Source organism: Protopterus annectens, chromosome 3.part0, assembly GCF_019279795.1.
Source record: "Protopterus annectens isolate FY-2018-M chromosome 3.part0, PAN1.0, whole genome shotgun sequence".
Lineage (NCBI taxonomy): Eukaryota > Metazoa > Chordata > Ceratodontiformes > Protopteridae > Protopterus > Protopterus annectens.
Genome location: NC_056731.1, coordinates 1,945,592,179 through 1,945,736,357, shown reverse-complemented (window position 1 = coordinate 1,945,736,357; position 144,179 = coordinate 1,945,592,179).

The following is a 144,179-nucleotide window of genomic DNA, read 5'->3' as shown; positions in this document are numbered from 1 at the left end:
GCGTAGTTCACTGTGATGCCCAGTTGAAGATACAGTTGGCGCAAGTAGTCCCTGGCTTAAATCAGTACAGAATTGGTGGCAGCAGAGAGGAGCTAGCTGTCGAGATATGAAAACACCCCAACTACTGCTATCACTTGTTGAACACCATGGGGGCTTTGGAGAGGCTAAAGGGCAGGGCTACAGGACTGAATCATAGGTATCTCCTGGATGGCCTGTCTATTTTGATGATAGCATGCATCCTGGAGATCTGAAAAGCACATCCAATCATCCTTGTACAACAGAGGCAGAATGGACTGAACCATGACCATTTGGAACTTCAAGCATTTGACAAACTTATTCAGATTGCTGACATCTAAGATCAGTCTTGGGTCTCAATTTTTCTTTGGCACCAAGGAGAACCTTGGATAAGTTCCAAATGCTTGATGGTCTGGAGAACCATTTGAATGACACTCTTTGCCAGCAGATTTTCTATTTCTGTTGCTGCTACTTTCCTCTGACTGGAAGGAACATTGGGAAATTTTCTGGCCCAGTTGGAGGCTGAAGAGAAAATAGTATGTAGTAACTTCTGGATATGATCCTCTGCATCCAAATATCTTTGGCAATGACTATCTAGGCTTCTGGGAGTAGGGATAATTGCCCCTGACTGCCTGAATAGTGCAGCAGTTGAGCAACCTTTCAGGAGTGCTGAAAGGGCTTATCAAAGGAAGGACCTTTAAAGCTCTGGTATTGTGGGCCTTCTGTGCCATATGGGTGACATCTACCTCTAGAGTTCCCCCCTCTGCCATGGGAGGACCTGCCCCCATAGGATTCCTAGGAAGACCCTTGTGACACACAGAATCACATCTTCCTACACCCTCTTTGGTTCCATGAAAAGGTCTTTGAGGGGTCAAGAAGCATATTCCTATGTCAGATAATGTCCCATCCTGTCCATTCCTAGATAGGGTTTCCTTCTCCTTGGGGCTGAATAATGTGGATCCATCAAAGAAAGCATTTATGAATGATAACTTGAAAGGCTGTGCAAAATCACAAAGGTGCATTCAGGCATACCATTGTGTGACCATTCCTGAACCTGCAGCTTTCAAAGGTCCCTCCAAGGCATAGGAAATCAGCCTCATAGAGGCATTTGAAAGGGACTGGAGGTTGTGAAGAAATGGTGGTCTTGTCCTCCACAGACATGGACTATGAGAGGGCATTGGAAAACTCCTGATTAAGCCTCTCTAAAATCTTGTAAAGTGTGCTAAACAGTTCATTGACCCGAGGGTGAAGGTTGCTGATGCATAAACATGCTTCAGTTGGGCTCCCAGTCAACTTGACAGATGAGCAGGATGAGGGTGGCCTGGAAGCCCTTTGGAGGGTCTCCTGTAAGAAGGGAGAATGGATCCTGGAAGGTATAGGCTCCGGGGTGTAACTTGATGAGCGTTAGACCATAGACTTAGATTTAGCTCTTGTCAGATCTGAGGAGCTAGATGGATCCAATGGCTTGAAAACTTTTTCAGGCAGAGCCGAACCTGAAAAAAGAACAAAAATGATCAGGGGATCATTTCCTAAACTCCTTGTCTTTCACAGATAAACTCCCATTGGTCTTCTTTGATGATTTTTTAGAAGGTGACGGGAGCTCCAGCCAAAGTAGTAGTAGTAGTAGAAGGGCGCAACCCTTTCAAGGTTGTTACAGCACTCAACAAGCACCTGATAATTAAATCTTGCACAGATCTAACACTCCATATTGAGATATGTCGATTCAAGGCAATAGACACATTCCTGGTGGGCATCCAAATTGGGGCTCTTATGCCCACATGAAGAATATTTTTTTTTTAAATCCAGTAGGCTTGTCAGCCATCACAAGAACAGAACCACAGAAAAGCAGCAAAAAGGAGGGGAAAAATATATTGAAGTACCAGCAGTGGTACAAAAAGAGATGGTATACCAAATATGTGTCTTGTGTCAAGGATTCCTGTGGGGAATCTACTGCTGCCTTTTGAATGTATGCTTCTGATGGGGCTGTCTGGTGGAATGCTTCAGGGGAGACAAGTCCTGGATGAGGACTATTTCCAGGCTTGAATGGGCTGGCTGCCCCGATGGGACAAGATGAAGATACTCGGGATAAGAGATAGATAAAAACAAAAAAAAACTAAAGTTATGTACTCACCATAACTGAAATGTCCATTTCATTCTTCCTCAACTGATGGGTCTCTCTGATCCGACCTTGGATCCAGCTCAGCTGCTTTTACCAGATTCATGGATTCAACTCACAGGCTTCTCCCTTTACCTATAATTCCCTGGTGCCCTAGCCTTACTCAGACTGAGTTTGCTGCCCCAAATAAATGCATGAAGCCAAATTGATATGGAAAGGAGGATAGAGGCATAGAAAGGGAAATATGGAGCTCAAACTGAGAACAATCAGGTTCACAAAGGGGCATCCCTTAATTCTCGAAGGGGGATGGAGGTTGAGAAGTTGAGGAAGAATGAAAACTGACAACACAGATGCATTGTTATGGTGAACGTATAACTTTTGTATCTGACTTTAATTTTCATTTATTTCTCAACTGATGGGTCAAAGTCCCCAGCTAGATAAACATTGAGTGAACCTCATATTAGGATATTTTAGAGTACCTTGAAGTCAAATGCTGCCCTATTCCTGGTCAGCAAATCTAACCTGTAATGAGCAATAAAAGTATGAGCGTTGGACCAAGTGGCACAAATGTCATCTATGATGTTCTTGGCCAAAAAGCAGATTAAGTGGCTATGGAGCTTGTGGAATGTGCTTGAGGGGAGGGGCTTAGGCAAAGATAACTTTTTTCCTGCAAACAAAATATATGCAATTCATCAACCATTTAGAGTTGCTTTTGGACACTGCTTTCCCCAGTTTTTTCTTGGAAAAATAAATAATCAGCTTTTCTGAAATCTTTGGTTCTGTGAAAATAAAATCTAAGCTATTGGTGTACATCCAAAAGATGCATCATGCATACAACCTTGTTTGTAAATTTTGGGAAGAATACAGGTAGACTGATAACCTTATTAATGCTGGATTTAGAAGCCACTTTAGGTTAAAAAATGGGTTTGTGTATAGAGAAACCCTATCCTTATGGAATGTCAAATAGGTAGATCTGGAAGAAAGGGCTTAGAGTTCCAATACTCATCTAGCAGAAGAGCTAGCAAACAGAAATATCATTTTCCAGGACAAGAATTTAATATCTGTCCTTGCTGATGGTTCAAATATAACTTGATTCAGAGCTTGCAGCATGATAATGAAATCTCATGGGGGAGTAGGATCCTTGACTGGAGGCCTGAGTAGAAAGATGCTTATAAGTAAAGCTTTGCACAACTTGGAAGAAGCATAAGATGAGTAATTTTCACTTGAATGGAAATTGGAAATGGCGACTAAATGAAATTTGAATAATTCACTGCATTGTCAAAAATAGAAGCCAAAAATTCAAGAACCTCAAAGACTAGGGAAGTTAAAGGATCAACATTTCTCTGGAGGACCCAGATTGAAAGTCTCTTCCATTTATTTTTCTAATGTTTTCTAGTATACACCTTTTGAGAAGATAAGACCTTTCTAGTAGGGACCTTTTGAAGAAAATGGCAGACTAAGGAAGAAAGTCTGGACTGTCTAGCCATCAATGGAAGTGGAGAAACCATGTGGTCAGCTTGAGACTGTTGATATCCAGGTATGTCATTCCTGATGATTGACAGAGAAGGTCTGGACTTGGGTCCATATCCAAGGCGAATACAGGAGCTGAGGCCACAGGAAGGGAAACCAAACTTGGCAAGACCAGAAAGGTGCAATGAGGATGACTTTGCTCTTCAACAAGAATGCTTTCTGTAATAATTTGAGAATTAGAGGTAATGGGGAGATGAGTATAGAGGAGACCGGAGGGGCAATCATGGTCTAGAGTATCTCTTGGTGACTCCCTCAGTGGAGGGATCAGAGTGAACAAACCTGCTGCATTTGTTGCTGTGGGGAGAAGTGAAAAGATTGCAGCATGGCTGGCCCCATCTATGGAAAATTCTCTTCACCACTTTGAGAGACCACTCATGAGGTATCAGAATGGACCTGCTTAGTTTGTCTGCAAGCACACTGGCTTTCCCCTGTATGTGTATTGTCATGATAAAGCGTTTGGAAGAAATTGCCCATTGCCACACTTTCATCACCTCTTGACAGAGGATAAGATCTGGTTCCCCACCAGACTACTGACATATTGTCTGTTTGAATAGCAGTTGTCCTGGAGAGGAGACCATCTTGAAAGGCCTGCAATGCTAAGAGGACTGCTCTCATTTCCAGGACATTGATTTGCAAATTAGTCCTTTCTGGGGACCATGTACAGTACCTTGGACTATCCTTCCCAAGAAATGCCCTAACTCTACCCAAATTTGAGGCACCCATGTTCACTGGCTAGCAGTAGAGCGAGAACAAAAGGACGGCCTTGACAAACTTCTGAATGGATCCACCAAAAATGTTTCTTGCAAACTTGTGTGATTCTGACTAGAGCATACAAGAGCTGCTGAAGAATAGACCACTAAACCTCAAAGACTATTAAAGTTAAAGGATCAACATTTCTCTGGAGGACCCAGATTGAAAGTCTCTTCCATTTATTTTTGCAATTTTTTTTAGTATACACCTTTTGTGAAGATAAGACCTTTCTAGTAGGGATCTTTTGAAGTAAATGGTGGACTAAGGAAGACTGTCTAGCCATCAAAGGAAGTGGAGAAACCATGTGGTCAACCTGAGACTGTTGATGTCCAGGTATGTTATTCCTGATGAGTGACAGAGAAGGTCTGGACTTGGGTCCATATCCAAGGTGGATACAGGAGCTGAGGACCCAGGAGGGGAAATGGAACTTGACAAGGCCAGGAAGGTGCAATGAGGATGACTTTGCTCTTCAACAAGAATGCTTTCTGTAAAAATTTGAGAATTAGAGGTAATGGGGAGATGAGCATAGAGGAGACCAGAGGGCCAGTCATGGTCTAGAGCATCTCTTGGTGACTCCCTCAGTGGAGGGATCAGAGTGAACAACCTGCTGCATTTGTTGCTGTGGGGAGAAGTGAAAAGATTGCAGCATGGCTGGCCCCATCTATGGAAAATTCTCTCCACCACTTTGAAATCGAGAGACCACTTATGAGGTATCAGAATGGACCTGCTTAGTTTGTCTGCAAGCGCACTGGCTTTCCCCTGTATGTGTATTGCCATGAGAAAGCATCCGGAAGAGATTGCCCATTGCCATACTTTCATCACCTCTTGACAGAGGATAAGATCTGGTTCCCCTTGTTTGTTGATGTACCAGACTACTGACATATTATCTGTTTGAACAGCAGTTGTCCTGGAGAGGAGACCATCTTGAAAGGACATCGATGTGCAAATTGGTCTCTTCTGGGGACCATGTACAGTACCTTGGACTATCCTTCCCAAGAAATGCACCAACAACACCCAAATTGGAGGCACCCATGTTCACTGGCTAGCAGTAGAGGGAGAACAAAAGGACGGCCTTGAGAAACTTCTTCTGAATGGATCCACCAAAGATGTTTCTTGCAAACTTGTGTGATCCTGACTAGAGCATACAAGAGCTGCTGAAGAATAGATCACTGAACTGACATCAGCATATGAAATCTGACAAATGGGATCAGAGTAATTTCTGCTGCCATGGACCATAAGGCCTGCAAGACTAGTGCTGGAGGAGAAGAATGTGAGCTCATTTCCAAAACCTTGTGTCTGAGGGTGTTCTCTCATGTTGGAGGAAGTTGCACCATCTGATTGACCCTGTCTAGATGAGCACCTATGAATTCCAGATTCTGTATAGGTGTGAGCTGAGCTGTGACTTGTAGTTGACTGTAATGCCCAGATGGTGACATAAAGAATAGTTGTGTAAAATCTTACCATAATGATAGATGTCCTTCTCTTCTCTATTGCAGTATTCATAACATGATGGAATTCCCTGTAGTAGGCGACCTGACATTGGTCAGTATACAAAAGCCTTCACTACTGTAGGGTGCATGGTATGTTGCATGAAGGCTGCGATCAAACATCTGCCATTAAAGTGATGTATGCACACACCATCCTTGAAACTGACTGCCCCAGGAGGAATGCCATCCTAAAGAAGTGTAGGGTAAGAATCATCCAATAATAAGCAAGAGGAAGAAGGGGAGGGATAAGAATACTGCAACAGAGAAGAGAAGGACATTTATTGTTGTAAGATTTTACACAACTATTCTATGTCCTTCTGTTCATCTTTTGCAATATTCATAACATGAGGGAGAATACAAAAGCTCATGATGTAAGGGAGGAGGGTGTAGTTGAGGAGCTTTCCAGGAAGCCCTGCAGTATGGCTCTGGCAAATCCTGCTCTAGATTTACAAATTACATCTAATTTATAGTGTTTGGTGAAGGCATGGACTGAGGTCTATGTAGCTGCTTCAAGAATTGCGTTAGTGTCTAATCCCTTGAAAAGGCCCCAGATGAGGCAACAACCCTGGTGGAATGAGCCCTAACAGGAGAATGGAGAGTCTTACCATGGTGTGTGTAGCAGAAGGAAATAGTCTTGGAAATCCAGGAGAAAAAAATTCTGCTTGGACACAGCCAACCCCAGAGCCCTGGGGTGGTAAGAAACAAAAAGATGATCAGACTTTCTAATGGCCTTGATTTTATCCAAATAAAATCTAAGTTGCCTGTGGGCATCTAAAGTATAGAGGACCCTCTCTCTAAAGTTCTGGGGAGTAGGTAAAAAAGGTAGGTAAGTGCATGGACTGATTTAGAGATAGGCCATTGACTACCTTAAACATAAATGAGGAGTTTGTGTGCATGGAGACCATATATTTGCAGAAGACCAGAAAGGGTGGAGGTACCACAAAGACCTGTAGCTCAGACACTTGTCTGGCTGAAGTTAAGGCTAGGAGTAAGATAGTTTTCCAGGAAGAGTGCTGAAGAGATGCTGAGGAAGCTGGCTTGAAGGGTGGGTGAGTCAGCTTTTTCACAACAATGTTAAGGTCCCAGGGAGGCAAAACAGGTTTCCTGGGAGGCCTAATGTGTAGGACACCTTTAAGAAATTGTTTTGCCTCAAATCTGCTAGCTAAAGGGCGAGATAGAGGCAGACAAGCAGATATGGCATACATATGAGCTTTTACGAAGTGTAAGCCAAACCAGTGCTGAGCAATTTACACAAATAAGTCAAAACCAGGGAAATTTCCACTGTTAATGGATCCTCTTTTTTTTCAGACACCAGAATTAAAATCTCTTCCATTTTGCTGAATAAGATTTTCTGGTATTTGGCTTCCTGGTCTCCTGAAGGACTGTGAGCATGTCCTCAAAGAACAGGTGCCTGAAAGGGATTAGTACCCTATTATCCACAGGGTCAATTGAAGAGTCTCCAAGTGGGGATGAATGAGAGCCCCTTTGTCTTGTGTGAGGAGGTCCACTCTGTGAGGTAACTTGTGGGGATTGCCCTTGGCTAAATGCAGGAGGAGAGGGAACCAGTGCTGTCTTAGCCAAAAGGAGTCACCAGCAAGATTTTTGGTTTGTCCTGCTGAATTTTTTGACATAACTTTTGGCATGAGGGAAGGGTAGGGACTGCATATAGAAACATCCCCTTCCAAAAGAAAGAAAGGGCATCCACTTTACAGACCAAAGGGGTGAGGCTGTCTGGCACAAAACTGTGGAAGTTGTCAGTTCATGGAGGAGGCAAAAAGGTCTGTTTTGAGGAATACCCTACTGGTGGACAAAATGTCTAGAAACACATATCTTTGAAGCGTTCATTTGTGGAATGGTGTTTGGGACCTGCTCAGGTAATCCGCCATACAATTTTGAGAGGATGGAATGTACACTGCCTGAAGGGTTACCTGGAATTTTACTGCCAGCTCACAAGCCTGAAGAGCCAGTCTGTATAATAGGACCCCCCCCCAGTTTGCTTGCATACCAATAAGGGGTGTAAAGTGTGCATGGCCAATAGCAGCTCCATCATCTCCCTTACATTGATGTGCTCATTCAGTTGAGAGGGAGACCAGATCACTTGTACTTTCAGATGGCCAAAGGTTGTTCCTCAACCTATGTCTAAGGTGTCTGTTGTGATCTCTTAACAAGGGGCAGGAGGGTGTAAGGGTATTCTTGGTTTGAGTGGCACTTGATGTATTCACCAGTGAAGTTCTCTTTTCAGACGGGATGAGGGAAATGGAGAATTCTAAGTGGTGCTGGTGTTGCATCCAAACTGATTTTTAGCTAACGATGCCATTTTCTCATGTGGAGTTTGGCTAAGGGGAACATGGGAATGGTGGATGCCATGAAGCCCAAGACCCTAAGAAACCCCTCTGGTTGTAATGTGGAAAACCAGTAGAATGTTTTAGAAATAAGAGATGAGGTCCTGTACCTTTTGTGGGGGGAAGAGAGACCCTCATAAGATCTGTTTGTATCCTACACCCCAGGAAAAATTGATCTTGTGAAGGGGTGAGAACTGATTTTTTTTTTTAAGTTTATGGTGAACCCCAGATTTTGTAGAAGATTGATGGTAAAGGCAATATTTTGTTCCAGCTCTTCTGTGGAGGTAGCTAGAAGGAGAAGGCCGTCTAGATACAGAAAGATGTGTATTCCCTGGAGTCTACAGGGGGCAATCATGGGAGCAAGGCATTTGGTGAAGACCCTTAGTGTGGTAGATAGCTCAAAGGGTAAGGCACAGAACTGAAAATGCCATGATGATCCAGTGAAGTGTAAAAACTTCCTGTAGTTATGATGGATGGGAATGTGCAATTATGCAACTTTGATATCCAGGGTAAGCATGAAGGCTTGAGACAGGATGAGTGGGAACAGAGTCTGGAGGGTCAGCGTGTGGAAAGTGGGTATTCTTAGGAAGGTATTGAGATGGGACAGGCTAAGGGCGAGTCTCCATGGATCTTCCTTCCTGAGCACCAGGAACAACCTGGAATAAAATCCTTTGCCTGTTTGCTTTTTGGAGACGCACTGGATGGTCCCTTAGTTCAATAATTCTAACAGAACTTCTGGGAAAAAGGCAGGTTGTTCCCTGGGATGCCTCTAAAGGAAGGATAGTTGATACCACACCATGAAGTACCCTTTTTGAACAACTGAAAGGATGCAGGCATCTTGGGTTATGCTTTCCTGGGCTGGTAGGGATAGAGGTAGGTGCTGGAAAAGTAGGATGTGGGTGTGAGGGGGAAAGCAGTCAAAGAGAGAACAGCTTGTCTGAAAAGGGCCACTTAGGTGGCGGAGTTGCCATTGGGGCCATTGGCTGTTGTGGTCTCCTGTCACACTTTTTTTTGTTCTGGGTTATTTGTGGCGGGAATGTCTACCCACAAGTACAGGCTTTGCAGGGTAATTTGGGGGAAAAATGTTTCAATTCTTGCAGTTCCTTCCCCTTTTCCTGCAATGATTTGAACAGGTTAGTAGCTGCAGGTCCAAACAAGGTAGAATTGTCCATAGGAGCATCCATAAGTTTGGCTTTTATGTCCTCAGGTAAGGCCTGAAATCTCAGCCAAGAAAATCATCTTATCACTGATCTAGAGGCAGCTGTTCTAGTAGAAGCCTCTGGAGTATCATAGCTGCATTTTATGGGGTGACATGCTACTTGTGAAGAAGCACCAAGGAAAGAAGTAGCCAAAGTTGTATTTTCTGAGTCAGGTAAGCCTGCAATTACCTGTGAAAGTCTGGACATAAGTTCTAAAATGAATTTGGTCATGTATGTTTGATAATTTATGGCTCTGAATGCTAGAATGGCAGACGTGTATACTTTTTTGCCTGGTCTATCCAGGATCCTGCTATCCTTATCAGATGGTAAAAGGGTAGTGGAGGGCAGCAATTTTGATGGCTTGCCAGAAGCCACAGAAATTACAGTTACAGAAGGGTCTGCCGAAGGATATCTGAAGCAAAACGTGCAGTCCTCTGGAACCTTGTAGAAGCAGTCTGGCTTTTTGGGAGCAGGTGGCTAAGAATCTGTTGCCTGTGAAGCTGAGGCAAAAGCATCGAGAAAGACAGGCAAGGCAGGAGGGTTAGCTGATGGGGTAGGTGATTCCATCTGTAATAATTCATAATATCTTTTTTTGTATTTCCAATGCTTGGATGCTATCCCATTTAAAGTGGTCTGTCGTCTTAGTTAGGGTCTGTCCAAAGGATAGGTCTTCAGTTGGTGAGTCTGTACCATTTTAGTCCTCTTCAGGGAGGGGATCTAAGAAGAGTAAGCCAGGGATTCATCCTCTGAAGATACCTCTTCATCAGCTGTATCCTCTTCCCTAGTTATTTTAAATGGATAGGCAGTACTGGATGGGGGGGGGGCTATAAAACCTGGAGGAGGCCTAAGTGACATCAGGGCATTGAAAAGACCCTGAGTGAATTGCTGCCAATCACTAGAATGTTCTTTTGGTCATGACAAATGCTTTTTTTTCTCCCATGCGGGTCTGCTTTATGTAGGGTAGGAGGGCTCAACATAGGCCTATGTTGGATCAGGTCGGAATCTACCTCTTCCCTAACAAGGACCTTTGAAATCCCTCTAGGGTCTTCCATAATCTTGAGACCTAGTTCCCCATGGACATTCAACATGGATTCCTGTTTAGCCTCTGGGGACATGCTAATGCTCAGATCCAAGGTGGCCTGGATGCGGAACTGTGTGCATCTGTGGGCTATCCTCCACCTCAAGAGAGACGTCTGTATTTAGAGGTACAGCAGAGGGTTTAAGCCTTTGCTTTTTGGCCTTCCACTTCAAAATCAACTCAGCTTTGGCCCCCGGGGATCCCTCCATAGCGTTTTTTTGCTAGCACCTTTAAGCATTCTCAACTCAAGGTAGATAGCTAGAGAGGATAATCTACTCCTTAAAGTCTTTGAGGCCAATGTCTGACAAATCGAGCAGTTTTTATGGGCTTGGTTTGGGGCCTAGGCAGAACAGGCACTGGAGGTGGCTATCCTTGTGTGGACTTTGTTGTCTACATTGGCACTTGCACCTCTTGTATGATATGAGCCCTAATCAAAGACCATAGCAAAAGTAAAAAATGTACCCAACGGGGCACTTATCTGAATTTTGAAGAATCGCAAATGACTCTGAGTCAAACTGTACATTGGAATCTGTTTTTCTTATCTGGGAGCAGAGAAGTTCTGAGTATGGTGCTCACATATGTCACCTTTATGGTCGACATCCCATTGCAGCTTATGTGTGATGTACCACACACCCTACAGTACTGAAGTATTTTGTATACTGGCCAACATCGAGTTGCCTAAGGCAGGGCACTCCCTCACGTTATGAATACTGCAACAGATGTATAGAAGGACATCTGGAGCAAGTAGTCCCTTGCTTGCATAAGTAGATGCCTGGTTGGAGCAGTCAGGATCCAGTCATCTAGATGGGGAAACACCCAGAATTCCAGCTATCTCAGGTGAGCTGCTGCCACTTCCATGCATTTGGTGAACATCCTGAGGGCTATGGTGAGTCCAAAGGGCAGTGCTCTGAACTGGTAATGACTGTCTACCCAGCTGGAAGTGTAGATATCTTTTGGAGTGCCTGTTCATTTTGATGTGATTATATTTATCCTGTAGATCTATCAAGCACATCCAATCATGCTGTCATAGCAGAGGCAAAAACTGAATTACGACCATATGAATGTAAGTTTGCCTATATCACAAGTGATAATTCAATAAAGGTGATTAAAAGGAAGACTGCAAATATAAGCTAGTCATCTAAATATGGAAAAATGTAGATACCCTGCAAACTGCAATAAGGTATAACTGGAGCTAGACACTTTGTGAACAGTCTTGGTGTAGTGGAGAGCCCAATGGGTAAGTTAGGCATAGAAATGATAATGTGATCCAGACACACAAAACCTTAAGAAACATCTGACGTCTGGATGAATAGGGATGTAATTATAAGCATCTTTAAGTCTAGTCTAGTTTTAGTCTAGTGTTTTCAGGAAACTTGAAAGTGGAAGAAGTGACAGGTTATGAAGTGGCATCAATTTGAATTTAGCTACTATCACAAACAGGTTTGGGAAAGAAAGATCTAGAACTGGTCTCCAAACATTGGAGAAATTGGGTCTAACTCTCCTTGGGGACAGCATGTGATGAAGAACAGGTGTAAGCAAAGGAATCTGGTCTGGAGGAGGATGAATGACCCCCTGGGAAGGAGAAATTTCCTTCCACTGCCATCTGTAACTCTGATGAAAGATTTTTGGAACCCATTTGTTTGAAACAATCTGTTGCCAAAGAAAAATATAGATTCAGACTTTGTGGAAGAACAAAAAGGGCCAGCAAGTGTGTGTGTGTGGGGGGTGTCATAAGGTCTCTTGAATAGTCAGACTTGTTGGACTGTTCTTGTTTTGGCAGGTTCGAGACTTCTTTTTGGAACTCTTTTCCATTATTTCTTAAACATCTGTTTACCTGAATTTTCTTTAGACTCTCTATTCTGTTTTTTTTTTTTTTTTGCCAAAACTGGATAAGGAGATAAAAATATCCCCTTGACAATATGGAAAAAGGAGGGTTGAAAATTCTTAGAGATTCCCCGGATCAGCTTGCCCCTTTCATCACACTTTAATCACCTCTGCAGCAGAAGGGTCATACACCAAATCTGTTTCTAAAGGAGAATTTAAAATCTTATTTTTAACATCACCTGTGAGGTTATAAGAATGCAGCTAAACAAGCCTCCTCAAAACAGTACCATTGGCCATAACCCTGGAAGAAGTATCAACAGAGTCATACACACACTGCATACAATGGGTAGTGATATGTGCATTAGAAGAAACCAAGTTATTTAAAACAAAATTGTCCTTACAAGAAGAAACTGCAGATAAAACGTTCTTACTTTTACAATTTATCAGAACAAACTTTAACATATACAATTCTGAAAATCAGTTATAAAAGTATTATAGCAATAGTTTTCCAGTCCTTATCAGAAGGAGTGGAATTGGAATTAACTAAGTACTTAGCAACAGTATCAACTAAGGCTATAGCTGCTGGGTCAGGTTTGGGAATACTGTATAAAAATGTAAAAGACTGAGGAACTTTATACATCCTATCTGCCCTTTTAGGGACAGCTGGTTGACAATTAGGAAAATTGCAGGCAGTAACACACGCATCCTCTAAAGCAGACAGAACATGAGGAATGGGTGCAGGTTCTGTAAAATTCTGTTGTAACAGCTCGTATTTTCTGAGGACCTGGGCAATCTCAGTGTTCTCCCACTGAAAACACTGGCACATTATAGCAACAGTCTCAGAAAGAGAAACCCCCAAAGGAGAGTCAGAAAATGAGCTCTCCTGTGAGTCTGAATAAGAAATCTGAAAGAAAAAAAAACCTGTGTCCATACCTTTCAACTGTACAGATTTTTGTAGAATATTAGGATTTTTGCTTCATATTTTTGGTCCATTTTTCACAAAATTGTGGTTTTATTGCAAATTAGCAGCAAATCATTGAAGACTGAAGTTAGAAAATAATGACAGACATTTGTGTTTCAGACTCCATACCCTTCAGAAAATGCATTATAATGCAAAACCTGTTATTCTATCAACTTTCTAAGTTTGTAAGAGCAATATTTATAGTGTCCCTATTTTTGGGTCTTTGTTACACTTTTAATAATGGCTTTGTCCAAATTTCTTGTTCTAAGACATTGAGGTGTATGCCTGTGTCTGTCCTTAGATCTTCCTGTTCATATTCACAATCTTGAATCTCTTCAGTAAAAGAGGAATTCCTATTTCTTTTACCAGAAAATAGTTTACAGGAAAGATCAAGAACATGAATTAAACCCTGAACCAGGCTCAATAAACTACTCCTATCCAAAGAATTTAACACCTAATGAGTACTGCAAACTGAATACAGAGAAAATACAATGTAAAATTAATTTTCTTCCTCCTATTAGTAATGAAACCATTCAACAGTTTTCTGCCTTTTTTTTAAATTAAATTGTAGAAAAGGAATATGAAATGTTCTGTAGAAAAAGTAGGAATGTTGTATGTAACTTAACAAAGGAAGAGTGGAAAAGCTTAATAGAACTGAATAAGAGAAGTGAACTTATTTTTAAACCAGCTGACAAAGGAGGTAAATTAGTAGTTCGGCATTATGCACAATACCTCGATATGTGTTTAACACATTTAAATAATGAGGAAGTATATATGAAAGTGGATATGTATCACTATCAGTAGGCTGTTCAAGATTATGAAAAATTGTTAAGGAAAGGTATAAGATTGAATTATTTGTCAGAGGAAGATGTGTTACACAAATTTAATAGTGAAGGAAGTACTGTGGTACATTTCTTTTGTGTGCCAAAAATTCACAAAAGCATAGAGCAACCTCCAAGCCGACCTATTGTGTCACCTGCGGGTTTTTCGCACATAATGTCTCTAGACTTTTACATTATTGTTTAATGCCGAAAGCAATGGCATTATCTTCTTCTTATGTTAAAAATGCATTTCAATTTAAAGAGAAAGTGAAACAAATAAGTCGGAACAAGGACAAATATTTTTTGGTGATGGATGTGACTAGCTTTTATATACAAGTATAAAGCATGAGTTTGGGTTGGAAGCGGTCCTATATTTTTGGGGGGATAACCCCACCACCCATTTCATAATTGAATTAATACATTTTTGTTTACAAAATAATATATTTGAATTCAATGGTCAATTGTATAAACAGTTACAAGGAACAGCCATGGGGCAAGGTTTGCCCCTATGTATGCAAATTTATTCATGGGATTATAAGAGGATGAATATATTTATGGTAATTAATTATATATAAAATATGTAGAGAAATACTACAGATATATAGGATGATTTAATTTTTGTATGTAAGGCAGGACAGGTGCAAGTCCCTGAGTTTGTAAGGGGCTTACACAAAAATAGATTTGGAATTAAATTTGATGGATTCCAGCAGGGAAATAAGGTAAACTATTTGGACATAATACTGGAAGGAATGATAGAAGGAAGAATTAAAACTAAGATTCATAGGAAATTTGAGGAAGGGGATTATATATTACATGGGGAAAGTTGCCATCCGATACATATGATAGATTCAATATCGTATGGTGAGATTCTCAGAATTAAGAGGTTATGCAGTAACAAAAGATTTTGATGAAGAAATGGGTAAAGTAACAAATATGTTTACTAATAGAGAGTATAAACCCAATAAAATTAATAAGGGAGAAAGAAATAGAAAACAGAATGCTGGATGTAAAAAAGTGAGCAATAAAGGCACAAATTTGAATGAAGAAATTTTCTTTTTAACTAAATATACAGTGTTTAGTGAAAATTTTATGGAACTAATAATACAGTTCGGACATTTTAAGAGATGATAAAACTCTTGAACATATTTACAACAGAATAATAATATTTTCTTTCACAAAGGGAAGAAATTTGAAAGACTTTTTAGTGTATGGCAGATTCAAATTACCCAATAGTGGTAGATATAAGGAAGTAAATGAGCAGGGAACTTTTTCCCTGCGGTAAGTGCAGCATTTGTTCCTTTATAAGAAAAAGTTTCCAAGCATAAATGGTAGAAAATTTCAAGAAACTGGTATGTATAATTGCACAAGTGAAAGGATATAATTCAAGGTGTCCGTGCAACAAATTTTACATCGGAGAAAGTAAAAGAAGTCTGGCTACAGGACCGAAAGAACACATACATGATATTAGGAAGGGTAGTGAATATAGCCCTGTTGCTATGCATTTTTTAGAAAAACATGGGGGGGGGATCCTAAGGAATTGCAATCAACAGTGCTGGAACAAGTTTTTAAAAATGGTTTAGCGACGATGGATATAAAAAACAGTTAAGAAGGAAAGAATCCATCTTCATTTTAAACTTTGATACTTTGAGTCCTAAGGGACTCCATCTGGAATGCAATTGGAAATGTTTTTTGTAGTAATGTATCTTTAAGAGGTTTTACAAAGGTCAATGGATGTCAATTAATGTTTTAATTATTTATGTATATCAAGGACAATGTTTTACAAGTGAATCATACTCTGTAAAATGCTGGCAAAAGCCGAGGAGCTTGAGCAGTTTGGAGCAGTTTAGTGTTTTATAAACTCGTGTTTGGAGTGTCACTGGCTTCTGTTTTCTTCTTTCATGTGGTGGAAAAAAACTTTCTAAGTTTGTAAGAGCAATATTTAAAAAGTGTCCCTGTTTTTGGGTCTTTGTCACAATTTTAATAATGGCGTTGTCCAGATTTCTTGCTCTAAGAGATTGAGGGGTATGCCAGTGTCTGTCCTTAGGTCTTCTGTTCAGATTCACAACCTTGAATCTCTTCAGTAAAAGAGGAATTGCTCTTTCTTTTACCAGAAAATACTTTACAGGAAGGATCAAGAACTTGAATTAAACCCCGAACCAGACCCAGTAAACTATTCTTATCCAAAGAAAGTTGAGAAGAAATAGATACATGCTTGGTTTTATGTTTCTTTTTTAGAGGAAAAATGGGGCCAATGATGTTACTAATGGCATCAACTGCTTCCAGGGATGGGGCACAGCATTTTGGCACAACAGTGAAACTTTTCCTTTTCAGTCTCCCATGCCCACTGAGGGAACCCCAGCAGCAGGAGATGATGTGGCTATCCCCTGATCCATAGTAGCTGTAGGTGCTACACCAAGGCATCTGGGATAAATTGTGAGTGATCTAAGATGCAGCTAATGACCCCAGCATTCACCTGCAGCTGAGGTAAACTACTAGCCTGATGTGATGGCAAAGACTGTTTACTGAACTTTTTCCTTTTGTGGCTGGAAGAAAGACCAATCACGGGACTGACAAATTGTTCCATGGTCAAGCCAAAAATGGTGCCTCTTTCCTGGGAAAACAAGTAATAAATGCCAGTAAAAACTAAAAGTCTTTAAAAGTCACATTTTATTTTCAGACAAACACAGTAAAAAAGAACTTTAAAACACTGCTAGCCCCACAAAATGAAATAAATACAATTTCTCCACAGAAAAAATGGTTTTCAGTTACTTTAAACAACTTTTAAATTGACAGGAAAATAATAGCACTCCTGTTTGCGTACAGGACAGTCTCCTGACAGTCCAATAAAACACAAACTCAGCTTTGAAATAACTTTCCTGACGAGGACATTATTAATAATAATTATTGAATGGAAAGTTTTTTTTCTCCAACGGGAACTTGTTTGCCCAGCAAAGGAATAGCACAAGACAACCATTAATCCCCAGAAGCCTCATCAGGGGCACATGATCTTCAGTGACAGTAAAGTTCTGAAGGGCTTGGTGCCCAAGTTTGTGTTTTAGTCAGCTCAGCTTGAGCTGCCAGACAGTTTGAGCACATGGAAGGTGCCCTGAATCTTCAGAAGCTGGCTGGCTGTTATATCCTTGGCAGGATATAACCCATAGCTAAGGTTACTGCAGCAGTAATCAATATGAATAACATTACTGGTGAAGGAGTACTGCAGAAGTACCTTCCAAGCCATCACAACCAGCCTGCATAGTGGGTACGACCTTGAAACTCCCTGCTTATGTACCACATGATTGTGGTAGTGACTGTAATCATTTGCAGAGGTCCTGGTGATCATAGGTGACAGAGATTTCAAGACTTGGATCACAGTCAACACCTCCTTTGTACTGATGTGCTTTGGTCTGTCTGAATGACTCTACAGACCTTGCACATTTACCCCAATGGAAACTGCTCCCCAAGCAAAATCTGACATGTCTGTGGTGAGAGATTGGTTTGTGGTTTCAGGAAAGAAAGTGAGACCTGGGTTCAACTGAATTTGTTCTTTCCACCAATACAGTTCCATTTTTAGAAAGCCCAAAACTGGAATTTGATGCTAAAGAGTATGTAATTTTTTTTTAAGAAAACATTGTAGCTAGTTGGAGGAATCATAGAAGCTATGAATTCTAGGATCATGAGAAACTCTCTTGCAGAAGTCTGAGACTGATCTGAGAAGCTCGGGAAAGATTCCAAATAAAAATCCACCATCTCTTGTGTGTCAGAAGGGCTTTTGGAAGAGCAGTATCTATAAAGCAGCTGAGAAACAATCTTGTGAGATGGAGTCAAAAAGGGTTTTACAAAATTTACCTAGCAGATCAGACATACCCCAGGTTAATGACTTTTGACATCTGGATAAAGACTCTGCAAAGATAAGTAAGTTGTCTAAATAAGAAATTATATGAATGAAGTTCAGTCTACAATGATCTGTGACAGTGGCTAGTCATTTGATAAACACCTTTTGACCCAGAAAAAGAGAACCTCAGAAACTTCCTGAAGCCTGTGGCTTATAGAATGTGATAATAAGCATCTTTTAAATCTAGTGTTACCATGTAACTCATGAGAGGAATGAGGAGTGACAGGTTCTATAAGGTCAACATTTTGAAGTTTGTTACTTTTACAGGTTTAGAAAGGAAAGATCTAGTACTGGTCTCTAAGAGGCCCTTTTTCTTACAGGCACCGGTTGTATGACTCCTTGGGTGTGTAAAGACTGAAGAACCTGTGGAAAGTGTTCTGTTTTGTTCAAAGGTGGAAGAGGAATTCCCCTGAAATTAGATTTTTCCATCCAGTGTCTTATACTTTTTGTTGACTTTAATATACTGAGCATGTCTAAGGAACATAAAGAAAGCAAACCCTCTAGGTTCAAGAAGTGTGTGAAATGCAACCAAAAAATGTCCAGCACGGATGGACACCCTATGTGTGTATACTGTTTAGGAGCTTTGCATCTGCAAGAATCCTGTTCTATTTGCCACTCTTTTAGGTCTACAGTGCTTTTTGAAAGGAAGAATAAGCTTATAGTAAGAGGTTTATTGAAGTCCCCCTTCACTGAGGCATTAGATGAAGGTCAGGGATCTTCAAAATTGACGAGGTGTCCTTCAATTCTGACAGACCTGGAAAATGGTCATCTCTTCTTTAGGCCAATCAGTGCCAGCAAAAAAGCTGACCAAAGTTGCATCTCTGGACCCAAAGATTGCTGGGCCCGAAAAATCTTCCTCATCAGGTCCTTCAGTATCACTGCCGATAGAGATTGAATTACGGAGCCGGTCACCGGAATTGGTACCGGTCTCCCCTACTTTAAGGTCACCTCTTCTACAACCAATAGGATCTCCTGCTCCCTCCTCTTGGTCCTCCAGGAGTCTTTCTGATGATGACATGGATCAGTTGGTGTGCAGACTTTTAAGGACACTGGTGCTGGCCAAACTGCTATCAGCTGCAAATCTGAGGGATTCAGAACTGACCAAGACCTCCCCTTCGACATCGATTCCTCCTCCAAGCCGACCCGGGACCTCAGAGCTGGAATGCCTGGAACCCATAGTGGAATCCTCGGTGCCGAGACCCGTCCTGGGATCTTCGGGCCCAACATCTGCACTGACATCTGCGGTTCCATCTGAGGTCAAGGGGTCTAGGTGCCCTGTCGGGTCTGGGGAGGAGAGTCAGATTGGACATTTGTTGGATCTGAACTTGCCTTTCAGGGCTTTGTCATGGGTGAGTTCAGCTCCTACATCTGCCTCAGAGCCAACCCCTTTGGTTCTGGGGATGCCTTCTGGTTCTTCGGAGGCAGAGGTGTCATTGGATCAGGGGAGGGAGGCTTTCGTGGTTATGAGGAGAGTGCTGTCTCCACAGACAGCTTCACTCTCGGGAAAAATGTCAGGACCCAAGAGTGGAGCTGTCTGTCTCCACAGACAGCTCCACTCTTGGGTCCTGAAATTCTTCCCCCAAAAGCACCAGCATCTGTCTCGGCACCACACCATCCACTGACATGCAGAGACCCTAGGCCTCAGGATGCCCCATAGGGTGAACCCTCTCTTCTGAAACCTCTCCAGAATACCCTTATGAAGAGGTCCCTCACAAGAGACTTTGCAAGAGGAAGCATTTAGACTCCCCAGAGGAGTCAGTCATTTCAGACACAGACCTTGATGAGTCAGAAGAGTCCCCTTGGTCATCCTCTGAGGATGTCTCCTTTGCTGACATCCTAGAAATCCTTAAACAGAGAGGTGGCTGGAAGTCCATCAACCCTTCTGAGGAGGAGTCTGTATATCTGAAGGCTTTTGGGTCTTCCCCTTCTGCCACTTTCATTGAGCTCATGTAATTAGTTGAAAGGAGTGGGAGTCTCCAGACTCAGTGGAACCTGTTCCTTGGAGGCCAAACAAATTTATAACTGCAACTTCAGAAAGGAAATGTATTACTAAGGGTGTCCAAGTAGATGCTGTGTTGATGGCGGCAGCCACCAAAAAGGAACTTTCTGAGACATCCTCGACTGTCCATCCACCGAACAAGGAGTCTCAAATAATGGACAGGTACGGAAAGCGCATCTTCTCTTCAGCAGCCTTTGCACTCAGATCATTGAACACCCTGACGAAATTTACTAGACTACAAAGAGATCTCCTAAAGGAGCTAGGAGATGCTCTACAAGGTTCAGTAGCTGCAGGGGTTATCAGACAAGGTTTCCTGTCAGCTGTCCACCTTAAACTCTGTGGTTAACTTCTCCGTGAGGCTTATTTCTTACGCAGCAGCTGGAACAAGTAGGGCAGCAGGTTCAGGAATTTCCCTAAGGAGACATTCCTGGATCCACTTATGTGAGTTTGCAGAACCCTTTAAGTCTACTTTTATCAATACTCCCTTTTATGGCTCATCTCTCTTCAGGCTGAAAGTTAAGGACACACTCACCAGGTGTTAGCTAGAAGGGAAAACTCTTTCTGCAATAGGAGTCCATTTTTCTCTTCCTTCTAGACCTTACCCAAAAGGTCAAAAAGGAGGAAAGATGTGTCTGAAAAACCCAGAGAGTTTTTCAGGACATACATGGTGACTTCCCCCAGGGTAGAGGGGAAGTAGTAATGGGAGATGCTGTCTACATGGCAGAGGAGGTCCGCAAAATCAGGGAGACAGGGATTTGTTCAGTGGTAGTCCTTTCTGTGCTCCTGAAGTGTTGCCTATCTGTACATCTCTGGAGGCAGTCTGGGGTTGCTTATATTTGTACCAAGAAGCCTGACTCAGAATAACAAAAGACAAATGGTTGCAAAGTATCATATCCAGAGGCTACTTTATACCTTTCTCCCTTCCCATCCCAAACATAAACAACACCCCGGATGTTCCACCCAGTCAGAGGGAACAGGCAACTCTAGAAATTCAAAAGTTGCTGGACAAGAAAGTCATCCAGAAAGTCCCTGCAGACCAGATAGGATCCGGAACTTACTCAAGGTTCTTTTTAGTGCCAAAGAGAACAGGGGACTGGAGGCCCATTTTGGACCTCAGCAGATGAAACAAATCAGTAAGAAAGACAAAGTTCTGGATGGTAATACTGCAGTCAATTTTTCCCTTTCTGGGAAAAGAAAATTAGATGTTCTCTATAGACCTTTGGGATGCATACTACCACATAAAAATGGACAGGCAATCATGGAGGCATCTGCACTTCCGGCTGGGAGCCAGACATTACCAATTTCGGGCCCTGCCCTTTGGTCTCACTACAGCCTTCAGAGTGTTCTGGAAGTGCATGGCAGTGATCACATCTCACTTGAGATGTTTAGTATTCTGAGTGTTTCCCTATCTAGATGACTGGCTCCTAACTGCTACCACTGAGTATCTACTACTACAAACAAGACACCCCACACTACTACTCTACTCTCACCTGAGAATCATGATAAATTATGAAAATCTGCCTTGATGCCATCTCATCGTATCATTTTTTTTAGGGGCAGATCTAGACACAACAAAAATAATGACAAAACTTCCTCAGGAAAGAGGTTTAGTTCTACGACATCAGGTCTTAAATCTTATTTCCAAGAAAAGAGTACAGACTAAAGTTTTGAAAGTCTTAGGAACCATGGCAGCAGCGATAAACTTAGTTGCATTACCACCCATGCACATGAGAGTTCTGCAGTGGCTATTGTTCACTCAGTAGTCATTGCAGGAACTACCCATGTCTCACAAAATTCTGATGAGTCATGCAAGAAAGACCTTCGCTGGTGGCTTCACTCCACTCATATGACATCAGGTTGACCCTTTGTCCCTCCACAGCCTTTAGCCACAGTAACCATGGACACCTCCCAGATAGAGTGAGGAGGGGCATTACCTGGGAAGAACAGGTCAAGGCACTTGGTTGGATCATGAGGCCCATTTTCACATCAATGTCCTAGAGATGAGAGTGGTGCCTTTGGCATTGCAAGCATTTCAAGACTCTCTCCCACTGGGAACGATTGCTATACAGACAGACATGTCAGTTATTTGGTACATTAGCAAACAAGGAGGAACCAAGTCCTACCCCCTATGTCAAGAAGCCCTGAAAGTATGGCAGTGGGTGAACTCTTCCCAGCACTTTGATAGCAACGCACATCTTGGGGAAATCCAACGTGATAGCAGACAAACTCAGCAGAGCTATTCTGATGCAACACAAGTGGTCCCTAAAACAAGAAGTAGCAGAGATGATTTTCCACAAATGGGGCCAGCCTTGCTGCGACCTTTTTGCCACATCCATGAATGCCAAATGCAGCAGCTATTTTGCCCTAATCTCCCCTCTAGGGGAGTCACCAAGGGATGCACTTGTACACGATTGGCTCTCGGGTCTCCTCTTTGCCTTCCATCCCTTTCCCTTGATACCTAAAGTTCTTCAGAAACCAGCTCATTGGGAAGCAATCTGATTCTCATCACCCCATACTGGCCTTGTCAAATTTTCATTCCCCCTTCCTTTGGCCTCATCTCCAGGAGGAGCTGTGGGTTCTGGAGCCAGTTCCAGACCTTCTGACTCATACATCGGGAATGCTCCATCCCTCTCTTCAAACCCACAAATTGACAGTTTGGCTACTCCGATTCCAAATATAGCCAGACTGTCTAACCTTTCTCTTTCTGTGAAACATAACTTGATCTCATCTCATAAGGCTTCCACGAGAAAATTATACATGAGTAAATGGAAAAGATTTTCTTCCTGGACATTAAGTAATCACATTGATCCCTTTTCTGCTTCTATAAGTTCTATTCTTGAATTTCTAACTAAGCTATTTAATGAAGGTGCAGCTGCAGCTACCATCCGAGTCCAGTTAGCAGCAATATCTAATTTTCATATAACTGATTTAGCCCCAAATCTGATGTCTCACAGACTATGCACAGGCTTCCTGAAGGGCACTATTTTAAGACCACCCATTAAGATCCCTCTACCACCATGGGACCTAAACCTTGTTTTGCCCAGTTTGACCCCCCCCCCCTTTGAACCTGCATTGTCATGTGATCTAAAGTTCTTGACATGGAAAACAAGTATTTTGATTGCCATCACTTCTGCTAGAAGGGTTTCAGAGCTGCAAACATTATGAATAAAGCCCCCCTACATGCTTTTCCACAACGATAGAGTACCCCTTCGAACAAACCCATCCTTCCTACCAAAAGTATGCTCAGAGTCTAATTTAAATCAGTCCATAGAACTACCAGTGTTTTTTCCCAGTCATGGCAACAAGGCAGAATGTATGCTACACCAGTTGGATGTACATAGACAATTACGTTTCTACTTACATAGGACTTCAGAAAATCTGACCAATTATTTGTTTCATTTTCAGAAGCTAAGAAAGGTGCTCCTGTATCGAAGGTCACACTTTGAAAATGGCTATCAGATTGTATTACTTTTATACACAAATCTAACAGATCTTCCCTGTAAAGTCAAGGGTTATTCTACAAGAGTCATAGCAACTACTTCTGCTTTTTGCGCTAGACTACCAATTGATACCATTTGTGCTGTTGCAACATGGGCAAGGCCTCATACCTTTATCACTCATTACAAAGTGGATTTGGCCACCAGGAACAGGGCCTCCTTTGAGTCCACTGTTGTGAAGAACATTCTCCCATGATCTGCCCAGGAAATGTGGTGCTAGGGCCTCTGTCCCAGTCAGTGAAGAATGAAGGTGAGATAGGACACAATCACATAAAGAAGTTATGTACTCACCATAACGTTCCATGTGTGTTGTACATCTTGGCTTCATTCTTACATCCCACCTTCCTTACCCCAACCTATAGCTCCTGGAGGACCAAGCAGTTACATTTGGCAAGTATGTTCTCTGAACTTCTTCATTGTCATAACATGCTGTAATAGTCCATTAGGTAACTGTTATCAGCAAACAAGATCTGGGGAGCTTTACTCGTGCAAGATGGGATAGGGATACAGCCATGAGCCAGTGGAACACCTCAAGCTTTTGTATACGGCCGAGTCGGAACCAGGGATCGGTTCCCAACCTATCCAGTGAAGAATGAAGGAGAGATGGACAACACACATGGAACGTTATGGTGAGTACATAACTTCTTTTTTGTAATGTATCATAATGTCTCCTCATTTCAAGGGTAACATCTGTTTATTCCCATAAGAATTACCTCATTCATCCTGGCTATGGTCTGATTTAAGAAAATTCCTCTACACGAGGGTAAGAATTAATACTTTTCTCACAGTCAGAGAGTTATGTTCGTAAATCTGTATAAAAGAAGCCCTATTTCTGACATCACCCAAATACTGAAATCCTGTTTCCTCAGGAATTTCTTTACAGGGAATGCCCACCTGTAATGCCTTCTGGACACATGGATTCATAGCCTGTACTGCATACCTAGCTAAAGTAAGAACATTACCTTTCGTAACTTTAATAACTTCTTGTGATAAACAATGTTTAATCATTTGTCTTTTCTTTATAGTACTCTCTGTGAAAGAAGACCAACTCAAAGAAGAGACGTCTGACCGGTCTAATGGTCTCTTGCTTCAATTACACTGTGAAGAATCTATGAGTGTTTCTCAGTCCTAGAAAAGATGGTTCTCCCATGCCCAGATTTGAATAATGGACCAGCTGAAGAGGACATGGCTGACTCTTGGTTCATGGTTCCTGAAAGGACTACACCAGAGGTAGCCTGAGAGGTAAGTGAGGGGTCTGTGGAACAACTTATATCCACTACAGGTTCAGTCAATATTGGCTGCAGTGTAGACTGAGCCCATGGCTTCTTGGTAAATGTTTTTTTCTTTTAGGGTATAGAGGGTGTGAAATCAGCAGGACCAGATAAGTATCCATGCTGTAACCAAACAGGAGATGCCAAAAGTGATAAGCATTGCTAGAGCGAGTTGTAATTCTGGAATCAACAAAATCTCAGAACTAGTAACCCAAAATCCTTCTGGACTTCTATTAATAACCTCCTGTCCCCAAGCACAAAACCCAATCCTTGCCCACACCCTGACAAACCTCCTGAAGAAATGGCTAGTATCTTTAACTCATATTTTATTGACATCATTGCCAACATAACCTCTACCTTCTCCTGTCCTCTCCCAAAAAAACCCGCTATTTCCTCTCTGTCTCATAGTCCTCCTCAAAATATCCCAAACTCTTCTTGCTCTACTCACCAAATCTCTCCATCTACTGAAACTCCCCACTCAAACACCTACACAACTACTCATCCACCTTTCAACCTCTCTGCCATCCCTACCTGCTTTGTCAAAAACCTACTTTTACAATTAAAGCCCTGCACAAACTCTGTTGATAGCATTCCTGCTAAATTTCTTAAACTCTCTGTAGACTCAGTGGTGCATCCCATAAGCATTCTGATTAACAAATCTATCCAGGAATCCTATGTCGCTACTATATGGAAAAAGGCTATAATATTACCTCTGCATAAAGGAGGCTCCTCTAATAACATCTCTAACTTCCATCCCATTATTGTTCTTTCCCATATCTCCAAAATCCTAGAAAAATGCATTCAGAAACAGCTTTTAGATTTCCTTTTAGAAAACAACATTCTCTCCTCCTATACAGCATGGGTTCCGCCCAGAACATAGCACCTCCACTGCTCTCATTTCCTCTTTAGACAAGGTCAACAAAGCCCAAAACAAAGGAAATATTGTATCAGCCCTTTTCCTAGACCTTTCAAAAGCATTTGATACCATCTCCCACTCCATCCTCCTCTCTCAGCTCTCCAGTATAGGCCTATCCCTTAACTGGTTCAGTACCGACCTCTCTAATAGAGAACATGCTGTTAAATGGCAAAACTCCATTTCCCCTTCATTCACAACCCAACAGGGCTGCCCCAAGCCTCTGTTCTAGGCCCTCTTCTCTTTAACATATTTATCAATAATCTCCAACAAGTTATTTCACAAGGCTCCCTAATCCAGTATGCAAATGACTCCACTATAGTCTGCTCAGCTAACAATATCAACACCCTAAAACAAATTACACAAGCTACTTTTTCCTCAATAGAATCCTAGCTACACAAAAATCACCTCTTCCTAAATCCCCCCCCCCAAAAAAAACAGACTCATAATCTTCACTCTCAAAAGATACTCACCCATCAATAAAGCTGACCTTGAGATTTTTTCTCACAACTCCACCCAAATTGAGCTAGTTACCCATACTAAATTGCTAGGAGTAATTATTGATGAAAATCTTAAATTTGATCACCACATCCAAAACAATATTAGTAAGACCCACAAAAAACTTGGGCTGCTATATAGAAATAACAAATTTCTTTCCCTCCCCTCCAAACAAGCACTCACACTATCCTACCTTCTATCTTCTCTAACTTATGGTGCCCCCTTATTAACGAATCTGGAGTCTTCCCTAATGGCAAAGTTAGACACTTGCTGTAACAAAATTGCTAAATTTGCCACAGTCACCACTCTATTCACCACTGTACTACCCTAGGGCAACTGAAATGGCTTGAGCTCCCCCACTGTCTTCTCCTTCTCTAGCTTTCCACCACTCATAAAATGATCTATAAACCTTATGACAAACCAGCCCTAAGCTCCATCTTCTCCCTGTATAACCCAGCCCATCCTCTTCACTCTGAGCACCAATGTCTGCTCCAAGTACACAAGCCACAACTCCCAGCAGGCCAGTTACTATACTCGTGGACCATGTCCAAAAGTTGGAATGACCTTCCAGCTCCAATCCGATTACAACCATCACCAGCTACCTTCAAAGCTGCGCTCCACAGCCACCTCTCTTCCTCATGGACATGTAACTGCTCAACTCCGTCAGCAGTTGCCCATATTCTAACCTACTCTGTTTTCACCCAAATTCACCCCCTTTTCCCCTGTAACCTTGCACCCCTTACTCTAGATTTATATAGTTTTCATAATGGGCATTCTATTCTATGTATATACTATGTAAATAGGTTGGGAAATTTCTGTGTTCTTTTTGTGCAGTTTATAAGTTTGTTTATTAACAGGATATGCTTTGTGTCATTGGGTCACTTTTTACTATGTAAATACTTCTCTAGTCAAATACTAATGTTATTGACACCTTAGTGTCAGGGGCGGCTTGTGGTATCCGACTGATGGACTGCAGCCCTCCCACCTAGAAAAAAAAAGAAAAATCTTTAAAATTAAAAAACAAACAGAAAAAAAAAGCACGAATCCAGACTGCCTTTATCAGCAGTCCGGATAGAGATAGACAGGTACCCAGCAATCATTGCTGCAAATGCACCCAGGAATCAGTGCGGGGACGACCGCACAGAAGAGGAGGTCCGGACTGCTTCAGCTGCAGGCAGATCCAATCAGGACTGAGAGAGTTGAGCTGCTCTCGTGGGACTTTCATTGTGCGGGCTCATTCAGGAGGTAAGTGTAGCAGGTTTTGGTCGCAGGCTGGATTGCTCCGTGTCGGGAGTGATTTTTGCTGCTTCAGGTCGCTGGATGGTTTTGCTGCTTGGATTGCTCCATGTTGCGGGTGGTTTTTGCTGCTTCAGGTCGCTGGATTGCTCAAGTTTTGCTGCTTGGATACTTCGGCTGGATTTAGGTGTTTGGTCGCTGGATGGTTTTGCTGCTTGGATTAGTGTGTGTGTGTGTGTGTGTGTGTGTGTGTGTGTGTGTGTGTGTGTGTGTGTGTGTGTGTGTCTGTGTGTGTCTGTGTGTGTCTGTGTCTGTGTCTGTGTGATACCCCAGTTACTGTATACTGGTGGCTAGAGAGAGCAAATGGTGGTGGATAGAGATACTCAGGCTTGAACCCTGTACCTTGGATGCAGGTGGCAAGGACCTGAATTCCCTATCCACCACCATTTCTAAAAAAAAACTTGCAGATTTTTTGCCTTATATTTGTTCTGTTCCTCATAAAATCTGTGGTTTCTGTATCTACATTTTTCCTTGCAAAATCTGTAGTGTAGTGGTGCACTGGTAGCATTGTTGCCTAACAGCTACAGGTTCTCTGGTTTGATTCTTGGCTGGGGTGCCTTCTGTGTGGTGTCTGCATGTTCTCATCTTGCAAAGATGAGATTGACATTTCTCTCTGCTCTGCTGAAAATTCTTTTGTTCCAAGCCAGACTAGTTTACTGGTTAAATGTTTAAAAAATAACAGGCATTTGAATTTCAGACTTCATATTCTTCAGAAAGTACATGGTAACACAAAATTGTTCTAGCAGTTGTCTAAGTTTAAAACATGGATATTTGAAATGTGTCCTTATTTTTGGGACTGTATTCCCCCATTATTGGCTTTGTCCAGGTATTTGTGCTTGAGAGTTATCTATGGTGAGAACTGTATTCATTGAATGTTTGGGGGCTGTATTCCCCCCCATTACTGGCTTTGTCAACATGTTTTTTGCTAAGAGGTTGAGAGCTATAGTGAGAACTGAATTCACTGAATATGTGTGGGGGCTGTATTCCCCCCATTATTGGCTTTGTTCAGGTGTTTTGTGCCAAGAGGTTGACAGCTATGCTAAGAACTGAATTCACTAAATAGTAGCCATTTAAGTTTGTCTTCCTCTCATTTACAAAACAGCTGATTTGGCATAGTGGTATGTTTCTCTGAATGTTTTGCACAGGGTCCCCTGGGTTAAAGACGTGGCAGTGAAATGTATGGTGGTAACACAGCATTTTATTCTAGCAACTTTCCAACATTATACAAGCAATGTTTAAAATGTGTCCCTGGTTGTCCCCCCCCCCCCCATAAAGTTCGGCTTTTTCCAGATTTCTTGTTTTGCAAAGTTCAGAGATACAACTGTGTGTCGAGTAGATTTTACAAGGAGCTGAAAGCTGCAGGGGAACAAAACTTTAGTGCTGCTTATTCAGAGTCTGCTTGCATTAATAGCACAACAGATAGTGTACTTGCTTTTGATGCAGAAGGCTGTGGGTTCTACTCCCACAGTAGATAGATGCATTGCTGATACTGTACTGTGTTGTAAAGTGGGTGGATGCTGCAGTCCTTTTTGGCAAAGATACCTAGAGTAGTAACTATGAACCTGTTATCAGTTTGCCATACAGTCCCTATTGCGATATTACTAGCTTATTTTTTTTATTTTAATGCATGCAACATAGGCAATTTATTCCTCAAGGGCAACAGGCACTTTATTTGTAGATGAATAAACAATGACATATATAGTTGGTTGCTAGCAGCAACCTCTTCATTGTTACAAATTTCTTTAATGTGGAATTATTTAGATGACTTTTACTACTTCAGAAATTGTGCATATTTACTGATACTGGTGAACTGCAGAAGGTTGAGTAGACTTTTATGATGGAAATGTTCTGAATTGGGTAGTTTTGTCATTGGTGCATGCATTTTGTTTCATTGTTTACTGGAAAAATGTTCAAAACAATAAATTTAAAATGCCGTCTAACAACTGTACTGTATTATACAAGGAATATAATTTAGTAGAATCAGGAAGGTGTATCAAAGAGCACATGTATGTTTCATGTGCAAGGGGCCTATGATTTGATAACAGCCCAAAGTTGATCTTTATCTGCCACTGGCAAAATGTATTTTCTTTGAATGTGGGTTTGAATGCTGTTTCAGTGAATGTGCGTTTCAAGGGCAGAGAAGTTTTTAATGCTAAGCCTGTTTTCATTGTGAGACTGTGTTGCTTTGTTTAGCAGATGTCTTAAATTTTGTGCTGTAAAATGCAAAATAAAACTTTCAAATGAAATCCAGATCATCATAGAAGTAAAGCAGTATGCACATTAGTATTTATGGTAAATGGAGTGAAATAGCCAAGTAATGGATCATTGGAATGGCTGCAGGGGGGAGGGCTCCATTCGGCCATGATTTTGTGAGGGGGAAGGGCGGCAAACTCAGAGACAGCCCCAGCTGAACAATACCTCCCAAGTGTCCAGATTTTCACAGAATGAATAGATTTTTGCTTCTTATTTTTGGTTTGTTCCTCATAATATTTGTGGTTTTCTGGAAAATCATTTAGGAATTAAGTCACTAAATAATGACACACTGAGTTTCAGACTTCATAACCTTCTAAACCTGCTAAAGTAAGACCTGTTATTCTATCAACTGTCTCAGTTTATACAAGAGCAATTTTTAGTACTGTTTATGTTCCCCCAATATATTTGGCATTGTCCATATTTATTGCATTAACAGGTTGAGAGGTACATGCAAATAAATTGCTTTATAGAATTAGGCATAGCCAAACCTCTCAGCTGTCCCCGAATTTGGCTCACAATGTTGCTCTTCCCCTAATAATCCCTCCGCAAAATAGCAATTTTGGAAGAAAACATGGAGGGTTTAAAATTTAGAAATAACTGTAATAATCAGAATTATAGATTACTTTTATTTCAGAAATGCATGTAGATTCTTTTATTTTGTCAGCTGCTCAAGTTAGCAGTACTATTATTAAAAAAGTGTCCCTTCTTTGACAGGTTCCCAGCTGTATTGTGTGGCTATTTTATATTTTTGCATCACATTTTTAGTCCATTTTTCATGAAATAGTTTTTTTGGCAAATTAGTGGTAAATCATTAAAGACTGAAGTTAGAAAATGACAGACATTTGAGTTTCAGATTTCATATGCTTCAGAAAATTCATACTAATGCAAGACCTACTATTCTATTATCTTTCTAAGTTTATAAGAGCAATATTTAAAAATTGTCCTTATTTTTGGGCCTTTGTCCCACTTCTATGTATGGCTTTGCTCTGAGGGTGAGGTTCATAGGTTCATAGCCTACCTATCTGCCCAAGGGCATTTATAAGCCTAGCCCAGAGTTTTGTGGCTTTCGCCACCCCTTTAGTTTGAAGGATACTATGCCCATTATTTTGCTGTGCCTCTGTCAAACAGTGACACTGAGATAATCCCTGGGGTATATCTGCAATCTCCCATCCATTGGTCAAGATTTCTCTTGAACAAAGCCAGCGAGGTGCTCTGCCTCACATGTACCGGGATTTTGTTCCACAGCATAGGGAGTCTCTGGGTGATGAATCTGTCCTTCCAGCACACCCTATTAATAACCGTGTCAAGGTTTAAGTCTCCCACCCTTGTAGTTCTGAGGGATCTAGATTTTTTGAGGTGAAGCATGTTCATCAATTCCGGGTTGGACATGGCCTTGTATGTCAGGCACAGGTCACCTCTGAGCAGACGGTAAGCGACTGAATAGAGCTGGAGTTCCTTCAGTCAGGCAGCATAAGACATATTTTTGAGACCCTTTAATCTTTTGGTGAGAAACTTTTGGGGCCTTTCCAGTTGCTGCAGGTGTTGGTTCAGATACATTCCGAATGGGGCATTGTACTCAATCATTGTTCTGATGAGTGATGAGTACAGGGGGATGATGACCTCCCTTGATCTAGATGTGAATCCCTTCATGATCAGGTGGGCAATGTAGAAGGTCTTCCTAACTACTTTGGCAACGTGAGTGTCAAATGAAAGGTTACTGTCAACCTGGGTCCCCAGATCCCTGATAACCTCTTCTGTGCTTAGTGGATTGCCGCCTATATGGTAGCTAGGGGTAACCTTGTTTTTCCCGAAGGGTATGACTATGCATTTTTTGGCGTTTAACTTTAGGCCATGGCTCTGGCACCGGTTATCCATTTCTATAAGACCCTTCTGAAGGATATCTGTGTCAGATGTGTTCTCAACTATGGCGCCCAATTTGCAGTCATCTGCAAACTTTGTCAGCCATAACCCTCCTGTGTTTGCTTGTACTTCTGAAAAGTAGATGCCGAACAAGAGTGGGCCCAGGACTGTGCCCTGTGGGACACCACTCATGACAGGCTTTGAGTCTGACATGGTGCCAGCAACTCTGATCCTGTGGGTTCTGTCACTTAGCCAGTTTGTAATCCATCTTGTGACGTATGGGTTTACATTTAAGCTGATGAGTTTTTCAATGATACCTGAGTGGGGTATTGTGTCGAAAGCCTTTGCCAGGTCGAGGTAGGCTGTGTGGACTGCCTTTCCCTCATCAATGGCCTTGGTGACTGTTTCGAAAAAGTCAACCAAGTTTAAAAGGCATGATCTGCCTTTGACAAAGCCAAACTGGGTTGGATCCAAAGTCTGCAAGTCCCCTATGTCTTTATTTATGAGTTCCATTATGATCCTCTCCATAGCTTTGCAGATCAGGCTTGTCAAGCTGATGGGACGGTAATTTCCAGGGTCGGTGGAGGCACCGCCTTTGTGAAGTGGGACCACAGTTGCCGTACGCCACTCCTTGGGTACGTATCCTGAGGTGAGGCTAAGATTAAACAGCTGCCCTAACTGCGGGTTTAATTCCTCATTGAGTTCGTGGAGCACACAACCGGAGACATCATCTGGTCCCATGGATGCTGTGTTTTTTGCCTTGGAGAGAGCAGTTCTCACCTGAGCGTTAGAGATGTTTGGGGGGCTACAATCCTCTGGTATAGATATCTCACCTTTTGGGGGGGGGGAGAAGTTTGCACTGAACCTGTCAGCCAGTATGTTGGCAATGTCTGTAAGTTCAGTAATTTTTCCATCATTTTGAACTAATTCTGAGCATATCTGGGAGTTTCCTCCCAGATTTCCAACATAGCTAAAGAAGGCCTTATGATTGTCTTTTGAGTCCTTAGCGACTTTTCTCTCAAAATCTGCCTTGGATGATTTTATGAGAGATCTTAGTTTTTTACTTATAATGATCAAAGGTGTCTTCCCTTTTAAGGATTTTGCTCTATCTTGTAGTAGCTTCCTCCTTTTGTTGTAGAGCTTGTTTTTCGCTGGGGTCCACCAGACTGGACGCTTGCCTTTGGTACAAAGAGTCTTTGTTTTGTTTGGGATTGCCTGATCCATGCAGTCCTGTAGGTGCTGGTAGAAGGCATTTGTAAGTAATTCAGCGGCTTGAGTAATGGTTTCCGCAGGCTCGGGGGCCTTAAAAGAGACCACACTAGTCTTTAGAAGTGTGAAGTCGGCTTTTGAGAAGTTCTTCACTGTGGTCTTTTTTATCTCAGGTGGGGGCGGGATGTGGACTTCCAGTGAGATTAGTTTATGATCTGATCTCACCAGTGAGGGGTATACTTCCGGTGTTGAACATTGTGACCCCATGTTCGTGATGATGAGATCTAATATGTTTTCTCCTCTTGTGGGGATGGTGACTAGTTGTTCCATGGCATTTGAGTTTATGAACTCTAGGAACCTTTGGGCTAGAGTGTTGGGGCTTGAGTAGTGATCCCAGTCTATATTCGGGTAGTTGAAGTCACCTGGTATGATGATGTTTGGAGATACATTTATCCCCTCCAGTGTTTTCAGGAAAGCTATGTGAGGTTCCTGAGATTGAGAGGGTGGCCTGTAACATGCTACAAATTGCAGAGCAGTCTTGCCTATGGTTAATTGCACATGGATGGTCTCCGATGCATCGTGCGTTGCCACCAACCTTGAGGTGTGGGTGTCCTTGATGAATATAGACACCCCCCCTCCTTTTTTGGTGTTGTCCGGATTTTGGGGCCGGAACGCATGATATGAGGTAAAACCTGATAGTGCTGGGGTGCTCTCAGGAGCCTTGAACCAGGTTTCAGTCACAGCACAGACATCGATGTTCTCCATACTGAGAAGGGCCTCGAGTGCGTGCATCTTGAGGTTGAGACTTCTGGCGTTGAGCAGCATTACCCTTAGTTTTTTTCCTTTTTAGTGTTCTAGGGTGGTAGGTTTAGAATTTGAGCCTTGCCTAAAAAAGGCACTATGGGGGTGGCAAGAGCCTTTGCCAATATCCGGAAGCCCAGGGGTGACAGGTGCAAGCCGTCCCTTGCGAAGCAGCATGGCTTGTCCAGCATGTCATCCCAGGCAGACAGACATTGGATCCCCTTTGAATGACACCAGAGATTAAGCCAATTATTAAAGCTGATCATCTTGTCTCTGTATTGTGGCATCATTCTTGGTGAAGGTAGGATACTGCTCAAGGTCAGGGTCATGCCTGCCTGGGCTACATAATCAGAGAGCTCCTCTATGTCTCTTTTCATGTAGTCCAAGGAGGTACGTCTCAGGTCGTTCACACCAGCGTGGACAATGACAGAGTCGTACTTGTACCTGCTGTTGAGAGACCTGAGTGCTTGCGTTATGTGGCGGATTCTAGCGCCCGACAGGCAGCTTACTGTGACCTTCTCCTTACTCAATCTGGTGAGCGGGACGTCAGTGTGTCTGACTATGGAGTCACCAATGACGAGTGTGTCTGACATTGTGTTTGGCCTTAAGGGCTGTGACTGTTTGGCACACTGACTATGTGGTCTATGTGTTGCGTGTGTTGTGTCCTGAGGTGGCAGTTGTTTGGGTGTCTGCTTTGGTGGCCTCTGCTGTTTTGGTAGATTTTTGATCAGAGCCTCCGAGTATGTCTTTGTGTATTTATGTGTATGATTTGAAGTTGTGATAGTACTATGTGAGACTGGGTTTGTGGTGTGTGTGGTTACCTTCTCCTCCTGTCTGGTATTGCCAGTCCTATGTTGAGAGAGCTCAGCCTCCAGTTTGGCTATATAGTTGCATCAGGGCCATCAGTCAGCCAGAGACATTTCAAATTGTGACATACTTGTTGCACCCCACTCCCCCATGTAGTGACTCTGGATGTGTCCAAGCAAGGCAAGGAGCAGTTGTGCAGTATAAATGTGCAGGGTATACCCCCCATGCAGTGTAAATGTGTAGGGTATACCCCCATGCAGTGTAAATGTGCAGGGTATTCCCCCATCCAAGGTAGACACAAGTACTACAGTGGCTTTTCATCTGTTCTTGATTTTGCAGAATGGTCTGGTTTCTGTCGTATTTTTTACTGTTGATTTATGCTTATTACTCAAAGTGCCTGTTGCTCTGTGTTTTAAGTAGCAATGCTTTAATGACTATCAGGTAAGCTTGTCTGAGATCATAACGTGCAAGTAAGCTTTAATAAGCATACTGTTAAAGAATTGCCAACATTGAAGCCTTTCTGTTGTTGCCATGCAGAGAATACTTAACTAGATAATGTATAAGTGTTGGGTATTGAAATGCATATGACAGTATTTGTATTAAAGGACAGGATTACATTATTTTAAGAAGCTCATTACACTTGTTGGAGACTTCCAGTGATCTCTGAGGGCTTTACCCGTAAACTAAACAGAATGCCATTCATGTGTGGTCCATAACCTGTAGAGTAATCCTTTAAGCAATGTATCTTGAGCTTGTTTGCTTTTCATTTTTTACTTTGATCATGTTTTCCCCATGAAACAAGTAGATAGCTGTCAGGCAGCAGGTCTTTTTTGGATAAGAAACATTTTTACAAGTGGGGGCATCACAGAGATTGCTACTTTCAGCATGTTACTTGGTACTATAATAAAGCTGAATATAAATTATAATGCAGTGCTAGGAGAAGCGGTTTGAGTTGAGTGCTGCATGTTTTTCTTATACTTGATTTTGACTGGCATTCCAGTAATGCATTTAAAAAGTAATTTATTTTTTCATGCCTTACAACCTTTTTGTTTCCATCTAGATATTAAGTAAGCTGTCAAGCAGCCAATGCATTGAAATATTTTTATTCTTTTACACTTCAATTGTCTTGATTGGACTCTCATAATGAGGGTTTGGCACCCAGGGCAGCATATTTAATTAAAGTTTAGTTTTTGTGGTTTTGAGCATAGCTCCTCCGCTTTCTAGTTGTCCGCACCCCTTCCCATTGACCCCACCCATTCGGCTATCTCCTGCAGCCCCCCTTTGATTTGAAGTCACCAGCCGCCACTACTTAGTGTACTGCTATGTAAATAGTAGTTTGGGAAACTTTTATGTTCCTGTTTTTATTTCTTTTCCCTTTGTTGTCAAACCTATGAGTTCATATGTAGACTGACAGGCTGTATTCTCTGTCTCATTGATGCTCGTTACTGTGAGCAATGCTGAAACTTGTTGTCATTTCTAACTGTTACTGTGGAGCTTTTCTCACCGGGCCTCCACTGAAAATGGGCTAGCATGGCCCAGTAAACTTTCCCAATAAACAAATGTCAATAAATAAATAAATAATGATGCTTCAGCTCTGACATGCTAAGAGCTGGTGCACTCAGAGAAGGTAATGGAGCCAAAGACACGGCAATCTTTGAGACCATTATAGACGGTCAAAGAAAACTCAGATCCAAGGGCTCCAAAGCCAAAGGATGGATCAGAGAGGAAGCCAAGATGGGTGGAGTAATACTTGTAAAGGTTTCCGGACCAGATGGGGTAGGAACTGGGAGAAATCCCATCTGAATCTGTGCTGAGAGAAACTTCCTCATCATTTTATCCACATCTGCCTCTGTAAAACTTCTGGAAGAATGGGAAGATGAGGCCACTGAAGGGGATCTAAAGTGATGGCATCTGTAAAAATGTGGGGGGTAGCCGAGAGGACACAGGATCAAGAGAGGACATATACGGGTCTAGGGGAGCTTTTCTGGATCAGAAAGTACCAGATACAATGAGGCAGACCTTGTATCTGAAGCTGCCAGATCCAAGGATTTGGTCTTCAGATCCAACCATTTCAAGAATTTCTGGGTTGGCTCCGAGGTTGGATCAGAAGAAGAGATAAAGGATCCAGAATGTTCCAGTTGGTGCTTTCTGGACTCTTTCCTGTCTATCTTGGAAGGTTGAGCTCCAGTTGACTCCAAAAAGATGTCAGAAGAAGTCCATTTAAAATCAGTTTGTTCTTTCAATTGGTCAGCACCCTGGAGTTAAAGGCTTTACAGATGTCACAAGATACCTTTAAATGCTCAGGGCCTAAACAATATACACAGGAGTAGTGGGTATCAGGCAGAGCGATCTTATGCCCACACACACTGTATTTCTTGAAATCTGAAGGTTTTTCAGCCATTTTAATCAGCACTTCAGAAAGGAAAGACAGAAAAGTTTTTTTTTGTTTATATAGAACGTCCAAGAAAAGAAGAATGATTGCCAACAATGGTTATATAAACACTACTGTAAAGGTAAAAGAGAGAAAATACGAGAAATACCAACAATGGAAAGAAAGTTACACTGAAGAAGCATAGGATAAGGGAGATTAAAGGAAATTAGTTAAAAGCGATAATTTAAAGATAAACAGAAAAAGAAAAATTTATATGACTTATCTATTATTAAATCACTAACAGTCGTGACCACATACATATGCGAAGGTGGCATACAAGATTTGAGGTATGGGAGGGGGGGCTACAGAATTATGGGTAAGGAAGGAGCTCAATAGTTTGCAGAAGCCAGGAGCAGTAAAAAGCGTCCAAGTTTGGTCCGAGGATCAGATCTGAACCCACATGTTGAGGAACAAATGGAAATTGACATAATTAGAGCATAGAGTTACATAAGTATCACTTACCTGTAACAGAAGATGTTGGAATTCCTCACTGACTCAGTGGTATTTTGGGTTATCAGCTGAAGTAACCCAGTACTGGCCAGCTTTCAAAAGCTCAGACTCACTCCCTCTCTCTTTCTCTGACAGCTGATTGACTGAGCATATGCTGAAAGGGAGGCCTACGGCTGTCATAGGAAATAAGCGTTCAGGGTTTTTCACTTCCACAAAGAAGGAAAGTTCATCTAGCAAGAGTAAATTTGCAGCCAATCACTATACTTTATAAAAAACAAATCCAACAACAACTGAATCAAACAGGTTGAAACCCACCTCAGCTATGCACTATCTGGGAGATTGCAGGTGGGTGCTGTCACGGGTGTAGCTAGAATTTTCAAATTTGTACTCCTGGCTCTCACACTGCTGCTCCCCCAAACAAGGTACAGTTTCATATAAATTATTTTCCCTTTTTTTTTTTCAGTTGGCACTCACTAGCTGTCAAACCACCCACTTGTTGATATGGTGACTCATTTGGGAGGGGGACATCCTGGATTTTACAATCAGCTGAGAAGTGTGGTAGGATCTGGGAGTGGTGCCATCATCCTAGATGGCCATTTTTTCCCCTAGTCTTAAGCCCCTCTCTTAAATGCTAACATCAGTGTTTGGCTGGGCAGCCAATGTTAAGTAGCTTGAGTGTATGTCCTACCCCAGGTCCATCAAGTGGCCTTGCCTACTGTTGAACGCATGCACACCCCAGCTTGGAAGTTTTTCAGTGAGATCTATCCTCCCCTAAAGAGTCACTTAACAATGTCCCTCCTCCCCAGGACAGGCGTGCCCATCCATCTTGCCAACCCCAGTATGCACATAAATTGTTTAAACTCAGGTCACCTTGGCAGCAGCTAGGACTTTTGTGAATTAAACAGAACAAGTTGGAGAGAGAGAGAGATGTGTGTCGCAGAGACTGCCCTTCCTATAGAACAGGCTTGCCATCCATGTGAAGCTGAGTTCGTCTATTACCCAGTGTATGCACAACTTAAATCAATGCATGTGGAACAGGACGTTTACACCGGGCCTGGCACCCATGTCCCTTATGGACACAGGTAGCTTATAAATGCCTGGGCCTCAATGTTGTATTTGGATACTAGGCATCATCATTCTTTTATGAAAACTTGACTAGGCTTACAAATGCCCCACAGGTCATTAGCCTAGTAACACTCTATGAATTTATAAATCTATGAATGTTTTGGTCCCTTGCTCCAAAAATGTCTGGTTTGTTGCCAGTCATTGGGGATTGAAGTCAATAAATAATTGTATACATTTGAGTTTCAGACTTCATTTCCTTCAGGAAATTCATGCTAACAGAAAATGTGTCATTTAAGCAACTTTGTAATTTTATAAGAGCAATATTTAAAATCTGTTTGTAATTTTGAGCCTTTGTCCCCATTTATTTTAGGTTTTATCCAGATTTCTTGAGCTAAGAGGTCGAGAGGTATGCAGACTTTGTTACTGCTGCTGCCAGTGGTCGATTGATCTCACTCTATCTCTCTCTCTCACATACGCGCGCACACACTTCAGAAAATGCATGCTAACACAAATCCTATTATTCAAGCAGCTTTGGGGTTTCATAACAGCAATATTTAAAATATGTTCCTGTTTTGAGCTTTTGTTCCCCCTTTACTTTTGGCTTTATGCAGATCTCTCGAGTGAAGTGGTCGAGAAGTATGCAGACCTCTTAACTGCTGCTGCTCTATTGCTTTCAACACACACACACACACCACTTTTTAGTTTTTAATTTTCTTCTTTTTTTTATTTTACACTCACTAAGCAACAAAAGCACAACTTATAAAGAGTAAAATAAATTGCGACTGTAATGTTACTTTCAGTCCGAGCTCCACGGCAGCTTGATTTGGTGCCATGAAGCAGCAGACTCTTTTTTTTTTTCATTGAGCATTACCTGTAGATTAACACCGTTCTGTGGAATGTTCATTCTCCAGTCAGGGTGCCAATCTACAGGTCACCCATTCTCTAATGTAATTTACACCTCATTATCACCTACTTAAGGGCTGATTAAGGGGTAGGTGTGAAAAATGCATCCTTTGTTAAAATCCCATTTAAATGCATATGCATATGTCAAATCCTTGTTTTAGAATATTTTTTTAACTAACCATGGGACTTCTTCAGGGTCCTAGTCAGAACCAGATCAAGGTCAAATGGGGCCCTAGGCAGGGTAATGGATCAGGGCCCCCCCCATGCACAACCCCCCCAAAGCCATTCCAGTGTCCCATTACTTGGCTATTTTTCCTAAGTTACCATAAACACTGTTCATACCTCTGTGCGCACCCTGTTTTCTGCTTTCTTTTACAATGATTACAGTTATTTAGATTTAATTTAAAACTTAAATTTCAAATTTTGTAGCATAAACACTGATAGACATTTGCTAAGCAAAGGAATACAGTTTCACAATGAAAACAACATTAAAACTTCTCTGCCCTTGAAACTCGCATTCATTGAAACCCACATTTAAAGAAAATGCATCTGGCTAGTTGCAGATTACTTTACCTTTGGGCTGTTTTCAAATCATAGGCCCCTTGCACACATGTTTAGGACCCTACAAACATGCAAGAGTTCTTTGATTCACCTTCTTGATTGTATTCAGTTATATCCATTGTATAACACAGCACCACTTGTTAGGGCATGTTTTAAATTTATAGTTTTGAACATTTTTCCAGTAAGCAAGGAAACAAAACATATGAACCAATAATGACAAAACTGCCCAGTTCAGATCATTTCAACCATAAAAGGCCACTCAAACTGCTGTCAGTACAATCCACTGATATCAGTCAATATGCACAATATCTGTGGAAGTAAGTCATCTGAATAATTCCACATTAAAGACATCTGTAACTAATGAAGAGGTTGCTACTAGCAAACAACTTTATATTTCAGTATTTCATCTACAAATTCAGTGCCTGCTGCCCTTGAAGAGTAAATTGACTAAGTTACATTACAAAAATGTTAAGCTGGTAATATTGCAATACGGAATGGATGGCAAACTGATAGGTTCATAATTATTAGGCATCTTATCCAAAGAACATGCTCAGCACTGCAGCACTACACACCCCTTAAAGTACAGCACACTGTCAGCAATCCATCTACATGCTGATGGAGTACATCCCACAGCCTTCTGCATCACAAGTAAGCATGCTACCTGTTGTGCTACTAAGCTTTTCAGTACTTTATCACAGTAGTAATTCCATTTGCTAAACAAAGCAGTTGCATATTGTAAACAGATTTAGCATGAGCAGCAGTAAACTTCAGAAAATGCACTTGAAAGTCAATTACTTGAAAAATGCTTAACCAGTAACTCAAACTCAGTTCCCTGAAAATGTAACTGAAAGTCAATTCTTCGAAAAATGCAGCTTAGTAATTGGGGTAGAGGATTCGGGCTCTTGTTTCCTGTAACTAAGGTACAGGATTTGAGATTGAGCAAATTACTAACCACCTGCTAGCCTTAACTAGGGTATTTCACTTACACTCACCCCTACCCATCTCTTAGTGCAAGAAATCTGGACAAAGCCTAAAATAAACAGGCCAAATGAAACACAAAGACCACGTACAAACAAAGTCCAAACAAAAGCTTGATCAGGTGGATCCATTATAAAACTACAATTTACTGAACTTTAATAAACACAAAATAAAAAAGATTATAATTATGCCATCTATACCTGGAGCTTTATTATTTCTACCCACTTTTATTGTATCTGTCATTTCTTTCTAGGATATGGGTGCTTGCAGATCTAGTTTTAATTTTTCTGTTTTTTTTTTTTTTTTTATATTGGAACATTTTTCATCTAGATTTAATTGCTCTATATGTATATTTTCCTTTTGGAAATGTTCCATAAAGTGATTTCTATAGACATCAAGACCTTAGTAGTTTTTGATGTCACTGGCCAGGCCTACTTTGCTGAGTGCTGTAATGGTTGCATATTTCCATAAGGAGACTGATAACAGTCAGGGGTTGGCATAATGGTTAAGGTGTTTACCTTACAAACACAAGGTGCAGAGTTTGATTCTCACTTGGGGTAATTGGCTAGGCTTAAAAATGGCCCACAAGGGCAGTTAGCCTAGTATGAAACTATGAACTATTAGCACTTTCTTTCACTTCTTATGAACTTTATCAGATAATATATACGTTTTCCCTGTTTAAATACACTCAAAAGCAAATTCACTGGTCAATACACACACACACACACACACACACACACACACACACACTCACACACTCCTTTTATCCAATATTCACCATACAAAAATATCTGAAATATAAATATACCATATAAAAAATACATAACACCAATATAAGAAGACACAACTCTAACAGGCCTGAAAATCAAAATAGCCAAAAAAAGGGTAATAGAAATACTTAATTTATAAATACTTAAAATTTTTAAATGTTTAAAATGTTAAATACTTAAGCCTACAGCAACTGATATTCCCAGACAGTCTCCCATCCATGTGCTAACCAGTCCCAAACCTGCTTACCTTCCAGGATGGAAAGGAGAGCAAGTACAATCAGTTTAGTCTGGTTAGTAGTTGCATAAAATACATAAACATGTACATATAACCCATATACTTCTTAAGGTCATGGTACATAAATAACAAGTATAAGTAAGTGTAAACCAGTTAAAATAAAAAATTAAATTATTCCCTTTATTGGTTCAGTGCTTTAAGCTCTAAAATACAAGAAATAGAAATATATTCATTGAGCCCAGGCCATTGACAAGCATCCAGTATCATTTGCTATGACATTTCCTTCTTCTCCAGTAGTACACTGCTAGGTCCACCCCTATAGCCTAAACTGATCTGGTCAATAACTACATATTTAAAATGGTGTCCTGGAAAATCACAACATATTTAACAAGGGCACATAAAAAAGGGGCATACCTCATATTGAGCCAAATAGACCTCCCCCTTAGATTCACAGTTAAAATTTCCAAGTATCTAAAATTGGTTACCACGGACCATAAAGTGTTTCCCTTCCTTGACACATTTACAAAAATGACGCCTACCACATTTGTTCATGCCCGTATAAAATTTACTTTGACTTGCAGCATATTCCTTCCTTTCCAAGATATATTTCAAATGTTTCCCTCTGCGATAAACCACAACAAGTTGTTCCCCTATTTTAACTCAGAATAAATGTAAGCTCAGATGTCAGAGCAATAAATAGAGTTTCCCTTGTTAAGAACCTCAAGTTAGCACGATGAGCTGGTTTAAATGGTGCATGTGTTAGCTTTTCTAACACAAAATTAAGATCCTAAGGAGGAGCCACCATTTTTCTTGGAGGTCTCATGCAAAACTCCTTTCAAAAACATTTTCCATGAGAAAAATCCAACATGGGTGACCGGTGTTCCACACCAGAGGTCAGCTCCTCGTTGGTCAGATCCAATCACAAGCTAATCACCCTAGACATCCACATCCCGCTCCCACCCCCCATTAGGAAAACAACCGTAAAACATTTCTCCAAAGCCAACTTCACGCTTCTTAAGACAGAAGTGGCAAACTTCATGACACCCATGCAGATGGACAATAGAGGTACGACTGATGAATCCTACACAAATGAACTTTATAAGCACTTACACAAGTACATGGATCGTGCTATCCCTAACAGAACCAAGATGCCATCCTCCAAAAAAAGGAAGCCAATCTGGTGGTCTTCTGCCATAAACAAACTCTACAACAGAAGAAAGAAACTGTTGCAAAAAAGAGTAAAATCCCATGATTGGAGGAACTCCTTGGTCAGCCTCAGTAAGAAGCTGAGAGCCCTCATAAAATCCTCCAAAGCTAGTTATGAAAACAAAATTACCACCGATTCTAAAGACAACCACAAAGCATTCTATAGCTATGTCAAAAATCTCAATGGCAACACTCAGATCTGCTCTGAGTTACAGCACAATGGCACTAAATATACAGAACCAACTGATATTGCCAACATCCTGGCAGATAGGTTCAGTGCTACCTTTACCCCCCTCTCACCCCCTAAAGGGCCCATATTTATACCGGAAGAATGCAAAGTTCATGTAATCACGGCTACACAGGTAAAAACTTCACTCTCCAAAGCCAAGAACACAGCATCCATGGGACCTAACAACATCCCAGGCTACCTTCTACATGAACTACAGAATGAACTGGCACCCCACCTAAGTACCATGTTCAATCATAGCCTCACCTCAGGCTTTGTGCCCATTGAATGGTGCACCATGACAGTTATCCCACTCCACAAAGGGGGGGCCACAACAGACCACGGGAACTACTGCCCCATTAGCCTGACGAGCCTCGTCTGCAAGGCCATGGAACGTATCATCATGGAACTCATAAACAAAGACATTGGAGATCTCCAAACCCTGGACCCCACACAGTTTGGGTTTGTAAAAGGCAGATCATGTCTCCTAAACCTGATAGACTTCTTTGAAGTAGTCACCAAAGCCATAGATGAGGGTAAGGTGGTTCACACAGCTTATCTAGATCTCGCCAAGGCATTCAACACCATCCCCCACTCTGGAATTATAGATAAACTCACTAAACTAGGTATAAATCCCTATTTCACAAGATGGGTTGCCAACTGGCTTACTGAAAGAACCCACACTGTGAAAGTAGCAGACTCCAAATCAGACTTCAGACCAGTGACAAGTGGAGTACCACAGGGTTCAGTCCTGGGTCCTCTCCTGTTTGGTATCTACTTCTCTGAAGTACAGGCTAACACAGAAGGTCTTTGGCTAACTAATTTCGCAGATGACTGCAAACTAGGAGCCATAATTGAAACTCCTAATGATGTGGACATCCTACCAAAGGGCCTCACTGAGACAGATGCCTGGTGTCAAAGACATGGTCTCAAGCTCAATGCCAAAAAGTGCACCGTCATCCTCTTTGGTAAAAATTCTGTACCCATGAACTACCCCATAGGAGGTAGTCTACTTAACACTGAAAGTGTGATAAGAGACCTTGGGACACAGGTGGACAGTAGTCTCTCCTTTGATAATCACATCGCCAAAGTGGTCAGGAAATCCTTCTACATGGCACACTTCATCACAAAAGGTTTCTCATCCAGAAAAAAAGAGGTCATTGTTCCCCTCTACTCATCACTCATTAGACCCATTATAGAGTACAACACCCCTTTTGGTATGTACCTCACAAGACATCTACAATAACTGGAAAGGCCACAAAAATACATCACAAAGAGGATTACTGGCCTCAAACAGATGCCTTACGCAGACCGTCTCAAAAAACTCCAGCTTAACTCCGTCGCATATCGCCTACTCAGAGGCAATCTTTGCCCAACATACAAAGCTATGTCAAACCCAGAGCTGTTGGACATGCTCCACTTAATGAAATCCCAATCCCTCTGGGCTACATGCTCTAGGGACCTAAACCTTGTCACCACAATAAACAGAACATGCCGGAGGGATAGATTCCTGTCCCAGAGACTTCCCATACTCTGGAACAGACTACCTATCTATGTCAAACAGAGCTCCTCATTAGCACTCTTCAAGAAAAATCTTGATGACTGGATGGGTAATAGGAAATTCCCCCAGGGATCACTTCTGTGGTTCTGCTTGACAGGGGCACAGGAAAGTAATTTTCTTGGGTGGAAAAAGCCAAGGTACATTTTTGGCTAGGCTTGTATAGACCCTAGGGCCAATAGCCTAGTACCTACCTATGAATGCATTGAAAGAGGGGGATCCATAGGCAGATATGCTGAAATGACCAACAAATGAACCTTGAGGGAGTAAGAAGGGCCATATGATAGAAAATCGCACAAGTATTGCAAACCCAGGGAAACACTAACACAGAATGGGTGCTGGTTATTTTGTTGACACCAACTAGAAAACCTTTTTATATCTGCTTATATATATGATTTTTAGTAGCAGCCTTTCTTGCATCCATTAGTACCTGGTGCACGTCCTCAGTAAACAGGCACATAAATGTATTAAGACCCTAACATTCAGGCAGTCTGTTGAAGTTGTTTGGGGTCAGGATCTGTCAAGCACCCCTGTTCTTGTGTGAGTAGATCCAGTATGTGAAGAAGCTTGTGGTTATTCTCTCTAGCTAATTCCAAAAGAAAGAAGACCCATTGTTGCCTGGGCCAGAAGTGAGTCACCACAATGATCTAGGGAATTCCTTTTGAATCTTCAGAAGTACCCTGGATATCAATTGAAAGGCATATAAGGACATTCCTGTCCAAGGAGAAGAAAAGGCATCTGTTTTCCAGGCCTTCTTTCAGAATTTTGCCAGCTAATTGCTCATATTGAAAGCAAAGAGGTCTACTTGAGTACCCCCCCCCACACACACACAGATGGATCAAACCTTGGAAGACACCCTGATCTAGTTTCTATTTATGAGGGTCTGCTTTGTCCTGCTCAGCTTGTCACCACACAGGTTTGCTCTGATGGAATGTAGGATGGATGTAGAGTGACACTGTGGTGTAAAGCTATATCCCATGCTAACATGACTAGTCTCCATATGGGTAAGATCTGGTTCCACTTTGCTTTTATATGTGCCACATCGTTCTGGTATAAAAAAGTCAGACATCCTGGCATCAATGATAATTCTGAGTTGAGTGCCTTGATAAGGACAAGCATCTCTTTTATGTTTGTGAAATTTGTGTCTGTCTTTTTTGTCCCAGGTACCTTGTCACTCTTATCCCACTTGAAACTGCTCCCCAGGCAAAGTCCATGACATCTGTGGTGACTGACTGCTTTGGAGGAGAGACATGTATTCAGGGTTATTTGATGTCTCCACAAAGTGCTTTCTCTTTTCACAAATCCCAGACCTGGAATCTGAAAAGATAATAGGTGTTGTTGAGACAAAAGAGACTTCAGATACCATTGTATCTTTTTCATACAGAATCCTGCAAGAAGTATCGAGATTTATAGATGCCATGAGACCCAGAATCGTGAGGTATTCTCTTGCAGTGACCGAAGTCTCAGCAAAACAGCAAAACCCCCTGGAATAGATCTAAATATAGATCTGTTTTTGTGCGCGGAAGAAAAGCTCTTCATTCTGAGGTATCAAGCAGACAGCCCAGGAACAGTCATGTCTGACGGAGTCAAAAAAGACTTAAATGTTCTTTTGGGATCCCAACCTGTGTGACAGATTTCTCACTCAAGTGAGAGATTCCTGACACTTTGAAAACAGCTCTGCAATGATAAGTCATCTAAATATGGAAAAGTATGAATACCCTATTGAATGCGGTGAGCCAAGGCAGGAGCTAAGACACTTTGTGAACAATTTTGAAGCAATGAATAGCCCAAAGGGTATGGCGGAAAACTGATAATATGATCCAGACACGCACAAAACTTTAAGCAACAGCTGAAACATGGCTAAATAAGAATGTGATGTGTATTTTAAATCTAAGGTTACCAAAGCAATCAAATGGGGAGGTAGAAGTAATAGGTTGTGAAGTGAAAGTACTTAGAACCTGGTTATTATCAGATACTGGTTTAGAAAAGAAAGACCCAGAAATGGTCTCCAAGCACTTTCTTTATTTGGTACTAAAAACATTCTTGAATAAAATGTTCTTCCTAACTGTGAAGGAGGAGCTGTTTTTATTACCTCCTGGGACAGTGTGTGTTGTAGGACAGAGGGAAACGGGCTGGTCTGGAGGATGTGTAATAATTCCCTGGAGAGGATGACTTTCTTCCCACTGTCACCTGTAACTTGCTGAATGAGCCTCAAAACCCATTTGTCTGAAACAATGTCTTGCCAAATTGAGAAATGGAGACTGAAACTTTCTGTAAGGGATAAGGGACTGCCAGGTTGGGAAGGGGAGCAAGGTCTCTTATGTAGTCATTCTGCCTTATTTGTATGCTCTTTGTTCTGGTGGGTTCCTGCTTTCTTTTTGGAAGTTCCTGCCATTGTTTTTAAATGCCTGCATGCCAGCATTCTGTAGATATTATTTGTTTCTTGACAAAATTGGAAAGGGAGCAAAAAATCCAGTGAAAAATTTAGAGGAGTGCTGAAAAATCTGAGAGATTACGTGAATCTGCTTACCTTTCTCATTTCACTTTGATAACCTCTGCAGCAGAGGGTCCAAAAACTAAATATCCTTCCAAAGGAGAATTTAAAATCCCATTTTTACATCTTCAAGGATGTTCTGAGAATGTAGCCAGGCAAACCTCCTCAGCACAATACCAGTGGCCACAGCCCTGGATGCAGTATCTACAGACTCCAGGTACACACTTTAAACAATGAGTAGTGACCAGAGAAATTGGAGAAATTAAACCACATGAAGCAGATTTTTCCTGACAGGAGAAAGTTCAGATAAAACATTACTCTTACTTTCATAATTAGTCAGAATAAAAATGTATGAGCCTGACAACTCAACATTCTAAAAATTAAAGTTGCAGAAGCATACACTCCTCCCCCTCAAAGTTATCAATTGTTTTACCATCATTGTCTGAAGGGGAAGGATTAGAATTAACAATATGTTAGGCAACAGCTGAATTAACTAAAGCTTAATATAGTTTCTGCACTAGATCTGGGATGAGTGTATAAAAACTTGAAAGACTGAGGGACTTTATACATTCCATCTACCTTCTTACGTGAAACAGGCTGGCTGCCAGGGAAACCACAAGTTGTGACAAACACATCCTCCATGGATGAGAGCACTGGGGGATAGGTGAAGGTTCTGGGAATTTCAGGTGTAACAACTCATAGTATTTTCTAAGGGACTGAGAAACCTCAGTGATGTTCGTTTCACTGTTGCAGTCCTTACAAAATGGGTTATTCGGCTCCCGGTAGCCCACAGTTGGCCAGAATACCAAAGTCCTTGGTATATGACATTGGCTGCCCTCAGTTTAGGCCTGACATCAGGACGTCAGGTACAAAGGAAGGCAGCTGATGTCATTTCCTCAGTCTTTCTTGCCATGGAGCCCAAAGCTGAAGCATTTTGCATGAGTGCCAGTCGGCCGAGTACTTTCTTTTTGTATTCCGACTGCTTAGTTGAAGACATCCTCAGATAAGTACGACATTGGGGACCCTCTTTTCTTGCTTTAATGAATGTCAGAGAAAGTTAATAACTTTCTTGCCTGTGGAAAACAGATTCCACACCGTGATTTTCACTCCTATTGTATTACTTGTTTGGGCCTTGAGCACGTCCCTAATTGTGTTCTCTTTGCTTCTTTCAACCCACGTACCATACGCCATAGAACTAGGATCTTGTTCAAGCATTTCAGAGTTTGGCCTAAGTTCATCAGTATGGCGTCTTCTGGTCTCCCGATTCAGATGTTCCTAAGAAGTGCAAGGATAAGGACCGCGACAGGCTTAAGGTCAAATTAGCCGATGACGTCCCTGTTAAGTTGGTTGTCGGCCCAGCGATAGTCAGTGAGGCGCTCTCCTTGCTCCTGCAGTCCATGGATGTTCAGCAGCAGGCATCTGCGGAGACCTTTTCTGAGTCCTCCATACCGCAGGATTCCACTTCGTCTTCTGACCCTCTGCCAGTCGCCGCCTCTGATGGATCCGGAGCTGCTAAGCAGGCGCTGGCTCCTGAGGCCTTTTTTCTCCAACTGGAGACCAGATCCAGACCGACAACCTTGATTCAGACTTCTGTGGTGGCTAGATCTCCTGAGTCCCTCCGGCTTTCTAGCAGGCCATCCAGCCAAAAATCTACTACAAAGCAGGCGCTGGCCTCCCCTCAAATGCCTCAGGCTCAGATGGTTAAAATGGCTAGTGATCTCTTGACCCTTATCAAGGGCTCTCAGCCACATCCTTCTAAGAGGATTAGGGAATTGTCCCCAGAAGTTTTGTCTGCCTCAGACTCTGAAATTTCCAGAAACTCTGCTGATGAAGAGGAAAACTCTCAACTTTTTTCTGGTTTTGAGGATTCTGATGCAGAAGACTCCATCCCTTCTGCCTCCCCTCCAGAAGATTTTTCTTTTGGGGATACTCTGAATACTCTTAGGGAGCATTTCAAATGGGAAAGTCAGAACTACCCTCAGTCTAAGAAACGGATTAGGGAATTCTAGGATTTGCCGCAGCATAAGCCTTTGCCTATCCCTCTGTTTTTGGAAGTTGTTGATGATGTTTTCATGGAGAATTATTTGACTCCTAATTCTGTTCCTCCTGCTCCCAGAAAGCCTGACAGGTATTACAGAGTTCCTGATTCTCATAAGTTCATTTTCAAGAATCCTACTGCTGATCAAGAGATTATTTCTCAGGGCCCTAAGGGTGTCAAAGCCATGGTTGCTAAAAATCCTGTTCCTTCTGACAGGGAATCTAGGGCCTTGGATAGAAGGGTAAAAAGGTTTATACTTCTTCCACCCTGGCTATTAGGTCTGTTAATTGTCTTTTTCATATGCTTAAGTATCAGCAACATACTTTGGAGGCTATTAAGGCTAAAACTGCTGGTGTTCCTTCCCTGATGGAGAGTAAGGACATGCAAGATTTATTGAATTCTGCCACTCTTGTCACTAAACATTCTCTACATTGTGGTTTTGATACTTTGGAGGCTTCTTGCAGGGCAGCAGCCACTGGTTCTGTCATTAGAAGACATTCTTGGCTCAGGGAACAACTCCTTTCTGGACCTGTCAAATCTAAATTACTGGATGTGCCTTTGCACAAGGACAATCTTTTTGTAGGCAAAGCAGAAGAGGTGTTGAAAAAGTTGGAAGATAAGGCCAAATCTATGCAAACTGTTAAGGACTTTCTGCAGGTTCAGTCTCCTCATTTTAGTAGACATTACTCTTGTAAAAGTTGGACTTTTCCTAACCCTAGTAAACAGAGTCACACTAGGCCTAGGGGTTACAGGTCTTCTAGGGGACCGACTTCCACCCCTCAAAAGGCTAAGCACTGGTAGGCTTCCACTTCAAAATTGGGGAGTTCTAAGCAAACTTCTCATTCCCAATGACTTCGGCCTTCCCCTGTCTGCCTCTGCGGGCTCAGGGTTTCCTTTGGGGGGAAGGTTAGCCATTTTTGCAGATGTCTGGTTCACCATCACAGATGACAAATGGGTGCTCAAAATAGTATCCCAAGGCTACAAGTTCTCCTTTCACACCTTCCCTGTCCACCAAGGATACCCATATATCTCCCCAAATCAAAGGGCAGAAGCAGAAAAACAAGTTTCTTCTTTGCTAAACCTGGGAGCAATAGAGCCAGTTCCTGCACTACAGATAGGCCAGGGTTTCTACTCAAGACTTTTCCTGGTTCCCGAAAAAGGGGGCACCTGGCGCCCTCTTCTGGATTTGTCCATTCTAAACACTTTTCTGGTGATTCCCAAATTCAAAATGCTCACTCTTCAGCAGTTGCTGCCAATGCTGGCCAAGGCTTCCTGGCTGGGGACTTTGGATCTCAACGAAGCTTATCTGCACATCCCAATAAGGGAAAGCTGCAGGCAGTTCCTTCGCTTCAGGGCGGGGAACATGCACTTCCAATTCTCTGCACTGCCCTTTGCATATCTACTGCTCCCAAAGTTTTTACCAAACGCCTGGCCTCCAGTCATTGCTTTTTGCAGGCAAAGAAACAGTCAAATTTACCCTTACTTGGATGATTGTCTTATTCAGGCAAACTCTCCAGAGCAACTATTGAAGGATTTGGACCTTGTAAAGAACCTTCTCACCTCTTTGGGCTTAAACCATCAATGAAAAGAAGTCAAAATTGGTACCCACCAGGGAGATTGTATTCCAGGGAGCGAGCCTGAACATAGCTGCCCAGATGGTATTCCTCCCTCAAGAGAAACAAATGGGTCTTTCGAATTACTTCAAAAATTTGGCAAGCATGACCCAGCTCTCTGCAAGGCAATTCCTGCAAGCCCTGGGATTCATGGGTTCATGTATTCTGATGATTCCATATGCCAGACTGCATATGAGGAAAATACAATGGTACCTCAAAAACCTTTGGTGTCAAAACACTCAGGATTTAGACTTGATACTTCCTCTGATTCCCTGCCTGCAGACGGAATTCCTTTGGTGGGCGACAGCCTGTGCACAGAACAAAGGCCTGCCTTTCTGTCCGCCTCCTGCCAGGCAGACTCTCACCACAGATGCCTCGGACTACGCTTGGGGAGCACATCTGGAGAGCAAATGCATTCAGGGGACTTGGAACTCTCAACAGGTTCATTTGCACATAAATCTGAAGGAATTGATGACAGTCCAACGGGCCTTGATGGCATTCAAACATCTTCTCTCTCCTGGTACTCTTCTGGTTAGGACAGACAACACCACAATCACGTGGTACATCAACAAGCAGGGAGGTACGCACTCTTACCCCCTGTGCAGACAAAGTATGATACTATGGTCCATAGCAGCTTCCATGGGCATTCATCTGATAGCTCAGTTTCTTCCAGGAAGGCTCAACACCTTGGCAGACCGGTTGAGCAGGCAGGTCCTGGATCCTCATGAGTGACAACTAAACAAGACCATCTTCTATTGCATCATTCTGCATTGGGGTACTCTCCAGGTGAATCTCTTCTCATCTCCAACCAACCTTCTTCCAACCTTTTGCAGCAGGGATCATCACAACAAAGCTTGGAAAGTGGATGCTCTGTCCTTCCCCTGGACACAGCTCACAATCTATGCATTCCCTCATCTGCCTCTTTTTCCCAGAGTGCTGTTAAAGATAAGGGACAAAAAAACAAGGGCCATCATTATAGCTCCAGACTGGCCCAGACAACATTGGTATCCACTACTTCGCAGTCTCAGCCTTGGCATCTTCCCCTGATACCAGATCTCATGGTTCAGGAGGGGGAAAATTCTGCATCCTCATCTTCAGACTCTGCATTTGGCAGCTTGGCTCATAATTTAAACCTTTCCCAACAGGTGGTTGAGGTCCTTTGTGAGGCCAGGAGGCCTAGGACTAGGAAATCTTATGCAGATAAGTGGAAAAGATTCTCCATTTGGATGCAGACTAGTGGGGAAGACCCTTCTTAACCCACTCTTCCTCTTATTCTTGACTATCTTGCAGGCTTGCTTAATGGTGGACTTTCCTTTTCTTCTATCAAAATCCATGCTTCAGCTATTTCTGCTCATTGTTCCTTTGAGCATCCCATTTTCTCTCATCCCTTGATGAAACAGTTCCTCAGGGGAGCTAGCAATTTAAAGCCTCCCAGAAGGGCACCTACTCCTGCTTGGGATCTCTGTTTTGTACTTACTTACTCTGCCTCCTTTTGAACCAGCTGCCTCAGCAGTCCTGAAGTTTATCTCCTGGAAAACTGCCTTTCTCTTGGCTATTACTTCAGCTAGAAGAGTTTCTGAGCTGCAGGCTTTAATGGCAGTAGAGCCTTTTATCATCTTCCATGTGGATCGGGTTTCTCTTCGAACTAATCTCTCCTTTATTCCCAAGGTGGTTTCTAGCCTGACTCTTAACCAGTCTATCCACCTGCCTACATTCTTTCCTAATCCTCAGAATAAAGGGGAAAGGTTACTGCATTCCCTGGATGTGCATAGACAGCTCAGATTTTACCTGAACAGGACTAAATCTTTTCGAAAGTCGGATCAGTTGTTGGTCAGTTTTGCTCTTGGAGCTCAGGGCAAAGCTATTTCTAAACAGACCATTTCTAAGTGGATTGCTCATTGTATTCACTTTTGTTACAGCATGGCAAGGTTCCTCCTCAGAGTATTAGGACCTATTCTACTAGGGCAGCCTCTACTTCAGCAGCTTTTTTAAGAAGTGTACCTATTATGGACATACTGAAAGCAGCTACATGGACTTCTGTCCACACTTTCACTAAACATTACAATTTACCCTTGTTTTCTAAGTCCAGAGCTGGTTTTGCCACTGCAATGTTGCAGGGCATCTTTACCAACATTTAGACAGTGGGTGTTCCTCCTCCCTTTTGTTTTTTTTTTCCCTGGGCTTTGGGAATCAACCCATTTTGTAAGGACTGCAACAGTGAAACATGATGAACATAGTACAGTTGTGTACACTTACCATAAATGTAGATGTTTGAGTGTATTCACTGTTGCAGTCCTGGTTTTTCCCCCTTCCATCCCCCTTTTTTCCTAGGGCACGGACTGGATTTTTCTTTTCCTGGTCTAACCTTTTTTTGGGGGCTCCTGACAGTTAAGGCAAGAAAAACGGAGGAAATGGCGTCAGCTGCCTTCCTTTGTACCTGACGTCAGGCCTAAACCGAGGGCAGCAAACATCATATACCAACAAAACAATGGCAGATAGCTCACCTAGGCTAATGCTACAATCCAATGGTTTGTAGAGGCAGAATTAGATATCGCTGTCCATAACAGATGAGGCAAAATTCCTTTAAAAGTAAATTTTAATATATCCACGATTAAAAAGAGAATAAAAGTCCCTGGTTTATTTGTAAACGATAAACGGTTTCGACAAAGTCTTCATCAGATCGTTAAAAAAAATGGGACAGTCATTTTGTTTAAATAAAAGTTTTTTCATTGGATGGACCAATGAGAGTCTTAGCTTCCTTGGTATGCCCAATCAATACTCTTTCGTATTCATCCTTATTTGCCAAGTGTTCAGGACCTCTAAGAATCATTTATTTCAGACACACCTCCACATTCCTTAAATGCAAGTCTGTTGTCTTGCTAGATACTAGAATCTATTAACAAATAGATAGCCTCGTGTACTTCCTGCTCATACTGAATAGCCAATCATTTTCCAGGGCTTGTGTGGCCTCTGTAGGTTCTTATACTATGCTTCAGCCATTCCTTTATTACAGACACACCTCCATGTTCCTTAAACGCAAGTCCATTGCTTTGCTGAATACTAGGTCCCATTGACAAATGAAAAGCCTCGTATACTTCCTACTCATACCAAATAGCCAATCATTTGCCAGGGCTTCCATAGCCTCTATAGGTTCTTGTATTATACTTCAGCCATTACTGATTAAGTTGTTGCTATTTCAGTGTTTCATAAAAATAATCGTGTGCTGGCTCAGTTATTTCGCGATTTACATTCTCACTATTAACTATATTTCATGTAATGTGAGCACATCCATATATTCTTCATAATCATCTCATTACAAAAAATATGTAATATAAATCAGCGGAATACTAGAATTTCACTTTGAGGTAATTTCTAGTTCCTCGCGATAGATTGATTTATTCAAATTAGATGGAAAATTTGGGGAATGGAAATCCTATTTTTGTTCCAAGCTTCCAATCATCATTTAAAGTTCTATATGTTCTAATAAAAGGTTAAATTCGTAGTTTAATTAATGATAATCTAATCCTGCCATATATATGGCTCCAGGTAAACTCCATTATCTCAGTGTTTGAATCTCATCCATGCAGGTTCCATTGTTTTAACTCTTGAATCTCGAGTATGCCTGTATGCACCATGCAGTCTGATTCCCTCCACTCATTCTCCACAAGAGATCAATGCAAATTCTACATTCCAAGAATTCGAGCTTTATGGCTTCTGTTAGAACTGCTTATTTTCACTATAGCCAAAGCTAAGCTGCGTTCATGGCTTTGAATAAATTACTATCTGCAGGCTAAGGTTACGAATATCCTATATTCAGCCGCTAATAGAGTTTCTTCTTTACTGTATAGTACATGTTCAGATGCAGGCATAACCTCAAAGAATTTGCCACATAAAAAATAGTTTAATTTAATTTAATGATAATCTAATCCTGCCATACATATGGCTCCAGACAAACTCTATTGTCTCAATGTTCGAATCTCATCCAAGCAGGTTCCATTGTTTTAATGCTTGAATCTCAAATATGCCTGTATACACCATGCAGCCTGATTCCCTCCACTCATTCTTCACAAGGAATCAATACAAATTCTAGTTTCAAGAATTCGAGCTTTGCGGCTTCTGTTGGAACTTCTTATTTACACTATAGCCAAAACTGAGCTGCATGCATGGCTTTAAATAAATTACTATCTGCAGATTACGAGTATCGTATATTCAGCCACTAATAGAGTTTCTCCTTTGCTATGTAGTACATGTTCAGATGCAGGCATAACCTCAAAGAATTTGCCACATGAAAAATGATCTCTGCCAGTAGATCTTATCCCCATAGACAAAATAGTTATTTTCCAATATTAGTTCCAACAGTGCACAAATCTTGTTGGTTTCTGCTGAGGTTTTCCTTGTTGTTAGTAATCGTCTTATGGAGTCTATCCCAACATCATTCGGGATGGTGGTAAAGAGATTGTTTACATCAAGAGTGGTTAGCAATAGATCTTGATAATCGGTAATTCTTTCCAAAGTTTCCCTGATCTTGTTCAGGAAATCATCTGTATCTCTTACATAGTCACAGAGCAAGAAGACTAGAATTGAATAAACACTGCAAAGGAAACCTATTATAGGCAGTCAATAATGTACATCAATTGTATGATTTTTATATCATTTATGAACTCTTCGATTTTATGAAGGAAATCTATTATAGGCTGTTAACATCACACATCCTCTGTAGGAATCCTATGTTATTTTTGGACTGTTCAAACTGGATCTTGTTGAAATCTTGGCGATGTCAAATGAATCTAAACAATATTGGAAAACTTTTAGCCCCCTGCTAATGTTATCAAGGGAATTATATATGTGAAAGTATATTAGATAAACAACATCATTGTCTGGATTCAAAAAGGAGTTTGACTGAAAATCCAATATGTAGAAAAATAATACAATTTGGAAAGGGAAAAGCGAGATAGAAGTCTCACTTCCATTACTGGATTATATCAGTTTCATTTCATTATAAACTTACCTTTGGTAATAAAGAACAAAAAGAACAATAGTCTTATATAGAAATATTTTCATATAAAAATTTAACATCTTCAATAGTGGTCAACATTTGGGATAGTGTGCTATGCTTATAGATACTAGATTCATCGAAATAAGAAAGAAGGAAAACCCACCAATGGGTCGTGAAATATGGGAATGAAAAATTTTACTTAAAATAATAACCTTTTTCACTCAGTGCGTCAATTTGATATTGTTCAGCCCTAATTTATAACTAAGTCAGAACTCACAGTATTTGTAGTAAAATCATACAATTAGAGAATATATGGACAGCATATATTTTACAAAATTGACCATTTTTCATGTGGCAAATTCTTTGAGGTTATGCCTGCATCTGAACATGTACTACATAGCAAAGAAGAAACTCCATTAGTGGCTGAATGTAGGATACTCATAATCTGCATATAGTACTTTATTTAAAGCCATGCATGCAGCTTAGTTTTGGCTATAGTGTAAATAAAAAGTTCCAACACAAGCCGCAAAGCTCGAATTCTTGAAACTAGAATTTGTATTGATTCCTTGTGAAGAATGAGTGGAGGGAATCAGGCTGCATGGTGTATACAGGCATATTTGAGATTCAAGCATTAAAACAATGGAACCTGCTTGGATGAGATTCGAACACTGAGACAATGGAGTTTGTCTGGAGCCATATCTATGGCAGGATTAGATTATCATTAAATTAAATTAAACTATTTTTTATGTGACAAATTCTTTGAGGTTATGCCTGCATCTGAACATGTACTATACAGTAAAGAAGAAACTCTATTAGCGGCTGAATATAGGATATTCGTAACCTTAGCCTGCAGATAGTAATTTATTCAAAGCCATGAACGCATCTTAGCTTTGGCTATAGTGAAAATAAGAAGTTCTAACAGAAGTCGTAAAGCTCGAATTCTTGGAATGTAGAATTTGCATTGATCTCTTGTGGAGAATGGAGGGAATTGGACTGCATGTTGCATACAGGCATACTCGAGATTCAAGCGTTAAAACAATGGAACCTGCTTGGATGAGATTCAAACATTGAGATAATGGAGTTTACCTGGAGCCATATATATGGCAGGATTAAATTATCATTAATTAAACTACGAATTTAACCTTTTATTAGAACATATAGAAGTTTAAATGATGATTGGAAGCTTGGAACAAAAATAGGATTTCCATTCGTCAAATTTTCCATCTAATTTAAATAAAGCAATCTATCGCGAGGAACTAGAAGTTACCTCAAAGTGAAATTCTGGTATTCCGCTGATTTATATTGCATATTTTTTGTAATGAGATGATTATGGAGAATGTATGGATGTGTTCACATTACATGAAATTTAATTAATAGTGAGAATGTAAATTGCGAAATAACTGAGCCAGCACACGATTATTTTTATGAAACACTGAAATAGCAACAACTTAATCAGTAATGGCTGAAGTATAATACAAGAACCTGTAGAGGCTATGGAAGCCCTGGCAAATGATTGGCTATTTGGTATGAGTAGGAAGTATACGAGGCTTTTCATTTGTCAATGGGACCTAGTATTCAACAAAGCAATGGACTTGCGTTTAAGGAACATGGAGGTGTGTCTGTAATAAAGGAATGGCTGAAGCATAGTATAAGAACCTACAGAGGCCACACAAGCCCTGGAAAATGATTGGCTATTCAGTATGAGCAGGAAGTACACAAGGCTATTTGTTAATATATTCTAGTATCTAGCAAGACAACAGACTTGCATTTAAGGAATGTGGAGGTGTGTCTGAAATAAATGATTTTTAGAGGTCCTGAACACTTGGCAAATAAGGATGAATATGAAAGAGTATTGATTGGGCATACCAAGGAAGCTAGGACTCTCATTGGTCCATCCAATGAAAAAGCTTTTATTTAAACAAAATAACTGTCCCATTTTTTTAACGATCTGATGAAGACTTTGTCGAAAGCGCTTATCATTTACAAATAAACCAGGGACTTTTATTCTCTTTTTAATCGTGGATATATTAAAATGTACTTTTAAAGGATTTTTGTCTCGTCTGTTATGGACAGCAATATCTAACTCTGCCACTACAAACCATCGGATTGTAGCATTAGCCTAGGTGAGCTATCTGCCATTGTTTTGCTGTTTTCTGTATTTGGCAGTTACACCTTAGCAGTGGGAAGTTATATATTTCTCATTATGTGACATCATATGCCAAGGACTTTGGTATTCTGGCAGACTGTGGGCTATCGTGAGCCGGATAACCCATTTTGTAAGGACTGCAACAATGAATACACTCAAACATCTACATTTATGGTAAGTGTACACAACTGTACTTTCTTCCACTGAAAACAATGGCACATTCTGTAAATAGTCTTTGGCAAAGAGAATCCCTCACAGGTAGAGTCAGACACCATCCTCTTCTCTGTGTCTGAATCAGAAATCTGAGAAGAAACAAGTGCATCTGTCCTGTTTACATTCTTGCATAGATTCAAAATCTGCAGATTTTCTTTTACAAGAAACCTCATAAGAAGAGTCAATAGCCTGTACTACAACCTGAGCCAGTCTTAATAAACTACTCCTGTCCAGAAGAACTGGTACAGGAGTAGATAAATGTTTTATTTTGTGTTTCCTTTTTTTAACACCTTTTAAATTTTCACTTTAGACAGAAAAATGTACATTAATGGAACAGAAAACAAACCATTTTTTTCAATGTACACACATTTTCATTCTGTGTAATTGTCATCAGTTCACCATTACATAAATTGCTGAATTCCTGCCTTTCCTCAAACCTCGCTCCTCCTCCTGAACATTACTGCATGTATTGTTCCCACAATTTCCATTTATTTTTGTAATTTGCTCCTTCCCTTTTCTAAAGATCCTGTAGAACAGTGTGCATATTGAACCTTGTCAGCCACTGTAATCAGAGAGCACATGCATATAAGTTACTAGGCATGTGTGAGATTGGTTCCATTTTGTGTAGTTAGCCATTGTGAATGTAAACTTGGATGGAGATGCACATGAACCTGTTAGAAGTAACAAGTCAGTCAGTAAGCTTATGAAGTCCAAATATATATTCCGGTTACAGCTCCTGATGTGTTTATGTACAATAAACTACTTGAATGCATTCCATGCCTCAGTGTCTCATCATAATGTTTAAGTGTTTGAAATAATCTCTGATGTATTTAAAATGTACAAAAAGGCTAAAATGCCCGAATTTATTTTGCAAATGAATGACATTTTCACAGTAACCACGACTTCTCAAAATGTCTGAAGAGTCCAGAGTGGAGTGTTCGAGTTATTTGCAGTGTTAAAATAAAGCATTTTTGGAGAGATTGTTGTACATTTGAGCATTATTACAAGTACCAGGTCTACATTTATGTTAAAAAGAAATGTTATGGCAGAGGGATTTTACAGACCTGAACTGCTGGTGTTTGATGATAATATTACTAAGAACTGGTGAGTGTTTGACCAAGAATGTGACATTTTCATACAGGCTGCATTTTCTGATAAAGATGCATGTACAAGAGCATTTATACTTCTCAGTTTATCTTGCTCAGAGGCCACTGAACGATAACGTTCATTTGTGTATGCACCTGTTGTGTATGCAGGGGAGGGGGAGAACTGCCGTATTGTGATACAGGCTGAAATGCGGGAAGACCCTGAGTGATTAAAATGTAAATTTAGAGAAATGTGTATCCCTCAAATGCATATTACAATGGAAAGGCAAAAATTTTATACAAGAAATCAAAAGCCTGCTGAAACTATTGTAGCCATACCTCTCAGCTGACCACATTTTCGCAGAATGTCCAGATTTTTGCCTCATATTTTTGGTCTGTTCCTCATAAAACCTGTGGTTTTCTGGCAAATCCCTGGGATGATCTGAAGATTTATATAACTAAATAACGATGTAATTTGATTTTCAGACTTCAAATTCTTCAGAAAAATGCACACTAAGACAAATCCTGTTATTCTAGCAGCTTCCAAATTTTATAAGATCAATTTTTAAAATATGTCCCTATTTTTGGGCTTTTGTCACCCCCATTTTGTCAGGATTTGTCCAGATTTCCTGTGCTAAGAGGTTGAGAGCTATGATTGCAACATGAATTACAGACTTGAGAAATAAAGCAAAAACATGCAGATTTGGTGATCTAAGAGATGAGTTGATAAAAATCTTATATGTGGTGTTAATAATGATGCAGCAAGAAACATTTTGCCTTGAAATAGTGAATTAACATTGAGCAAAGCCATAAAGATTCGTCAAATACATGAGATTACAGAAAAGCATACAAATATGCTTACGAATGAGAAAAGCTTGTTTGCAGTAACTGCTGCACACTGTCAGCAACAGAAAGTTGAGATGAAAAAGAAGTATAAACCGAAGGGAGTGGCTCCCACCCTCATTGTTAACTGTCACAATTGTGGAGGCAGTCATGAACCTAAATGGGAAAAGTGTTCAGCTTTTGGTCAGCAATGTCACAAATGTCAAAAGAAGAATCATTTCAAACGGTTCAGAAGTATCAGAAGAAGCAGGTAGATCAGATAGAGACTGTAGCGAGCTCTGAGAACTGTGAGCAAACTTTCTATGTAGATGGTGTCTCTGTGATCGATGAAACAGTTAATACAGTAGACTGTCAGTTGTCAGCAATGAGTGAAATATTTTGTACTGTACACATTAATGGGAAACCCGTAGAGCTTAAAGCAGACACTGGATCTAAGTGCAATGTTATATCAGCACAAATGATAAAGTAAAAGCTGATGAGAAACTTGATTTGGCAAAGTGTGCAAAATTAGTTGTTTATGGTGGTCGAGATTCAGCCTGATGGCACAGTAGTTCTTTCATGCCATTCTTCTGGAAACCGCTATGACTTGCAGTTTTACGTAGTGAAAAGACACGTGCAGTCACTGTTAGGCCTCAAAGACAGTCTGAGAATAGGACTGATTTCATTTAATAAACAGGTCAACCATATATATATATATGAACAACAACGATAGTTTTACACAGAATATTTTTAGTGAATATGCTGATATTTCAAAGACGAGCTTGGTAAACTTCCATTCACATATTCCATGAAGTTAAACTATGAAGTAAGTCCAGATGTCAGACCGGCATGAAAGATTCCAGTAGCAATGCAGAGTAAAGTAAAAGCAGAACTAGACAAAATGGTGAATTTAGATGTCCTTACTCCAGTAGAAGAACTGACTGAATGAGTATCCTCCATGGTCATAGCTCATAAGAAAAGCTCAGATGATATTCAAATATGTATTGATCCAAGTGACTTAAATAAAGCCCTTAAGCTTCCTAATCATCCGATGTGTACAGTAGAAGTAGTAGCTGCTCTCATGCCAAATTCCACTGTTTTTTCAGTCTTAGATGCAAAAAGCTCTTTTTGGCAAATTTTGCTGGATCACAAATCTTCATTGTTGACTACATTCAGTACACCATTTGGTAGATACAGATTTTTGAGTATGCCATTTGGAATCAATTCTTCTGGTAATCCTTGTGCTATTATAGTAGACAACATTATTGTTGAAGGTAATGGTGAAGAGAAACATGATAGAAATCTCAAAGTTCTAGACCGTGCACATGAAGTAAATCTCAGACTGAATCCTCAGAAATGAAAATTCAAGCTGAAAGAAGTTACTTGTGGGACATTTGTTTACCAGTTATGGCTTACACCCAGATCCGTCTAAGCAAGCAGCAGTTCTTGAGATGCCAGTTCCCCAGAATGCCACATCTTTGCAACGTTTTCTCAGTATGGTCAACTATTTAAGAAAGTTCATCATACACTTGAGTGAGCTTTCTGCACCGTTATGTAAGATGACACGCAAAAATGTACGCTGGTCATGGTTGAAAAAACACCAAAGAGCATTTGATATTCTGAAGCAGAAAATTGCCAGTCAACCCACATTGAGATATGATGTTCACAAACCTGTAACTCTTTCTTGTGGTGCTTCAAAGTACAGCCTTGGTGCAGCATGTCTTAAGAAGGCATACCAGTTGCTTATTTGTCAAGAACTTTAACCCAAACAGAGATGCATTATGCACAAATAGAAAAAGAACTTTTGCCAGTAGTGTTTGCATGTTCGAAGTTCAGCGATTTATGCCAGAACTATACATGTAGAGACTGATCGACTGCTAGTGACAATTTTGAAAAAGCCAATGCATACAGCCCCAGCTTGATTGCAATGCATGATGTCAAAATTGCAAAAGTACAATTTCAATATTGTTTATAAGGGCAAACACTCTTACCTTGCTGCTGCTTTGTCACGTGCACCCAGATAAATGACACAGCAGCTTGAAAATGAAACGGCAGACTTTGAAGTCATGGAAGTCAGAAAATTTTCACCACCACATCTTGATGAACTAAGAAATCACATGGTTTCAGACCCAATTCTCCAGAAGCTGAAAAAAGGTTATCAGTCAAGGATGGCAAACACAATAAACCAGCTTACCACTTGACATTCAGCAGTATTTTTCCTACCAAGATGAGCTCATCATGATGGAAGATGGAATCATTAAAGTGGTAATTCCTAAAACCTTACAACAGGAATATATCAAAATCTTGCACTGTCGTCACCCATGTACTAATTCAATCAAAAGAAAGGCAAGAGGCATTGTATTTTGGCCTTCTATGTCCAAAGGTATAGAGAAGAAACTCTAGCATGTTCAATTTGCAACAGCACCAAACCTCATCAACAAAAAGAACCACTTCAGCTACACCAAATTTCTGAATTACCATGGTTGATGGTTGCCACAGATATTTTCGAATGGAATGGTCAGGATAAATTAGTGTTAGTTGACCCTTACTCAAATTGGTTTGAAATTGACCTGCTTCCTAACTTGATGTCCAGCACAGTCATTACAAAATTGAATTGACATTTTTCTGTCCATGGTAGTCTGCACAAAGTCATGTCTGACAATGGTGCACAGTTTAGAAGTCAGCAGTTCAAGAAATTTGCTGTGTGTTGGGACTTTGTCCATATTACCAGTAGTCCTGAATATCCACAAGCCAATGGGTTAGCTGAAAGTGCAGTTCAGAGTGCAAAACATTTATTGGAGAAATCCAAGAAAGATGTTACCGATGTTTTCCTTAACTTACTCAATCTCAGAAATATTCCACGAGATAACTTGCTTGGTTCACCTGCTCAGAGATTAATATCCAGGCAGACTATAACAACTCTACCAATCGGTAAACAATTTAGTACCAAATGTAAAGAACAACAGAGGTGGTCAAGACTCAACTTTTGAGAAAACGTCAGTCACAAAAGTTATACTATGATTTGACTTTCGGCTTTTCCCGGTGAGGGGTCGCCACAGCAGAACTCCGGTCCGCTCATGATTGGCAGTGGATTTTTATGGTGTCGAGTTGCCAGCCCGTTGACCAACCTTTAACGAAGGCATGCCCTTTCATGCTCGCACCTACCTGCATGTCTTTTACGTCACTCGACCGCAGGGAGGACATGCAGACTCCACACAGAAGGCGCTCCAGCCGAGAATCAAACAGGAGAACCTCTTGCTGTGAGGTGACAACACTAACTGCTGCAAAAGTTATACTATGATAAGACCAGTAAATCCCTTAGACCATTACTACAAGGAGAAGTTGTGACAATGCAAACATCTGAAGGATATGACTGACTGGGAATTGTGAAGTATGTTTGTGAGGAACCGAGATCTTGTATCATACAATCTAAAGGAATGGATTACAGAAGGAATCCTAGACATGTTACCTGTCTCAGAACCAGTGCCACAGCAGATTGCCTGTGCCAACAACTCTAATCTCCAGAGTGACTCTTCAAGTGTTCAAATTCAAAAGGACAGTGTGCTTTCTTCAAACAACTTTGATATAAACCCAAATGTTCCAGTATTGACTGAAACCCTAGAGACTGTCCCTGTTGCTAAACCCGGTCAGAATTTCTATGTAACTAGATTGGGTAGAATTTGCAAACCCAATCCTAAATACACAGCGACTTGGACTTGAAGTCAGTTATGTTTTGTTGAAATAATGTCTAACTCTTAGCTACCTGTTTGTTCTTGTATTTTGTAATGTCAAAGAAAATTAAAGAGAGAGAATGTAGATCAATGTGTATATTAAAGCTAGTCAGCCACTGCAGTCAGAGAGCACGTGCATATAAGTTACTGAGCACGTGCAAGATCAGTGCCATTTTGTGTAGTCAACCAGTGTGAATTAGAGTTGCCACCTTTTCAAATGCCCAAAGTGGGACATTTTTGGTACAAAAGTCAAATTTTGCAGGGCAAAACATACTTACGGGCCAGTACAAAGGACAGAACTTCACTTTTTTGCCTAAATAAAAGCTTATTCTTTGGCATTTTAGTTGCTTATTCTGTGTGTCATAACATTTAGGTGTTTCAGATACAGAATAACTGTTTTATGCAACTATTACATAAAATATAGGAAATATGTTTACAGTCCAAAAATCTCGGGACATTTGCCATTTTTTCAATTTCTTTGCAGGACACAACTGCTCAAAGAGGGACTGTCCCTCGCAAAGTGGGACAGGTGGTAACCCTAGTGTGAATATAAGCTTGAATGGAGATGCACGAGTGTGTTAGAAGTAACAAGTCAGTCAGTAAGCGTATGAAGTTTGAAGTATATGTTCCAGTTACAGCTCCTGATGTGTTTATGTACAATAAACTACTTGAACGCACTCCGTGCTTCAGTGTCTCATTTGAATATACAAGACATGCAACAGATCCCTCTTTACAGTTCTTTTATCTATTTTATGATATTCAGTACTTCAATTGCAGCTAGTTTAGACTTTGATTTTCATTTTCCAGTAATCACTCTGTTGGCAGCCAGCAGAATTAAAATTCAGATCATGTCTTCCAGATCAAAATATCATTTCCTTAGAACAGCAACTTGCTTACCCAATATTTCTGACTGAGTAAACTCCCAAAACAATTGTTCCCAGTTACCGGTTTCTTGACTATCTTGCCTCCAACATTTGCTGTCTACCTGAGGAAAAATTCTTTGAAGTCTGCTTGGAGCACAAAAATATATTTGCAAACACCTCCAAAGATCTTAAACAGTCTGGACTTTGTTGGATACCTGGGAGCCATACGTATGTCCTTCCATTCTTCCCTTGTAAATTGCTTTTCCAGTCTCTCTTCCCAATCTTTTTCTAACCTCCTCTGATTGATTCTTATAGTTATTAAGCAATATTGTATATGCCCTACTAATTATCCCTTTTTTATGTGCAGCTTCTGTTCTACATTCCACTAAAACCAACCAGAGCAGGCCTTTCACTTAAGGTTCCCCTAGCCCTTTCTTTTTGCCTGTACTTTGATATCCATACCTGGTAGGGAGGGTCAATATTACCTCATCGAAATGACTATTCACTGAATACCAGTCCAGCAACAGCTATACAATCAAACTCAAATCATCGAAGGTTTCCCAGGGCAAAAAAACACTTGCCCCCTACCACATCTGAACACACACTGCACTAAATCAAACCTACCCAAGTGGGGGGCTTCACCTCCCACACCCCCCAACTATATATATCTATATATATATATATATATATATATATATATATATATATATATATATATATATATATACCAACTCTGAGATAGCACTACAGTGGGGGAAAAGGGCAAAGTTGTGGTGTTGGCCGAGTGCTTCCTTACCCTGGGAAAACTTTCGTGGTTCGCAGAAGTGAATTTTGTTGTATAAGTGTTGATGGATTGGTGTTTGGTGAATAGTCATTTCAGTAAGGTAATATATACCTGGTAGGGTAGGCAGTCTCTAGCCTGCAGTCCAAACATCATCTTAGCCTCATTCCACTCTATTACTTTTCCCTCTCAAGTTATTTGCTACCAATATCTTGGTTCCAAACATCATCTTAGCCTCATTCCACTCTATTACTTTTCCCTCTCAAGTTATTTGCTACCAATATCTTGGTTCCTTTAACATTTTTTTCCAGTAAATTCCAGCCCTTTCTTGCTTATTTTCTGTACCCCTACTTGCAATCATCCCTATTGGCAAAATCTCTGTTCTTCATTGTAGTGTTGGCTTAGTTCTTAGAATACTTTCTGCTACTTTATAAATATAATCGGTATGGTGGTGGTTGTTCTCCTTAAGAATCTGAATCCAAAATCCCAGTCTCTTTATATTTCTTGAACTTACTCCTTGCTTCACCATCATCATCCCTTTTCATTTTGAATTGTATCCTTCTTGTGTTATGTATATGAACCTTAACTGTGTAGCTCTAAAATATCCCTTCAAATCATGTAATCTTAAACCGCCTTGTTCTATTTGAAGGATCAACATATCAGATTTATCTCTTGTTCTTTTCCCCTTCCAGATAAATGCCTTCAACTCTTTATTAATTCTTGTCCATAACATCTTCTCTGGTTGATAAGAATATGCCTGATCTGTATATAAAATTAAAGGGATTAAAAAATGTTTTCTTCCTTGTATCTTACTATCCATATCCATAAACAAGAGCTTCTAGTTTCTCAGTTTTTGTATCATCTTTTGGTTAGTTTCTTCCCACATATCATTAATGACATAATAGAATCTTTTTTAATCTGTACTCCTAAATACTTCATCTTATTATGTTCCCATAAATATGGGTAATGCTGAACCAAATTGTTTGTGGGCACATAATTTACAGCTATCACCTTTGTTTTATCTTCATTAACTTTACATCTGGAAAAGACTTGAAACTATCTCAAGATGTTCCATAACACTGAGATATCCTTTTGTGGAATTATCAGGTGTAGCGCCTATCATGTCTTCAGACCCATTGGCAGTTGTGGGATAGTATCCATATTTGTTGAGGATATCATCACCTCATGATAGAGTACATGGGACACCCATGTGAACTCCTAAAAGTCCAAATCACCCAAAAACGAGACTAATTTCCACTTCTTAGCTAGATATAGACCACCTTGTATGTCCCCTTTTGAGCATGATAGTTAGCATGTTAGTTGGAATCCTCATTAAACCTTTCAAATGAGGGACTTTGACTATTCATCAATAAACTGGTTGACCTACACTGCCAATGGTCAGCATGCCCACTGCTCCCTTGACATGATAAATGCTAACCCTCTTTCACAAATAGTTAACCATCCTAAAAGTGGCCCCATATCCAGGATCTAGTCATCAGACATATGGCCACTTTTTGCACAGTTTCATATGTATCATCATGTATTGTTAAATCAGACCATAATTTAGATATTTTTTCCCTTAAAACTGGTGATACTTCCCCTGTAAATAGTTCTGTATTTAGGGACTTCTCAAAAGCAAACCTTCTTCATTTACTAGATGACTTAAATACATTCTACTGTAATACCCATCTGAAGGATCCTGTTGTCAAAGCTACTACCTATACCTTTGACTTCTACTCCCACTTATATAGTTGTATTGATAAAGCAGTCCATATCCACAATAAATATAATGAGAAGTTTAAAAACAACTCCATGTGGTGGAATACGCAGATAAATAAATTACATAACAAGAAAACAAACTGCTTAATGCTTGTAAGAGGTCAAATTCTACTTATCTAAAGAGCACACTTAAGCAAACTAACAAAGTTTAAGGGAACCATTAGGAAGCTCAAAGCTAAGTATGAACTTAAAATAGCAATGAAAACCAAAAATCACTGCAAATATTTCTTTATGTCAGGAACTTAAGAACTAACACCAAGTGGTGTTCAGAGCTAGTCCACAATAATACTACATTCTCTGACCCAAAATAAATAGCTGATATCCTAGCTAACAACTTTAGTAAGAATTTTATTCCACCCAGAGTTATAGCTATCCACAGGTACCACAATCCCAACCATCCCCTTTTAATTACTATGGAACACATTCTCAGCCCTTTCAAAAACTAAGAACACTTCATCCATGGGCTCTGACAACATACCAGGTTGCCTGATTATCAGTGTCAAATATGGCCTTTCTGAACCCCTACTTAAACTCTATAAATGGAAGTATCTCCACTGATAGCATTCCTGAAGCCTGGAAAACAGTTATTGTAATGCCAATATACAAGGGTGGCCCAACCACTGTCACTGGTAACTATAGTCTCACTGGCCTCATATGTGAAGCTATGGAGCACATTATTTCAGACTTCATTAATCTGGACATTGAAATTCTCTTAACCTTGGACCCTCATCAATTTGGCTTTATCAAAGGGAGGTCCAGTGTCTTTAACCTCATTAATTTCTTTGAAAAAGTAACTGAAGCAGTGGATAGTGGCTATTCCCTGTGCAAGGATTACTAACAGACTTCTAAATCAGAATATAAATCCTGATATTGTGCAATGGATAGCTAACTATTTGTCTGACAGAACATGTATGGTTAGAGAAGGAGGTGCCACTTCTGAAAGCAAAACAGTTACTAGTTTTGTCCCTCTCCTATTTGGCATATAGTTCTCAGATCTTCAGGCAAGCACTTCTGGCCTATAGTTAACTAAGTTTTCAGATGACTATAAATTGGGTGGTGGTGTTTGATCTTCAGCTGACTCAGAATTGCTCCAACAAGGCGCAGACCATGTCAACAATCGGTGCAAGGACAATTGTCTCAAATTAAATGTATAAAAATGTTGCATAGTTCATTTTGGTAAACGAAACAGTTTCACTTACTGTATAGGAGATCTGGGAACTCTTTTTGACAATTCCTTATTTGTCCAACATGTCTCCACAGTAGTTTGGAAAGTCTTTTATCTGGCCCATCTAATTTCTAAAGGCATCTCCACTTGATCCATAGAAGTCTTAATTCCCTTTACTCATCAGACCAGTGACAAGTGGAGTACCACAGGGCTCAGTCCTGGGTCCTCTCCTGTTTGGTATCTACTTCTCTGAAGTGCAGGCCAACACAGAAGGTCTTTAGCTAACAAAGTTTGCAGATGACTGCAAACTAGGAGCCATAATCGAAACTCCTAACGATGTGGACAAACTACAAAAGGGCCTCACTGAGACAGATACCTGGTGTCAAAGCCATGGCCTGAAGCTCAATGCCAAAAAGTGTATTGTCATCCCCTTTGGTAAAAACTCTGTACCCATGAACTACCACATAGCTGGTAGTCTACTTAATGCCAAAAATGTGATAAGAGACCTTGGAACACAGGTGGACAGTAGTCTCTCCTTTGATAATCACATCGCCACAGTGGTCAGGAAATCCTTCTACGTGGCTCATCTCATCACAAAAGGATTCTCATCCAGAAAAAAAGAGGTCATTGTTCCCCTCTACTCATCACTCATTAGACCCATTATAGAGTACAACGCCCCTTTTGGTATGTACCTCACATGACATCTACAACAACTGGAAAGACCATAGAAATACCTCACAAAGAGGATTACTGGCCTCAAACAGATGCCCTATGCAGACCATCTCAAAAAACTACAGCTTTACTCCATCGCATATCGCTTACTCAGGGGCGATCTCTGCCTAAAATACAAAGCTATGTCAAACCCAGAGCTGTTGGACATGCTCCACTTAAAGAAATCCCAATCCCTCTGAGCTACACGCTCTAGGGACCTTAACCTTGTCACCACAATAAACAGAACATGCTGGAGGGATAGATTCCTGCCCCAGAGACTTCCCATACTCTGGAAAAGACTACCTATCTATGTCAAACTGAGCTCCTCATTAGCACACTTCAAGAAAAATCTTGATGATTGGATGGGAAATGGGAAATTCACCCCGGGGATCACTTCTGTGGCTCTGCTCGACAGGGGCACAGGAAAATAATTTTCTTGGGTGGCAAAAGCCAGGGTACATTTTTTGGCTAGGCTTGTATGGGCCCTAGGGCCGATAGCCTAGTACCTACCTATGAACCTATATCTTATCAGACCCATTACTGAATATAGCACACCTTTTGGCATGTAGTTATATAAACATATCACACCACCTGAAAGACCTCAGAGATGCATAACTAAAAAGATTAGTGGCCTCAAAAATCTGTTATTAGGAAAGACTGGCAGACCTTTCCCTGTACTCAGTCTCTTACAGACTCCTCGTTGGAGATCTATGTCTAGCCTTCTGTACCATGAAAGATCATACCCTATTTGGTCTTCTATTCATTTGCAGAACTAATGGTATGTCAAATTCTTGGGTAAAGGAACTAAACCTTCACCAATAGATAAATAACACACATTGGCATGATAGATTCATATCTCAATGTATCCCTCACCAGTTGAACAAACTTCCACTACATGTCAAGCAGAGTAGCATCCTTGGAACCTTCCAGATAAACCTAGATAATTGGATGGGCAGCCTTGATTTCTCTTCTGGTCTATTATGTCTTGCCTTCAATTAGGCTAGAGGGAATCTTTGAATAGAGGTTTTTGACTAGGCTTGACATAGTCTGCAGACTTCCTAGTACTTACCTATGAACAAAATAATATCAGCAAATAGACAACTTTTCTTGATTACCATACCAATTACATCCTTGCATTTCTGAGTGCCTTATTTTTTTTGCCAATGGCTCTAAATATAAAGCAAATACCAAAGGGAAAGAGGACACTCTTGTCTGGTTCCTCTATTCAAACATTATTGGAGAGGAACCCTCCCAATTTAATTCTTGCCTCCAATCCTTGATATATTCTCCTAACCAACCTTATTATTATATCAGGGAATGCAAATGTGTCTATTTGCCCCTCTCATAAAATCCTAGCTTACTCTGTCAGAAGCATTCTCTGCATCAAGACCCACCAACAACAGAGGTATTTCCATACATTCTGCTTCCCACTGGAGCATCATTGTTCAGTTATTAATGTTGTCAAATGCCCCCCCCCCAAAGCCATGTTGAGCCACATCTATCAATTTTGGTGACACTTTTGCCGCTCTTTACACTAATATAGAAACAAACACTTTATAACCATTGTTTAGAATTTAAATGGATCTGTATGAAGGTGGGTCTGATGGGTCTTTTCTGTCCTTAGGTAGTAATACAGTCACTTCAGCTTTCTTCCAAGATGTTGGTGCTTTCCCTCCTTTTAAAATGCTGTTCAACAAACTCTTTCAGATCTTTATCACTTTCTTCCTTCCTACCTTTCAAAGGAAGACCATCTGTTCCTGGATACTTTCCAAGAGATTGATTATGCATCACCATTTTTACCTCACTCCTGCTATCTTGACTGTTAGTTGTTGATACTCATCTACATCTAACTTAACATAATTAAGTTTACATACAAATTTCCATTTGTGCTCTTTCTTGCATTCCACATTCTTCTGCTTTATACAAATTTTCATAATATTTCCAAAATATCTCTAATATTTCTACTGGATCTCCAGTTATTTCTTTTGTTATAGGCTCCCATAGTTTGGAAACAACACTTTCTACTTTCTGTTGCATAAGTCATTATGCTAAAAGTTTTTATCCCCTGGAGTTATCAAAAAATAGTTGCTAGACAGAAATCTTTCTAAACTCATGCATGTTATCCAGATATTCCCTTATTATCTCTTTATCACATTTACATCTCCTCTTGTTCTGTGAGATTCCTCACATTCTGCAATACTTTAACCTTAGCCTCTTTAAGTAGTTCCTACTGATTCTTAACCCTCTCTGTTTTATTTCTACAATGAGTTTAAACTACATATTCATTTTATCCCACTCACTAGCTATAACTTTTGAATATATTTCTATCTTCCCTAATAACTCACAAATACTTTCCACTACCCATTCCTTAAATTCCTCATTTTAATAGGTAGACAGGAAGGAAAGTGTCACTGTCTCACTTTTACTTCATTACCTTGAATATTTATTTTAGTTTTTATTGGTGCATGATCAGAAATAGTTATTGAATGTGCATTGAAGCTTTCAAATAAATGCAAATGTTCCTGTGAAATATAATTTCTATCAGTCTAGGCCAGTTATTGTGCCTTGGGGAATAATATTTAAACTCTGTCTGAGTTCCTACTATGTATTTATGTCTTCTGTACCACATATTTTCATACATTTCTCCAGAAATATATCCCCTTTGCTATATATTCCCTTCTAGGTCCCTCTGCTATATCCTCACTTTTGCAAATTGAGTTTTAGTCCCTACCTATATATAATATTCCCTACTGAAAGCTGATTATGTCTCCAAAAATTTTCTTAAGCTCCATAATAGCAGTTTTTGGTGTAATATAAATACGCACCAACATAATCTTCCTCCCTTGCCAATAGCCACTTTCTACCAAAAATCTACCATTATTATCTTTTTTTTCCTTTTCTACCACAAGTGGAGTCCCTAAAGCAATTAGTATAATTACTCTCCCTTCTCTTTGTCCCTGATATTTTGGTGAATATCCATTCTGAAATCCTTGCTTTGTCAAATTCACATGCTCGGTTCTATCCAAATATGTCTTCTGCAGCATTGCTATTTGCACTCTATTTCATAATATAATTCAATACTCTTTTCTTTTTGTCAATACCAGTAAATCCATTTTCATTCCAAGTTAATATGGATAATGTAGACATTATGATAAAAAGCTACTGTTCCCACCTATTATATATTAGTTTTTTGAATGCACATTTCCAACTTTTGTTACATGCATACAATAATATTTGGTGGGCTGATTATTTATACAGTTGTTTCTTGTCATCTCCATTTGAACCTGTCACATTTTTGAAGAAATTATGTTTGAATGAAACCCTCAAACAAAATACTAAATACATTTTCAGAACACCCCATCCCATATTAACTTAGACCAAACAAACAAAATTATGTACATCTTCAAAAAAAATAAAGTTTAATTGTCCAGATAGGAACATTTGACCCAAATCGACTGCTACACTCACATGCATTACCTAACCTAAAATTAAAGGTACCCATGCTAAAGTGCATGCTATAGCCTGCGTTTCCACTTATGCTGGTATCTATTCCCCTCAGATGTGAAAAACTGCTTTTATGTTTTCAGAAAACATTAACTTTTAGCCCTAAGAAAAAGTGTATTTTCTCTCTTTAAATACAAATAAATTGTATCCTGTGCTATAAAATGCATTAAAGTATTAAGGCTGCTAGGGAGGCTGCTGTCTGTTATTCACTTCCCATAATTTCAAACATTGTTTTTCACTGATCTGCTTGCCATTGTACCTTTAAATTTTCCATTTCCCTCAGCAAAAATGCTTTGAACTCTCAAGATTAATTGCCTGTACCTGCAGGTAGCTTGTCTCCCTGTAAAGCTAGTCAGCAATGAATCTTTGTAAATTTTACTCAGAATAGAATGTACAACTGCCTTCAGGTGCAGACTTCTTGGCTGTCACTGAACATTTGGTAATGGATAATGGAGGAAAAAAGCAAGACAATATCTTTGCAGATGTAATAAACTTAATATTGTTCATGGGTTTCATCATATTTTCTTATTTTTATAGCCTGCTTCATCTAAAAAAAACACTTGTTTATAGCTTAAGCCAAGAGCACTGGTCTATACATTCACCCTTTTAACAGTAAGAGAAAATATCTTAATTCTACATATAATATAATCAGTGCACTTTTACACACCACCAACCCAAGATCACAGCATATTAACATTAAACTTGCTTTTCTCCAGTCTTCCCTTTCTTGTTATACTGTAAATCCTATATTTCTTACGACTAAAAAGTACTTGTTTACTTTAACATCTTTAACACATACAACAGTCACTGAAAAGACCCTTCCCCACTTTTTAAAATACCACAGACTACACATTACACATACTCGCTTTATTATATACAATATGCAGCTCATATCATGAAGTGTTCCTTCTAAATATTAATGACATAAAATGGGGTCTATACTTTACAGTCTACCCACAAGTTTAACAAAGTCAACAAAAAAGTCCAGTCTTTAGCAGCCACTTTTTCAAGCAAAGTCATATTTCACAAATGTGATTGATGCATTACAGACTCCCATTTATCCACTAATTTCAGTGTTGCTGATGATCTTCCTCTTCATCTCCATCTCCCAGCACCAGACTGGTTCAAGTCCAAGGTACTCCCCCTGATTTTTCTACTCAACACCTGTGTTTTTTCTGTCTCTCATGTATTTTATTTTGGAACACTGGGGAAGGTTTCACTGGCAGAGTCTCTCTATGAACTTTACTGTCAGAAGAATGATAAGCAGAGTCATCCTCTGCTTTCTGGTTCATTTTAGTTGGATAAACTTTTTTTGATTTCCTGGTGACATCTGGATATAGCAACAGCTTGAAACTTACACCTGCTTCTTGACATTCCCTGACTGCTGCAATAAATTTGCTTTTCTTCTGCCTGGTATACAGTGAATAGTCATTTTCTACAAACACTCTGCTGTCTCCAAAATTTTTTTCTGCCACAGTTTAGTCAGGATTAACTGTTTCTGCTGGAATGATTGCATCTTTACTGATATAGGTCTTGGCTGCTGTCTTGTGGCCTGGTTTGGAGCATGCACTCAATGTGCCCTTTTCAGTTAACAAATCCTGCGTGGAACACCAGTCCATTAGCTTATTTATGCTTTCATAAAATGAATGCATTCTGTAGGTTCTCTGGTACAGTGGAAAATGTCAGGTTTCCTCTTTGTGCTCTCTGTCATCTTACTCTACTATTTTTAACACAGCTCTTCTTGAGAAGCCTCATACTCAGCCATCTGTTTCTTCATTGCGGCCTATGATTTTTGCAGTTTTATCAGTCCATTTTAGGTTAGTTAAAGCCTCTTCTATTTTTTCCAGCCTTGTATGTGAGCTGATATATTTAGTGTTTTATTTATTTTAATCACCTCCAAGTACATTTAATTCATTTTTCCTATAAATTACTGGAAGCCATCTCTTGAACCAAAGTTGAAACTTGAACTGCTTTTTGCTGAACAGCTAAAAAAATCCTTCCCAGCCAGCATTTTCTATTCACCTTTTCTGTTTGATTTTCATTCAGGATTTCCAACAAACTACTACTTTGCTGACATCCAAGCCATGTACTTACTAGACAGTAACTGCATTTAACTCAAAAAACAGTTTCAACTGCATTCCTTTTTCTCAGTTCCAATTTTCACACTGGGACAGCTGAAGTCAAACTGTTGATCAGTGTGCAGCCATCTTTGAAGTCCAGTTTTCTGATTCTTTTTAACAGGAAAGTTGGGGCAAGTAGGTTTATTAATGGGAACAACAGTTTCCTCAGGAAATGGGTCAACTAGGCAGGGGCACCTTACCTGTCCCTTCTCACAAGACCTACAAGAGTGGCTCTCCCTTGTCTACTGTGGGACTCCATCAGCTACAGAGGATGTGGCTAACCCATACTGGCTTTATGGACAACATTGGAGGGATCCGGGAAGAAAGATGAGTGGTTTGAGTTATCAGCTTAGCCAGAGTCCATCACCTGCAGCTGAATTTTTAGCAGCACAAACTGGTAAAAATATTTTCACATTAAAACACAATAAAAAGCACTTAAATACACTTTGTCTTCCCCCAGAAAAGAAAATTAAAACACGATTTATTCACAAAAAGTAGTTTTACACTGTTCTTAACTTTTAAACTGACAGAAAAAAAATTGTGCTCCCGTTTAAATGTATGGTTAGGTAGTGTTACAGACAGCAAGAAGACATTTTCTTAGCTTAAAAAATAATTACTGTAAGAGGAAACTAAGTTTTAACAATAAATATTAAATGTGGGAGGTTTTTCACAAAAGCAAACTTATTGCCCAATAATAGAACAGCACAAGCTGACCATCAATACTTGAAAGCCTGCATAGAATGCAATGAAGGGCTTGGCACACAAACCTGTCTTTTAGTCAGTTCATTTTAGGCTGTCTAATGATTTGGTTGCATGGAAGGTGCCCTAAAGCTTTGGAATCTAGGCATCTATTACATTCTTAGTAGGATATAACCCATATAGCTTAAGCTATTGCAGCAGTGATCAATATGGTAAGCATCTTCCATAAACTGGTATAGGAAGGAAAGATCTAAAACTGGTCTGGAAAAAAGACTCCAATACCGGAAACACTCTGGAATAGAAGTCTTTGCCCCTTTGGATTAAAGGCACTGGTTCTTTGACACCTAGACTGAGCAAGTATTGAAAACCTTGAAGAAATTATTCTGTTTGGTATGGTGGGAGGTGGGGAAACTTCCCAAGAAAGGAGGTTTATGTATGCAATGCCACTTGTATCCCTCTAAAGTAGAAGCACCCTTGCACCTTTATAATCTGTTGACAAAAGGGAATGTATAGAGCCAGATGATGGGACAGATTTTTGAGAGACTGGAGTGCATGGGTAGAATGCTGGTACAGTCATTCTGAAAGGGTAAGGGTAAACTCTCCCTGTTTAAGAAAATATTCTTGTTTAAGACTGAACCCCTCCTGCTATCTCTGTTGGTTCCTTGTATGGTTAGAGATTACTTATTATGTTTCTGAAATGAGAAAGGCGATGAAGTAGATTTGTAAGGTGTGGGGGCAGTGTAAGACAACTTAGAAACTCCCTACAAAAGTGTTTGTGGGCCTGTGAAGTAGATGGGCCATCTAAAACCTCTTTATTGAAAGCTAAATTAGAGATTTCAGACTTTACTTAAACAAGATTTGGTTTTGTGACCAGGCATGCTTCCTCAAAGTAGAAGCAGAGGCTGAGGCCCAATATATAGCATCTGCACAATCATACATATTTGTTTAAAGCATGTTTAGCTACTTTAGACATGTAAGAAATAATATATTTCAGTTAGGCACTCCCTTTGGGTGGAGGAATGGTAAGGAGATTTCTCAAACTGAATGGTCTGATGAAGCTACGTTTGGTAGTGAAAGGGCTTAACGTGTACAGTTTTTTGTTACATAATAAATATTTTTGATTTGCCTCCAGTGGTGGTCGGATATTTGTTTTTCCATTCAGATTTCTGAAATTGTTTCAATAAAAACAGCAGAAACTTCCACTTTTGAGAAAGATAGATAATCATTTGATATACTGAAAGGGAAGAAGAAAACAATTCTCTTACTAAATTCATCCAAAATGTTTCCCTCAGGGTCTGCAGAGAGATGGTTGGATGATCTGTAATGGCTGTTACCTGCTAGGATAAGGTGAAATCTAGAGATTAAACAGAAATGTTTATTCATTTAAGAGACATTGTATAGCTTATCTGCTTCACTGAGAACAGTAGTGTGTGAATAACCGCTGTTACAGGCAGAGATATTCAGGTCCTCCTTGGATGGCATTGTAGGAGAAAAAAACAGATTGAGCAATATTCAGTTGTAACCCATCAATAATATTTCCTCATTTCTGAGGTAAAATTCCTCATTCGTTCTGGCAATACAATGAGAGAATTCCTCCAGAAGAGGTTTTGAGGACCAGCTTCCCTCAGCATCAGAGTTTTGGGCTTCAGAATCAGTAAGAGAAGAAGCAATATCTTTATCTATGTCAGTCATCTGGCATGTTATCAACATAAAATTTTGATTGATCTGAATCTCAGGTACTGAATAATGTGTACCAAGGCTGACTAACAGTTTTTTTGACAACGTAAGAAAATACTATTTTCTTATTGACACCACATAATCAAGTCAACAATGATTAACCTTTTGCTTTCTTTGCAAGTATTTTTAATGACTGGCCTGGAGAAGGAAAATCTGCACCATCAAGACATCTCTGTCCCAGGGGATAGCCAGCAGCATCCCCTAATGAAGCTCTATGCCTCAGTAAACATGGTTCTCCCATGTTCAGCTTGGACACTCGACAGCCAAAAAGGGTATGGCTGACCCCTGGTGTATGGTGGCCAAAAGGATTACACCAGAGGAAGCAGGATAAGTACGTGAGTGGTCTGAGGAATGACTGTTAGTCACTACAGAGCCACTATCATCTCAAGTGAAGACTGAGCCCACATAATCAGCAAAAGCACTCTGGTAAGTTTTTTTTTCTTTCTAGGAACTATGGAAGTTAGACCAGCAAGAATGTGGTTAAGTATCCATGCTGTAACCAAGGAGGATGCTTTTGATGAGGATAAGATCACTGGAATGAGTCGGTCATGAGGTAAGTTGTCAAAAGGTTTGCACAAATAACACACTTCACACAATAAATATCCCAAAAATACTGTAATGCATAAAAAATACATGAAAAACCTGTCTGACACTCATAGAATAAAATACGTCTGAGAACAAATAATGGCAAGCAAGTTGTCACTGCATGTACACATGTACTACTACACTCAGCAGATTTCTTGCCCCAAGTGAATTACTTCTAAGACTTTAGTTTTAAAGTACAAAAGTAAGCATAAGCACTACATTTTTACAAGAAAATAAGCCCCCAACTTAGCAAAGAGCTAAAAATAATGGTCCCAGACAGGAAACGGACTGTATTATAGAAATACTAGGTTTCTTAAAGGGGCCTAGTCCTATTCTCAATAATAAAAGTGAAAAAAAAGAGGAAGTGATAGATTGTTGCAAAAGGTTCTGATTAAGTCTTTATGAAAAAATGTTTTAAGACAAAAGATTTTAACCAGATTTTTATTTTTAACTATTAAAATTATTTCTTGTAACTTGAGATTTGCTACATTAGTATTTTTATTTCATAGAAAAAAAAACACCCTTTTCCCCATAAAATGTAAAATGAAAGTTTTTCCATACAAGAAACATATCTGCCCAGCCTGGAAGGATTGCTAGCTTGACCACCAGTTCCATGAAGTCCGCAGAAGGAGTGCACTTTGGTGGCAAGAAAGCTGTAAAGCCTTTGGAGTTTAACTACCTGCTTTATTCAGCTCTGCTTGAGCTGATGTCAGTTGGAGTGTGAGGAAGGCGCTCTTAAGCTTTCAGAGCTGTCTGGTTTGTCATATCCTTGGCAAGATGTAACCCTTGTAGCTTAGACATTTGCAACAATGATGTAATGTGGAATATATCCAAGAATGCCTGACATTTAAGCAAAGTGTGGCTATAAAGTAGGGTGTGGATAGACCTAATCAGAATATGAAGCTAAAGAGGAGTCTGGAGTGTAAAGAGAACCAGAGGCCAACAGCATCAGCTCTGGAAAAGGGACTCTCTCTAAGGAGTGCACACCAGTGGAAGACCTGGTGATTTGACTGGAAGTGGACCAGACTAAGAGGCTTTTGGAGGCTTTACTTTTATTCAAGTATTGCTCAAACATTTTTCTCTTAAAGCACAGATGTTGTTTATGTACACAAAATCAGCCTTTATTTTAAGTTCCATATAAAAAAAAAACTGTTTTTATAAAAGAGAATTTATAGAGAGATGTACTGGCAATTACCTTTGACTTTGTTGCCCATGCCATGCTTGAATAGAATCTATGGTAACCACATCACTTACCTAGCTAATAAAGTAATATATATTAAATTTAAATAACACCCACATTATTAGTTATACATGCGTGAAGACAGCAATACTTTTGTCTTCTCAAAGAAACACTAGCTTTATTTATGTCTTACTGTGGCAACTGTAGCCTACTATCTGCTTTACCATGACTTGCCTTTTGTTTATGTAATTCGAGAGCTGCATAACTGTAGAATTACTTATAAGCTTGGTGGTAAAACATCACACAATGGGCTAGAGAGACCAAGAACTAGTGATATGAGCAACTTTGCTTTATCACACATAGAAATATTTACCCTGTTTAAAGAGATGATAGATCTGTGAAGTGCAGTTCCACATTAAACAGAAGTAGCTCCGCTTTGCGATTTTTGGATTGGCTTGTATGTTGGTATATGAGCCAATCAAAAAAAATGCATAGCAGAGCCTCTTCTATTCAATGTGGAACAGCTCACTGTTTAATTTTGAACAGAAGTGGCTCTGCTTTGCGATTTATGATTGACCTGTATGCCGGTATACGAGCCAATCAAAAACCACAAAGCAGAGGCTGTTTTGCAGGGATTTTAACTGGCAGTGCGGGACTTGGGATTGGGTTGGTGATCCCAGGACAGTCCCGCTCAAATAGGGACATTTGGCAACCCTGAGTGTACAGCTCCTGCTGCACTGTACATCTAATCAGGAGGCAGTGTTTGTTTTTCTAGACACTAGTTTACAAAAGTAATTAACCATTGCAGCATAACAAGCATTTAGGGAAAAAAAGGATGAAACAAATAAAAAACATTTACAAATATGTATTATTTATATTGTACCATATTTCCTGCAGCATGTTTAGATAATGGGCAGAATATACAAAGATATCCAAATGGAGAGCAAATGTTTTCCAAGAGTATTAATGTATAGATAAAGCCCCCAAAATTACAGGTCTGCAGCTTTACAGCAGCATATTAAACCTCTGTGAAACACATATGGAATAAAATGCAATCTTGTTCTCCCTCATTCAACAAAGCTTACAGTGGATATAAAAAGTTTACACACCCCTGTTAAAATGACAGTTTTTTGTGATATAAAAAATGAGATCACAATAAATTATTTCAAAACTTTTCCCACCTTTAATGTGAGCTATAACCTGCACAATTCAATTGAAAAATAAATCTGTTAGGGGAAAAAAATATAAAAAAGTAAAAACCGTGCAATAAGCTGGTTGCATAAGTGTGCACACCCTTAAACTAATGCTTTGTTGAAGCCCCTTTGATTTAATTACAGCATTCAGTCTTCTTGGGTAGGAGTATGTCAGCATGGCACATCTTGACGTGGCAATATTTGCCCACTCTTCCTTGCAAAAGTGCTCCAAATCTGTTAGATTGGGAGGAAATCTCTTGTCCACAACCCTCTTCAGGTCACCCCACAGATTTTCTATTGGATTTAGGTCTGGGCTCTGGCTGGGCCATTCCAAAACTTTAATTTTCTTCTGATGAAGCCATTTTTTTGTTGATTTGGATGTATGTTTGGGATATTTGTCACGTTGAAAGGTGAAATTCCTCTTCATCTTCTGCTTTCTAGCAGATGCCTGAAGATTTTGGGGCAGAAGTGACTGGTATTTGAACCTATTCATAATTCCCTCCACCTCAACTAAAGCCCCAGTTCCAGCTGAAGAAAAGCAACCCCAAAACATGATACTGCCACCACAATGCTTCACCATGGGGATGGTGTTCTTTTGGTGATGCGAAGTGTTGTTTTTGCACCAAACGTACCTTTTGGAATTGTGGCCATAAAGTTCAACCTTGGTCTCATCAGACCATAACACATTTTCCCACATGCTTTTGGGAGACTTGATGTATTGTTTTGCAAATTTTAGCTGGGCCTGGATGTTTTTCTGTGCAAGAAAATGGTTCCATCTTGTAACCCTACCCTATAGCCCAGACATATGGAGAATATGGGAGATTGCTGTCACATGTAGTACACAACCAGTACTTGACAGAAATTCCCGGAGCTCCTTCAGTGTTGCTGTAGATCTCTTGGTAGCCTCCCTGACCAGTTTTCATCTTGTCTTTTCATCAATTTTGGAGGGACGTCCAGTTCTTTGCAACGTCACTGTTGTCCCATATTTTCTCCATTTTTTGATGTCTGTGTTCCATGGTATATCCAATGTTGTGGAAATCTTTTTGTACCCTTCTCCTGACTGATACCTTTCAACAATGAGATCCCTTTGATGCTTTGTAAGCTCTCTGCGAACCATGGCTTTTGCTGTAGCAGGCAACTGAGTACATGTAAGGAAAATCCTACTAGAACAGCTGAACTTTATTTGGGGTTGATTAGAATCTCTTTAATTGATGGGAGGTGTGTACCGAAGAAGACTGAATGCTGTAATTAGATCAAAAGGTGCTTCAACAAAGTATTAGTTTAAGGCTGTCTACAGTTATGCAACCAGCTTATTGTACGTTTTTTATTTTTATATTTTTTTCCCCTAACAGATTTGTTTGTTTTCAATTGAATTGTACAGAGTCTAAATCACATTAAAGGTGGGAAAATTTTGAAATGATTTATTGTGGTCTCATTTTTTTATATCACAAAAAAATGGCATTTTAACAGGGATGTGTAAACTTTTTATATCCACTGTATTTGTGATGATGGGTGAGATTAAAAGTAAAATTAAAAAAAGGCAGAACTGCAACAACAGCAGTTACAGGTACCATCCACTCCATTTCATCTTACTAACCAGATCTTAGAACATATCCGTTAGCAAGCAGAAATATTTCATGTAGCAGCAGTTACAATGATATATATATATATATATATATATATATATATGTGTGTGTGTGTGTGTGTGTGTGTGTGTGTGTGTGTGTGCGCGTGCACACATGTTTGCATGTATGCGTGTAGGAATGACAGCGAGTAAGGGATAGGTCTGTATCTGACAGCCACAAACTAAAATGTATTACAGTAGCTATTATTTGTTTATTTAGTGATTAGATTATAAGTAGACTTTGGAGCTATGTAAAAGTGAATATGTGTGTGTCTGTGGATAGCAAGAGTTGTAATGCTTTGCACTGTATGTGTCTGAAATCACTGAACTAAATATATATATATATATATATATATATATATATATATGTGTGTGTGTGTGTGTGTGTGTGTGTGTGTGTGTGTGTGTGTGTGTATGTGTGTATTACAGTAGCTATTATTTGTTTATTTAGTGATTAGATTATAAGTAGACTTTGGAGCTATGTAAAAGTGAATATGTGTGTGTCTGTGGATAGCAAGAGTTGTAATGCTTTGCACTGTATGTGTCTGAAATCACTGAACTAAATATATATATATATATATATATATATATGTGTGTGTGTGTGTGTGTGTGTGTGTGTGTGTGTATGTGTGTATTTGTTTGTTTCCTTAATACAGCTATGGGGTTGCATGATCATGTCCTCATTAAGCCTGTATTAAGGAATAAACGGCTGTAGGGCATTTATTGTTTGTTTATATATTTATGAATATTTTTCATGTTTTATTTATTTGTGTTAATGTTTTTATCTTTATTTTTTATTTTTTATCAGATTTTATGCCAGTAAATATTATCTACTTCATATGCCTTTAAGACTGAGAATGTGGCTGCATGAATGTTTGTTTTATTGGCTGTTAAGCTGTTTGAGATGATGTCATTTATATAAAAGTTATTCTGTCCCCATTCATGTTTGTCTGAAGAAGCAGTATGGTATTACCGTGAAAGCGTTAACTTTCTTTCTCTGCAATAAAGTTTTTTGGTATGATTACTTGCTGGTTCATCAAGTTTTTGGATTTAGCTGCATATCGAGCTGTCTTCTGCCTGCTTTGGGGAATTTTACAGTTTGGCCGGTATAACTGCTGATCTGGTTTACTCAAGCGTAAGAGCTGAAATGGATGACTGTATTCCACCACCCTTTATTCCAATTGTTGAAATACAAGAACATGACTGACATACTATACTAACATTTACTTAGTATCTACTTTTATTCCAGAAGTAGAACCATGTTTATCAGATGGAATCTTCATCTGGAGCCCAGTGTATGAGAATGCATGCAGATATGGGTGTATGAAATCTTTAATGTGCACATTACTTTTCAGAAGACACAGTCCACTTCAACAGTGACCTCAGAGGGTGCACTTTAGGACCAGTAGGAACTCCATATTTTGCTACACTGATACATGTACTGCCTTAAAATGTTGGCTACATACATTGTATTAGATTGTATAGCAGATAAATAATACTGAAATGTGTGCTTATCACATTACTGCCCCAGAATGAGTGACAGTACATGCCTAGAAGGGTAAAACTTGCTTAAAACTGTAGTGTTGAAACTCTGACAAACATACATACATACATACATTCTTACTGTCTGAAGAGAGAATTATACTATAGCTGATAAGCAGACACATTATATAAAATAAACACAAAACAAATATGTTGGGGGTATATATGAAAATTAAAAAAAGGGGGGGGTGGAATGGTAGCACCTCAAAAAGTGAAAAAGGGATGTAATTATAGTAAATGATAAAGAATTATTGGGACAATAATATAATCGTACTATGTCATAATCAGTGATTCATTGAGACCATATATAAACTCTGTGACAACAACATGCTTTGTATAGCTTGTGCAAGAATTGATTCTATAAACAGGATGACACATCAGTGATGAGTCCCATGACAGCCAACATCAGTCTCAGCTTCGCCCCCTGCAAGGATAAGTATGTAACACTATTAATTTCAAACTTAAGAAAGCAATAATCACCAAGTGTTCCATCCACAAATACTGCTATACAATCAAGCCTCAAAAGAAATAAGTCAAACAGAAGTTCTTACATGTAGTTATACAAGCAAGGAGTCAAAAAAGTTTTACTAATGCAACATGGCGTACTGAGGTTTGTTAGAAAAGCCTTCCAAAGTTCTGAACACAGTTCTTAATGCACACAGTTCATCTTTCTGAGACGCCACCTTTATGATGACAACAGTAATTCAGTAAGTAAGAAAATGATTAGGGAGAGTGACGCCTAACCTTCAACACTGTTAGAGTTGAACCTTCCTTTCCTTTTAGGTCATCCTAAGACATAAGCTAAATTTCATGAGGCCTTCTAGGACATACATAGGTTCAAAGGTAGGTACTAGGCTATCGGCCCTAGGCCCTATACAACCCCAGACAAAAAGGTACCCTGGCTTTTGCCACCCAAGAAAATTATTTTCTTGTGCCACTGTCGAGCAGAGCCACAGAAGTGATCCCCGGGGTAAATTTCTTATTTCCCATCCAATCTTCAAGATTTTTCTTGAAGAGTGCTAATGAGGAGCTTTGTTTGATATTGATAGGTAGTTTATTCCAGAGTATGGGAAGTCTCTGGGACAGGAATTTATCCCTCAAGCATGCTCTGTTTATTGTGGTGACAAGGTTTAGGTCCCTAGAGCGTGTAGCTCGGAGGGATTGGGATTTCTTTAAGTGGAGCATATATAACAGCTCTGGGTTTGACAGAGCTTTGTATGTTAGGCAGAGATCACCTCTGAGTAAGTGATATGTGATGGAGTAAAGCTGGAGTTTTTGAGACGGTCTGCGTAGGGCATCTGTTTGAGGCTGGTAATCCTCTTTGTGAGGTATTTCTGCTGCTTTTCCAGTTGTTGTAGATGTCTTGTGAGGTAAATAGCAAAAGGGGCATTGTACTCTATAATGGGTCTAATGAGTGATGAGTAGAGGGGAACAATGACCTCTTTTTTTCTGGATGAAAAACCTTTTGTGATGAGGTGTGCCATGTAGAAGGATTTCCTGACTACTGTGGCGATGTGATTATCAAAGGAGAGACTACTGTCCAGGTCTTTTATCACACTTTCGGTGTTAAGTATACTACCACCTATGTTGTAATTCAGGGGTACAGAGTTTTTACCAAAGGGGATGACAATGCACTTTTTGGCATTGAGCTTGAGGCCATGGCTTTGACACCAGGCATCTGTCTCAGTGAGGCCTTTTTGTAGGATGTCCACATCATTAGGAGTTTCGATTATGGCTCCTAGTTTGCAGTCATCTGCGAACTTCATTAGCCAAAGACATTCTGTGTTAGCCTGTACTTCAGAGAAGTAAATACCAAACAGGAGAGGACCCATAACTGAACCCTGTGGTACTCCACTTGTCACTGGTCTGAAGTCAGATTTGGATTCTGCTACTTTCACAGTGTGGGTTCTGTCAGTGAACCAGTTGGCAACCCATCTTGTGACATAAGGATTTATACCTAGTTTAGTGAGTTTATCTATAATTTCAGAGTGGGAGATGATGTCGAAAGCCTTGGCAAGATCAAGATAGGCTGTGTGAACTGCCTTACCCTCGTCTATGGCTTTGGTGACTGCTTCAAAGAAGTCTATCAGGTCTAGGAGGCATGATGTGCCTTTTACAAACCCGAACTGGGTGGGGTCCAGAGTTTGGAGATTACCAATGTCTTTGTTTATAAGTTCCATGATGATACGTTCCATGGCCTTGCATACCAGGCTCGTCAGGCTAATGGGGCAGTAGTTCCTGGGGTTTGTGGTGGCTCCTCCCTTGTGGAGTGGGATCAGGGAACACAGCTTCTTACTGAGGCTGACCAGGGAGCTCCTCCACTCATGGGATTTTGCTCTCTTTTGCAACAGTTTCTTCCTTCTGTTGTACAGTTTGTTTATGGCAGGGGACCACCAGATTGGCTTCCTTTTTTTGGAGGATAGCATCTTGGTTTTGTTTGGGGTAGCACGATCCATGCACTTGTGTAAGTGCTTATAAAGTGCAATTGTTATACATATAGCAGAGTATTTTTAAAGGGAATGCAGTACATTCGTGTAAGTATACTTACCGTAACAATAGATGTTTGACTAGATCACTATTGCAGTAGCATAAAGCTATATGGGGCATATCCTGCAAAACATATCAGACATCTGGTCATTATATTAAAGCTTTCGGATGCCTCCATTATTCACTACACATCCGCTCTCAGCATGTTAGTATGCTGGTATGAAAAGGACATAAAGGCACCAAAAATCAGAGCGCTGTTCTCTAAGGAGGGAGACTGAAGTCTAGAGCACTACAGAACCACTTCAAGTAGCCAATGTCATGTCATGTCAGGAAAAGGAGTGAAGGACAGAAGGACCCACCCTGGGTAGGGGTATTTAGGAAAATAAAAAAAAAGGGGGGGGGGGCGGTGTCAGTACCTCAACAGTGATCTATTCAAACATTGACTGTTACTGTAAGCTTACTTACACACTTGTACTATATCATTATTAGATCACTGTTGTAGTAGTATAAAGCTATATGGTATGATTGCCAAAGCTTAGGCAGCAAGGGTGGAGAAAGCAGGACCACAGTTCAGAAGACCCTGGAGAATAGATGTGGCAAATCCTATTCTGGCCCTGGAAAGGAGTTAGTGTTATAGTGTTTAGTGAAAGTGTGCACAGAGAACCGAGTTGCTGCCTCTAGAATAGCTCTAGAGTCTACACTTTCCCAAAAGACTCAAAGTATTCACATTTCTAGTGGAGTGTGCTTTGACATTCTGAGAAGGAATTTCCTGTGATGTGAATAGCAGAAACAAATAGGCTGGAAGAGTCATCTGGAAATAGTTTGCTTTGGAAACTGGTTGTCCTTTTTTCTTATCTTCAAAGGAAATAAGTTGGCTTGAGATTCTGAAATCTTTTGTCTTGTCCAGGTAATTTCTGAGTTGCCTGTGAAAATCCAGAATTCTCTCTTCTCTGCTGTGTGGGATAAGGATGAATACATGGAGACTGATAAACTAATTCAAGGTAAACTCAGAAGCAACCTTAGGCATAAAGGAAGGATTGATTCGAAAACTCACCATGTCTTTGTTAAAAAAAAAAAAAAAAAGTCTGAGAAGACATGAGGGCTTGCAACTCAGATACTCATCTAGCTGAACTCAGAGCCATAAAGCTGTCTTCCAAGTGAGAAATGTCATGGAAGAGATACCTATGGGGTCAAATGGAGACTGAGTCAGCTTTTCCAATGCAAAATTAATACCCCAGGATAAAGCCACTTGATTCTATGTGGTCTAATATGTGACCCCCCTTTTGAGAACTGTTTGACTTGGAACATAGAAGGAGGAGGGGAAATCTAATGGCATACAAGTCAAAATGGCTGAAAGAGGCATTTTGATAAGTGTAAGATAGACCTGATTTGAACAATTCATACAGGTGCTTGAGAACCACCAAAGCTCCCGACAGGTTCGGATCCTGGGCTGTATTACTATACCAACTCAAAAATCTCTACCATTTCAGTAAATATGATGTACCAATAGCAGGTTTTCTAGCCTCCTTTAATATCCGTTACACATTCTTTGAAAACAGGGGCCTAAAATGGATTAAAAACCTGTCAGCCATGCAAGCAGATGTAGGTTCTAAATGTTAAGGTGGATGAGATATCTGTTGTCTTATGTGAGAAGGTTCATTATGGGAGAGAGTATTTGGTAATTGTCCTGGCCAAGTCCGTGAGAGGAGAGAAAGTACAGTTGTGTAAACTTACCCTAACAGTAAATGTAATAGATCATTGTTACAGTACTGTAAGTAACCTATATGGGTCTTACCCACTGCCACAGGCCAACTGTTCAAAGTTTAAGGACATCCTGCACACATTCTGTCACATTTTCCCAGTCTGTCAGGCACTTGAGAGGTGTTCCATATTAAAAGACAGTTTTCTTGCCCCAGGAAGAGAGGCAATATAACCCTAAAAGGACAAATGCTAGGAAACATAACACAAGTATAAATATACACACAAGGGTATATACTCCCACACCCTGGGAATAAAAAAAAACTCTAAAGTTTAAAGTCTAAAGGTTGGAGGGAGGGGATGGCAACTAAAACAGTAATTTGTTAGAGCATCTACTGTTATGGTAAGTTTGCTTACACAATTGTACTATGTTCAACAGTAAATCACTGTTGCAGTAGCCAAGCTATATGTGAAGATTACCACACTTTATAAACTAAAAAGAGAGGAGGAAATGAACTAAGAAGCCATGAGCCCCTGGAGAATGATCCTAGCAAAATATGTTCTGGACCTTGAAAAATAATCCAGTTTATAGTGCTTTGTAAAGATATGTAAAAAGGACTTTTCTAGAGCATGCACCTTTCCAGAAAGCCACCAAGGAAGCCAGAGTCCCAGTAGAAATGGGCATAACCCTGCCTGGACATGACTTATTATGGTGAGAGTAACAACAAAATAAATAAGTACATAAAATGGCATGAGTCAACCACCCAAAAACTGTTTGCTTTGACTATGCTATTCTTTTCTCATACCTTCAAAGGAGGCAAACAGCAGATCAGTATTCCTGAAGGATTGTGTTTTTTCTAGGCAGCATATGAACTTCCCTGGACATCCACAGTTATGCAGAATGTTCTCCCTTGATTTTGGGGTCTGGAAAAAGACAGGGAGATTAACAGACTGGTTCAAATAAAACTCTGAGACCACTTTAGGCATAAAAGAAGGATTTGTTCTCCAGGAAACCCTGCCCTTATGGAAAACAATGTAGGGTTGACTCATCATAAGAGCTTGCAACTTAGATACTCTCCTAACAGAAGTCAGAGCAAAGAGTAAAACTGTTTTCCATGTTAAGAACGTCAAGCCAGCCTAATGAGCTGGTTCAAATGGAAAAAGAGTAAGCTTTTGAAGCATAACATTCAGATCCCGAGAAGGAGCCACCTATTTTCTAGGTGGACAGTTCTGTAAAACCCCTTTCAAAAGCTGCTTGACTTGGGAACAGGAAGAAAGGAAGAATCTAACAGCAGACAAGATGAAACTGGCTGACATATGAACTACAAAGAAGTGAGAAGGGTCAGAGGACAGTAACTGAAACAAATAACCAAGAACCAGAAGCAGATTGGACTTGAGTCATAGTCCTTGGAAAGGCACCAACTAAAAAAATCATTTCCATTCACACATGTATAATTTCCTAGTATCAGTTTTTCTTTTTAGCTGCCTGCAATACTTGCTGTATCCATCCATCCACAACCCATTTTTCCCACTTCTGCACATGGAGTTGGAGTGCAATTTCACAGTAAGAATCATCTAGAGCCAAGGTTTACATCCCCAGGTGGCTAGCCCTGCACATGCTGCATGTTCTCAGAAAAGGGTGCCTAAATGGTATCAAAATTCTGTCATCCAGGTAGTCAGCCACAGAGTTTACTGGTTGGGGTGTATCAAGCAACCCCTGTCTTGTGTGAGTAAATCCAGTCTGTGGTAATTGCCCCTGACCAGTTTGAAAAGAAAGGGAGAACCACTGTTCTTGGGGCAAAAGAGAGTCGCTTTCACAATCTTTGGGAAGTCCTTCTGGATCATTAGAATAACCCAGGATATCAGCAGAAAGGGTGGAATAGCATACAGGAACATTCCTATCCATGGGAATGAGAAATCATCTGTATTTCTGACCTGTTTGCAAGGAATTCTGGAGCAGAATATCTTTAGTTGTCTGTTCTGAGAGGAGGCAAACACATCAATCTGAGTTATTCTCCACTGTTGGATCAATTCTTGGAAGACACCAGGGTGAAGGTTGCATTTGTGAAGGCCTTCCCTAGTCCTGCTTTGCTTGTTTGTGACAAGATTTTTCCCCTGACAGAGTATATGAGGCCTGAAGAGTCAAACTGAGCCAAGCTGCTACCTCCCAGGCTGTCATAGCAAGTCTGCAAATGGGGTAAGATCTGGTATCCCCGTTTATGTCTCACATCACTGTGGTATTGTTTTTGAACCTTCTAATGGTCCTGGGGACTGGGATAATTGAGGGTTTTCAAAGCAATTATAACTGCCATAATCTCCCTAACATTAATGTGCTTTTGTATGTTGAGTTTGTTCTACAGACCTTGCACTTTCACACCTTTGAAAACTGCATCCCATGCCAAGTCTAAGACATCTGTTGCGACATATGGGAGATGAGGTGGAAGGAAAAATGAGAGACCTAGATTGCAAGAGTGGCTACTGCAGCAGTGATCATTCAGACATCTACTGTTATGGTAAGTTTAACTTGTACAGTTGTACTATGTTCATCAAATTGATCACTGTTGCAGTAGCCTTAGCTATATGGGTAGATTACCTTAGCAAACTACATTTGGGTGGATGAAAGGAAGAGAGTTCAGGAGCCCCTGGAGAATGGTCCTACCAAAGCTTGATCTGGACCTAGAGAATGATCAAGTGTATAGTGCTCTGGAAATGTATTACAGAAGACCAAATAGAATGGTCCAAAAAGCCATAGATGAAGCCAAAGACTAGGTAGAGTGGACCTTGAACCTGCCTAGAATAGTTTTGTGGCGGTGAGTGTAACAAATGGTAGTAGTCTTAGACAACCAATTGGAAATAGTCTGTTTTGACAAAAGTTGTCCTTTCTTCTTAGTATCAAAACAAATAATTCATCCAGAGATATGAAAGATTTAGTTCTATTGAGATAGTACCCGAGTTGTCTGTGGACATCCAAGGAATATCCTTTCTCCCTCATTTTTAGATTCAGGAAAGAAAACTGGGAGATGCGTAGTCTGGCTTAAAGTAAACTTGGATTCCATTTTAGGCATAAAAGAAAGATTAGTTCTCAATGAAACCATGTCCCTATTGAAAATGAGATAGAGTTCATTCACTATGAGAGCTTGTAACTCAGATATCCTTCTTACAGAAGTCCAATCAATCAGCAAAACTGTTTTCCATGTTAAAAAAATCTAGTTAGCTGATTAGCCAGTTCAAACAGAGCATGTATTAACATCTCTAATATAAAATTAATATCCCAAGGAGGGGCCACCAGTTTTCTTGGAGGTATCTTATGAAAAAACCCTTTTAAGAACATTTTGACATCAGACTGCATGGAAAGAGGAGAATCAATCTGTAACCATGCTGAAATGACCAATAAATGAACCTTGACAGAGGAATATGAAAGGCCAAAACGTTAGTAACGCAACACAAATATTTTACAAACACAGAAACATTAGTCCTGAATGTGTGTTGGTTATGTTGTTTGCAGCAGCTAAAAAAACTTTTCCGTTTTCTAATATATGGATTTCTAGTTGCAGGCTATCCTGCCTCCATTAGTACCTGCTGCACTTCCTCAGTAACAAGGTAATTAAAAGGAATTAAGACCCTATCATCAAGGCAGTCCACTGACGTTGATTGATATTGTGTTGTATCAAACACCTGTGTTCTTGTGTGAGTAAATCCAGATTGTGAAGAAGCTTGTGGTAATTGTCCCTGGTTATTTTCAAAAGAAAGGAGAACCACAGTTACCTGGGCCAGTAGGGAGTTACCACAATGGTCTTGGGGGATTCCTTTTAATCTTCAGAAATACCCTAGATATTAATGGACAAGGTGGAAAAGCATACAAGAAAATGAAACACATCTATATTACAAACCTTGCATGAAGTTCTGGAACAGAAGCTTGCCAGTTGATTTCTCAGAGGCAAACTGGTATACTTGAAGAACTCACCACAAATGGAACAAATCTTGGAAGGCCTTCTGATCTAGTTTCTATTCATGAGGGTCTGCCCTGGTGTTGATCAGCTTGACTGCCACACAGTTTTGCTCTGCCAGAATGTAGGATGCCTGTATAGTGAGATTGTGCTGTGAAGTTGTATCCCAAGCTAACATGGCTAGACTGTAAAAGGGGTACACCCTGGTTTCCCCTTGCTTGTTGATATACCACATGGCCATGGTATTGTCTGTGACCACTTGAAGAGATCCTGAGGACCAAAGATGATTTAGACAGTTGACTGTCTTGATAAGGGCAAGCATCTGTTTTATATTTGTGTTTGCATCTGTCATTGGTATCCCACAAACCTTACAATTTTCTCTCTCCTGAAACTGCTCCCCAAGCAAAGTCTGAAGTGTCTGTGGTGACTGACTGCTTTGGAACATAGAGGGAGAAGGGAAGACTTGGATTTAAGGATGTCTGTTGGCAACACCACGTGATTTCTCTTTCTGACAAACCCCAGCACTGGGATTTAAAAAGACAAAGGGTGTTGGTGCTAGGAACAAAGAGACTTTGAATATAACTGCATCTTTCTCATGTGAAGTCTTGCTTGGGGTATCAAGAGAATCATAGAAGCCCATGAGATCCAAAACCCTGAGGTATTCCCTCAAACAGACTAAAATCTGAGTGGAAAACCCTAAAATAGATCTAGATATAGATCTAATTTTTCCATTGCGAGGAAAAACTCTTTGATCTGTGGAACTTTTTTTTCCCCAGCAGTCAAGCTCTGGAGGGCTTGGCAGCCAAACTTTTGTCTTTTGGGCAGTTTCTGTCAAGCTGCTGGACAGTGTTGGTGTATACAAGGTGCCCTGAAGCTTTGGAAACTGGTCAACTGTTATATCCTTGGCAGGATATAACCCAAAATAGCCAATGCTAATTCAGCAGTGATGAATATGATGAACATCCACCGTTGTCTGGGCTGGAAGGGATTCAGTGCAACAATCATTGGGGAGTCCTCCTGAATTTTCAGAATTATCTCAGATATCATTGAAAAGGGTGGAAGAGCATACAGGAACATTCCTGTCCAAGGAAAAGAAAAGATGTCCATTTCCAGGCCCATTTGTATGAAGTCCAGGAACAAAAGTGGTCCTATTTACTGCTTAAAGAGGAAGAAAAACGTTATCCTGAGGAATTCCCCACAGATGGATCAAATCTTAGAAGCATCCTGATTCATTTTCCATTCATGACAGTCTGCTGTGGTCCTACTCAGCTTGTCTGTCACACAGTTTTAATCTGACAGTAATGGAGGATGCCTATAAAGTGAGAATTGTGCTGTAAAGCTGTTTCTCATGTTAGCTTGGCTAGTCTGCATAGGTAGTAAGATCTGGCCCTTCACTGTTTATGTGCCACTTCACTGTGGTATTGTCTGTAAATACTTGGAGGTACTGTGAACCACAGATGATTTAGAATTGAGAGCTTTTATAAGATCTGGTATTTCTTTTACGTGTATGTGTTTTGGTCTGTCTTTCTTGTCATAAAGACACTCCACTTTTGTGCCCTTCACACAATTCACCAAGCAAATACTGGAGCATCTGTTGTGACTGACTTTGGAGCAGAAGGGGTGAGAATTGGAGACCTGGTTCTGATAAATTTGCTGTTTCACCATCTGATTTCTCTTTTTTACAAACCCCAAAACTGGAATTTGAAATGACAGTGGGTGTTGATGCTGGGACTAAAGAGATTTCAGATACCTCTGTATCTTTGTCATGCTGAATCTTGCAAGAGGTATCACTGAGAATCCTGAGAAATTCCCACACTGAAACTGAAGTCTGAGTGCAAAACCTTTGGAATATATCTAAATATATAGTTATGTCTTTTTTTTCCTGTGGAAGCAAAGCTCTTTGTACTGAGTTGTCCAGCAGGCAACCAAGAAACACAATCCTTTGTGATGGAGTCAGAAGACTTTTGAATGCTCTCTTAGAATCCCAGTCTATATATGAGATATATCACCCAAGATAGGGATTCTTGACACTTTGAAGAAGACTCTACAAAGACAAGCAAGTCATCTAAATATGGAAAATTTGTATACCCTACAGCCTGTAGTGGGCTGTAACAGGCGTTAAGACATGTTGTGAACACTCTTGGAGCAGTGGATATCTCAAAGGGCAAAGCAGAGAGCAGATAATTTGATCTAGACACATACAACCTGAAGAAATGTCTAAAATGTGAATGAATAGGAATGTGGTGATATGCACCTTTTAAATCTAAGGTTACTAGAAGACTCAAATGGGAAGAAGGGGTAACAGGTTAGAAAATGACAGCATTTTGAATTTGGGCACTATCACAAACTGCTTCAGGTAAGAAAGATCCAGAATGGGTCTCCAAGAATTTTCTTTAAGTACTAAAAACATTTTTCAGCAAACTCCTTCAAATAACTGATGAGGAGGAACAGCTTCTATTACTCCCTGAGACCGCATATGATGTAAAACAGCAGGAAAGAGAAGATCTTGGTCTGATGAATGAGGAGGAATTCCCCAGAAAATGAAAAAAATCCTCCCACTACCATCTGTAGTTTTGAAGGATCATATTCAAGACCCATTTTTCTTAAACAATCTGTTACTAAAGACAGAAATTGACATTCAGACTTTCTGGAAGGATTAAAAGACAGCCAGGGTGGGGAGCTGCGGAGACAACAAGGTCCTTCATACAGTCATTCTGACTTAGACTGTCCTTTGTTCTGGGAGGGTCCTTGCTTTCTTTTTGGAACCTCCCTGCCATTGCTTTTTAAACATTTGCTTACCAGCATTCTGCTCAGACTGCTTAGTTATTTATTTATTTTTGCCAAAATTATATGAGGGAGCTGAGAATTCCCCAGGAAAACTTAAGGAGGGCTGAATAATCTGAGAATCCTTGCATCAGCTTTCCTCTGTCATCACACTTTTTTGGTAACCTCCACAGCAGTCGGTCCAAAAACTAAATCTCTATCCAAAGGAGAATTCAAAATTTCATTTTTGACATCATCTGGGAGGTTCTGAGATTGCAGCCAGGTGAACCTCTTTAAAACAGTTCCAGTGGCAGCAGGCCTGGAAGTAGTATCTACACAGTCATAAAAACATTTTAAATGAATAGTGACTTGTGACATGGAAGACACTAAATTACATAAAATAGATGATTCTTCACAAGGGGAAGCTGATGCCAAATGTTTATCTTACTTTCACAATTAAGATAAACTTCAACATGAGCCTGCCAGTTTAGAATTACAAAAATCAAAAGTTTTAGCAACATACACTTTTTTCCAAGCCTTATCAAAAGCTTTCCCATCTGCATCATAAGGTGAAAGATTATAATTAACAAAATGTTTAGCAGCAGGTAGGCTTTTCTAAAGCTGTAGCTGCTGGGTCAAGCCTGGGATTGGTGTATAAAAACTTGAAAGTTTGAGGAACCTTATACAACCTGTTCATTTTCTCAAGTTCAGAAGGCTGACTGTCATGGAAATAGGCTATGAAACATCCAGTAAGACTGACAGAACTGGAGGGACAGGAGAAGGTTTTGGAAATTTCAGCTGTAACAAATCATATTTTCTTAGTGACCAAAAAACCTCAGTGTTCTCCAACTGAAAATAACTTTTCATCCTGGAAACAGAGGGACAGCCTCACAGGGAGAATCAGATACTGCACACTCCTCAGAATCTGAATCAGAAACCTGAGGAGAAAAAAAAACTGCATCCATCATGTCACAATATCCTATAGACTGCATTTCTTGAACCTCTTCAGGGAAAGAGAAATCCCTTTTTCTTTTACTGGAAACTCGCTTACAAGAAGAGTCAAGCATATGCACAAGACATTGAGCCAAGCCCAATAAATTACTCCTGTCCAGAGTAAATGACACAGAAGAAGACACATTTTTAATTTTCTGTCTCTTTTTTGGCAGGACTTTGTGAAAAAAAAAAACAGTGTTACCAGCAACAGCTTCCCCAGGGATGGGTACAACATTCTGGTTAAGCAGAAGCACATCTCCTGCCCCTTTTTTCAATGGCCAACAAGAATGGATCTCCTTTGCCCACTGATGGGACTCCAGCAGTCAGAAAGGATATGGCTAACCCCTGGTCCATGGTGGCTGTATGGACTACACTGGTAGAATCCAAAGAAAAAGATGAGTAGTCTGAGTAATCAGCCTTGGGCATAGCAGAGTCATCCACCCACAGCCAAGACAAATTACTAGCTTGTTGTGGTGGCAAAGGCTGCTTTAACAGTCTTTTTCTTTTTGTGGCTGTAAAAAGATCTGATTGAGAGACTGAAGCTGGAAATGGTGCTTGTTTCCCAGGGAAGCTTACTAGCGATAGTCGGCAAAATAGAAAAGCAGCAAACAAAAAGTATCATTATTTATTTATTTATTTATTTCTCATTTGTTAACCAGGTTAGTCCCACTGAGTTTGCAAATGAACCCATTTTCAGTGGAGACCTGAGGGGGAAAGCTCCAGCAAACATAAGTAAAGCTAAAGTGACAATATACAAATATTAAATAACAATCACAATACAAAATAATTGTAAAAAATAAAAGGTTATTAACTATTTGCATTGCACTGATAGTAAGCAACCCATTTTCACTGGAGACCCAAGAGGAAAGAGCCCCAGTAAACATAAGCAAAGATAAACATACAGGACAAAACTATTAAAAACAACACTGCAAATACGAAATTAATTATAAACAGAAAAACAAAAGAAAAAAAATATGCACTTATAGTAGTGGACTAAAATTTACTACAAATGAGAGTAAAAAGAAAAAGATAATCATTGTTCAAAAGGACAATGTATAGACATTGATAGGAAGATAGTGTGGAGAATGGGAGGGAGCTATAGTAGTAGAGCTGAGGGTTTAGGAGATTAGTTTAAGCAGAAGTTATTAAAGAAAGAAAGTTAGGAGATGCAACAGGTTATACGGGGAGACTAAGACTACATGTGGTCAATGCAATGGCATAATTTCAAGTTTAGTAGGTGGGATTTAAGCTCCTTTTTAAAACAGGGAAAGGAAAGGTTGGATCCAATATGGAGAGGGAGTTTGTTCCAATTTAGTGAGACAGAGTGTTTGTAAAGTAGTTTGCCAATATTCCTTTTGGGTTTATAAACTGAGAGAAGATGTTGATCAGCACTCTGGAGAGGCCGGGGGGAGCGAGTAGGGAGTAACATGGGAGGTGAGAGCAGGGCAGGCAGAGGGGTTGTTGAGTATGAAAAAGGTAATGTGGAGTTGCGATTGTCAGAGAAGGTGCGGAAATTCCAGCCACTAAAGTTTGTTTAGTGAGAGGCAGTGATGTGAAGAGAATGGTTGGTTTAGAATAAATCTGGCAATTTTGTTGCACTTGTGTTCCAGTTTCTGGATTGAGGTAGTTTGCATATTGGTAAGGATGGGGGAAGCATATAGAAGACTGGGTAAGAGAAATGCCTGCACAAGAATGCATTTAATGGCAGTAGTGAGGAATTTTTTGTTCCTGGAAAGTAGTCCAAGTTTTTGGTGTTTTTTTTTTTTTTTTTTTTTTTGCTGGCCTGTTGTATGTGCAAGTCAAATTTTAGTTGGTAGTCAATTATTACCCCAAGGAGTTTGGTGTGTGAGGCAGGGGAGATAGTGGTGCCATCTAGGGAGGAAAGAGAAAAGTTGGATTTAAGGTGAGAGAGTGTCTGAGGTAGGAAGAGAAGGAGTTGAGTTTTCTTAGGATTAAGGATTAGTTGATTGTTTCTGAGCCATTTTTCAACAGAGATAAAGGAAGTCTGTTAGTGTGTGTAGTTCAGGGATAGTACTGGAGATAGATAAGAGAGTAGAGTCATCTGTGCATTGGATTACAGATGAGAGACTGCAGGATGAATGTAGGTTGTTGGTAAAAATGTTGAAAAGGAGCGGTCCAAGTATGGAGCCTTGGGGTACTCCTGTTTGAACAGCAAGGAAGGGTGAGAAAGCCTGCTGCCATCTAACAGCTTGTTTTCTGTCAGTAAGGTAGGATTGATACCAGCCAAGAGTAGAAGGAGAGAGGTTTAGGTATGAGACTTTAAGAAGTATGGGATGAGAGACAGTGCTGAAGGCTTTAGAGAGATCAAGGAATAGACTGGAGATGAGGAGGTCGTCCCCTAGCTTCTGCAACTTTTTGAGTAAAGGATAGTAATGCAGTTGAGGTACTGTTTAGGGTGAAAACCATGTTGTGAGGGGGTGGGGAGATTTTCGTGAATGAGATAGGACAGTAGTTGAGTATATATACATTTTTAAAGGATCTTAGAGAGTGGTAAGAGAATAGTGATTGGTCTATAGTTAGAGGGTTTAACAGAGTTGCCACCTTTGTGCAGAGGAGTGGTATAGAAGGATTTCCATATTTTTGGTATGGTAGATTCCTGAATGGAGTGGTTGATTAAGATGGATACAGGATATGCAATAGAGTCAGCAGCAATTTTCAGAAATTGAGGGGGAGTTTATCAGTGGAGGGTGAGCATGGTTTTAGTTTAAGAAGCAGGGATTTAATATATTTAGTAGAAGCAGGTCACAAGGTAAAAGACTGAGAGACAGAGGGACATAGAGGTTTAGGGGGAGGTGAGGGTGACACAGAAGAGTTGGGATGAGCAGAGTTACCAGAGAGTAGGAGTTTAGAGATGCTGTCTATGAAGTGTTTGTTGAGTAAGTCTGCAGGTTCAGAGGGAGAGTGATAGGGGAAAGGGTTAGGGATGGTAGCAGAACCAGTGTGGAGCAGGGAGTTGATAGTAATCCAGACTTTTGTGGGGTCATTTGGGTGAGAGCTTTGAAATTTAGTGAAATATTGTAATTTATCCAAAATAATACATCTTTTACACAATTTCTGAGTTGCTTATAACCTTGGGGAAAGGTGGAAGTTTTAGTGGTTTGCCATTTTTTCCTTAGAGCATCTCTTTCATGCATCAAAGCATGAGCAGCTTTGGAGAGCCAGGCAAACTAGATTTGGTTCTGATTTTGCGAGTTGGGGCAAGAGAGTTTAGAACATCAAGGAAAATGTGGTTGAATTTAGTAACAGCATCATTGAGTGGGAGAGCTTTTAGGAAAGACCAGTTGATGGCAGAGAGTCTATAGTTAAAGGTTTCAGAGGAAAAAGTTTTAGTCAGTTTCCTACAATCTCTGTAGAGATGGGGCTTAGAGAGATGAGGAGAGTGCCTTAAAATAGAGATGGGAGAATGGTCGCTAACAGAGTCGGGGGAGGTAGAAGGGTTACAGGGTCTATATTAGATCAGCGAATGCTTAAAAAAGAGAATGCTGATTGATCAAACTTATGTAAGTGAAAGCTTACAATCTGGAACTGTCAGATCAGCGATTTTTTTTCCTAGGGAAAAAAATCGCTGCTCCAAAACACATACACACAACACAAGCACACCAAACAAACAGCAATCCACACACATACACCTAAAATCTGACACCTAACCCTACACTAAACTATACACACACCACTAACTATCCACTTACCTTAACCCAAGCTCTAACCCTAAGGTCCGTCGCTATCACACACTCACCTCACCCGCTCCCTAACCCGCCCTAACCCTCATGTCCACACAATCGCACACATACCTAACCCAAGCCCTAACCCTAACTCACCTAACCCACCCAACCCACCCTAACACTCACATCCACACAATCGCACACTTACCTGAATCCGACCCGTAACTTTCCACCACAGCACTGAAAATACTGAAGCAACAGAAATGGGCAACCAAATTCTTTCCCTAGGAAAAAATTCGGGTTCCTGTTGCTTTGATATTTTAAACATTCGCTTAAGTAAGTTCGATCAATCAGCATTCGCTTTTTTAAGCGTTCACTGATCTAATATAGACCCAGGTTACAGTAGTTGTTTGGAGAGTTGGTAGAGATCCAGTCAATTGTGGAACCAGCAGCGTTTTTACTGTAGTAGGCAGGGGAAGTGATTAGTTGTGAGAATCCATACAGGTTTATGAAATGTTGGGGAGAGTGACCAATAAGGGAGTTCCAATCTGTATTAACATCTTCAAGAATGATGGTTTCATAGGGAATGGAGGTGTTTATCCAGAGGAGTATATGTTCAAGGATAGAGATGTTTTTACCTTGGGGATACAGATAGAGGCAATAGCAAACTTCCTATAGGAATTGATGTGGCAGTCTAGGAGCAGTTTTTCAGCAGGGGAGAAACTAGGCAGGGTAATGTCTATAGGTGTTCGCATCAGTGAGACAGAGAACAAGATAGCCACCCCACCGTCTTTTTTGGGTGTCCTATCAGATCTGTAGATATTGTATTGAGGTGGCAGAAATTCAGAGGAATTGATATGGGGTTTTAGCCAGGATGTGAGGTTTGTGTTAGGCCAACCATGTGTGAAGTTCAGACATTTTGTTGTTTAGGCTTTGGATGTTCATTGCAGAGATAGAGAGATGTTTGAAGCTGGAGATATTTGAGGATGTTTTTGGGGGGGACAGCAATTGAATGTGGAGGGGTAGTGGATAGAGGGGAGGGACAAAGATTAGAATGGATGTCATCAGAAGAGCAAAGACAAGATGGAAAAAGTGAGGATGGTCAGTAAGGGGAATGGGGTACTTGAGTTTGGGCTTAGGGGTAAGAGCGAGGTAGGCCATGAGTTTAAATTTAAGACACTGAAAGGGGGAGAGAGAAAAAAGAGTGGGAGTAATAGTCAGTGGAGCTTGGTTATATTTTGGAAGAGGTCTGGGAAAGGTGGGGGAAGTGGGGAAGATATGGAGCTCAGTGTGGTAGGAAGTGCTTAGGGCTAGTGAGATTAGAAGTGGGGAAATAACAGTAACTAGCCAGTATAAACTTGTTAGAGGTAAGAGGGGGGTGGGGAAAAGAGAAGGCAGTAGGAGTGATTAGAGGGAGAATCTAGAAATTTAAAATGGTGACTGTACTACTGTAGCCAGTATAAACTTGTTAGAGGTAAGAGGGGGTGGGGAAAAGAGAAGGCAGTAGGAGTGGTTAGAGGGAGAATCTTGAATAATTAACCACACCACAAGTAAGTTGAATGTAAGGGCCTAAAACCTGCACTCGGTACTTTAATTTCCCTGAAAACAAAAGTAAAAATCCCTTTAAACACATTTCATAAAAAGTAACCACAGTTCCTCCACAGAAAAGTAGTTTTAAATAACTTTTTACCACATATGTAAAATGTGTGCTGCCATATAAAAGATCAAAAAAGTCACAAGACACTCAACAAAAAACATTTTTTCCTAGCTTACTTCTTTAAAAGAAAGAGTAAGTTTTCTGTAGTAAAACAATAATGTGGAACATTCTTTCCCAAAGGGAACTTGTTTGCCCAGCAATGAAACAGCATTAACCTACTGTTGGTCCTTGAAAGCCAACAGAGGAGCACTCTTCTTACTGGGAAGAAATCTCTGAATGGCTTGGCACCTAAACTTGACTTTTTAGTCAGCTCAGCTCAAGCTGACTAATGTTTTTTGAAGGTGGAAGCTGTTTGGCTGTTATATCCTATGCACGATATAACCAAAGTATCTTAGGTTACTGCAGCAGGGATCATAATGATGGACATCAGTGTATTGCTAAAGAAAGAAATTGTGGTTCATGCTTTTTGGGAGGATTAAAGGACTGCCAGGTTGGGAAGGAGACAAGTTCCCTCATATAGTCAATCTGACTTATTTGACTGCCATTTGTTTTTTTTTTTTTTTTTTTTTTGGTTTCCTTTCGTTATGGAACCTCACTACCATTGTTTTTTAAATGTCTGCTTACCAGCTTTCTGCCATACTTCTCTGCATTGCTGGCAATACCTTACATCATTACAACCCTTTTTGCTGACTTTTGAAGCAGAAGGTCCAAAAAGTAAATCTCAACCCAGGGAAGAATTCAAAATTTCATATTTGACATCTTCTCTGAGGCTTTGAGAATGCAGCCAGGCAAATCTCCTTAAAATCATTCCAGTGGCAGCAGCCCTGGACGTAGTACACATAGAATCATAAATACATTTTAAGCAATGAGTAGTGGCTTGTGAAACAGAAGAAACTAAATTGCACATAGCAGATTTCTTGTCACAAGAGGAAACAGATGCCAAAACATTCACCATACTTTCACAATTAGCCAGGACAAAAATTCAGTAGATGAGTCTGACAGGTTAAAATTCTAAAAACTAATGTTACAGAAACATATGTTTTTCCCCAAACTTGTCAAAAGCCTTCACATCCTTGTCAGAAGGAGAGGGATTCAAATAAACAAAGAGTTTAGCAGCAGCTGAATTCACTAAAGCAACAGCTGCTCAGTCAGGTCTGGGATTGGTGTATATCAAAGAGTAAGGAAATTTACCTAATCTATAGGCTTTTTAGGAGCACCAGGCTGACTGTTAGGGAAATTACAGATTATGACAAATACAGTCTTCAAAACTAGGGAATAAGTGAAGGTTCTGGAAATTCCACTTGTAACAAATCATATTTTTTGAGGGATTGAAAGACCTCACTATTTTTCCACTGAAAACATTGACTCATTCTGAAAATCAGTGTCCAGAACTGTGGATGAGGGTAAGGTGTTCCACACAGCCTATCTGGACCTCGCCAAGGTCTTTACCATCATCCCCCACTCTGGAATCATAAATTAGACTTACTAAGCTGGGCATTAATCTCTACGTCACTCAATGGGTTGCCAACTGACTTACTGACAGAACCCACACTGTAAAAGTAGCAGACTCCAAATCCAGCTCCAGACAAGTGGAGTACCTCAGGGTTCAGTCCTGGGACCACTCTTGTTTGGCATCTACTTCTCTGAAGTATAGGCCAACACTAAGGGACTCTGGCTAATAAAGTTCGCAGATGACTGCAAACTGGGAGCCATTATTGAATCCCCAAATGATGTGGATACTCTACAAAAGGGCCTTACAGAAACAGATGCTTGGTGCCAGAGCCATGGGCTCAAGCTCAATGCCAAGAAATGTATAGTTATCACCTTTGGGAAAAAGCAGGTACCCGTAAATTACCACATAGGTGGCAGTACACTAAACACTGAAAGTGTGATAAGAGACTTAGAGGCACAGGTGGACAGTGGTCTCAACTTCGTTAACCACATCGCCACAACAGTCAGGAAATCCTTCTATGTGGCACACCTCATCACTAAGGGCTTTTCATCCAGAAAAAGGAGGTCATTGTCTCACTGTACTCATCCCTCATTAGACCCATTATAGAATACAACGCCCCATTTGGTATGTACCTTTCAAAACATCTGCAACAACTGGAAAGGCCACAGAAATACCTCACTAAAAGAATCACAGGCCTAAAGCAGATGCCCTACACTGACCACCTTAAAAAACTCCAGCTATACTCTGACGCATATCATCTACTCAGAGACAATCTCTGCTTAGCATACAAGGCCATGTCAAACCCAGAGCTGATGGACATGCTACACTTAAAGAAATCCCAATACCTCAGAGCCAAACACTCCAGGGATCTAAACCTTGTCATCACAATAAACAAAACATGCTGGAGGGATAGGTTCCTGACCCAGAGACTCACAGACTCTGGAATAGACTGCCCATACATGTCAAGGAGAGTGCCTCTTTGGCCCTCTTCAAAAGGAACCTTGACGATTGGATGGGAGAAAGGAAATTCACCCCAGGGATCACATCAGTCACCCTGCTAGACAGGGGTCCAGGGAAGTAAACAGTGTGGGAAGAAATAGCCAGGGAATTGTTATGGCTAGGCTTGTATAGACCCTATATTGTCTAGATTCAGATGCCACACTACCCTCAGAATCCAAATCTGAAACCTGAGGAGAAAAGACTGCATCTGTCCTTTCATGCCCCCCCCCCCCCCCACACACACACACACACACACACACTCACACACACACACACACACACACACACACACACACAGAGAAACACACACACACACACACACACACACACACACACACACACTTTTAACCATCTTCAGCCTTCTAAGAGCGATCAAGAAGCCGCACAAGGCCTGAGCCAAGCCTAACAAATTACTACTGTCCAGAGTAACTGATACAGGAAAAGGCAAATGTTTAGTTTTCGGTTTCTTTTTGACCGAAATTTTTGAACAAACAGACCCAGAATTGCTCATAGCAACTTTCCAAGGGATAGGCACAGCATTCTTGCTAAGTATGGGCACTTTTCCTTTTCCCAAAACTGAAAAGAGTGACTTTCTCTTGTCCAGTAAGGAAACCCGAACATCCACAGAAGATATCTAATCCCCCAGGCCATAATGGTGTTAGGAACTACACCAGAGGGCTCTGAAGAAAAAGTTGAGTGGTCAGTGGTGTTAGGAACTAAACCAGAGGGATCTGAAGAAAAAGTTGAGTGGTCTGAGAAACCAGCTTTGGCCACAGCAGAGTCCCACACCTGTGGCTGAGGCAAAATACCAGACTGTGATGGCAAATTTACTTACCATAACATTCCATCTGTGTTGTCAATTTTCATTCTTCCTCAGCTGATGGGCTGTGATCCCTCGGATCTGACTCTGCCATTGCTAAAACTTGTGGCAACCAAGAACTCTCAAGCTTCTAACTTACCCATAATGCACCAACTCTGTTACCTCAGATCTAGTTTGCTGATTTTTGCCAGAAAGGAAATATCAACTATGCATAATAATGGAGGTGAAAAATAGCATACAGTCAGTACATGAAAGGATTATATCTGGAGCTCAATATGGAGCTCAATACAAAGAACAGTGATGTCCCCTAAGACTCATTCTTCCGGAAGTTTGCAAAGGATGGAGGTTGGTGGATGGGAGTTGAGGAAGAATGAATAGGGACAACAAAGATGGAACATTATGGTAAGTACATTCTTTATCTGATTATGTACATTTTCATTCTAGCCTCAGCTAATGGGACAGAGTCCTCAGTTATCTAAAATCTTGGGTGGACTCAAGGAAGGATGTCCCTGAGCACAGTTGAACCAAAAGATGTTCTACCTCTGGAAACCAGATCCAATTTGTAATGAGGAACAAAGGTATGAGGAGCAGCCCAAGGAGCTGCTGCACATATGTCATCCATGGACATCCTGGAAAGAAAACTGAAGACGTTGCCATGGATCTAGTTTAATAAACTCGTACTGGTTGTGGTAATGTAGCATCCAATTTTTATAAATAAATGATATACAATCAGTTAACTATCCGGCTAAGGTTACTTTGGCAACTGTTTTTCCCAATTTCAAGTCCACAAAGGAAACAAACAGCTGGTCTGCTTGTCTTATGTCTATTTTCTTTTCTCCTTCTTTTTTAATCCCCCCCCCCCTTTTTTTTTACTCATTCGTTGTGTAGATTTTGTTTATTCTGAAGTCTGCATAGGTAACTGAGTGGTTTTTGAACATGGAAACAGTGTGATCTAATTATTTGCATCAGTGCAGGAATTGTTTATCTAATGTGCAGCAGATTAGATCATGCTTTGTAGTTTGCATAAGTAGTTGAGCGATCTTGAACATTTAATATTTTTTCTAAGAAATAACTTGTATTAGTTGGGAAACTTTGTATCTAACGTAGCAATTCAGAGCAAGTGTTGCAGTTTGTACAGACAGCTGAGTGCTTCTGAATATTGCAACAATGTTATTTAGTAATGTTTCTTTAAGTTAGTTAATTTGTATCAGCTCAGCTCATGTGATCGCTCTAGCACAGTGCATTGGTAGCTAAGTGATTTTAAATCAGGCAGTATGTTTTAGCTTTTGTATAAGGTCTGAAGAAGCGAGTGTTATTCATGAAAACGCTTACCTGTTTTATGTGAAGTAAATTACTGGTTGCTTTTATTCTGGCCATGTTTGGACCATACTTTTTCTTGGATTTTTACTTTTTGTTCAGTTTGGTCCATTTATTGCACGAGTTGGAGTTCTTGTACTTTTGTCTTGGATTTTTACTTTTTGTTCAGTTTGATCCATTTATCGCACGAGTTGGAGTTCTTGTACTTTTGATAAATAAAAACGCACTAATGCATGCTTTTGTCCTACTACCTACAGATCTCTTCAGATAATTCCAGGCCATTGAGCCCTTTTATAACTTTGCAGTCATGTGATCATTTTAAACTCTTAAAAATACAATGTATGTGAAGAAAAGAAAAATGAAATTGTATAAGTACATGATATTATATACACAGCTGCCTTGCAAAAATAACTTACACTATATATCAATGCTATTAAATATGAAAGGAAAACATATTTATGAATATATATATATATATATATATATATATATATATATATATATATATATATATATGGATCTGTTCACATGACTGTAATTTTATTTGACTGAATTTTATTTGACCAAGATCATAATACCAAATTTTCAAAATACTGAAAACTCATTTGACTGAATCTCATTATAGGGAATTGTAAGCCATAGACATGATGTGGGCTTCTCTTCTCCTGTGACTTGCTTGTGATAAAAATAATTACTGTAACTTATAGTGCTGATTGTCAGAATATCGATAGTCATGTAGAAAGTAGTGTTGTAGGGTTTCTAAATGTGGGAATGTCTGTTTACATTTTTATGGAAAGTATCTCAAGTAACAGGAGGATGTTTTGTGCGTTCCCAGCAGTAGTGCAGTGTGTAGACTAATGTAAGATAAGTAAAAGGTATATGCCTTTTTCCCCACAATAGTGTGAGCCTGGAGTTAGTATATATAGTTAAGGGGGTGTGGGGGGGGTTAGCCCCCCCTCCTAGTTTGGCTTTATATTGTCCCGTTTCTGTTAAGAGGGTAGGTAAGTAGTTTTTAAGTTCTGGAAAGAGTTAGTCATTGGTGTTGTAAGTATGCATGTCTATGGTTTACAAGTTAATATTTTGAAATTTAGCATTGTAAGGTTTCAGTATAATGAATTTCAGTCAAGTGTGCCAGGTTTTTGTGATATAAAAAAATGAGACCACACTAAAGCATTTCAAAACTTTTCCCACCTTCAGTGTGACCTATGACCTGTGCAATTCAATTGAAAAACAAATAAATCTTTTAGGGGAAAAAATATAAAAAATAAAAAAGTGTACAATACCCTGGTTGCATAAGTGTGCACACCCTTAAACTAATACTTTGTTGTGTGTACACACCCTTAAACTAATCCCCGGAGATCACGTCAGTCTCCCTGCTAGACAGGGGTCCATGGAAGTAAATACTGCGGGAAGAAATAGCCAGGGAATTGTTATGGCTAGGCTTGTATAGGCCCTAGGGCCAATAGGCTAGTACCAATCTATGAACCTATGAACGTTGTTGAAGCACATTTTGATTTAATTACAGCATTCAGTCTTCTTGGGTACACACCTGGCATCAATTAAAGAGACTCTGATTAACCCCAAATAAAGTTCAGCTGTCCTAGTAGGATTTTCCTGACATCTACTCAGTTGCATGCTACAGCAAAAGCCATGGTTCACAGAGAGTTTGCAAAACATCAGAGGGATCTCATTTTTGAAAGGTATCAGTCAGTAGAAGGGTACAAAAAAATTTCCACAGCATGGGCTATACCATGGAACACAGTGAAGACAGTCATCAAAAAGTGGAGAAAATATGGGACAACAGTGACACAAAGAACTGGATGTCCCTCCAAAATTGATGAAAAGACAAGATGTAAACTGGTCAGGAAGGCTGCCAAGAAACCTACAGCAACACTGAAGGAGCTGCAGTAATTTCTGGCAAGTACTGGTTGTGTACTAGATGTGACAACAATCTACCGTATTCTCCATATGTCTGGACTATGGGGTAGGGTTGCAAGACAGCAGCCTTTTCTTACACAGAAAAACATCCAGGCCCAGGTAAAATTTGCAAAATAATACATCAAGTCTCCCAAAAGCATGTGGGAAAATGTGTTATGGTCTGATGAGACCAGGGTTGAACTTTTTGGCCACAATTCCAAAATGTGCATTTGGAGCAAAAACAACACTTCGCATCACCAAAAGAACACCATCCCCACGGTGAAGCATGGTAGTGGCAGTTTCATGCTTTAGGGTTGCCTTTCATCAGCTGGAAATGGGGCTTTAGTCAAGGTAGAGGGAATTATGAACAGTTCCAAATACCTGTCACTTTTGGCCCAAAACCTTCAAGCGTCTGTTAGAAAGCTGAAGATGAAGAGGAATTTCACCTTTCAACATGACAATGACCCCAAGCATACATCCAAATTAACAAAAGAATGGCTTCACCAGAAGAAACTTTAAGTTTTGGAATGGTTCAGCCAGACCCCAGACCTAATCCCATAGAAAATCTGTGGGATGACCTGAAGAAGGCTGTGCAAAAAAGATGCCCTCGCAATCTAAAAGATTTGGCGTACTTTTTCAAGGAAGAGTGGGCAAATATTGCCAAGACAAGATGTGTTATGCTGATAGACTCGTACCCAAGAAGACTGAATGCTGTAATTAAATCAAAAGGTGCTTCAATAAAAGTATTAGTTTAAGGGTGTGCAGACATAACAAAGTATTAGTTTAAGGGTGTGCACACTTATGCAACCAGCGTATTGCAGATTTTTTATTTTTTATATTTTTTCCCCTAATAGGTTTGTTTGTTTTTCAATTGAATTGTGCAGGTTATAGGTCACATTAAAGGTGGGAAAAGTTTTGAAATGATTTATTTTGGTGTCATTTTTTTATATCACAAAAACCTGGCATTTTAACAGGGGTCTGTAAATTTTTATATCCACTGTGTGTGTGTGTGTGTGTGTGTGCGTGTATATATATATATATAAACATATATATATATATATATATATATATATATATATTTATATAAATATATATTTATATATTTATAAAAATATATATATTTATATATATATATATATGTGTATATATATATATATATATATATTTATATAAATACATAAATACATAGATATATTTATATGTATATATATATATATATATATATATATATATATATATATATATGCACACACACACACACACACACACACACACACACACACACTAAATGATTACCTATACTGCAGTATAAAATGTTATAAACAATACTATGTTTCTTAATATAACATTGTAAAAATGTATATGTATACCATCTGTTAGATATATATATATATATTTATATATTCAGAACTGTATAAATGCATGTGCACTTTTGTTTGCTATTTAGATGCATATACACTATTATTGCTATAATATATGTAGGAATAATACAGTCAGTTAGATGCATGCTTTTCTGTTTGCATATATTAAAGAGTTAAACTGTTCTCAGCTAAAAATTAAATAAATAAATGAAACGGCATTCATGCAATGCAACAAAGTCTGGTACAGCTTGAGAAAACGCTGAGAATAAACAAAATATAATGTATAAATCATCTCTCTTATGCCTTCCTTTTTAAGTTCACTAGTAATTGATATTGCATCATTAAGTCTTGGTGGCACATATGCATTAAGATATATTGCCACCAAAATTCTCTTTGTTCTAATTTAATATTCAGTGGGCCCCCTCTAGGATTCTTGTCCATCTTCTCTAAAATGAAACATGAAAATCTGTGTCCATTGTATGTAGAAATATGCTCAAACAAAGCATTAGTAGTAGTATGATTTTTTATCTCATAATAATGGTCATAAATTCTTTTTCAGTTTACCTTCAGTTTTTCCAACGTAAAATGATGTACATAACGAGCACTTTGCGATATATACTACCTCTGTTGTCTGACAATTATAGCGACTGGTCTTTGTTTTTATGCCTCTCCTTTGATAGATTCTGCTTGTATGATATAGCAGCACTGTCTACCAGCACCACATTTCATCATTTCTCCTTTATGATATTGACGTCTATTCATTGCAGTCTCAGAAATAGTTTTGAAACTTCTTCCTCTTTTATAAACTACTTTTGATTGTGCTCCAAGTACTTCGTACACTTCATCATTTTTAACAAGCTGCCAGTTTTTTTCTGAAATTCTAACCACTTGCTGACTATCAGTATTAAATGTGGTAATAAATGAGTAGGAGATGTTGTCATCTTTTTGGCTAATGTCCCACTCTGCATTGCGCCTCTGATCACTATTAGTTCTTTCATCATATGATGTAACACCTATTTATATATTTTCTCTTCCTCTTTGTAATAATGGTACATATATTCCACTTTTTCTCTTTTTTTATCACTTTGTTCTTGAGGGATACAAGCATGTTCTCTAGATAGCCTCTATTTTTAAACATGGCAGTTCCTCCTTAGAAACCATTCTGGCCACCCTTATTAGTTAGCCCCTTACAACAGCCTTCTTTTGATAATGAGGATAGCTACTGGTGTAGCATAAAAGCATATTAGAATATGTAGGTTTCTTATATATATATGGAGGAAACCTCACCAGTATCATAGTGTTTAGAGAGTTTGACATCTAAACAGGTAATACAGTCATGACCAATAGTATATGTAAATTGTAAAAATGTTGTGGCTGTATTAATGTATGCAATGAATTCAGCAATGCCTTCATGAGGACCTGCCCATGCTATAAAGATGTCATCCAAAAATCCGATATATGTCTTGATTTGCAAATAAAATGGGCTGCTGAGAACATATTTTTCCTCCCATGCTGCCATGATGATGATAGCAAAAGGGGTCCGCAGGCAGCACCCATTGCTACTCCTGCTCTTTGTTTAAAATAATGGTCTATGAAATTAATGCAACTATTATCAAGTACCATTTCCATAAAGGAAGCCAATGTATTTACCTTATCTTGATTTATTTTCAAATTATGAGCCAGGTACTCAGTAAACCATTCAAGTCCCTCATCATGGGGTATATAGCTAAATAAATCTTTGCCATCAGTGGGGATGGAATAGATATTCATGAGATCTTCTAAACCCTGGCATTTCTCCAGAAAATCCCAAGAATCTTTACATAAATGAGGTATTTTATTGACCTGATATTTTAACTGCTGGTCAATATATTTAGCGATAGAACTGGTTTTAGAATTGGTTCTGTCCACTAGGGGCCTTACTCACTTAAAGATTTGTGTATTTTGGGACCTCGAATATAGTTGGTATCATTGGGATCTCGAGCCACATATACTTGTACTCTTTTGGGTCTATTTGGTTTTGCATCAGCATATCATGGAGTTGGTAATCAATGTTACAAAGAGCGTTCTCATTAATAGATGCTTTTATATATGTATCATCATATAACATACTGGGCATCCTTTACTCATAGTTTACATTGCCCATGATAACTAGCCCACCACTTTTGTCAGGACACATAATACGTATACTGTCATATGATGTCAAAGTATATAACAATTCCTGGTGCTGTTTACTCATATTTTGTGGAATGCCTTTATTTTATTCTGTTGCTTTAATAAATAATGAATGTCCATGTCATATATTTGTTCAAATGAATCCAATGTAGGTTGCAAAATTGGATTAAATCTACTAGGAATTCTAAAGTTTGTAGGGTGTATTTGGTTGCATTGATCCTTAAATAGCAACTTTAAATTTAAATTCCCAGTGAATAACAAGTTCTCTTAATTGAGTTTCTGTAACTGAAGATTATTTTTCTGACCTGTGATCTTATAGTTTGAACCCTTGGGGGGGGGGGGGGGGCAGTGAAACTGTCCTTGACTTTGTGTTGAAAACTGCTCCTATGAATTCCAAATTTTGAGTTAGTTCCAGCTGAGACTTGTCATAGTTTATGGTTATTCCCAGATGAGAACACAGCTGGAGAACCTGATCTCCTGCCCTTATTAATTGATGCCTGGTTGCGGCGGTAATGAACCAGTCATCTAGATATGGAAACACCCTGAATGCTTGCAGTCTCAGGGGAGCTACTAATACTGGCATACATTTGGTGAAACCAAAAGGCAGAGCTCTGAACTGATAATGATTAGCTTCCAGCCAGAAGTGTAAGTACCTTCTGGATCATCTGTTCATCTTTATGTGATAGTATGCATCCTGAATGTCTATCAAGAACATCCAGTCATCCTTGCCCAGAAAAGGGAAAATGGACTGAACCGTGACCATCCAAATCTTGGTGCATAGAACTGACTTGTTTAAGTTGCTGAGATCCAAAATTGGTCTCCATTTCTCTGTTTTCTTTGGCACTAAAAAGAACTGTAAGTTCCAGATCCTATCTGGTCTGGCAGGATCTCTTGCATGACTCTGTTTTGCTAGCAGCTTTTGTATTTGAATTGCTGCTAGTTCCCTCTGACTATGTGGAATATCGGGGATTTTTCCTGAGATTGGAGGTGGAAGGTAAAAGGTTATATAACCTCTGGAAGTAATCCTCTGCACCCAAGAATCTTTTGTTATGTCTAGCCAGACTCTCTGGTGCAGGGATAATTGACCCCCAATTGCCTCCAAAGGTGGACAATCAGGCCTCCTTTCAGGAGCACTGGTAAGGTCTTTAAAAGAAAGAATCTCTGAACCCCTGATTTTGCAGACTTACTCTGTCACCATGACCATGGCATCAACGGGCACCCCTTTACTCCAAAACAGTTTATCCACAGGTTGCACCATAATCCTGTCCTGTCTCCAGGTATGAGTTCAACTGTGTTTGGTTCTTTCCATGCCTGCAGACAGGCTAACCCAATAAGCTCATCAATGGGTGGAGCAATCCAGGTAGTAGACGGGTCAGTACCATAAACCTCCAGGAATACAGACTCCTCAGTTGAAGCATTGCTGGGCATCCAGCCATCTCTCTGTTTTAGGATGTTGAGGCGGTCTCCAAATGAGACATCTTCAGGAGGTGACCATGGGGAGCCTTCACCTTCATCGAAATCTATATCTTTGGTAACTAACTCCTCTGGAGATTCCAAGTGCTTCCTCTTACACGTCTTCTTCTGAGGGACCACTTCAGTTAGATGCTCTGGGGAGGTATCACAAGACATCAAGATACCCTCTTGGGAAGCCTGGGTATCTCGGACAGGATGTTACTGTGGTAAAGAGTGATGAGGCTCTGAGCACAGAGACATCATGGTAAGATGGTTTAAGATCCAAGGAGGTTGGAGCCATCTGTTCTGCCAAGGCAGAGAAAACCCTCTTCATTGCCTCGAAGGCAGACTGCTCCAGAGAAAGGGAAGACCTCAGATCAAAAAAGACAAGTTTTTGGATGCAGTCCTCCCCCGCTCTGAAAGCAATCTCTATGAGGTGGAAGCCAGAGCTGAGCTATCCAGTGCCAAGGCTCCAAGGTACAGAGATGGCTCTGACAACTTCAGAGTTGACTCCAGCACCTTGGATCCTATAGGGAGGCTTCAGCTCTGAGAGCTCTCCAGATCTGACTGAACTGGAGCAGTCAGAGTAAGTTTCAGCTATTGCTATCTTTGGATCTGAGCCAGATGGAGCCGGACAGCTCAGATGCAGGGACTCTAAGATCATTGAAGGAGTCAGAGGAGGAACTTGTAGTGGGGGTATGATAGAAGCACAGACCTTCTGATGTGAAGGGTCTGGCTCTGCGCTGAGATTATCTTCTGCACCATTCTTTCCACATCTTCCTCTGTCAAACATTTGGAAGCTTAAAAACAAAACAAAAAGCTTAAAAAACATTTGAAGTCTAGATGAATAGGGATGTGATGGTTAGCATCTTGTAAGTCAAGTGTTGAATTAAACTTTAAAAAAGAAGAAGAGATAATTGGTTGTGACGTGGTAACATTTTACATTTGGGCATTATCACAAACAGGTTTAGAATAAAAAGATCCAGAACTGGTCTCCAATAATTTTCTTTCTTTGGCACTTTCTTGAATAACAATCCTTCCCTACCTGTGAAGGAAGAACTGGTTCTATCACTCCTTGGGATAGCATGTGATGAAAAAACAGTGGAAACAAAAGAGTCTGATCTGGAGGATGAGCAATGACCCCCCACTGGAAAGGAGGAATTTACTCCCACTACCATCTGTTACCCTGATGTATGATTTCATAACCTATTTATCTGAAGCTATCTGTTGCCAAAGACAAAAGTGGAGATTCAGATTTTCTGGAAGAAAAAAGGGGTCAGGGTGGGAGTGGTTCAGAAGGTCTCTTGAACAGTTATTCAAACTTGTTGGACTATCCTTGGTTTTGGAAGGTTCAAGAGTTATTTTTGGAACACTGAAATATCTTCTTAAATGCTTGTTTACCTGTATTTGGTTAAGACTGTTTATTCTGTTTTTTTTTTTTTTTTTGGCAAAATTGGATGTGGAGATAGAAAATCCCTTGGGAACTGACATCTGGGCTGAAAATTCATAGAGACTGGATCAGCTTGCCACTGTCATCACTCTTTTTGATCAGCTCTGCAGCAGAGGGGCCAAAGACTAAATCTCTATCCAAGGGAGAATTTAAAATCTCCTTATCAGAAGGTTCTGAGAATGCAGCAAAGTAAACCTCTTCAAAAGAGTACCAGCATCCATAGCCCTGAAGGAAATATCAACAGAATCATACACACACACTAAACAATGAGCAGTGATCTGTGCAATAGAAGAAAATCAGTTATTTAAAGCAGATTTTTCCTCATAAGAAGAAACTGCAGATAAAGCATTACTCATTATTTTACAATTTTTAAGAATAAATGTTAAAATATGAGCCTGACAATTCAAAGTTCTGAAAATCAGAGTAGCAGAAGTATACATTTTTTCCAATATCTATCAATAATTTGCCCACCCTTATCAGAAAGAGTAGGATTGGAATTAACTAAGTGCCTCTAAAGCAGACAGAGCAGGAGGAATGGGTGTAGGTTCTGGAAAATCCTTCTGTAACAACTCAGTCTCTTTTGAAGGACAGAAAAACTTCAGGGTTGTCCTACTGAACAGGGAGACTCAGAAACTGAGCTTTCTCCAGAGTCTGAATCAGAAATCTGAGGAAACCCCCCCTTTATCCATCCCTGCATCTTCCTGTTCAGATTTGGAATCTTGAATCTCTTCTACTTTACAAAAAGGATCAATAGCCCAATTTAAACCCTGAGCCAGACCAGTAAAATACTTCTATCCAAAGAAAATTGAAGAGGAGTAGATACATACTTGATTTTCTGTTTAAAATGGGGACAACCATACTACTAACACACCATTCTGACACAACATGGAAAACTTCCCTATTTCCTTTCCCAGGACTGACAAGAGTGGCTCTCCCTTGCCCACTGGGGAACCCTAACAGCCATAGAGGATGTGACTAACCCCCAGCCCATAGTGACTATAGTTGCTACACCAGAGGGATCTGGGTTAAAAGATGAGTGGTCTGAGATACAGCAAATAGCCACAGCAAAGTCACTCACCTGTGTTTGAGGCAAACTGATAGCCTGCTGTGCTGGCAAAGGCTGGTTGCTTTTTTTTTTTTCTTTTTGTGGCTTGAAGAAGGACTGACTGTGTGTAGAACAGAGCATGTGTATGTACCTTTAAGAAGAATTTCCATGTAGGCATGTATATATAAATAGTGAGCAGTGTGCAGGCAGCAGTGCCATTTTGAGCCAACTGCCACAGTAACATGTATGAGTGTGGTAGTCAGTCTGTTTATAAGTTTATTTACATTTAAGTTACAAAGCCCATTCCTGATGTTTGTGTGTAATAAAGCTGCTTGAACTGAACCCACAGCCGTTTGACTGTTTTATCCTGACCAGACAAGTGATATGGTGTCAGAACCAGGAAAAGAGAGCAACTTCTTCAAGCTATGAGGTTCAGATTTGAAGGTGAAGGCAGATGAGCTGGTTGAGTGAAACAGAACTTATACAACCAATAAAGCACCAGAAACAAACTCAAGGTAACCAAAACTTGCATAAATGATTTGTTTTGCAAAGAAAATGAAATGCAGCATTTGTAAGGAACAAAAAGCATTATTAATTAAATGAGTAGCACAAAACACATTATTAATTAAACTAAATGTTCGAAACCACAATATGTGATAAAACTAGCAGAAATATTCATATGGGGCTCAGAATCACCTCCGATTTGCACAACAAGCATGTTTAAAGTAAAACGAGTACAGGAAAAGTATAATGAGCATAATCACAGGTTAAAAGGGCATAACATGCACAATAAAAGGGCAAAATAAGCTTAAAAATAAGGTGACTGCATGTTTTTTAGTAAAAACAAACATTTTTGGGCAGACACTACTATTTCGCATTGACTGAAGCGATTCAAAGCATAACTAGAGTTGTTTAAAGTATCTCAATGTGTGCAAAGTGTTTGCAGAGTGTGTGCTATATTACAGTGTAATTATTTCAATGAGTTTGCTGTGTGCAAAGTACAGTTATATTGCAAGGTGCAGTCAAAGTACAGCCATTTTGAAAAGTTTCTTATCCTGTGTACATTTATTTGCAGTGCCACCATTTTAAAGTGTTTCTTACACTGTACAAAGTTATTTCACAAAAGTACAGCCATCTTGAAGAGTTTCTGTGCTGTATACAGCTTATTTGCAAAGTGCAATCATTTCAAGGTGTTTCTTACTCTGAGCTTTTTCTGCTGTGTACAGTTTATTCGCAAAGTACAGTAATTTCAAAGTATTTCTCACACTGATAAGGAGTGGTTTAGTACGGTGATATTAAAGTATTCTTGTGCTACGGAGAATTGTTTGGCAAAGTGCAGTTGTTTTAGAGAGTCTGTTGCACTATTGGGCATAATTACAAGTTCTGGCATATTTATGTGTGTGTGTGTTCATACATAATTCCAAGCACCTTCAGTACTGTGGGTTGATATGGGAGAGGCATTTCACAGACCCAGTCCACTTGTGTTTGATCATAATATAGCAGAGAATTGGAGAGTATTTAAGCAGGAATACGATATTTTCATGCAAGCAGCTTTCTCTGACAACGATGCACATACAAGGGCATTAATTTTGCTTAACTTAGCTGGGTCAGAAGCCATTAAAATAGAGTGTTCATTTGTGTATGCACCAGACGTATATGTAGGAGAGGGGAAAAACACAATATTGTTGTACCGGCTGAATCAAGGGAAGACCCTGAGGGGTTGAAACATAAATTTATAGGAATGTGCAACCCCCAGACAAATGTTACATTAGAGAGACACTTATTTTATACAAGAGACCAAAAGCCAGGTGAAACTTTTGCAGTTTATATCTCTGACTTGAGAAATAATGTTAAAACATGCAGATTTGAAAGATGAGTTGTTAAAGGACAGTCTTGTGTGGTGTTAATAATGCTGCAGTGAGAAAGATTTTGCTTCGTGACAGTGATTTAATGTTAAGCAAAGCCATAGAGATTTGTCAAATCCATGAGCTCACAGAAAGGCACACAAATATGCTTGTATGTGATAAGAGCATGATTTCATCAGCCTCTAGAGCAAATCTAGACAGCATGCAGCACGTGGCAAGCAGAAACAGGCTTAAGCACATGGCATCTGCAGTCCCTGCAGGTTCCCCTGAGAGATCCCATAACTTTCTAGCAAGTTCCAAGACCAGCTCAGTAAAAAGGACATGCTCAGTGCAGTATAACGGTGAGTCAGCAAAACCCAAGTCAAGTCTTATTGTTAACTGTCATAATTGTGGAGCCATCCATAAGTCTAAAAGAGAGAAGTGCTTAGCATTTGGTCAGCAATGCCACAGGTGTAAAAAATGAAACCACTTTCAAAATTTTTGTAAATCAAGCAAGCCTCATTCAGTTATTAAGAAAGGCCACTCAAAAAAGCAAGTTGATCATATAGAAAGCTGCAACCCTACGTTCTGTGTAGATGGTGTATCTGTGGTTGATGAAAAGGTTAATGCAGTAAATCTTTTGGCAAAGAACAAAGTGTTTTGTACTATCCTGATCAATGATAAACCCACGGAGCTTAAGTAGACACTGGTTCAAAGTAAAATGTAATGTCAGCAGAAACATTTACTAAAGTGAGAGCTGGTGAGCAACTTAATTCAGTTAATTGTGTGAATTTTGCTGCTTATGGAGGTGGAGATTCAAACAGAAAGCTCAGTAGGTAGTGCCTTCATGCTATTCGTCTGGGAACAGTTACAGCTTGCAATTTTATTTTGTCAGAAGACCGGTGCAGTCATCATTAGGTCTCAGAGACAGTTTGAGAATGAAACTGCTTTCTTTTACCAAAGAAATACATCATGTAAGCACATGTCCCAGTTCCAGATTCAGGGACGCTATTTTCTGAGAGTATGCTGATGTTTTCGACGACAAGCTAGGCAAACTTCCATTTGTGTACTCCATGGAAATAGACCTAGAGGTCAGTCAAGTGGTCAGACCAGCAAGGAAAGTTCCAATAGTTGTGCAGGACAAAGTCAAGGTCCAGTTAGACAAAATGGTGCAGCAAGGTGTGATTTCTACAGGCACAGAACCAACTGAGTGGGTGTCTTCCATGATAGCTGCTATAAGAAAAATTCAGATGAAATCAGAATATGCATAGACCCAAGAGACTTGAACAAGGCATTAAGAAGACCTCTGTGTACAGTCGAGGAGATTGCCACCCTCATACCAAATGTCACTATTTTTTCTGTCTTAGATGCAAAGAGTTCATTTTGACAAGTAATACTTGATCACAAATCTTCACTACTGACTACATTCAGTACCCCATTTGGTTGATGCAGATTCCTCAGGATGCCTTTTGGAATAAATTCTGCCAGAGAAGTATTTCAGTGTGCAATGGAGCAAATTGTTTCGGGCTATCCATGTGCCATAATAGTTGAAGCTTAATTCTCTGGTATTGCTCTCCCAATCAACATCATTATTAACAGATCCATAAAGGAATCATATGTCCCCAGACTCTGGCACTCAGCTTATATTCTTCCTCTTCATAAAGGAGGCAAAAATACCGGCATCTCAAACTTTTGCCCTGTTGCTCTGCTCTCGCGAATCTCCAAAATCCTAGAAAAATGCATCCACCTCCAACTTATGCCTTTCCTGACCCTAAGCAACCGTCTCATTCCCACCCAGCATGGCTTCTGCCCAGGCCATAGCACTATAACTGCTCTACTCTCATTTCTTGAAACTGTCAATCAAGCCCGAGATTGAGGACACTTAGTTTCTACTGTTTTACTCGATCTGTCTAAAGCATTCGATACTGTTTCCCACAAGCACCTTCTCTGTCATCTCTCAAACATCCATCTCTCACCAAACACTTTATCCTGGTTCTCCAGTTATCTATCATTCAGATCACAGGCAGTCAAATGGAAGAACTCTATCTCTTTCTTCCTACCTACCCCAACTGGCGTACCACAGGGATCCATCCTTCTGCCTATGCTTTTTAACATCTTCATCAATAACTTTCACACTGCTATTCCTGATGCCAAAATCATTCAATACACAGACGATTCAACAGTGTGATTTCTCCAGGCACAGAACCAACTGAGTGGGTGTCTTCCATGATAGCTGCTATAAGAAAAATTCAGATGAAATCAGAATATGCATAGACCCAAGTCTGCTCTGCCTCAAACCTGTCTGAATTGCTGATTAAAACCCAAACTGCTTTCTCAACAACTGAAAACTGGATGCACCAAAACCACATCTCTCTCAGTGCAACTAAATCAAAGATTCTACTATTGCCTCCCACAAAGACCCTCTCCTATGACAAAAACTACTTCAAATTCCATAGTCAAACCAATTCACCTATAGAAGGGGTTCCTTCCGCTAAACTACTTGGCATTACCATTGATGAACACCTCAAGTTTGATATCCGTATTCAACAAAATATTAAGAAAACCCACCAAAAGCTAGGTGTGCTCTACAGGAATAATCGCTTTCTCTCCAACTCTACTAGGCATACTCTGTCCACAAATTATCTTCTTCATTATACGGATCCCCTCTCCCAACCTATCTGTCCTCCTCTTTCACCTCCAAACTAGAAAACTGCTACAATAAAATCTCTAAATTTGCCACTAAATCCAAAAATTCCACCCATCACTGCCTTACCTTACAATCCCTGAATTGGCTTGAACTCCCAAACTTCCTCCAACTCACCACTGCACATAGACTTGTATTTCACCCAACAAGATGTCCTGCTCTAACTAATCTCCTTCCCCCTTACACACCCAACAGAACTCTCAGATCTGAACATCAGAATCTATTTGCTATCCACAAACCTAAACGTCCTACTGGCCATCTTCTCCACTCTTACTCACTAGACAAAAAATGGAATTCCCTTCTTTCCACTCTAGGAACCATACAAACCCAGAAAACTTCAAAACCCAGCTTTTCAAACATCTGTTCACTAAATGAAAATGTACCTGCCGTCACCCTACCTAATCCATGTTAAGTATATGCCCCCAGGGGCTTCTCTGGCTCTCTGGTTCCTAAGCTCTCTATGACTCTCATAGTTATCTTCCTATGAGTCTATCTAAGCTCTAGACAACTCCTATAGCTACTCTCTCTCTAAGCTCTCAACAACTCCTGTAGCTACTCTCACATGACTCAACCTTGTAAATATTGTAAACAGCATCCGACTTTAAACGTGTGTATATAAAGTGTATCCACGGGGTTTTTTTTAAATGTTTGTATGTAAACTGTTTCCACACCTAATACATGAGCTTTTCCTCAAATTAATCTGCATAACCCTTAACTTCACTCTCAATGAACTTTTTTAACTATGCATGATATCAAATGTGTTTATTTGTAACTGTGCTACATAATGTTATCTTCTAATCTTTTGTATCACTTGGATCTTAACTGTATAATGCATCTTGGAGCTTTTCTGCCTGGACCTCCACTGAAAATGGGTAATTTCAGCTCAGTGGACTTCCCTGGTAATCATACTGGAAATAAATAAATAGAACAATCAGCATTACTTAGTGTTGGTAGACTCTTATTCAAACTGGTATGAAATCGATTTGCTACCTAAGCTAAAATCCAGTGCTGTTATTACTAAGATGAAATGTCATTTCTCAGTCCATGGTAAGCCACACAAAGTTATTTCTGACAACGGTACCCAGTTTACCAGTCAACTGTTTAAGAAATTTACAAAATAGTGGGACTTTATCCATGTTACTCGTAGTCCTGAATACCCACAGTCAAATGGCCTTGTTGAACGTACAGCACAGATGGCAAAGCAATTACTAGAAAGGTCAAAGCATGACAATACCAATATCTTCTTGAATTTACTTAATCTCAGAAATATACCCCATGACAACCTGCTTGGTTCACCTGCTGAGAAACTTCTATCTAGGCAAACCAGAACATCCTTGCCTATCAGTTCTAGTTTGTTGTTGCCTTATGCTAAAATCAATAGAGCAATCAAAGCCCAGCTTTTTAAAAAGCCTTCTCAGAAGTCTAGCTATGATAAAATGAGCAGATTTCTTCATCCATTAAAAGAAGGAGAGAGAGTGAGGATGCAAACGGTAAAAGGCTTTGATTGAACTGGTCAAGTGAGAGGTATATCTCAGTCTCCTCAACGGTCTACTAATTATACTAATGGCTTCTAACAGATTACACTAGTTTAACCCCTGAAACTGTTCTCTGCTGCATAGTATACGCTTGCAATTAGTTATTCGCTGCCCTAGCGATATTGTTACCAGCTTTAACTTAAGCTGAAGTTATACTAACCTACATTACCTTCACTTAAACTTATCCTACATAACTAAAACTAGTTTACCTATTGAACACATTCCGTGAGGCCCATTCCTTTTATTCTGACTAAGGATTATGGACTCTACCCCCTTAACAGCATACATCTCTGTGTACTATAATTTTTTCCTTTTTTAAATGACAAAAACTAATGCTTCTGTATACTGACCTTGCATAACCTTCACCTTAGAGTACTATTTTATCTTATGTGAATTTGTTTTCTCTTAAAGAAAGAACTCCAGGAAACTAATGCAAGTTTAGTCATAATAGCCAATTGTCTATCACTTGAATGTGCTTTCTGAACCTCTAGTGGTATCCAATATAAACTGTATGATTAAGACTGTATTTATGCAAATAGAATACTGTGAATTCTTGCTGAGATATTTTAAGATACTGTCTTTTTATAACGCTTGCCTGCCCTGTTATTTACAATTTGTTTTCCTTACTACTTCTATTTTCTCTCTTTCTACATGAACCAGCCTTCTGTTCCTGTATCTCCCTGTCTCCCTGTACTAGTTCACCTGAATACACCCAGTTGGACGCCTAAGAAAGTTAACCTAACTGTAAGAAATTGTCTACTGACTCCCTGGGAGAACACCCTGATAAAAGACAGTGAAAGTATGTGTTGTTATAGCTTAGAAGCAACTGTATGAAGTACAACTTGGTATAGATATTGCTAGGTAGGCAAGCCTGTCTGTTAGGTTAGCCAGCAGCCAACCCCCCCCCCCGCTCCAAGTTTTTATTTTCTCTCTAAATATACTGGACCTCAGCCCATACCATCTTTATACCTAACTATTAGTTACCTCCCCCTATCCCTGGCCAGACATCCCCTTAGGAGACCCTCTTAACTGGAGTAAAAGGACTGACCACTAGGTAGCCCCTCTATTTCAGCTGCAAATATTTCTCTATTCTCCCTTGCTTATCCTACTTCTCTAACTGCCATTAGCTTTTCCTTTGACTATCTATTTCACTATATCTTTCCCTTATATCTTTATTTACACTATGTTTCCCACATACACCTACTCCTAACAGCCTCTCTACAGTGCTCCATAATCTCTTACCTTCTGACTTACCTGCATTTCTTCATTCCTCACTGATTGTCACCCTGACAATCCACTCTCGTGTCTTCCCAATTGCTCGCCTCTGGCTCACTCCGCTCCCCTACCCTACCCCCAATTCTCACCCACCCCCAGTGCATCCACGTTTATACCTACCAAACCACACCCCTCCCCTTTTCCCCCAATTACAATCCTGACCACAATTAACCAATCTTCTCTTTCCCTCCATACCTCTATTTTTCAACCACATCCTCTCTCATACACCATTACCTTAGCCTTACTATACCACTCCCACTACATTTGTACTATCTACCAAAACTTAATTACCCACCTTTAAAATGTACAAACTCCATACCCAAGTACTCAGACATACCTCACTCATGCTCTCACTTATTCCCCCTTTAATAGTAGCACACATCATAACCTCCTATGAACACCCACTACTATCACACCTCACCAACCCAAATAAACAAACTTCCTCTTCAAATCCTATCCACCTCAACCTCCACATCAACATAACTATCACACCTAGCTATCTTTTACCTAAATATCATAGGATAACCCACATAAAATATGTTCACCCAAATCCTAGAAGGTTACCCCTTCATCAAAGTAAATATACAAAGACAGCATATCTAACCCTACTTCTCTTATTTCGCAATGGAGATATTCACCCAAACCCAGGTCCAATTGGCTCCTCCTTAAATCAAACCATTGACCAAAAACCCACTGATAACCCACTATTAAAAAAAACCCAAACACTCACTCTCAATAGCTAACCTCAACATACGCAGTATTAATAATAAAACAACTCAACTACATGCTCTCTTAGAACTCTACTCCTTTGATATTATTTGTCTAACTGAAACCTGGTTAAAACCTTCAACAAGAGACACTGAAGTCATTCCTCCTGGCTATAATATCTTACGCCTTGACAGGGAATCTAAAAAAGGTGGTGGAATAGCTATTTTATTTAAAACTAGCCTTCAAATAACCACTTTCCACCAAAAACCTCCTCAGAACTCCAATGCTGAAATTCTTATTACCAAACTTAAACTAAACCCGGCCAAATCCATCTTTATTATTTGCATTTATGTCCCACCAGGAAATAATATTCCTACAACTGAAAAGATCCTATGTTGGCTATCATTAAACTTACCCCAAGAAACATTTATCCTAAGTGACATAAACATCGATTGGCAATCTTGTAACAACAAACATCCCACTAACCATATTAACCTGTATGGCTTCTCTCAAACTATCACCAACCCCACAAGAATAAATAAAACTAACAAAAAAGAAAGAACCTTAGAATGGATAATCACTAATAATCAACCCCATACTTATGAAACAGGTACCCTCCCTGATGATATAAGCGATCACTTACTAACCTATATCATCAGACTTAAAACCAACCCTCCTACCCAAAACATAACTAGAACAATCAGATCAAAAAATTTTTCAACTTGGAACTATTCCAAAATGAACTGAATGCATGTAACTGGACACCCTTAAAACACCTTTCTCTAGATGAAGCTGTAGATTACTTTAATTCTAAGTTTCTGACCATACTCAGCAACCATGCCTCCACTCACTCTATAAGAATTAGAACCAAATCTGCCCCCCTGGCTCTCAAAAGAAACTAAGCAAAAAATCAATCTCAGAAATAAAATCTGGAACAAAGCTCGCTTAACTAAAAACACAGCAGATTACCAAAACTTCAAACAACTGAGAAATGAGACCAAAAAAGCAATAATAAACAATAAAAAAACTACTACCTAAAACCTCAGCAAACTCGCCAAAATAACCCACAAAAATTCTGGACTAACATAAATCAGTTACTTCAACCAAGTAAACCACTCACACCCAACCCTCAGGGCTCTGACATAAAGAACCCCAACCAAATAGCCAATGACTTTAATTCTTTTTTCACCGAAACTATTCAAACCCTAGCCAGTCAACTCTCCAACAAAAACACATACATATCTAACAGCAACATAAACCCACCTCCCCCATTTCATTTCCAACCTGTCCCAACAACTTACATTCTTTCTCTTATCAAAAAACTCAAACCATGTACGCCCTTTGCAGACCTATTACCCTCAGAATACTTGCAATTAGTGGCCAAATCTATAACCTACCCAATTTCCATCAACAGAACCATCACTGAGGGATATGTCCCTAAACTTTGGAAAGCCTCTCATATTCTACCTCTTCATAAGGGTGGATATTCTACTGATATCTCCAACTTCCGCCCTATAGCCTTACTCTCCCCCTTATCAAAGATTATGGAAAGATGTATACACAAGCAACTGCTTGACTATCTTCTCAAAAATAACTTACTCTCCAATACCCAACATGGTTTCAGACCTTCCCATAGCACCACCACTGCCGCCCTCTCCTTTACAGACAAAATCAACAAAAATCGTAACCATAACACCCTTTCCTCTGCACTTTTTCTAGACCTATCCAAGGCTTTTGACATGGCCAACCACCAGATACTATTACAAATTCTTCAATCTTTGTCTCTGGAATCCCTACCTATTAACTGGTTTAAGTCCTACTTAAATAATAGACACCAAGCAGTAGTCTGAAACTCCACTCTATCTTCCCAACTACCTGTCAACATTGGTGTCTCCCAAGGGTCCATACTGGGTCCCCTCCTCTTTTCTTTATTTATCAATGACCTTCACCAAGTAGTTCCCCTAGCCACATGCATACAATACGCAGACGATTCTACATTAATTTGCTCAGCCACATCTGTATCACATCTTCACTCCCTCACACAACATATATTTAATTCTGTAGAAGAATGGTTCTCTCAACGCTGTCTACTACATAACCCAAAAAAAAACTAAACTGCTCCTCTTCACACCTTCCAGTAAATCTCCCCACATAGACTTTACTATAACATCCAAAAATGGCACACCTATATCACAAGATCCTACAACCAAACCACTAGGCATTACCATTGACAATAACCTTAACTTTGACACCCATATAAACAACACAGTGAAAACGATTAACAAAAAAATAGGCTCTCTTTACAGAATCAAACCTTTCCTCACTCCAGAATCTAGAAAAACTATAGCCCACTCGCACCTTATCACACCACTTCTCTATGCCTCTCCCATATTTACTAACTTATCAAAAAAGAATATTTTGAAATTAGAAAACTCCTACCACAACATAGCCAAATTTGCCACAGGCAACCCTTTTAGAACCCACCACTGTATTAATCTAAAACAACTAGGCTGGCTAGAACTTCGGCAGCAATTAAAAAATAATCAGCTAGGCATTGCCATCAAATTCTTCATCAACCTGACAAAACACCTATACTATCTACTCTTATTTACCCCTATCATAACCTACAGTCCCTAAGATCTACACACAAACTTCATGTAAATATTGACAAAGCAAACAACAAGGCTGGTGATTCCCTATTCTCTAACACTGTTGGAAAAGATTGGAACAGACTTCCCTCTGAACTTTCTAGTATTCCCTCAAAATCTCTCTTTAAAAAGAAACTCAAGCTCTACCTTAAAACAAAATGGATGTGCCCCTGTACTAATCCTGACTAACCTTTATTTCTTGACCCCTGACGAAATTCCACATCCTTAGAACCCTAAATTCACTTCATTTTTGCATCCACTGATCTATATATCCTTCCTATCTATAAAAAAAACAAAAAAAAAAAAAACCTGCCTCCTCTTCTTACTTTCCTGCGTCCTCATTTACTGTACATAATAATAGTATTATATGTAAGTCACATATAACAATAATTTGTTGTTTATTTTTCTAAGTACTGCATTTTAATATTTCATAACTATGTCTCCAGTCTTAATGTTTTTATATGAATATTACATATGTATTTCTTTATGTAATTGTATTTTATTTTCATTTTTTTTTTTTTTTTTATGTTGGAGCTTATCTCCCCAGGCCTCTACTGAAAAATGGACATATATCCAGCTAGACTAGCCCGGTCAACAAATTTAAAATAAATAAATAAAATAAAATATATGTGCCAAGCCATGATCCTACTTAGTGGAATCTCAGGGTATAGAATACAGAAGAAACTGCAGGCATCTTCTTCCTGTATCAGAAACGATATTGCAGCATCGTACCCATTTTCTCTACACTATTCATCTTTGAGTCATTGTGTCCTTGTACATAGTCTCCACTAATTCTACCAATGTTTCTGGGACTTTGAAGTATGGCAAGACTGCCCAAATCATGTCCTCATGTTTAGCTTCTTCTCAGCTATCTCACTGCAAACATCAGGTTGATTGTACTGCATTCTGATCTAAATCTGAAACTCTCATCTCCCACCTTACTTTCTAGTACTTTATGTATTCATTTATCAGTCACCCTCTCCAAAACTTTCAAGCAGCGTGACAGGTGTTTGATACCTCTGTACTTCTCAGAGTTGTGGATTTCCCCTTTGTTCTTGTACACTGGCACTAGTGTGGTTATTTTCCAGTCATCTGGAATACACCTTTCTCTCCATACTGCTGTAAGTACCCTCAGAAGCAATTTCTCCTGTCTCACCTAACATCTTGATCATATATCTGTTGTGACATCATCTGAGCTTACTGCTTTCCCTGACTTCATTTTCCTTTGTGCTGTTCTTACCTCTTACAGAGTGGATGACTCCTCTTTCATCATAGGCTGTGTTTGAGGCAGTACAGCTTCTGTGGGATTTTGAAGCTACTGAAAGTACTCCTTTGGTGTCCTGTAGGTTGTGTTGCTGGCATCCCTTACAAAGGGCATCTGACTATCTTTTTTACCTGTCTGTCTTTGCCTTGCAACATGATAGTCTCTTTGTGTCATCTACTGAGTCACTTTCCAGAAAATGGTGTAGTGCCTCTGATGCTTTGTTCTTTTCCATTGCAACTCTTTTCTTAGCCTCTTTGTTAGCTAATCAGTTTTCCTTCTTAGCCTGGTCTGACTTTTCTATCTCCCACCTTTTTCTGCACTCCTTCTTTCTTTTGATGACCTCCTGGATTTCTTCATTCCACCACCAGGTTTCCTTATTTACTTTGCTTCCGTACCTAGCTCAGCTACATAGCTGTCCTATAGTTTTTTGATGAAGTACATGTCGATGAAAATGCGCTGAGGACTGTAGCAGCGTTATTGTTTTTGTTTCTGTTCTGTGAGGTTTGTTCGTGGAGTGAAAATAAACATCTCTTGCTGATCTGCTGTGCCTGTCTTTTGAGTTTACCAGTGAGAGTTTGGGCACATTGACCACTTATTTTTATTTACTAGTCCTCACACATGCTGTTTTAAGTTACTCCTGAGTAGCAGACACTGGAACACAAGCCAATCGGCTTTGCTTCAATATGCTTACATCTGGATACACAAGATGTCCAACTTCCCCCTTACTGTTATGTCATCCACTTCCAAGCTGCATCCTGTCATTGAACCTATAGTGAGTGTAGAAATTCCTAATTCATGTTTTGTAGTGGATTGGTTTTATGCCCAACTTTCGCTCAACAAAGTTATCCCAGGTTACACAAGCTGGGCAACTGGACAACTGCTGCCCATTTGCTCATTGACCCAGGGATGCTGGGCTTTATGGCTGACACACAGTGGTCAAAAGGGGCACATAGACCCCTGCCACCACTAGCCTGGGTAGCCAGTGTAGGGAGAAGGCTAGGCCCTCAACTCACTTATCACTGGGAAATACCCATACCTATTTTTGGCAATATTAGTCAAACAAATTAATCACCTAGATCCACTTTTTACACTATTGAGTGGGTAGCCTTGACAACAGACTGACTCATGTTAGGCACATTGATCCCAGATTCTACCTCCATATCTCTGCCAAGTGAAGACCCTTCACCTGTTCCTTCCCAAGACACTGATAAAAGTGGATGCCCCTTCTATACAGCCTCAGCGGATGTGGTTTTCCTCCAGTCTTTGGACAAAATAAAGTTACACCAAGAGGACTGAGGAGAAAAATGGGTGGTCTGGGAAATAAGTGGTCACAGAGTGGCTGAGGCAGAAAAGGAGTTATCCTGACACCAAAGACTCCAGTACAACTTTCTTTTTTGCATGTCAGGGAAAAAGTACTGCCATGGAGACTGGAGGTTGCTTTACAGATAAACAGAAGAAGAGATGTTAAAAGTGGAGAATGGTGCCTGGATGAGTTGGTATAGTGAAAGGTAGAAAATAAGTGGTTCTGAGGCAAGTAAACCACTGACAGCCCCCACAAGCACAGTATCCTATCTCAAACATACAAAACGTTACAGTCTAAGAAAACTTTTCCTCACAGAATGTTCACACAAGTATTTACATAACAACTCCCTTAGAACTGCAATGACAGTCTGACAACATTCAGTTTTCCAGCTAAACACAATATTACTGAAAGAAAAACACAAGTTTTCTTTAAAAGTAAAAGGAGGGCTTTCCCTAACAATGGACTTATTGGACCAGCTGTTGAAGATCGCTAGCCCTGAAGCTTTTCACACTCCAATTTTTTTTTTTTTGGGGCTCTGCTTGAGCTACAGAACCTATAGTGAGTGTAGAAATTCCTAATTCATGTTTGGTAGTGGATTGGTTTTATGCCCGACGTTCGCTCAACAAAGTTATCCCAGGTTACACAAGCTGGGCAACTGGACAACTGCTGCCCATTTGTTCATTGACCCAGGGATGCTGGGCTTTATGGCTGACACACAGTGGCAGGGGGTGGGATTCACATAGCTTGGGCTACTCCAATAATCTGTGTTTGAACATTTTAAGTTTCCTAGCTAAGCACAATATTTCAGTCAGAAAAATACAAGTTTTCCAAAGAAATATATATATATATATATATATATATATATATATATATAGGAAAGATTTCCCCAACAGGAGATTTTTTTCTCAGCCTTTAAGGATTGCTAGTTCTCCAACAGTTCCATTGGGATGGCAAAGGAGAGCTTTTCAGGGATGAAATAAACCTCTGAGGTAATTTGCATTTCTACTGCCTTTATATGGAGTCCCCCCTTGAGTTTCTGACATTTGGAGCTTGTGGTAGCTGGTCTTATGTTTTGAAAAGCTGGCCAGTCATGAGGAATAGGACCCATATAGCTTAGGTTCATAGATTCATAGCTGCTTACTAGGCTAACAACCACAAGGGCATTTATAAGCCTAGCCATCCATCCCAAATCTCTGATAAGTTCTGATACCCTTGATAAGTGTAAGCATGCGCCTGGGAGATGATCCATTTACAGGATACCTCTGTCCATTAGAGAGACAGGTGCCAAACCAGGGATGAATTTATGGTCTCCCATGCAATTGTCCAAGTTGCACTTGAATTGGGTTAGGGAGGAACTCTGCTTCACATGGATAGTGAGCCTGTTCCATAGATGGGGTATCCTCTGGGATACATACCCATCTCTCCAGCAGGTCCTATTTATATCACAGGCAAGGTTTAAGTCTGTAGAATGGGTAATTCTGGCACTGTTTGTTTTGTGGATATGCAGGAGGTCCATCAGAGCGGGGTCTGACAATGCCCAGTATGCCAGGCATAGATCTCCCCTCAAAAGCCTGTAGAAGACAGAATACAGGGATAGGGCCTTGAGGCAGTCTGCATAGGACATATTAGTTATGCCTTGTATTCTATTAGTGAGGAACCTCTGTGAATGTTCCAGTTGTTGGATACGCCTGGTATGGTACATACCAAAGGGAGCATTGTACTCAATGATAGGTCTGATGAATGCCGAATACAGTGGAACAATGACTTCCTTAGACTTGGATACCATACCTTTGTTTATAAGTTGGGCAATATAGAATGATTTCCTCATCACTGTAAACACATGATGATCAAAGGCTAGATTACTATCTGTGTGTGTCCTTAAGCCCCTGACTACTGGGTTAACTCTAATGGGTGTGTTGTCAATGTGATAGTTACCAGGGATGGATGACTTCCCAAAGGATACTATTATGCATTTCTTAGCATTTAGTTTTAGTCCATGGCTCTGACGCCAGTTATTTGTCTGTGTCAGCCCCTCCTGGAGAACATTTGTCAGTGTGATATTCAATGACAGCTACTAATTTGCAATCATCTGCATATTTAGTCAGCCAGAGACCACTAACATTGGCCTTGAGTTCTGAGAAGTAAATGCCAAAAAGGAGCAGTCCAAGGACTGATACCTGAGGGACTCCACTTGTGACTGGCCTCTTTGTAGAGGTGGACTCCCCAGTTCTAACTTCCTGGGTCCTATTTGTGCACCAGTTGGCTCTCCACTGGGTGACATATGGGTTTGTACCCAACCTCTTGGGTTTGTCAACATGGTCCGAGTGGGGTATTGTGTCAAATGCCTTGGCCAGGTCAAGGTGGGCAGTGTGAATGATTTTGCCCTCATCCATTGCTTTCGTGACCTTCTCAAAGAAGTTCATCAGGTTGAGTTAGCATGATCTGCCCTTGACAAAACCAAACGGGGTTGGGTCCAGTGTCTGGAGGTTTACTATATCTCTATTGATCATCTCCGTGATAATTCTTTCCATGGCTTTACATATAAGACTAGTGAGACTTAGGCTAATGCAACAGTCATCATGGCAGCATGTTGAACATATACGAGTACACCAGATGAAACTGAGTGCAACTAAGACAGTGGTCATGACAGCAAATGGTGGAAATCAGAAGTTGTTTCAAATTGAGATAGAAGAGAAACTAGAACACATGAACAGCCTTGAATATCTGGGAAGTGTAGTTGAAGAGAAGGGGAAGTCTGAATAAGAAGGTTAGACCCATTGCAGTGCAGACCCATTCTCATTTCCACACTCATATTTGAACAATTAGGGACATTTTGGTGATGCTAATCAATATATCATAATGTATTTTGAGTGTAGAAAAAAAACAAGATACTCTGTTGGAATTTCATGTGAATACACAGACAGCATGAAAACTCCTTCCACACAAAATACACTAAGTCAGGAAATTAAGTAGTTGTTCAAATGTTGTGAGTTGGCACCATTAAAAGTTAGGGAATCCCATCCTGGGCTGGTTACATCCTTGCACCCATTGCTTGGAGAGACAGGCCCCAGTCCTACCTTTCTCCTTCCCTGGCAATAAGCTGAGTATAGCAAAACTGAGACTGGATGGATAGAAAATTATCCCTTTACTATACCAGACTATGATGGTGCTCTAGCTGTTTAATAAAGCATCAACTCACAAGGAATTCCAGAAAGCAAGGAGTTAACTGTACAATAAGCTGCTGCAGAACATTTTTGCTGACTTAAAATAATTCCAGCTGGTGCCCCAAATTATAAACGGAGTCATCTATCACAGACTTTGTGCTTACCTGTAATGTAAACACCTGTTTGCTTCCTACAGCATTCCTCTGTTAATGAGCTGTCCCAAAAATGATATTATTCCCAGATGTCCAGAGACACACAAGATTTGATTCTCTGACATACTCTGGTTAAAATCTGAAAACGTCCAATAAAACAAAAGTATATTCAGATTATTTAAATCCACAGATGCATGGTCATTTATAAACAGGAACACAGTTTTACATTCAGAAATATCAACCTGCACTTCTCAAGTGTTTGATGTTATACATTGTTATTTGCACTGACTACAGGAAGTTGATTTTAATTTAGTCTGTTAAAAAAAATCATGCAGTAAATGATAGCAAAAATAATGTTTAAACATGTTAAATGAGAGCTAGTCTATACTGCACACAATGAAATTCACATTTTCTTTTCCAAAATGATGCATAGTCTGTTTCTCATGATTGCAGTAAAATAGCTGTTAATGGATTAGACAGCAGTATTGGTATAAGGCCTTAGGGTAGAAGGGACATGAGACAGACATGCTGTTATCTTAAGCATTTACTTCCAAATGTCCAGACCATCCAGTTTGCATAACTCATATGCCAAGTAACTGTACTTTCTTCCCTTTTACCAGACAAAAAATAAAAGAAAGTCTATATACACATTTGGCTACATATACAGTGTAATATATAGGTATGGGTTCACTTTATAACATCGAAATACTGAAACGTCGAATTTCAGTATCTGGAAGATATAAAGTCGAATGTTAAAAATAGCGAACGTTCATAATTGCGAATTTGACGTATGTCGAATTCGCGGTTATGAAGTTGCGCTATGTAATGTCCGGGTTTGTGTTTTGTTGGTGCGCGGTGCCGTGTTTGGATGTAGGTGTTGTGTCAGGTAAGTGCGTGTTTTGTAAGGGTTTTGAGTGGGAGTTAGAGTGTGTGTGAGGGACTGGAGAATGTGCGTGTGTGAGTGAGCTTTTGTGTTGTGTTTGTGCGATCTCGGAGTTAGTATATATAAGTAGGGGGGTGTGCAGGGGGGCTTGCCCCCCTGGTTATGTGTGTGTGAGTTGTGTATGTGTGTTGTTTTTTTGTTTATGTTGTGATGTGGGTGTTGTGTTGTATGTTTAGTGTAGTGTGTGCGGTGTTTTCGGTTATGTGGTTTCGCGGTTTTTGTTTGTCGGTGTTTTGTGGATTCGGTTTTATAGTCTCGAGATACTGAAATTCGATATTTCAGCATTTTGAGGTTATAAAGTGAATCTATATATATATATATATATATATATATATATATATATATATATATATACATATATTAGTGAGACAATGGGACAATATACAACAGAAAATCACAATGTTCATAGGTTGGTACTAGGTTATCAGCCCTAGGGCCTATACAAGCCTAGCCATAAAAATTCCCTGGCTATTTCTTCCCACACTATTTACTTTCCTGGACCCCTGTCTAGCAGGATGACTGATGTGATCCCTGGGGTAAATTTCCTTTCTTCCATCCAATCGTCAAGGTTCCTTTTGAAGAGGGCCAAAGAGGCACTATGCTTGACATGTATGGGCAATGTATTCCAGAGTCTGGGGAGTCTCTGGGTCAGGACCTATCCCACCAGCATGTTTTGTTTATTGTGATGACAAGGTTTAGATCCCTGGAGCATATGGCTCTGAGGGATTGGGATTTCTTTAAGTGTAGCATGTCCAACAGCTCTGGGTTTGACATGGCCTTGTATGTTAAGCAGAGATCGCCTCTGAGTAGACGATATGCGACAGAGTATAGCTGGAGTTTTTTAAGGCGGTCAGCGTAGGGCATCTGCATTAGGCCTGTGATTCTTTTAGTGAGGTATTTCTGCGGCCTTTCCAGTTGTTGCAGATGACTTGAGAGGTACATACCAAACGGGGCGTTGTATTCTATAATGGGTCTAATGAGGGATGAGTACAGTGGGACAATGGCCTCCTTTTTTCCTGGATGAAAAGCCCTTAGTGATGAGGTGTGCCACATAGAAGGATTTCCTGACTGTTGTGGCAATGTGGTTATTGAAGGTGAGACCACTGTCCACCTGTGTCCCTAAGTCTCTTATCATACTTTTGATGTTTAGTGTACTGCCACCTATATGGTAATTCACAGGTACATGTTTTTTCCCAAAGGGGATAACTATACATTTCTTGACATTGAGCTTGAGCCCATGGCTCTGGCACCAAGCATCTGTTTCTGTAAGGCCCTTTTGTAGAGTATCCACATCATTTGGGGATTCAATAATGGCTCCCAGTTTGCAGTCATTTGTGAACTTTGTTAGCCAGAGTCCCTTAGTGTTGGCCTGTACTTCAGAGAAGTAGATGACAAACAAGAGCAGTCCCAGGACTGAACGCTGAGGTGCTCCACTTGTCACTTGTCTGGAGCTGGATTTGGAGTCGGCTACTTTTACAGTGTGGGTTCTATCAGTAAGCCAGTTAGCAACCCATTGGGTGGCATAGGGATTAATGCCCAGCTTAGTAAGTTTATCTATGATTCCTGAGTGGGGGATGGTGTCAAAGGCCTTGGCAAGGTCTAGATAGGCTGTGTGGACCACCTTACCCTTGTCCATGGCTTTGGAGACTGATTCGAAGAAGTCAGTCATGTTCAGGAGACAAGATCGGCCCTTCATGAACCCAAACTGGGTGGGGTCCAGTGTTTGAAGGTTGCCAATGTCTTTGTTTATAAGTTCCATGATAATACACTCCATGGCCTTGCAGATAAGGCTCGTCAGACTGATGGGATGGTAATTTCCAGGATCCAAGGTGGATCCCCCCTTTTGGAGTGGGATAACTGTAGCTCTGTGCCACTCAGTGGGCACGAAACCTGAGGTGAGGCTATGATTAAACATGGCACTTAGGGAGGAGCCAGTTCATGTTGTAGTTCATGTAGTGCACAGCCCAGAATGTCATCTGGTCCCATGGATGCTGTATTCTTAGCTTTGGAGAGTGCGTTTTTTTACCTGTGTGGCCGTTATTACCGGAATTTGGCAATCTTCCGGTATTGAGATGGGCCATTTAGGGGGTGAGAGGAGGGTGAAGTTGGCACTGAATTGATCTGCCAGGATATTGGCATATCCTTGGGATCAGTATATTTAATGCCATTCTGTTTTAGCTCCGAGCAGATCTGAGCATTGCCATTTAGATTTTTGACATAGTTATAGAATGCCTTGTGGTTGTCTTTGGAATCTTTGGCAATTTTATTTTCATAATTAGCTTTGGAAGGTTTTATGAGGAATGAAATTTACCTTAACTATAAGTATTATGTGCAGTCACTGTATGTAAGTGCTTTTTTGACAAGTCTTTCATTGGCCATTTCAATAGGGGTGATTCTGGAACCTATCCCGAGCCCCTCACTCCAGGGGGTGTCCATTGCCAGCCACTCAGACCACTTGTCCAGGCTGTCTAAAATAAAAAAAATTAAATAATTTCATTTAAAGGGCTTTTGTTATATTCAGCACTCCTAATTTATTTTAGTTAGCTTGTGTGCTGAAAGTAACAGTTGCTGGCATCATAATTTTTTATTCATATAAAAAAAATATTTGCTTGAACACCTCAAGTATTCATATCTTCTTCATGGCATGCAGCTTGGGTCATTTTCACACATTGGTTGAACTCATGCAAAAGTAGTTTTACCGAAGATGTAATGGGATGTGTGTGTGTGTTTTACAGGAGGGAGGCAGCATAAATAGGATAGAGTTTTTTTTCCTTGCCAGACTACAACCCTGAACAGGTAAAATGGATTCCATGTGGTCTTTGCCATTCTTTATCTCAGCAACAACAGTGCTTAAATTTTATTAAGTAGAAAAAAATAGTTGCAGAGGCAAATAATGGCTGTGGCATAGGAATGAACCCCCCTTTGTCTACTTTAATCTGATCATACTACATGATTCACACAACTTAATTTTATATCTAGGTATTAATTGGGCTCCTACTCATTCTCAGGATGTTGTTTTTAAGATGCAAAAATATAAAATAAAGCCAACTGGAAAGCCTGAAAAGTTTAAATATAAAATAGAGTGTTTACTCCCATAGTCCTAGTACATCTGCCCTTAGAGTCAGATGGTAGGGAAAACTCTGAAACAATGAACATTAAAGCAAGCATCCTGGAATACTATAGATATAGTCACGCACAATGAAATATGAGTGATGTACTGGAGTATTTGTGCTGACTCACAGAAGCTTAGACTTTAAATATTTTTACCTTTGTGTATGTGTGTGCAATTACTTAATTAAGACTTGAATTTTATACAATTAAACAAGTAATCCTATGTAAGAGGATCCATTGAATACACATATGGAGCAGCAGATTACTGTAACCCAAAACTCTCTATTATTTTTAAACACCTTTATTAAATTATCACTTAAGAAACAGGCAAACATACGTTAACAGAAAACAAACCATATTAACATTTTTCCATTTACATATATTATACATCATGTGTCTTTTCTTTTTTTGTAATTATCATCAGTACAACATTACATAAATTGCTGAATTCCTGCCTTCCTTTCAACTTCACTCCCTCCTCTTCCTGAACATTATTCTGCATGTGTTGTTCTCACAATTTCCATTGTTTTCTATGAAAGTTGTTCCTTTCGTTTTCTAAAGATCCTTCTTCCAGTTCTTTTATTTCTTTTATAATATTCAGTACTTCAAGTACAGTTAGTTTAGACATTGATTTCCATTTTCTAGTAATTGCTTTTTTGGCAGCCAACAGAATTAAACTTAATAAGACCTTACTATGTCTAGGCAATTCAAATATTTTATCCCAGCTCGGAAAAATAAAATACAAATTTCTTTGGTTACAGCCATTTGTTTACCCAATATTTCTGAATAAATACTCTGTACGGAATTTTTAAAATCTGCCAACTCATAACACTCTCAAAACATATTTTCCTAGTTACCTCCTTTTTCTCCATTACACCTCCAACATTTACCGTCTACCTCAGGAAAAATTCTAGGAAATCTGCTTGGGGTATAAGAATACCTATACAAACACTTCCAAGCAAAGACCCTAAACCCTCTGGACATTGCTAAATGCTTGAGAGCCATGCATATGTCTTGCCTTTGTTCTTTTATGAATTGCTTTTCTACTCTGTCTTCCTAATCTTTTCTAACCTCCTCAATACCTATATTTATGGAGACACAATAAGACAAAGTATTTAAGAGTATGGATTAAAAACGCTGTGGTTATGGCAGCTAACGATATGTGGGAAGAGACTAAAAACATAATAAAACAACAGAGAAGCTGAAAGCTCTTGTTTATGGATAGTAAGATATAAGCAGTGAAAATGTTAATCTCTTTAGTTTCATGTAGAGGTCAGGCATATTTTTATCAATCAGCAAAGTTGTGGATAAAATTGCAGTGGGGAAATTCAAGAAATAAGGAGAGAGTGGGATTTGAGATACAGATCTTTAAGGAGAATAAGAACAGACCTACAGAATTTTATATTCATAAGGTAGCAGAAAGTTTTCTAAGAACTAAGCCAACATGAGAATGGAGAAAAGAGATTTTGCCACTAGGGATGACTGTAAGTAGGGGTACAGAGGATAGGCAAGAGGGAGCTGGAATTTAGTGGCCAAAACTGGCCAGAGAAACATGACACTGGGAGAAAATAGTAGAGATGGAACAGTAATAGAATGGGATGAGGAAAAAACATTTGGACTGCAGGCCAGAGACTACCTTCCCTACTAAGGATTGATATCAGAGTATAAGCAAAGAGAAAAGTAAAGGGGATTCCTAAGTGAAAAACCTGCTTTGATAGAGTTTTTTTAGTGGAATATAGAACAAAAACTGCTGTTAAAAAATGAATAATTGATAAGCATACAATATATTGCACAATAACTGTAAAAATAAATCAGAGGAGGTTAGAAAAGATTGGTAAGAGAAACTGAATAACCAGTTTACAAGGGAAAAATGAGTGGATATATGCATGGTTCCCAAATACGCAACAGTCTAGAAGGTTTAGGATTTTTTACTTGGAATTGTTTGCGTAGGTATTTTTTTACACTAAGCAGACGCCAAAGAATTTTTCCACAGATAGATGGAAGATGTTGAATGTGTGAAGGGGAAGAAAGTGGTAATTGAAAACATATGTTCTTGTGGTAAAATGAGTTAGCAGGCTTGAAAAATTCCCTACACAGTACTCTGTCAGAAATATTGGGTGTGCAAATGGGTGTAACTAAGGAAATGATTATTTTGAAATGGGACACAGGATCTAAATTGTCTAGACATAGTAAAACCTTGTTAAGTTTAATTCTGGTGGCTGCCAAAAAAAAAAAAATTACAAACAAATGGAAATCAAAGTCTAAACCAACTGAATTTGAAGTGCTGAATATTGTAACAGATATAAAAGAAAGTACAGTTGTGTAAGTTGAATTTGCCATAACAGCAGATGTTCGAGTGATCACTGCTGCAGTAGCCTTAGGTATATCGCCTATATCCTGCCAAGGGTATAACAGACAAGCACCTTCCATGCGCCCAACCTGTCAGGCAGCGCAAATTGAGCTGATTAAAAGATAAATTTAGCAGTGAAGCCCTTTAGAGCTTTCCTGCCAGCAGAGAGAGGAAGGCTGATCCCAGAAAGGGCAAAGCTAAGAACAACAAAAAATAAATGTCCACACCCTGGCATAAAACACACACACTCAAAAATGGAGAGAGGGAGCAATTACTGCAACAGTGATCACTGAAACATGAACTGTTATGGTAAGTTTAACTTGCACAACGTATTGATCATTGCTGTAGTAGCCTTAGTTTTATGGGTAGATTACCTTAGCTAACTACGTTTGGGAGGTGGAAGGAAAACAAGTCCAGGCTCTCTTGGAGAATGGTCCTAGCAAAGTTTGATCTGGACCTGGAGAAGGAATCAAGCTTATAGTGCTTTATACAAATATGTGCAGAGGACCAAGTTGCAGCTTCTAGAATACTTCTAGAATCCAAACTTTTGCAAAATGCCATAGATGAAGCCAAAGGCCTGTTACTGTGGGCCTTGACCCTGCCTGAAATAGTTTTGTTATTTTGAGTATAGCAAAAGAGAATAGCCTTAGACAGCCATTTGTAAATACTCTGTTTTGATACAGGTTGTCCCTTCTTACCTTTACAAGAAATGAATTGATCCAGATATCTGAAAAAAATTAGTTCTTTCAAGAGAGTACCTGAGTTCTCTGTGGGCATTTTAGGTATGAAATATCCTTTCTCCCTCGTGTTTAAGTTCACAATAGAAAATTGGGAGGTGGATAGTTTGGCTTAAAGTTTGTTTGTTTGTGTCTTTTGGCTTTTCCCGGTTAGGGGTCGCCACAGCGGAGCTCCGGTCCGCTAATGATTGGCAGTAGATTTTTACGTGCTGGCTTGCCAGGCCTAATGCACAACCTTGAACTAAGGAACGCCCATTCACGCATGTCGCCACACAGAAGACGCTCTAACTGAGAATCGAATGGGCAACGTCTAACTGTAAGGCGACAACACTACCGCAGCACCACCACAGTATGCTTTGCTATTACTTCAGGCATAAAAGAAGGATTAGTTTACAAAGAAACCCTGTCCCTATGGAAAATGAGATGGGTTGACTCACCATAAGAGCTTGTGACTCAGATACCCTTCTTGCAGAGGTCAGAGCAATCAATAACATTTTCCTATGTGAAGAACCTCAAGTCAGCCAGATTACCTGGTTCAAATGGAGCATGTGGTAGCTTCTCTAACATAAAATTAAGATTCTTTGGGGCAGAGAGGGATAAGGGTAGACCTGGATTTAAGGATATATGTTCTCTCCACCAAAAGATTTCTCTTCTGACAAACCCTAACACTGGGATTTTAAAAGATAAAGGGTGTTCATGCTGGGACCAAAGAAATTTCAGACACCACTGTATCTTTCTCATGTGGAGTATTGCCAGGGGTATCATGAGAATCTTAGATGCCATGAAACCCAAAATCATGAGGTATTCTCTCGCAGTGACTGAAGTCTAAATAAACAGCCTTAGAAACAGAGCTAGATAAAGATCCATTTTTCTGTGGGAGAAAAGCTCTTTGAACTTAGGTCTCTCGTTGATATTCCACAAAGACAATCCTGTACTGAGGAGTCAATTAAGACTTTTTAGTGTTCTCTTGGAATCTCAGGTTTTATAAGAGATCTGTCACTCATGAGAGAGATTCTTGACCCTTTGAAAAAGACACTGCAAACATAAGCAAGTCATCTTAACATGGAAAAAATGTGGACATTTTTTGAACACTCTTGGTGCAGTAGATAGTCCAAAGGGTAAGGCAGAGAACTGATAATGTGATCCAGACATAAAAAACCTTCAGAAACGTCTGAACTCCAGATAAATAGCGATGTAGTAATAAGCATCTTTTAAATCCAGTGTTGCCAGGAAATGTGAAAGAGAATGAAAAAGTAACAGGTTGTGAAGTGACATAATTTTGAATTTGGTTACTATCACAAAGAGGTTTAGGAAAAGAAAGACCCAAAACTGGTCTCCAAGAATGTTCCTTCTTTGGCACTAGGTACATCCTGCAATAAAAAACCTTTCCCCACCTAGACAGGATGAAGTTGTCTATCACTCCTTGTGACAGTACGTGATGAAGAACTGGTGAAAACAAAAGAGTCTAATCTGGAGGATGAGGAATGACCCTCTGATAAGAAAGAATTTCCTCTCACTGCCATCTGTAACTTTGATGAATGATTTTCAGAACACATTTGTCTGAAGCTATCTGTTGCCAAAGAGAAAAAATGGAGACTCAATCTTTCTGGAGAAAAAAGGGCAAGGGTTGTAGGGATTCACAAGGTCTCTTGAATAGAAATGGACTCATTGGTTATGAGAGGTCTGAGACTTCCTTTTGGAACCATCTTCCCATTTTTCCTTAATCATCTGTTTATCTGTATTTTGTTGAGAATGTTTATTCTGTTTTTTTTTTTTTTTTGCCAAAACTAGATGATGAGATAGAAAATCCCTTGGAAAATTTGGAAAAGGAGGGGTGAAAAATCTTAGGATCCCTTGGACCATCTTGCCCCTTTCATCACACATTTTAATCATTTCTGCATCAGAGGGGCCAAACACTAAATCTCTTTCCAAGGCAGAATTTAAAATCTCATTTTTAACATCATCTGGGAGGTTCTTATAATGCAGCCATGCAAACCTCCTCATTACAGTACTGGAGGCCATAACTCTGGTATATGTATCAACAGTCATACACATCAAGGATTGATATCAGAGTACAGAGGCTCCTAAACTAAAAACTAGCACTACTAGAGTTTTTAGTAGAATCTAGAACAGAATTTGCCTTTAGGAAAGGAATAATATTGCACGATAACTATCAGAGGAGGTTAGGAAGGACTGGGAAGAGAGATTAGATAAGTGATTCACAAAGAAATAATGGGAGGATGTGTGTTATGTCTCTGAAATGTGCAACAAAATCTAGAAGATTTCAGATCTTTGTTTGGAAGTCCTTATATAGGTATTTCTATACCCCAAGCAAACTTCAAAGAATTTTTCCTCAGACAGACAGCAAACGTTGGAGGTGTGATGGGGCAGTAAGAGATAACTGGGAACATATTTTCTGGGAGTGTAATGAGTTGGTAGACTTTAAAGTTTCCCTGCAGACTTCTCTGTTGGAGATGCTGGGTGAGCAAGTTAGAGTGATTAAGGAAATGATTTTTTTTGAGCTGTGATACAAACTTGGAATTGCTTAGACATAGTAAGACCTTGCTAAGTCTAATTATGATGGCTGCCAAAAAAGCAATTACTAGAAAATGGAAATCAAAGTCTAAACCAACTTTACCAGAAGTAGTGAATATAGTAACAGACTTAAAACGATTGGAACTGGGATCTTTAGAAAAGGGTAGGAGCAAATTACATAGGAAAAATAGGAACTGTGGGATCAATACATGCAGAGGAGGAATGAGGTTTAAAAGAAGGCAGGATTTGAATGAGCTATGTAATGGTTGACTAACAATGACTGCATATGTTAATAGTGATGTGTGATGTTTGCAGCTACAGTGGTGTCTGCACGGTTTGGAATGCATAATATTTGCAACTGAGATTGTTTCTATGGTTTATTGTCATTTATATGAAAGTAACATGGCCTATGTCATACATGATAATTTAATAAAGATGCTTCTTGTTTAAAAAACAGAGTCATACAGACACTATAAACAATGAGTACTGACCTGTACGGTTGAAGGAAAAAAGTTATTTAAAGCAGAGTTTTCCTCACAAGAAGAAAAATGAAAGTTATGTACTCACCATAAACAACAGATCTGTGTTTTCCTATTTTCATCTTGATCAACATTTGGAGATTCAGATCTGATTCAGGTCTGGGCTTGGCATCTTCAAACCTTTGTATCCAGGGCTCTGGCTCCTCCACTACCAATAATTCATTCACTACTGTCAAAATATGTCAGCTTGAGTTTACCCATCTAAGGATATAAAAGTGTTTACCAGGGAACTGAGAGGAAGTGGGTGCCAAGTGGATAGCAAGAAAAAATAACCTGTTAAGTTAGAGATGCTTAGAGTCCCATTAAGGCTACCCATTCCCCAAAGAGGTCTATGTGACAATCTGGAAAGGGGATGGTGGGAGGGATGTTGAACCAGACAAAACAGGACAACACGGGTCTATTGGTATGGTGCATACATAACTTTCATATCCAATGTTATTGATTTTAGTCTCATTCAACCTTTGGGACAAAATCCCTAGCTACATATTCTACCAAGAGGAAATAAGGAAGGATGTTCCTAAGAACAGTAGAGACAAAGGATGAATGAGCTCTGAACTGTACATCCAGTTTATAATGAGACATAATGAAGACCAGGTAGCAGGTGCACAAATCTTGTGAATCGGAAACTGACATTAAAAAAAACTGTAGAAGATGTCACTGCTCTTGTGGAATAAGCTGTTGTTTTTTGGAAAGTTTTCATTCCAAATTTTCATAAACAAAAGAAATGCCACTTGAAAGCCATCTTGAGAGGGTGGTTTGGGAGACACCCTATCCCAGTTTAGATTTAGAAAATGTAATGAATGGTTGGTCAGATTTCCAAAAGTTCTTATTTCTATGCAAATAAAATCTGAGTAGTCTATGAACATCAAGTAAATGTAAATCATATTTTCCTTTATTAGAAATTTTTGGAAAGAAAATGGGCAAATTTATGTTCTTTTTTTATATTGGACTCAGATGCCACCTAGGAATAAACAATGGCTTCAGTTTTAGGAAAACAGTGTCTTTACGAAAAACAGATACGGTGGTTTACAAGAAAGACCTAGTAATTCTGAACTCTTCTTAGCAGAAGTGACTACCACCAAAAAGATAATTTTCTGTGTCAAGAACTTAAGAGCCACTGAAGCTGATGGTTCAAAGTTGGAGCATCACTGTGATGTCTCATGGAGAAACAGGTTCTTGAACTGGGGGATGAAGAAGAAAGGTTCCCTTAAGAAAGGCCTTATATATCTTTAACAAAGGTATAGGAGTTTCATTATGACCTATGGAAAATGGGAAATGGCTGCCAGTTGAACTTTGTTGAGAAACTAAAACCTTTTCAGAATAATTCAAACAGGAATTCTAAGATAGAGGGAAGGAGAGCTGAGAAAGGGTCCAAACTTTTCCCCATAACTCACAAAGAAAATCTTTTTGATTTGCTTTGGTACACTCTTCTTTTCCTAGACTTTTACAATGCAGAGAGGATATGAACATTTTCTGAAAACCTGGCATCACTGGCTATTGCTAGAAATGGAGTAACCAAACAGTTAAGTTTGTGATGATAGAAGTGTAAGGATTATGAAACCAGATAAAGGGGAAGGTCTGGTTGTCATGAACAAAAGTGACTATAAATGTAGAATGTTTGAATTGTCTGGGAGACAAGTATTGTGAAGTATCCCACAATACGTTTTTTTGGCATTTCCCAAAATTACTATATTGCTAACTGACATTTTATTTTCAGGGGCAGCCAAACAAGGAAGAAGTAGATTTTATGTCTAACAATAAACGAGTAATTTCAGGGATATTTGGGATCCCTAAATTACATAAACATGTTGATAATCCCCCTTTAAGGCTGATTGTGGATGGCATATGCTCTAAGACTGTATTGCAAAATTCTTGGACAATGTGCTGAAGGGTTGCATAGAAAAGTCACCTTATATATATGTAAAGATTCTTGGCATTTTTAAAGAAAGTAAATGAATTAGTATTTGTGGTTGGTCATATTTTTATGACCATAGATGATCATTTATATTCAGTTATTTCCCATGAGATGGGGTTGCAGTGGTTTGAGGAGCAACTGTTTGCTTTGTCTTATTTGGGAAATGACAAAATTAATGCAGCAGTTGTCTTAATGGATATAGTGTTAAAAACAATTTTATTTATTTTAGTAACCATTATTTTAAGCAGGTAACTGTACTGGCAATGGGGGCAGTCTGCACCCCCAGTTTTGCCAATTTAGTCTTGGCCCAATGGGAAAAAAACTATGGGCCAGATTCAATAACACCTACATTAACTGTATACGATCTGTATTCAAAACATTCCACATTTTTTGTGCTTTCTAGTCATTCAGAAAGATTATACTAAGTGTGCATGTAGTCTTCACTTTGTTGTAACCTTTATGAATCCACCTCAGTATTTAAAGCTGCAAGAAATTCAGTAGGAAAATTAAAATTGGGAAGGAGGAGTGTTATGCTTGTGTTTTCTGTTCACTCAGAATAATTTACACTTTGTATACCTTTTTTGAATGCCAGGGTATGTGTTTAATAGCCAGTATGAAGGGTCATAGTCACTATACATGCATTTCCTTGATGACATGTTTATATTTTGGATATACACTTATGAGAAGTTGCATGAGTTTTTAAGTTATATTAATAATACTGTTAGATTTTAAAGTTTACTTATAAACATGATTTAGATAAAATAGTTTATCTGGATGTAGAATTAAATAAAAATTTACTTCAGTCATGCTATGCT